The sequence below is a fragment of the Chiloscyllium punctatum genome, chromosome 20, assembly GCF_047496795.1.
Source record: "Chiloscyllium punctatum isolate Juve2018m chromosome 20, sChiPun1.3, whole genome shotgun sequence".
Lineage (NCBI taxonomy): Eukaryota > Metazoa > Chordata > Chondrichthyes > Orectolobiformes > Hemiscylliidae > Chiloscyllium > Chiloscyllium punctatum.
In genome coordinates, this window is record NC_092758.1 from 26498419 (window position 1) to 26639749 (window position 141331).

At 39.9% G+C, this 141331-nt stretch overlaps 3 protein-coding genes across 8 annotated transcripts; 1 reads left to right on the forward strand and 2 right to left on the reverse strand.

The window, feature by feature from the left end:
* The first annotated feature begins 5105 nt into the window (after positions 1-5105).
* Positions 5106-106924, forward strand: aff4 (AF4/FMR2 family, member 4). Of its 6 annotated transcripts, XM_072590529.1 has the most exons (24): positions 5106-5516; positions 24595-24699; positions 27355-27469; positions 55113-55242; positions 56353-57177; positions 60821-60865; positions 62553-62639; positions 63691-63727; positions 66841-66892; positions 69125-69151; positions 72765-72819; positions 73715-73752; positions 74455-74614; positions 79018-79944; positions 82087-82175; positions 83522-83777; positions 86386-86489; positions 89872-89935; positions 97192-97328; positions 97445-97516; positions 98699-98792; positions 98895-98938; positions 101314-101537; positions 102704-106924. In XM_072590529.1, the coding sequence occupies exons 3-24, from the start codon at positions 27453-27455 to the stop codon at positions 102829-102831; spliced, it is 3612 nt and encodes a 1203-aa protein (XP_072446630.1). In that variant the 5' UTR covers positions 5106-5516; positions 24595-24699; positions 27355-27452; the 3' UTR covers positions 102832-106924. The 6 variants fall into 6 exon arrangements, with proteins under 6 accessions (XP_072446630.1, XP_072446629.1, XP_072446633.1 ...); XM_072590528.1 differs by lacking the exon at positions 24595-24699; XM_072590530.1 differs by lacking the exon at positions 24595-24699 and having other exon boundaries at positions 5107-5516; positions 74458-74614.
* A 16263-nt stretch (positions 106925-123187) lies between these two features.
* On the reverse strand, positions 123188-124892 carry LOC140491785 (liver-expressed antimicrobial peptide 2-like). The gene is made up of 3 exons (XM_072590187.1): positions 124809-124892; positions 123992-124131; positions 123188-123476 (listed from the first exon to the last, which is right to left on the reverse strand). Exons 1-3 carry the CDS (start codon positions 124872-124874, stop codon positions 123440-123442), a joined length of 243 nt encoding a protein of 80 aa, XP_072446288.1. The 5' UTR covers positions 124875-124892; the 3' UTR covers positions 123188-123439.
* Positions 124893-133712: 8820 nt separating this feature from the next.
* Positions 133713-135629, reverse strand: LOC140491786 (liver-expressed antimicrobial peptide 2-like). The gene is made up of 3 exons (XM_072590189.1): positions 135550-135629; positions 134477-134616; positions 133713-133927 (listed from the first exon to the last, which is right to left on the reverse strand). Exons 1-3 carry the CDS (start codon positions 135613-135615, stop codon positions 133891-133893), a joined length of 243 nt encoding a protein of 80 aa, XP_072446290.1. The 5' UTR covers positions 135616-135629; the 3' UTR covers positions 133713-133890.
* Positions 135630-141331: the final 5702 nt, after the last annotated feature.

Consider the following 141331-nt stretch of genomic DNA (forward strand, 5'->3'; position numbering starts at 1 on the left):
TCCCCAATATAGAGGAGACCACATCGAGAGCAATGGACACAGTAGATGAAGTGTTCGGATGTGCAGGAAATTTTCAGCTGGATGTGGAAGGATCCTTTGGGGCCTTGGATGGAGGTTGGGAGGACGTGAGGGAGGTGTGGCACAGGTTTTACACCTCTTATGGTGGCAAGGGAAGGTGCTGGAAGTGGAGGTTGAGTTGGTGGAAAGCCTGGGCCTAACAGGGAATGGTCTCTGCAGAACGCAGATAGGGGTGGGGAGTCTAATATATGTCTGGTGGTGGGGTCAGGTTGTAGGTGGCGGAAATTGAAAAGGATACTGTGCTGTATCCGGACATTAATGGGGTGGAAGGTGAGGACCAGAGGGGTTTTATCCTTGTTGCCATTGGAGGGGTGGGGTTCAAGGGCAGAGGTGTGGGAAGTGGAGGAGATGTGCTGGAGGGTTTTGTTGATCACATGGGAGGGGAAATTGTGGTCCTTGAAGTAGGAGGCCATCTGGAATGTCCTGGAGTGGAATTGCTCCCCCTGGGAGCAGATACAGCAGAAGCGGAGGAGTTGGGTGTGACGGATAGCGTTTTATGGGGGTTGGGGGTGGGTGGGTGGAAGGAGGTGTAGTCCAGTGAATGGACTGCAATGAAACTATACTAGACAATTCACTCTGCTGGACAAAAGAAGAAACATTGGAGAAGGGTTGTTTAGTCTTATAATAAGTGTTGCTGATGGCAAGATGAGATTGAATAAAATGTAATAATCAGTCACGCAGCATATCATTCAAAGCTCTGGATTGGCTGTTCTGGTGTTTTGTAAAGAATCTGAGACTGGAGATATTTACAGTGAATTTTGGTAAATATCAGAACAGACTTGGTAACTAATGTGTTTGATAGTTAACTGATTTTATCCTTTGAAAACATTCAACTCGATATTACATACAGAAAACTACACACAGTTCTGTATCTAGAAACTTGCATGCAAGTGTGTCAGAGATCATAAGCAATGCACATATATTAAACCAATTCTGTCTTTTTCTGTTTTTCTTCTTCATTAACATTAAAAACTTAGCCATATTTTTAACATGGATGAAGCAGTGGTGAATCCAGGAGGGAAGGAATGTTCTTCAGCATGAAGAAGAGAACATTTCTAAAGAATTTTGAGTTATACGCAATGGCTGAATCGACTGGGGCCATTTTCCCTGGAGCATCAGAAGCTGAGGGGGGACCATTATAGAAGTTTATAAAATCATGAGGGGCATGGAAAGAGTGAATAGCCAAGGTCTTTTCCTCAGGATAGGGGAGTCCAAAACTAGACGGCATTCATTTATGGTGAGAGGGGCAAGGTTTAAAAGGGACCTAAGGAGCAACTTTTTCATGCAGAGGCTGGTGCATGGAATGAGCTGCCAGAGGAAGTAATAAAGACTGTACAATAACAATATTTAAAAGGCATCTGGATGGGTATATGAATAGGAAGGGTTTAGAGGGATATAGGCCAAATGCTACCAAATGAGACTTAATCAGTTTAGGATATCTGGTCAACATGGATGAGTTGGACCGAAGGGTCTGTTTCTGTGCTGTACACCTCCATGACTCAAGCCTTCCAGGCTCAAAACATTAACTCCGTTTCTCTCTCCACAGGCCTATTGGATTTCTCCACTGCTGTCCTTGTGTAATTGATGGATTGACAAAGAATGTTGCAGTAATGTGTGACATGATCAATCCAAATCTGGCAATGAATGGCAGAGTGGAGAACTTAACATGCAATTAAGTTCATACCTCATGATCTAAAGAACCAGTGTCTAATGAATATAGGATATGAAATGCAAAAACATTCGACAATTTGTTTTATGAGAAGTGTGAAGCATGACTTGAAGTCAGGAATGATGTTATATAAAATAATGGTTTTGCAGGAGTTAATGGTCTTGTTAGATTGAACTCCACTCATTCTGGTTATGTCATACAGAATTGTTGGTGGAAACAATAAGTTGTACTCTAGATTTCAGAGGGAGCAAATGGATCTGTACCAGCTCTCTAATACTCTAGTAATTATGTCTGACCAAATATAGTACTATCATGCAATAAATCCTTTAGGCATCCAAGAACAGTGCCAATTCTATACTCTACTCTACTGTGCTGTACCCTGTACCACTAAATAGGTTCAAGACAAAGTAAAGTCAAAGGAGGATTGGCAACAGCAAGCTACTTCAAATAATCCTTACCCAGTATCAGGTATAGGCAGAATTAGCAACTAGCTCAAAGTGCCAACAATGAAAAATATCACAGGTGAAATTCAATGATTATGGAACAACCAATGATGATGAAGGAAATGGAGCTTTAAACAGAAAAAAAAATCAAAAACAACTTACAATAATATTAGATTTAACTTCAGATCATCCAAGGTTTGGCTGTCTGCATTCTGCCTCATAAGTACTTACTTATCCGTGACCTTCATTGACTCCCATTTTGGCAATTTCTCCATTTCAAAGTTCTCACCTTTGTTTTCAAATCCCATTTTGATCACATTTTTCACTATTTCTGTGAGCTCCATTTCCACACCCCTCCAAAAGTATCAACACTCCTCTAATTCCATCTTTGGGCATCCCTCATTCTGATCATTCCACATTGTTGGTCATGCATTCAGCTGCATTATTCCAGTTAACTCTTGTATTCTTTCCCAAATCTCTCTCACCTTGACTTTCCTTGCCTCCTTTTGAAATGCTCCTTAAAACCTACACATTACATCAAGCTTTTGCTCACTTGTTCTGATATCTCGTTATTGGCTCAATATTAAATTTGTGTTGTATCTTGGAACATTTTTGTACATTGAAGGTGCTATATAAATACGTGTGGGTGTCATCTACAGATATGTTTTTGTGAAAGTTAATGTGTTAATCTCTCAAATGCTTCAGTTTACCATTGATATTTTCCCTTAACAAAGGATGCCATTCTTTGAATGCAGCATTTGGAGTATATAGTAACTTTTGCAGAATGCACGTCCTTCTCACGCATTCTTCCTTTATGGTTCATTTTTTCCCAAAATTGTTTGGAAAGCAACTGAATGATGAATATATGCAACTAAGTTCTGATTATGTTTCATAATTTAACTATTATGAAGTCCTTAATTTTATACTTCATGGACAACTGCAGTGGAAAAGTGTAGAGTTCATGTATTGTTTGCTACAAAAACTCTGGTAGTGTAAACCACAAAGTTTAAAGTTTTTACTGGAGATAAGTCTAGAAATATTTAATATTAACACCAAGTCTGGCACAGTCAGAATGTGTCAGAAGGTGCAAAAAGTGAATGTGCCAACTCAATTTGTATTACAGTTCACAGAAAGTATGTTTTTAGCTATTAGTGCTGAAGGGCTCATGCCCGAAACATCGATTCTCCTGCTCCTTGGATGCTGCCTGATCTGCTGCGCTTTTCCAGCAACACATTTTCAGCTCTGATCTCCAGCATCTGCAGTCCTCACTTTCTCCGTTTAGCTATTAGTGCAAACCTATCTTTTAGCATTGTAATTGATTTATTTTTCCAAAACAGAAAGAACACAAGTTGCATGTGAAAGTGATTAATTATGCTTCAGAAAGAAAATCTAAAAAGAAAAAAAATCTGATTAAAGAACTGACTTCTCACATATATGCACAGTTACTGTTTATTGGATGATTGTTGGTACAGCTACAGTTACTATGGAATTATTAATTTTCCAAATGTCACTGTCTAGCTCTTCCCACACACGTAACATTCAAAGGCAAGAATACTAAAGCATGCATATGAATTTTCCATGTAACATTTTAACATGACATATGCAACGTGCATTTATTTTAATGTGAATTTAAAATTGGTATTTTCAAGGATCAGTCAAAAGCCATTATTCATTAAAAAATCTCCAAACATTTTCAGAAATTCCTCCTATCCATTGTTGTCAACACTCACATTCCAGTCTTGTGTGATTACAAACCATAATATCATTGTTCTGATAAAGGAAGGACCAACAACTTTGGTTGAATGAGACAATGATCCCTCAATAATACCGATTCTGCGGACTCTTTCTCTCCCTGAATCTGGTGCAAATCCCTACTTGACTAACTTTTCTTTCTTTGGAACACAGGAGGCCAAGGGGAGATCTGTTTAGGGTGTATGAAGTTGAAAGGAGCTTGGACAAAATACATGGAAAGGAGATTGGAAGGGATTGATAGAAGAATTAGAGGGGAGATGAGTGTTTTTTAGGGTAGTAGGAGTCTGGAAATCACTGTCTAAAAGTATAGTAAATGCAGAAATTCTTAACTGATTTAATAGCGTCTACGAATACACTTGAAGTTCCATAACCACCAAGGAAACAACACCTGGTGGAAAACGTGATCAATGGCATGGTTTTTTTGGCCAGCATAGACAGGATGGGCAGAGTGGGATCCTGTTCTCATCCTTTTTCTACATTTTCCAGATTTTTTAAATATCTGAAGAAATCGAACTACAGTTTCTAAAGCTGCGAACTTTTAAAACGTGCGTTGGCTGTAACGCGATGATAGGGCAAACACTCCAAGCGCTGTTTTTAAAAGGGCGATTTTTCTATAACGCGGGGTTCAGCAAGAAGCAACTGTCGCGTTACAAAAGAAACAAATGTATGCGTCTGTAGGGAAAGAAGCAGAACCAAATCATATAAAATCTTTCAAGAATCAGGAACATTGGTAAAAAGAAGTCTGCACAATTGACAAATAAGATATACCGAGCCGACTCATCTTGCATAGTGCAAACTTGTAGCAGCAACGCGTTCATTTCCGAGGGTGACTGGCTTTGCACTGCCATCATCTCCCTCTTAAGTTTTATCCCTTGAATATTCAAGTGCAATTTAGGTTTGCACTTTAAAATAAAACAGATCAATAAGTGAGGCGCTAAAATGTATCCAGGACGTGAACACATGATTGTAGGCGGACACAGGGCTGGTTACTCCATACTGTACCTGAAGTCTTCTTTGGAAGCAGCTGCTGACGTTCCAGAGCAACTTTTACACCTGGAGACAAGTGGGCGGGGCCAGGTTGCCTTTGGTCACGTGTTCTTAGTATCCCGCGATGCTCTGGGGCAGCAGGTAAGCCCCGCCCCGGGCGCCGTGAGGTCACGTGACGCTCTCTCCCCTGGTTACCAGCTGTTCTTGCTCGGGGCCGGCACCTAAAATGGCGGATGCGTGATTCCATTTGTTATTTTTTTTAAAAAAGAGAAAAAAAACTTATTTATTTAATATGTACATAAGTCTATTTCTTGGAGCAGCAGCAGTGACGACAACGTTGCGATGAGCGCGAAGGGACTGTACAGGCGGCTGTCGATCTGGAAGGAAGGTGTTGTCTTCTTTCCGAGAGCGGTCGGCAGGCAGTAGGAGCGGCCCGGCCGGTTCCGTTGGTGCTTCTCTTACTCCTTCCCTAACACCACCCCCCTCCCCCCACCCCCCGGCGGGGTTCATCCTGATTTTTCTCTCGTTTATTTTTCCTGAGTGCATCGCTGTGCGAGAATGGCTCAGGACCTCGGACAGGACTGAAGGTAACAAAGCCGCCGCGGTGTTTTCAGTGGGGCCCCGAGGAGTCTGTGAAACTCCCGAATTCCCTCCTCCCGCTGCTGGTGAAGGAGCTGGTCATCCAAACTGATTATTATCCGTTTAACGAACATCCTTTCCTCTGTCACCCGCCCCACCCCGCCTCGCTTCAAAAATGTAGAACTATATCAGAGGTGTTCAGTTTTTCAGATTTGTAATTTTTTTATAAACCTGTTTTCATTAATTTGCTCCATTATCGTCCCCTTCTCCTCACTCTCCACCCCTCCCCCCCCCTCAAAAAAAACAGCCGTCCTTTGGGATGTCGGGAATTGAGGTGTGTAAGGTTGAATTTTATCCCCTCCTTCTCCGAAAACAGTTTTAGTCGATGCGACGTCACTACGGCCGAACCCTTTTGTTCAAACGGGGTCTACAGGAGGTGAGGTTGCGTAGTGGCAACACTGCATCCCGGGAGTAGTTGTCCTTCCCGGCCAATAAACTCCTCCTCATGGTATTTAATGCACTCAGTAAGAACTACAAACCCCAGGATTGTTGGCAGCAATACGATTAGACACGCAGTTTCTTGGAAAAGAAGCGGAAGAACTTCGGTAAAGGACTCCCACTTTCTCTCCCCCGCCCCAACTCCCATGGTACTATTAATATGATACATGTAACTGCGATTATAATTTTAAAAAAAAATACTTGACCGCATTTACATTCTGCTGAGGGAGTGCAAATTTATGAATGTTTTGTCTAGACAAGCTATTGGGGGCTATTTGCCTGAGTTGCGTCAAGTGTTGGCTAACGCCATATCTCGTCAGTTGCCTTAGACCAGCAAGTTTGTGTAATCTGGCCTATGTACAAAATTTTAATTATGCCTGATTTTATCTTAGATTTGTAATGTGTATTTTGAATTTATCATTTAAAAATAATTTCTTGTATTTGCCAAAGGAATATTATATTGATGGTTTGACTGTTTTTGCCCATCTTCAAATTGATTGCACCAAACTTAATGGACGGTTTGATTTCTGAATAAATTTGTCACTGATATGCAGTTTTGAATGCAATGTGGTAGTGAAGCTGTTTTTGTGATATCACAATGGTAGTGAGCTAGTCTGTAGTGATGCACACAAAATTGGAAAGCAGAATAAGGGACACAGGAGCAAAAAAACCCTTGAGGGCAGGATTAACAAACTATGGAATTGTTCCAAATAACTTCTTTTTTTTTAGGATTAGCTCATTTCCTTGCATTTGACTGTTGAATTTGTTCTTAAGCTAAACTGTCTTAACATGTTGAATATGAACTGGTTTAAAATGGTCTGTTCCATGTATGGATCAGATTTGCTTCATGTGCTGCTTTCTCTTGTTTGACTTGGGAAGCGTAGCTGTTTGTGCAATTAATAGAATCACAGCATTATAACATTATTTGGCAACTTTGACTTTGGATTCATTACTTGTCGATTTATTTCAAGTTATTCTGTTCACTGAAAGTCACTGAATAGTAAAACAAAAAAATTCCTGCTCTGGTTTGGTAATGAAAGTCTGGGATGAATTCTGAGAACCAATGCACAAGTTACACTTTTAGAACATAGAACATTACAGTGCAGAATAGGCCCTTCGGCCCTTGATGTTGTGCCGCCCTGTCATACTAATCTGAAGCCCATCCCACCTACACTATTCCATGTACGTCCATTTGCCTGTCCAATAACGACTTAAATGCACTTAAACTTGGCGAATCTACTACCGATGCAGGCAAAGCATTCCATACCCTTACTACTCTGAGTAAAGAAACTACCTCTACATCTGTCTTATACCTATCTCCCCTCACTTTACAATTGTGTCCCCTCGTGTTTGTCGTCCCCATACTTGGAAAAAGGCTCTCCCTGTCCACCCTATCTAACCCTCTGATTATCTTGTATGTCTCTTAAGTCACCTCTCAACCACCTTCTCTCTAACGAGAACAGCCTCAAGGCCCTCAGCCTTTCCTCATAAGACATTCCTTCCATACCAGGCAACATCCCAGTAAATCTCCTCTGCACCCTTTCCAAAGCTTCCACATCCTTCTTATAATGCGGTGACCAGAACTGTACACAATACTCCAAGTGTGGCTGAACCAGAGCTTTGTACAGCTGCAGCATAACCTCTTGGTTCCGGAACTCAATCCCTCGATAAATAAAGGCCAAACACTGTTTGCCTTCTTAACAACCCTGTCAACCTGGGTGGCAACTTTGAGGGATCTGTGTACATGGACACCAAGATCGCTCTGCTCATCTGCACTCCCAAGAATCCTGCCATTAGCCCAGTACCTTGCATTCCAAGTGTATCACCTCACACTTGTCCACATTAAACTCCATTTGCCACCCCTCAGCCCAGCCTTGCATCCTATCTATGTCTCTCTGCAACCTACTGCATCCTTTGTCACTATCCACAACTCCAACGACCTTGGTGTCATCTGCAAATTTACTAACCCACCTTTCTAAGCCCTCATCCAGGTCAGTTATAAAAATGACGAACAGCATTGAACCCAACACCGACCCTTGTGGTACGCCGCTAGTAAATGGACACCAAGATGAACATGTTCCATCAACTACAACCCTCTGTTTTCTTTCAGCAAGCCAATTATTGATCCAAACTGCTATGTCTCCCACAATCCCATTCCTCCGCATTTTGTATAATAGCCAACTGTGGGATACCTTATCGAACGCCTTGCTGAAATCCATATACACCACATCAATCGGTTTACTCTCATCTACCTGTTTGGTCACTTTGTCAAAAAACTCAATAAGATTCGTTAGGCACGACCTACCCTTCACAAAACCGTGCTGACTGTCCCTGATCAGATTATTCTTTTCTAGATGGTTATAAATCCTATCTCTCATAACCTTTTCCAACACTTTACCAACAACTGAAGTGAGACTCACTGGTCTGTAATTACCAGGGTTGTCTCTACTACCCTTTTTGAACAAGGGAACCACATTTGCTATCCTCCAGTCCTCGGGCACGATTTCTGTAGACGATGATTTGAAGATCAATGCCAAAGGCTCGGCAATCTCTTCCCTTGTTTCCCAGAGGATCCTAGGATAGATCCCATCCAGCCCAGGGGAATGGTCTATTTTCACACTCTGCAGTATTTCTAATACCTCTTCCTTGTGAACCTCAATCTCTCTAGTCTAGATGCATGTATCTCTATATCTTCCTCGCCAACATTTTCATTTTCTATAGTGAACACGGTCGAAAAATATTTATTTAGTGCTTCCCCTACCACCTCTGACTCTACACACAACTTCCCACTATTATCCATGATTGACCCTAATTTAACTCTCGTCATTCTTTTATTCCTGACATACCTATGGACAGCCTTAGGGTTAACCCTGATCCTGTCCGCCAACAGCTTCTCCTGGCTCTTCTGAGGTCTCTTTTTAGGTCTTTCCTGACTTGGTTGTAACCCTCAAGCGCCCTGAGTTTTCACATTTTGTCCTAACATAAGCCGCCGCTGCCGTCTTGACCAGGGATTCCACTTCCTTAGTAAACCATTGCTCACGCATTCTGTATCTTCCTCCCTGCCTGACAGGTACATACTTATCTAGGACACACAGGAGCTTTTCCTTGAATAAGCTCCACATTTTTAATGTGCTCATCGCCTGCAGTTTCCTTCCCCATTCTACGCTTCTTAAATCTTTCCTAATTGCATTGTAATTTCCCTTCCCCCAGGTGTTACTCTTGCTCGGTGGAGTACACCTATCCCTTTCCATCACTAAAGTGAACCTGACAGAATTGTGATCGCTGTCTCCAAAGTGCTCACCTACTTCCAACTCTAACACCTGGTCAGGCTCGTTACCCAGTACTAAATCTAAAGTGGCTTTGCCCCTTGTAGGCCTGTCTACATACTGTCAGGAAGCCCTTCTGCACGCACTGGACAAAAACTGACCCATCTATAGTACTCGTACTGTCGTGATCCCAGTCAATATTTGAATAGTTGAAGTCCCCCATGACAACTACCCTGCGCCCCTCACTCCTATCAAGAATCATCTTTGCTATCCTTTCCTCTACATCTCTGGGACTATTTGGAGGCCTATAGAAAACTCCCAGCATGGTGACTTCTCCTTTCATGTTTCTAACCTCAGCCCATACCACCTCAGTTAATGAGTTCCCAAACACCCTTTCTACAACTGTACTATTGTCCCTGATCAACAATGCCACACCTCCCCCTCTTTTACCATCTTCTCTGTTCTTACTGAAACATCTGAATCCCGGAACCTGCAACAGCTATTCCTGTCCCTGCTCTATCCATGTCTCTGTAGTGGCCACAACATCGAAGTCCCAGGTACTGACCCACGCTGCCAGTTCACCCACTTTATTTCTGATGCTCCTTGCGTTGAAGTACACAACTTCAAACCAGGTTCTCGCTTGCCAATGTCAGATACTTGATTTGGGAACTCCCTACTCTCATCCTCTTCTGTACCTGTTCCCATCCCCCTGCTGTATTAGTTTAAATCCACCTTAATAGCTTTAGTGAATTTTCCCACCCAGGATATTGGTACCCCTCTGATTTAGATGAAGATTATCCTGCTTGTAGAGGTCCCACCTTCCCCAGAAAGAGCTCCAATTATCCAAAACCCTCCCTCCCTGCACTATCCCTGTAGCCACATGTTCAACTCCTTTCTCTCCCTATTCCTCACCTCACTAGCACGTTTGTCCTCGTTCTAAGCTTCCATCCACACAACCCATTACATCTTCACCTAAAACAAGTCTATTCTTCTCGGTTTTATAGGTAAAAACAATGACTGCAGATGCTGGAACCCAGAGTCTAGATTAGAGTATGCTGGAAAAGCACAGCAGTTCAGGCAGCATTCCAGAAGCAGTAAAATCGACGTTTCGGGCAAAAGCCCTTCATCCTGATGAAGGGCTTTTGCCTGAAACGTTGGTTTTATTGCTACTCAGATGCTGCCTGAACTGCCCTTCTCAGTTTTATGTTAGCTCCAGATTCTTTTTCTTCTCACAGAAAATGAGAACGTCATTGGATGGGTTGACAGTCATTGCCCATCTCTGATTGTCCTCTAAGGTAGTATTGAGCTACCTACTTGAACTGTTGAAGTAAATTTGGTATTGGTTGCACCCACAGTGGTGTGGGGAGGAGGTTCCAGGATTTTAACCTAACAATAGTGAATAAATGGCAACTATATTTTCAAATGAAGATTGTGAATGGACTGGAAGTGAACCTCGAGATGGTGGTATTACCATGTATTTGCTGCCCTTGTCCATCTAGATGATAGTGGTTGTAGGTTTAGAAGTTCTAAGGTGCCTTGGTGAATTTCTGCATTGATGTTACACACTGCTCCTACTGTGCTCTAATGTTGGAGGGAGTAAATATTTGTGGCTGAGGTTATTGCCAATCAAGTGAGCTGCTTTGACCTAGATTGTGTCAAGCATCTTGCATTTTGTTGGAGCTGTACTCCTTCAGACAGTATTCGGTCACATTCCCGACTTCCACCTTGTAGATGGTGGATAGGTTTTGGGCAGTGAGGTGAAATTCTTGCTGAAGGGCTTGGCCTGTGACTAGCCTGTATTTACATGGCTAGTCCAGTTCAATTTTGGCTAATGGTAACCCTCGGGATGTGACTCCTAATGGTAATATCATTGGGCAGTGGTTATAGAGTCATAGAGATGTACAGCATGGAAGCAGACCCGTCAGTCCAACTCATCCGTGCTAACCAGATCTCCTAACCTAATTTAGTCCCATTTGCTAGCATGTGGCCCATATCCCTCTAAATCCTTCCTATTCATATACCATCCAGATGTCTTTTAAATGCTGTAATTGTGCCAACCTCCTCCTCCTCTCCTCTGGCAGCTCATTCCATACACGCACTACCCTCTCTGTGAAAAATTTGTCCCTTTTATATCTTTCCCCTCTCACCCAAACCTATGCCCTCTAGTTCTGCCCCCCCCCCCCCCCCAAGGAAAAAATGCCTTATCCATTTATTCTATCCATGCCCCTCATGATTTTATGAACCTCTCTAAGGTCACCCCTCAACCTCCAACACTCCAGGGAAAACAGCCCCAGCCTTTGCAGCCTCTCCCTATAGCTCAAATCCTGATGAATAACTTTTGCCCGAAACGTCGGTTTTCCTGCTCCTCGGATGCTGCCTGAACTGCTGTGCTTTTCCACCACCACGCTAATCGAGAATCTATAGCTCAAATCCTCCAACATCCTTGTAAATCTTTTCTGAGCCCTTTCAAGTTTCACAACATCCTTCCGATAGGAAGGAGAGCAGAATTGCACGCAATATTCCAAAAATGGTCTAACCAATGTCCTTTATAGCTCAACTCCTATACTCCATGCTCTGACCAATAAAGGAAAGCATATCAAATGCCATCTGCACTATATCCTATCTACCTGTGACTCTACGTTAAGGGAACGAACAACCTGCACTCCAAGATCCCTCTTGTTCAGCAACACTCCTCAGGATATTAGCATTAAGCGTATAGGTCCTTTTCTGATTTGCTTTTTCAAAATGTAGCACCTCACATTTATCTAAATTAAACTCCAACTGCCACTCCTCAGCCCATTAACCCATCTGATCAAGATCCTGTTGTACTCGGAGGTAACCTTTGCTGTCCACTGCATCTCCAATTTTGGTGTCATCTGCAAACTTACTAATTATACCTCCTGTGTTCACATCCAATAAGTGATGGTAGTCATTGCCTGTCACTTGTATGGCATGACCTTTACTTGTTATCTTGAGCTGGACATCATCTAGGTGTTAGTACATTTAGATATGGACTGCTTCTCAGTTTGAAGCATTGTGCATACGACTGAACTGCTGTATGACATTAGTGAATACCTTCACTTCTCACTTTGTGAAGTGGGGAACGGGTCATTAATAAATCAGGCATAGACACTACCCTGAGGAGGTCCTGCACAGAGGTCTCGGAGCTCACTTCTGATAACCGCAGCTATCTTCCTTTGCTCTGTATGACTCAAACCAATAGATTTTTCCTCCTGATTTCCATCAACTCTAGTTTTGCAAAAGCTCCTCAATGCCGTTCTCAGTCAAATGCATCCTTGAGGTCAAGAGTGGTCACTCTTGCCTCGTGTCTCAGTTTGGCTCTTCTTGTCCATGTTTGAGCAAAGGTTGTAATGACGTCAGGAAGTGAGTGGCTTCAATATAGGGGTAGGTATTTTCTAACCAACCTTTTCAGGGACATCAGTGAATATATTGGTCATCTTTCAAGATTCTTTAGACTCTTGGACCAGTTACTACTAAGTGGAGGGCAACTGATATTATCCCACTATTTAAAAGGGGAGGTAGGGAGAAAACAAATGTAGACCAGTGAATATGATGTTGGTAGTAGTAAAGATGTTAGTCAATTATCAAGGCTTTTTACACTTAGCAAACAGAATCCGGCACAGTCAGCATGGATTTGCAGAGGGCAATAGTGTTTGACAAATCGTGACTTTCAGAAGGCTATTGACAAAGTCCCACATAGGGAATGTAGTGTACAGACTTCATCTTCTTATCTGAGGAAGGATGTTATAAAGAGTGCAGCAAAAATTTACCAAACTGATTCTATTCTGATGAGGAATCACTGGTCTCAACTTTAACTCTCAAAAGCAGATGCTGCCAGACTGCTCAGCTTCATTAGTAATTTCTGCTGTTATTTTACCAGATTGATTCCTGGAATGACTGATATGAGGAGCGATTGAATTGGTTAGGATTATAGTCCCTTGAGTTTAGAAACAGGAGGGATATCTCACAGAAAGCTATAAATTTTGATCAGGACTAGACAGGTTAGCTATATGATATTTCCAATGGTGGGGGAGTTCAGAACCAGGGGTCATAGTTTAAGGGGTAAACCTTTTAGGACTGAAATGAGAATAAATTTCTTCGAGAGTTGTGAGCCTGTGGAATTCACTACAGAAAGTAGTTGAGTCTGAAACATTAATTACTTTCTAGAAGGATGTAGATATAGCTTTTCCGCCTAAAGGGATCAAGGGAAGAGGGGAAAAATGGGATTAGGGTATGAATGGCAAAACAGACTTGAGATTGAATAGTGTACTCCTGTTCCTATCTTGTATATTTCTCTAATGAGCAGGTATCCCTTATAAGTTTTGCATTAATTTAATGATTGAGAGTAGGCACATTGGACTTTAATTGACCAGGTTGAATGTATCCTGCTTTTCATGTACAGAATGCAACTAAGCAATTTTCTACATGTCTGGTAAATATCAATATTTTAGCTGTATGCAGCTCGTTCTGGAGCATATGGCCTTTTGCAGTTTCCAGACCCTCCTTGTTTCTGGTATGGCATGAATTGAGTTGTCTGAACACTGGTGTCTATAATACAGGGGACCTCTTGAGAAGACTGAGGTGGATCATCCACTTGGCGCTATTGGCTGCGGATTGTTGCACAGGTTATCTTTCTACATTAATATACTGGGCTCACTTGTATTGAAGTTGTGGATATTTGTTGAGATGGCTCCTTCAAAGAGTTGTTTCATTGTCCACCACCTTTCATGACTGGATGTGGCAGGACTGCAAATCTAAGGATATGATCTCTTTGATGTAGAATTGCTTAGCTTTGTCTATAGGTTGCTGCTTGTACTATTGGCATGTGTTATTGCTTCGTAGCATTGACAAATAATTTTCAGTTCCATCTAGTGCCGTTCCTGGCATGCCTCTGCATTTCATTAGCTTGATTGAAATGGTAGGGAGGTGGATATAGCAGGCCCATGATATTTTGGTAAAGTAATATTGCCATAGTCCTATTGAGCTAAAGGCTGCACACTCATTAGACAACTGATGGTTTTAATCTGATGCACACCCATGCCTTGGATGAGGGGAAGGGTTGAAAAGGAGGGTCCTTCATAGTAACTCAACTGATGAGTGTAAAAGTGCATTTCTGCTGATGATGGCTCACTGTTTAATGGATGCAGTTAGATCCACTTGCAGCCTGTCACACTTGGCATGGTTGCAGTGCTTTTGCAATATTTTTGAGGTTCCCCTATTGAGGGCACAGTGGAGGATTGCTTTTCAGAGTGGAGGCCTGTGACCTCAAGGATCAGTACTGGGTCCACTATGTTTCGTCATTTGGATGTGAACATAGGTATAGTTAGTAAGTTTGCAGATGATACCAAAATTGGAGATGTAGTGGACAGTGAAGAAGGTTACCTTGGAGTAAGTGCGATTTTGATAAGATGGACCAGTGGGCACAGGAGTGGCAGATGGAGCTCAATTTACATAACTGAGGTGCTATATTTTCGAAGGCAAATCAGGGCAGGACCTATAAATTGAATGGTAAGGTCCTGGGAATGTTGCTGAAGAAAGGGACCTTGCAGTGCAGGTTGAGTTTTTTAAAATAGAGGCGAAGATAGGATAGTGAAGAAGGTGTTTGGTATGCTTTGTTTTATTGGTCAGAGTATAGGAATTGGGAGGTCATGTTGCACCAGTACAGGACATTGATTAGGCCACTTTTGGAACATTGTGTGCAATTCTTGTCTCCCTTCTATAGAAAGGATGTTGTGAAACTTAAAGGTTCAGAAAATATTTACAAGAAAGTTTTCAGTGTTAGAGTTTCAGCTATAGGGAGAGGCTGAATAGGCTGAGGCTGTTTTCCCTGGAGCGTCGGAGGCTGAGGGGGTGACCTTATACAAGTTTATAAAATCACAAGGAGCATGGATAGGGTGAATAGACAAAGCCTTTCCTGGGGTGGAGTCCAGAACTATAGGGCATAGGTTTATGGTGAGGGGGAAAGATTTGAGTCCTAATGGGCAACATTTTCAGGCCAAAGGTACTGATGGATGCTGATACGATTACAACATTTTAAAAAGCATCTGGATAGGTATAAGAATAGGAAGGGTTTAGAGGGATAGGAACGAAATGCTGGCAAGTGGGACTAGATAAATTTTGGATATCTGGTCGGCATGGAAGAGTTGGAATACCTCTGAGCTTTTTTCACATGGGCTGTACAGTGGTTCTCTTACCAATACTGTCATGGACAGAGGGTGATGGCAAGTATGTTTTTTTTCCTCATTAATTCTTTCACCACTGTTACAGACTCAGGTTTTTGTAGTTATGGTCTTGAGGGCATCATCAGTTCTGTTAGTACTGTGCTGCTGAAGCATTCGCACTACTGAACGATGAAGTTCCCCACCGGGGTGCACTTTGTGCCTTGACACCCATGGTGCTTCCTCCAGCTTGAAGTTTATTTCTGGGGGTAGGAGGTTTACTCATGGTACCAAGTAATAAGGAAGTTTCGTGGTTCATGTTTAACCTGAACGTACTTTGATATAATACAAATGTGTTGATCTCATAAGACAACAGGAGAAGTAGGCCATTCAGCCCATCAAGTCAGTGAGATCATGAAAAAGTGTCAGATTGGAATTGTGAAATGTTAAGTCAGTTTCTCTCTCTCTACAGATGGTGCTAGACCTACTGAGTTTCTGCAGCCCTTACTATTTTTGTTTGATTTCCACCATCTGTGTTGTTTTAATTTTAAAACTGAAGGTCAATAGGTTTGTTTAAAAACAAGTCTTCTCATGGGGTAGACCTCCCTGTTTCTACTTGCAGTCAATTATTCTATAACGCGATGGTTGCATTCTTGTGAACCCCGTGCTTTACAAACAGCACTTAAACTGTTGTTGGCTGTAATATGATTACAGCACCATGTTTTAAAAGTTTGCACTTTAGAAACAGCCAATCAATGAATTGTGAGTTATAACAGAATGACCTGTACTTGCTTTTCACCCACCCTCTTTCTCTTCCTCGTAAGGATGACTCAGCACAAGAAATCAGACAGAAGTCGAGAAGAACCATCAACTTGCTTTTAATTTTAAAACACCTTATTGTAAATGACTCCTTAATCTTTACTCCATTGAAAGTAAACTTAATATACGCAAACTGTCCTGGAGTAAAGATGAAAAATAAAAAAGGTAAAATGAACTTGGAGATTAGATTCCGGCATCAATAAAGATGCAGAGGAAGACACTTAAGAATATATTTTGCAATAATCAGGAAAGATAGGTTGCAATCTGAAAGAAAACTTGAAGGAAAGGCCATCTGTGACTGGCAAAGGAAGTTAAAATTTAATCAAACTGAGGGAGAAAAATAGAAAGCCAGTTAGAAATATAAAAATGAAGAGTTTCTACAGGTATTTGAAAAATACAAACTGCTGGTTGGCCCTTGTTCATGTGATCAGTGTGGTACTGGCTTGGCCAGCATTTATTGCCCATTTACAAATTGCCATAGAATCATAGAGTCTGCAGTGTGAAAAGAAACCATTCAGCACATTGAGTCTGCACTAACTCTCCAAAGAGCATCCCACTCAGAACCAAAAACCCCAGTCCCATCCCCATCACCCTGCATTTATCACAACTGATCCCAGCAGATACACCCCTGAACACTGGAGCAATTTAGCATGGCCAATCCACCTAATTTGCATGTTTTGGACTTTGAGAAGGAACGCCACTTAGACAGTTTCCCGGAACTGGAATCAAACCAGGTCCCTGGTGCTTAGAGGCAGCAATGCTAGCCGCTGAATTGCCACTGAGCTGAAGTCTTGACTTGTTGAAGTCCTGGAGTTTAGTGACATAGAGTCATGGAGATGTACAGCATGGAAACAGATCCTTTGGTCCAACCCATCCACGCTGACCAGATATCCCAACTCCAATCTAGTCCCACCGGCCAGCACCCACCCCATACCCCTCCAAACCCTTCCTATTCATATACCCATCCAAATGCCTTTTAAATGTTGCAATTGTACCAGTCTCCACCACTTCCTCTGGCAGCTCATTCCATACACATATCACCTTTTGCGTGAAATAATTGTCCCTTAGGTCTCTTTTAACTCTTTCCCTTCTCACCACAAACCTGTGCCCTCTAGTTCTGGAATCCCCCATTCCAGAGAAAAGACTTTGTCTATTTATCCTATCCATGCCCCTCAGAATTTTGTAAACCTCTTATGAGGTCACCCCTCAGCCTCTGACGCTCCAGGGAAAACAGCCCCAGCCTGTTCAGCCTCTCCCTTTAGCTCAAATCCTCCAGATTTGCTTTCCCAAAATGCAGCACCTCACATTTATCTGAATTAAACATTAGTAATGTTATTACAGAGCTAGTTCAAATTGACCCAGTGACATTAGAGAAATGGTGATATAGTTCCATCAGGGTGGTGTGTGACTTGAAGGGTAAGTTGCAGACAGTAGTTTTCCCAAGATTCTACCCTCTTTGTACTAGATGTTGGAGATCACTGGTTTGAAAGGTGCTCTCAAAAGAGCCCTGCTGAGTTTCTGTATTTTGTAGATGGTACACAATGCTGTCACAGCGCATTGATGAAGAAAATGAAAGTTAAAGGTTGCTGGCATTTCAGTCAAGTGAGCTATTTTGTCATGAATGCTATCAAGCTGCTTCGTGCAGTTGGAGCAGTATTCATTGTATGCTGTGAAAAATAATTTGCTGTTCATGAACATGTAGTGAAAATTTAGAAGAGCTTGGAGTACTGAGGTCAGAATTTGAGGGTAGTGAAAGTGGTGAGCAACTGAGACTTGGAGTAAGACTTAAGAGGTCTTCAGCATATAGACAGTACCACCATTTCATACCTTTAGTGCAGAGGGGAGCATACATGAATAGCTGGTTCAAATAATTCTATCACATCAATGTAAAATTGATTTAATAGGGATTTCCATTCTTAATACAGTTAATTTTATGATTAGTGCAAAGAGAAATACCAGAATGGTGAGTGGTATATACTACCTCTGGTGTTCTGGTAGTGGTAAACTCAAAAACAGATATTTGTAGAAACTTTCTCAGGATATGGAAGCCTGCTGTAATATGAGAATGAATAACACTTTTTTAAAAAATCTACTATTCATAATGACGTCGTCCTGAACAAAACTTCATGATGTGTCATGCTTGAAGCTCTACACAAAATGTCGCTCTGAGATTGGCTCAAATCAGTTCTCATTTAGTTGGGTTAAGAGAAACGCCAACAAGAGAACAAACCTATTTTGGAGTGGGGTTTTGTGGCACAATAGTAGTGTCCATACTTCAGGATTAGGAGGTGTGGGCTCTCATCCCTACTGTCCTGTCGGTGCCTTTATAATAGATATGAACAAGTTAATTAAGAAACTTATTTTTAAAAGCTTATGGAATGCTTTAGAAAAGTCATTACTTCAGGAATAATAGATCATCCTGGAATTTGATCTTGTGGTGTTAAATTGAAAGTTTACTTAACTAGTACTACATGCGTATTCTTTGGACTGTCGCAATTGTTGCACACTAAAATACACAAAAAGTCAGTCTTGCTTGATCAACCTTAGAGTTTGATTCATTTCTTTCAGTTCTGTAGTCTGTTTTCCTCAGAAGAAAAAGCAACAGGTGAAACAAGAACAGTAACAATATCTTCCATAATATCTTGAAACATTATGAATGCTTTTTGAGGAAAAAAGTTGGTGGTTTACAACATTCTTTCTAATCTGGTTTAAATGTTAAATGCAGTACATTAATGACAAGACTAAAACTTTATTGATTAGCTGTTTAACCATTAACTATTTTAATCCCTAATTGACACAGCATATTTTGAGTATACTGATGTTGCTTTGAGGTTTGTTGTGGATGAGGTAGTTGGTTTGTTCGCCAAGTTGCTGGGTTATTGTGTAGCAAGAGCCTCTCTGGGCACGTCTCACCGGGTAAGTGAAAAAAACTTTTCACTTGCTGTATAATAACCCAGCAGCTTGGTAAGCTAACCAACTAACTCGCCTGGTGTTGCACCTGGCATGCCCTGCTGTACTTTTCATTGTATAGTGTGGCATATTTTCTGTTTCTGGGTGTATCCATCTGGTTTTATTCTAGACTTCTCCCTTTCTATAAGTCTTAATTTCTCAATGTCCATTTTGTATTGTTTTATGGTTGTTGGGAAGGGAGTTTACAAGGTGATATACATATTTGAAGTTTTGACAACATATTGAAGTAATTCTTAACACTTGCAGTGGCAACAATTGTAGTAATAATGAGCTGCTGTGATTGCATTTGTAACAAAGGGTGGTGATATTCATAAAACCAATACAGTTCACTGTGCATAGGTATAATTTCAACAGAAGATCTACATGTCTATATTGACTGTACCTGATGTGTATTTGCATGAACCTTTATCAAATTTTGATTTCATTTATTATACCAATTTCAGTCATGTAATTGAGCTTAATCATCTTTGATTTGGTATCTTATAGTTCCTCTGGGAATATTTTGATGAAGAATAGATAAGTACAGTGTGTCATGAGTTCTGAATATTGAGAGGTTGTCTCTTTTGTTTTCTTGACTTGGGATTTTGTGTGGGAGAAAGCAAAGATGGGCTCAAGTTTGGGCAAAAGTATCCTAAAAGTCACGTCAGTATCTTTTTTGCTAACTACTTAAATGTGTTAGATTGTGCCTAGTAGAAATAGCTCAGGCTTTATAACTGACTTATGTGAAACAATCTCAGTGGAGACTTGAGAACTTTAATATCTATTTCATTATTGGATGCAAATGTTTGGGCAATACAGCCCCAATACAGCCTCAGTGAATGTCTGCAGGGCAGTTTGTAGATGGTATACACGGCTGCAGTAGTGCGCAGGTGGTGGCGAGTAGATGTTTATGGTGCAAATCAGGTGGGCTGCTTTGTCCTAGATGGTGTCAAGCTTCGTGGGTGTTGGAGTTTCACTCGTCAGGGCAAATGGGGAGTATTCCATCAGACTCTTGATTGAAAATATGATCTGTAAAAATGGGACTTTAGGAGATGCAGATTCATTAAAATATGGCAGGATGTTGCCACAGTGGACAAGGAACAACTAATCGAGTAACTATATAGCAGACTAGTAGGAGGCATTCAAAAGAATATTGGGGAGATTACAGGCCCAACATTTTCCATTTAGGCTCTGGTTATTGCACTATCAGAAAGATGTGATTGCACTGTAGGGGGTGCAGATGAGATTCACCAGGATGTTGCTTGGACTGGAGCGTCATAGCTACAAAGAGCCTGAATAAGCTCAGGTTATTTTCTTTGTAGCAGAAAGGTTTGCAGAGGGTTTGTGGTACATAAGGTTGAGGGGCCTGGATATTGTGAATAGAAAGCAGCTGTCTCCCTTAGTTGAAGGATTACTACAACGGGGCATAATTTTAAGGTGAAAGTAAAAGGTTTAGAGGGGACCTGAAGAAAATAATTTCCACTGTGAAGGTGGTAGTGGTCTGGAATTCACTGCTGAGGTAGGAAGTTGACATGGATAACCTCACTACCTTTCAAAAAAAAGTACTTTGATGCGCAGTTAAAGTATCATAACTTTCAAGGTGATGGGCCTAATGTTGGGAAGTGAGACTAAAATAGATTTTGTGGGTTTCTCTTTTGTGTTTTTAAATTTAATGGGTTGAAAGGCCTCCTCTATGATTTGTGATTTGTGCCTTTTGTAGATTTTAAATTGGCTTTGGAGAGGTGGGGGAGGTGTTTTTCATTGCATGGTTCCAAACCTCCAATCTGTTCTTTATTTATCTAGAAACATAGGTAATAGGGGCAGGGGTAGGTCATTCAGCCCCTCAAGTCTGCACCACCATTCAGTGTGATCATGACTGATCATGCCATATCTGTATCCCACTCCCACTTTCTCTCCATACTCCTTGATTCTTTCAGCTGCAATGGCCCCGTCCAGCTCCCTCTTGAATATATCTAAAGAATTGGCCCTAACAGTTTTCTGTGGTAGAGAATTCCACAGGTTCACAACTGAGTGAAGAAATTCTTCGTCATCTCAGGCCCTATATTCTTCAATTCTAGTTCTGGACTTGGCCAAAATCAAGGCCATCCTTCCTGCATCTAGACTGTCCAGTCCCAAGAATCTGTCCAGTGAACCTTCACTGGGCTCCCTCACTAGCAGAAATGTCCTTCCACAGACTAGGAGACCAAAATTGCCGATAATACTCTAGGTATGGCCTCACCAAGGCCCTGTATAACTGCAGCAAGCTGTCCCTTCTCCTATATTCCAATCTTCTCGCTATGAAGGCCAGCATGCCATTAGCTGCCCTCACTGCCTACTGCATCTGCATGCCGACCTTCAGCAACTGTTACATCTCACTTTTTTTTTTGAACTACCATTATTCAGATAATAATCTGCCTTTTTGTTTTTGTATCAACTGAATTGAATTGGCTGATGAATTACATTGTGATGCTGAGGGCCTCTGTATTCTCCAGAGATGAATCCTTCATCTGACACAACTTGCTGAAGATTGTTGCAAATGCTTCAGCCTTATGTTTCACAGTGATGTACTGCGCTCCTCCATTGAGGATAAGGATGTCTGTGGAGCTACCGCCTCCTCCACTGAGTTATTTAGTTGTCTTCCACTATTCATAACTTGCTATGGCAGGATTGCAATGTCTAGATCTGATCAATTGTTTCTTCATAATTTAAGCTTTTCATTCCTGGGATCATTCTGGTGAACCACCTCTGCACATACTCCAGGGCCAGTACATCCTTCCTGAGGTATGGGACCCAAAATTGCTCTCCATACTCTAAATGTAGTCTTACCAGAGCCTTAAAAAGCTCCAGAAGTACATTCCTGCTTTTGTATTCAAGACCTCTCGAAATGAATGACAACATTGTATTTGCCTTTCTAACTGTCAACTCAACCTGCAAGTTTATTTCAAGAAAAACCTGGACTAGGACTCCCAAGTCCCTTTGCACTTCAGATTTCTGAATCGTCTCCCCGTTTATTATCAAAGTGCATGACCTCGCACTTTCCCACTTTGTATTTCATTTGCCACTGCTTTTTACACTCCACACTCCTAATCTGTCTAAATCTTTCTGCAGCCTCCCTGCCGCCTCAAAACTATCTAACCCTCGGCACCTATCTTTGTGTCATCTACAGACTTAGAATGCCATCAGTCTTTCATCTAGATCATTAATGTTAAAAAAAAGGTTGTGGTCCAAACACTGACCCTTGTGGAACACCACTAGTCACCAGCTTTCATCCTGAGAAGGACCCTTTTATCTCCACTCCCTGCCTTCTGCCAGACAGCTAATCTTCTTTCCGTGCCTCTAACACCATGGGCCCTTCTCTTACTCGGCACACATCCTTAATGTGATGACAAGACTTCATCTCCACAAGAATGTGCAATAGCAACGGTGGCACAGTGGTTAGCATTGCTGCCTCACAGCGCCAGAGACCTGGGTTCAGTTCCCACCTCAGGTGATTGTGTGGAGTTTGCATATTTTCCCTGTCTGCGTGGGTTTCCTCCCACAATCCGCAGATTTGCAAGTTAGGTGAATTGGCCATGCTGAATTGCCTGTAGTGTTAGGTGAAGGGGTAAATGTAAGGGAATGGGTCTGGGTGGATTGCAGTTCAGCAGGTCGGTGTGGACTTGGTGGGCCGAAGGGCCTGTTTGTATTACTGTAAGTAATCTAATCTAAAAAAAAATCATGGATAGATGCACTTGAGGTCAGATTGGTGAGAATGAGATCAAGTATGTTTTTCTCTCTTGTTAATTCTGTTACTGCCTGCCACAGACCTCATCTGCCAATCCAGATTTGGTGATGGACATTGTGGTCCACCATCCAGTGTACATTGTGTCCCTGCCATCCTCTGTGCTTCTGTCAGGTGGTGCTCAGCATAGAGGAGTACTGATTTATCAATCAAGGAAGGCAACTCCTGGTACTCAGCAAGAGCTTTGTGTTTGATCTAATGCGTTGAGACTTCATGCATTCGGGAGTCACTGTTGAGGTCACCTACCTTTTGGTATGTCACTGTGCTACCACCTGTTGGGATGTTGACAGTGATGTGATTTCTGACATTGTTTGTAAAGGTTGTTCCATGAGTATGGTCCACATAAGGCTGTGACTTGACTAGTCTGAGACATTTTTCCAAATCTACTTCTGTTAGTGAAAACAATTGCTGGGTCAACATGGCTAAATTTGCCATTCAGTTGATGTCAAATGGTGGTCATCCAGTTTAATTTTTGTGCTTTTCAGCAACAGACACAACTCTACCATTTCAGAGGACAGTTAAGAGCCAATAACATAGCTGTGGATCTAGAGTAAAATCTAAGGTAAAGACTGGGTAAAGGTAGAAAATTTTCCATCCCCAAAGGATATTAGTGAATAAGATGGATTTTACAATGATCAGCAAGGTTTCACTGCCATCATTTAGACTTCTGATTCTAGATGTTAACAAATTCTGTTTGCTATGGTGTGATTTAAAGCTACACTCCCAGAACATTGCCTAGATCTCTAGATCATTCGTCCAGTGACAATACGACTACATCATCACTTTCCCTGAACTTAAAAGTTATGACTGATCATAAGTTGTCTCTGGCGCAGACACCTTTTTGCTTTTAGACTTCCTTTTGTCAAATGGGGTGGGTTAGCAACCTTGTCTACATTATCTAATGACCTTTTTTGCTGTCTTGGTTCAGCTGTGGAGCTGCAAATAGTTTGAAATAATGCCTTTTGAATGTTTCTTCCCAATCATTACTGTCAAATGTATTAACTAAAATGAAGATGAGGTGGACCTCGTTCAGAATGCTGTTTTGTTGGAATCAATCCAAATGAGAAGATTACTGCAACAAATTAACTTTAAATGAAATAAAGCTGTTTAAAGCAGAGTTATAGTCATACAGCATGGAAACAGACCTTTCAGTCCAACTAATCCATGCCAACCATGTTCCCAAACTAATCTCCCGCCTGCCTACATTTGGCCCATATCTTTCCAAACATTTCCTATACATTAACTTATCCAAATATCTTTTAAATGTTGTAACTGTACCCACATCTATCATTTCCTCTGAAAGTTCATTCCACATGTGACCCACTATATTAAAAAAATTGTATCTCAGTCCTTTTTAAAACTTTCACCTCACTGTAATAATGTGCTCCCTAGTTTTGATATCCCTCACCCTACAGAAAAGAGCTTGCTATTTATGCCCCGCCTGATTTTATTAACTTCTATAAGACCACTCCTCAACCTCCTACACTTAAAGTCTTGACCTCTCCAGTCTAAAACTCAAATGTTTCATTATCACAAAATCCTAATAAATATTTTCTGAACCCTCTCACATTTAATAATATCACTCCTATAACAGGGCGACTAGAACCGTGCACAGTATTCCACAAGAGACCTCACCAGCATCCATTACAACCTCCGCGTGACCTCTCAAAACCGATACTCAAAGATCTGAGCAATGAAGGCAAGTGTTCTAAGTGTCGTCTTAACTCCCCTGTCTACCCATGACACACATTTCAAAGAATTCTGTACCTGAATCCCTAGGTCTCTGTTCTAACACACTATCCAGACCCCTACTATTAACTGTATAAGTCCTGCCCTTGTTTGTTTTACCAAAATGTGATACCTCTCATCTATTCAAATTAAACTCCATCTGCTATTCCTCAATCCATTGACTCAATTGATCAAGATCTCTTTGTAATCTTAGATAACATTCTTCACAGTCCACGATATCATCAATTTCAGTGTTCTGTGTAAACTTACTAATCAAGCCTTCCATATTTTAATCCAAATCATTTATCTAAATGACAAAACAAACGTGGACCCAGCACCGATCCCTGTGGAGCAGCACTGGTCACAGGCCTCCAGTCTGAAAAATAGTCCTCCACCATCACCCTTTGTATGCTCCCGTAAAACCAATTTTGTATCCCATTGGCAAATTTACCCTGAATCCCTGTGATCGAACTTTACTAATTAATGTACCATGCAGAACCTCAAAGGCTTTATTGAAGTCCAAGCAAACAACATGTACCGCTTTGCCCTAATCAATCTTTTTAGATACCTCCTGAAAAGAAAGCTCAATCAAGTTTGAGAGACCCAATTTCTCGTGCACAAAGCCATGCTGACTATTCCTCATCAGTCCTTGCCTCTCTAAATGCATATAAATCCTATTTTTCAGAATCACCTCCAACAACTTACCCATCAAATTTGTCACACTTGCAGTCTATAGTTCCCAGGTTTCTCCTTAAAGCATTTCCTGCATATTGGCACAACAATGGCCACTCTCCAGTCCTCCAACACCTCACCTATGGTTACAGATGATTAAGATTTCTCCTTGGGGCCCCACAATTTCCTCCCTAACTTCCCACAACATCCAGGAATACACTTGATCAGGTCCCTCAGATTTATCCACCTCTCTTTTCTAAGACCTCCAGCACTTCCTCTTGTTATGCGAACTGTTTTCAAAACATCAATATTTATTTCCGAGTTCTGTAGCCTTAATTTCTTAGTCCACAGTAAAAACTGATGCAAAATATTCATTTGATATCTCCTATTTTTATACAACATAAACATAGTATAAAGTATGGAAGGCCTCACCAGCATCAGTGGACATCAGATACCACTCCAGAGGCAAGGTTAATCACTTAAGTAATTATTGTAGTCCAAATTAATTTATAGTAATTTGTAAATGCGTTTGACTTTCTGGCTTTGCATATTATTTGTGGATGAGATTGTACTAGGCATGCAGTTTAAAAATGTTATCGTTTTAAGTGAGATGAGAGGAATTTTATTTGCTACGTATATAGTTAGCACTGTATATGGCATTCTCTTGACCCTGGCAGCAGGAAGCAACTTACTTTCCTGATGTCTCCAGGAATATCTATCTGTTCCCCTTGTGATAGCATATCCTATAACTGTTGCTTTCCCATTGGGGATTGGCTGAAATACATATAGAATTAACTCCAGCAAGAAGCAACAAACAGCAGAGACAGGATTGATGAACATGTAAAGGAGGCTGCTTTCAACCAAGGCAACTGAAATGAAATATTGTAGTTTTAAAACCAGTAAGTGCAATTAGTTGTCGTTGCACTGTTTTCTTGGTCAAGCAGTGATAGATTTGCTCATCGGCACCATGGGTGTGTATTTAACGGTGAATTGGAAGGTAGCTGGTTATTCTCACTCATCAATTGCCTATAAGCTACTGCTTCTAACCAGTGACTGAGATACCAAGCAATTAGTGCACTGACCACCCTATTTCCTGAGTGAACAACTGAGGGAACTTGGGTCAAAGATCTGAGATAAGAAGGACAGCTCATTGAATCCTGTGGTCTGGTTCTATTAAACTGTCTTCCCCTAATATTTTTCTCCATCCATGACATTTTTTTCCTGGTATTCTTTAAATGCATCCATGTGTGTTTAGAGGTTTAAGAAGGTGTAGAATCTAAGTGAGTTATAAGTTGATCTGTTTGCCTGTAGTTACAATTGTATCATTTGTATTTTTATTTTGAGATTTGATTAAACCTTTAACTTTAGTGACAATCCAAGGAGTAGTGAGGCTTGAATATAGCCCATTCTAAAAGTGGATCATCACATGCCCCCGAAGGGCTGAAGAGAGGAGATTCAAAGTTTGACAGACAAGAGGAGTGTACTAAAGGAGAATTCTGTTAATTTAGGCAGAAAAGTGAGAAATTAAATTAGAAAATTGAAGAGGCAATAACACATATTTGCATTTAGAAAAAGTTTTTAAAATATTATTAAAGGTACATCTGAGGAGAGAGTTTGTCTTGTGGGGGGGGGGGGGGGGGGGGAGGTGTTTCAGCTCTGCAGATTTTCCTGCAGTTGAGTTACTTGAGAGGAAGTTATGACAAACAATCAGCATGTACAATCTTATGGGCCTATATGTGGCTGCTGTAATAGTGAGATTTGGTTGACGTGAGATGGTCCTGAATTTGAGAGAGGCATAAATAGCACAACAGACAAAGAGGAGTGGGGTGAATACTTATGTGGAACCTTGCCTCCTTTAAAATTGTTCTACTTCCAGTTATACAAAGCATAACTAACTCGGGTATAACCCTTTTTGCATGTAACAGGGTTTCTTTTATTTCTTTCAAAACTACAGAAATGTTTATTTCCTAATTGGTGAAAAGAGATTTAAGAAGAAATGTGACCTGAGCGTGTTTCAGATTAGTGAAGCTTTTTACCTTCACACACTTCTCCATGGCCTCTCAGACTGGGTAAGTAACATAAGCTTTGGTAATTGTATATACAAATATGTACACATCTTATTGACTTTAATATTACGTGTTTGAATGTGAATGATATAGGCATTAAACGACTTTGAATTTTGATACTTGGAGATGTTGAATGACTTTTGTAGTTTTTCATTCATGTCAATACAATTTTAGATTAGTAGAATGTATTTGAGGGTGTGTTTACAGTGCAGCTACTTTTCTGATTGTTTGATAATTGCCAATTCTACCATGCCAAAGAATCCTATGTACGTTTCTTGACCTCTTTCTGGTTAGAATTTGTACTTCCTTGTATACCTGAATATGTACCTGGTCAGAGTTGTCACACCGGTTTCCAACGTTGATGAGAGAAGGTTTTCTGCTCTTCCCGATTTGGTTTACCAGGTTTCTTTGGGTCAAATTTTACAAGCCAGATTTTATACCATAAAAGATGTTAAATTAACATGGTTTTATAGCAAAGCATTATAAAACCCATCTCTCCAGTATGTTTTAATTTTGAATAAACTCAGAATAACACAAGTTTGAGGAAATAAAGTCATCTTCCAACCAATACTAAATTTGGTGGTGGGGGGAGGCGGGGGGGGAGTTGTAAGCACACCAATGGAAATAAAAAAGTTGTACTGTTTGTTTGGTTTTTAAACACTATTTTTAAAAAAATTGTCACGCCGCTCACTATGGGGAGAAAGTGAGGACCGCAGATGCTGGAGATCAGAGCTGAAAATGTGTTGCTGGAAAAGCGCAGCAGGTCAGGCAGCATCCAAGGAACAGGAGAATTGATGTTTCGGGCATAAGTCCTTCCTGAAGAAGGGCTTATGCCCGAAACGTCGATTCTCCTGTTCCTTGGATGCTGCCTGACCTGTTGCGCTTTTCCAGCAACACATTTTCAGGCCGCTCACTATGGTTAGGATAAAGTCGATCATAGTATCGAAGGCAATGGAGAGTCCAGAGAAAGTCAGAAGCAAGGTTTCCAAACTTTGAGTGCTGCTAGAAACACGTGACCTTTTGAGCCACTATATAATGATGGCAATGATGCTTTCAAGCTTTTTAATGAACCCCATGAAGGTTTCAGTCTCCACGCGTAATGGTTATAAACCTTGTCAACTGGAGAGCAAATCTTCTGTCCTTGTCTTAATGTCTCCAAGATGCCTCTGCTCAGCAATAACCTCAATGCTGTCCAATTTGGGTTCTGTCAAGGTCAATCATCTTCTGACCTCATTACAGCCTTAGTTCAAAAATGAACAAAAGAACTGAATTCCAAAGGGAAGTGTAACAGCCCTTGACATCAAGGCCTCATTCGACTGAGCGTGGCATCAAGGAGTCTGAGCATCAGGGACAAACTCTGCTAATTGGAGTCATACCTGGCATATAGGGGACAGTTGAGATTGTTGGAGGTCAGTCATCTCTGCTGCAGGCTATCTCACCAGAGTTCTTTCAAGTAGTGTCCTGGCACAATCATCATCAGCTACTTCAACAATGACCTTCCCTTCTTTAAGATCAGAAGTAGAGATGTTTGCTGATTGTGCGATGTTCAGCACCATTTGCAACTCCTCAGATACTAAAGCAGTCCATGTTCAAATGCAACAAGATCTGGAGAATATACAAGCTTGTACTGATAAGTCTGAGACTAAAAAAACCTGCAGGTGCTGGAATCCAAGGTAGACAAGCAAGAGGGTTGGGAGAACACAGCAAGCCAGAGGCAAGTAAAGTTTGCACCACACAGATGCCAGGAAATGACCATTTCCCAAAACAGGCAATCTAACCATCACTCAGTTCCCCACTAGCAACACCCTTGGGGTTATCAGTGACCAGAAACTCAACTGGACTCGCCACATAAATATAGTGGCTACAAGAGCAGGTCAGAGGTGAGGAATACTATGGTGAGTAACTTTCCTCCTGGCTCTCCAAAGGCTGTCCGCTATCTACAAGGCACAAGTCTGGATTGGTACAGGTTCAACAACAAACATGGATCTTGAGTCCATCCAGGGCACAGCAAGCACAAACATCCATTCCCTCCATCACTGATGCTCTGTGCACACTGCTGCTACTATTCTCAAAGATGCACTGTAGAAGTTCACTGAAGTCCACTTCAATCTAGAAGTACAAAGGCAGCAGTTACATGGAAAGACCACCACCTGCAAGATCCTCTCCAAGCTACTCACGATCCTAACTTGGAATATCCTGCCATTCCTTCACTGTCACTGAGTCAAAATCCTGAAATCTCTCCTAAGGGCATCTTGGGTCATACTATAGATTGTGGGCAGCAGTGGTTCAAGTAGGCAGCTCACCACTGCCAAGATAGATAGGCCTGAAAGTACTACAGTTCCATGTGCTATAACATTGGTCTTATCAGCTTGGAGTGGGCAGCAAATATTCTCCATTCAGCAACTCCTGTGAGTGAATATAAAAAAAAACCTCACCCTCAACTTTGATACAGGGCAGTCAAGTGTGGTCCTTTTCTTTCCCTTGTTGAGAAATTTGCTCAGGGTTGTCGACTTCTGTCAAGTGAATTCTTGCATTCATTGGTCAATATATGCCCTGAAATTCCTGCAGTTCCATGTGCTATAATATTGGCCTTATCAGTAATTTTGTACGTAAGGTTGAGTCATTTTGTCCAGTGTGTAAGCTGTATCTTGAGACAGTACATCAGTAATATACTGAGATAATGACTACCCTGATCAGATTTTTCACTGCATATTGCTCAAGCTCATGGAGAGTTCCAAGGTTGTCATTCTTGGTTCTGAAAAGTGCAAAGTCTCCCTCAGAGTATCCTGGAAGGGTAAGCTACTTCAGGAGTTTGAGCAATAGATGAAGCTCGCTGTTTCATCTTGCTACAGTGCATTGGTAACAAGTGTTGCAACATTAGCCACTAACAGGATGCTGCCTTTGAGTCAAAAATGCATTTTGTCTATCTCCCAATCAGGTAATGTGGTAAATAAGTTTCTGTGCCAGTGTGATGCTAGGTATATAGGCTGTTTGCCAAAAGACTAACAGATTATATCAAACTTTATATATCCGAGCAGTTTAGCAGCAAACCATGTTCTGACTGTACTGCACCAACTTGGAAAACACACAACACTGTCTCCAGCATTTGATATGATTCTGTAGTTAGTCAGTATTTGCTAAAGAATCCTGATTGTCAAAGAAGAAAGCTGAAATCCAATTTGGTTTTGAATGTCAGGCTGGCAGAGTGACACAGCTACAGGTACTGGGAACTACATTTGTTATACACACCAAAACATCATCCTTGCAGACAGGGAAGATTGGATATGCATACTATGCCTGTTTCAACTCAACAAAATATTCAACAAATATTCGCTAGTTCACTTCAAAAGGCACTGCAGTGACCAATAGAGATGATCTGCCTGATTTCAAATTTTGAAAAGTTTGGGAATTAACTAACAATTATCAGTAACTTGTGCATTTTCCATGGCAATGCCTCCACCAATCAAAGTCCACTTGCCCACATCTGCACTGTTCTCCCATACAGTATGAAAGTTGTTTTCCCTATAACTTGGTGTTACTTGCAAATTGTCCGGATGAGTGTAACATGAAATGCTTCATCAGTTTCTTTCCTGGCAGTTTTCCAGTTCTGTACAAGCAAGCAACAAACAAGTTATTTGTTTATCTGTAAACCATCTTGTAATACTTAATGCTGGATCTGCTTCATAAGTGCAAGCTATTGCAATACTTGAAAATAGATTTTCAATGCAACTCCAGATAATCTGAGACCTAAAAATTTAAACATTGATCAGAATGGCATAGAAATTCAATGTTTCATGGTTGAATCCAATTGTCATTGGAGGAGTTCCTCAAAGTTTTTGGCTTTGGCTTAGTCATTTTTAAATTGCTTCATCAGTGACATTCCTTAGATCATAAGGTCAGAAATGGAGATGTTTGATCTTGCAAATGGTACTGAACATCATCTGCTGAAGCAGTAAGTATCAATGTAAAGCATTACCTGGACAGCATTCTGGCTTGGGCTGATAAGTGGCACGTATCATTCTTGCCACAACAACTGTCAGTCAATTAGCATCTGCTACAAAGAATTTAAACATCTCCCCATGAAATTCAGTGGCATTACGATGTTTGAATCCCAGCCGTCAACATCTTGGGGTTACCATAGAAACTGAACTGGATAAGTCATAGTACTGTGGCCATAAGAGCAGATCATAGGCCGGGAATTCTGTGGTGAATAAATTGCCTTTTCGATTTTATAAAACCTGTCTATGATCTTGAAGTCAGAGGTCAGTAATGCTGTCCTCTAGTTTCGAGTTCATCTACCACAATACTAAAGAAACTTGAAGTATCCAGGACAATGCAGCCTGCCCATTAACTACCTTCAACATTCATCTCCAACCACCCCCCACACCTGTGTTTGAGCAGAATGTCCTGCAGTTAGCATTGCAATAAAACATCTGTGAGCTGTTTTACAATTGGCATCGCAGTGAAGCAGTTGGGAAGCGTGGCCTGCAGGTGGTTCTTGTTGAGGAAAAAAAACTAGTAATATCACAAAGTCAATAAATTTATCCGTAGCAAAATGCTGTTAAGGAAATATTAACCTGTAAATTACTAAATTAGAAAAGTATATAATTAATCATTAGAAATGTGAAAGTCAGGAGTAGTATAATTAAAGTAATATGAAAAAGGCAAAATAAAAACTAAGAACAGTGAATGCTGGAGATCTGGGGCAAAAACAAAGTGCTGGAGAAACTGAGCAGGTATAGCAGCATCTGTAGAGAGAAAAGCAGAGTTTAGAGTCCCATGACCCTTGATCAGAACTGTAGAATACTAGGAAAGGGTTATCTTTATACCAAGGATGGTGTTTGGAGGAAGTGAGGGGAAAGAAAATAAAGTACTTGGTGATGGTGCTGATAGAGAGAAGCTATAGTCAATTGCTGACAAGCAGGGAGAGATAATTGCTAGGCGAGATGCTAACAAGAAATGGAAATATTTGTAAATGGGTTGGCTATGCTGGCACGAGGCTATAAACGATGACACCTCGGAATGTGGGTGATGGAATGAATGAAGGAAAGGGTGTTTAATCCAAAATTGTTAACTCCGTTTTGAGTCCTGATGGTTGAAAGAACTTCTCTTTCCTCCTCTCGTACTCTGTCTCCTTACTGAACGCACTTTATTTTCTCTATTCACCACTACCACCACCATACCCTCCTACTCCAAACAACCCAAACATCATCATAAATATCACCCCTCCCCAGCTGTCTTCATAAATAAGCCAAACTAGGTAACAAAGAGAGTAAAGTTAATGCAAGGGTGTACCTTTAGATTAAAACAAGGAATGACAATGGAGCTTAATCCCATGTGTTGCATGACCTGCAATATGTGGAAAATCATTGCTTCTGGTAACCGGATGACCAAATCTGTAGGAAGTGCCACTGACTCAATCAACTTGAGCTAAGATTTTAGGCTTGAGCTTCATTTGGAAGTACAGTAATGCATTCGTGAGGCTGCGAGCTATGCAAATAGCTCATTTTTGATGTAGCCATCCTTCAGCTTAAGGAAGTGCAGTCAGCAGGAATGAGTCTCCATCAATCAGAAGTGGCAGGCACGTACTTTACATCTTTATCCACAAGGATAGTGGAGTAAAAATCAGCTAAAGAAACTGTGATATATTTGATCATGTTAGACTGGGAGGAGATGCTAGTGGTTTTGGCATACTTAAAATTGGAAAGACCCAGCTGAGATGTAACCAAGGCTATTTTAAGAGGCAAGGGAGGAGATTGCAGGGACTCTGACATTGTGGCCAGAAAGGATTTGACAATCTGAGATGCCAGCTAGCTAGAGGGGAGTTAATGTTGGTCCAGAAGTGTGGTAGGGATAACCCTGAGAGGTTCAGACCAGTGAGTGTAACATTTTGGAAAACATTGAGGGGCAGACTTGATCTCCACCTGGACAGACCAGAATTAATCAAGAATAGTCAGGGATAGGCTTTATAAGGGGGAGGAATTCTCATAAATAGTTTGAATTTTGAATGACTAGGTAGGTAGAGGAGAATAGTGTGGTTGCTGTAATCTACTTAGGCTTCACTAAGGCTTATGGCAAGATCGTTCCTGGCAGACTATCAGCCCATTGGATCCAGGGCATTTTGGGTCCAATATTGGCTTGAGGGTAGGATGCAGAGGGTGATAATTGAAAGGTGTTTGTGTGATTTGAAATCCTGTGTCCAGTGGCATATCGCAGCATCCTCTGAGTTTCTTGCTGTGTACTTTGTTTATCTAGACATAATGTAGAGGTATAACCAATAAGTTTGCATTTGACATCAAAAAAAGGGCTGTGTGGTAAATAGTGACGAGGCAAGTTTTAAACTACAACCCTATACAGATGCTTTGGTCAGGTGGCCTGAACGGTAGCTGTTGGAATTTCAATCATGAAATGTGGGTTGATGCATTTTGAGAGGATCGCCAAACCAAGGTAGTATATTGTGGTTCTCTTTGCCGAGCTGGGCATTTGTCTTGCAAACGTTTCGTTCCCTGTCTAGGTGACATCCTTAGTGCTTGGGAGCCTCCTGTGAAGGCTTCACAGGAGGCTCCCAAGCACTGAGGATGTCACCTAGACAGGGAACGAAACGTTTGCAAGACAAATGCCCAGCTCAGCAAACAGAACCACAACAACGAGCACCCGAGCTACAAATCTTCTCCCAAACTTTGAACAAGGTAGTATATTTTGTTTGGTAAAATCCTAGGAAATATATAGGATTAGAGGATCTTGGTTTGCATGTTCATATATCTTTGGTGTAGATAGACAAGGTGAAGACACATGGGATCCTTATTGGTCAAGGCATTGACAACAGGAACAAGGAGGTTTTCATGAAGCTGTATATAATGTTATTTAGACCATAGTGAGACTACTGTATGCAGTTCTGGTTGCCACATTATAGGAAGAATGTGATTGCAGCTGACGGAGTGTAGAACAGATTCTTAGGGATAGGTAGGAAGAAATATTTCCCCTTCAGAGGGATCACTAGCAGGGTGGCACAATTTTAAGGTAAGGAGCAGGTGAGTTAGAGGGAGTTTGAGAACTCCCTCCATTACTGTCCCCACACAACGTGTGAAGTATTGGTTGAAGACAGCTCTTCTCTGCCTTCTCTCATCCGTTTGTGGATGGATGACTAGTATTATCCTGGCCAGCAATGCTCACGTCCTATGAAAGAATTTTTAAAAGTGATTTTTAAGTTTAAAGTTTTAAGGAAGAGGTTGTTAATTTTAAGAAAATTAAGACTGAAGTTTGCAAGTCTGTGTAATGTGAAAGGACTTTCTAAAAGTATGATTGGTCTTCAATTGAAATTAGTTGAAGAACTTTGAGAAGAGGTGAAGTGTCTAGTAACTTCTCATGCAGGGAAGTGAAAGGTGTTTTGATTGAATTAACAGAAGGCAGATTTAGAGGTGGTTTTGACATCCGGTGCAAGAAATTTCACATCAAAAGGGGTTAAAAATGGGCCACCACCGAACTCATCTCTGCATACCGCGACACTGTCCTGTCCCCCTTAATCCAAGAACTCCCCACCTACGTTCAGGGCACCACCCATGTCCTCCACCACCACCTCCATAATTTTCGCTTCCCCGGTCCCCAACGCCTTATCTTCACTATGGACATCCAGCCCCTGTACGTCTCCATCCCCTATCACGAAGGACTTAAAGCCCTTCTTCCTTTCCCGCCGTACCAACTAGTGCCCTTCCACCGACACCCTCCTTCGACTGACTGAACTGGTCCTCACCCTGAACAACTTCTCTTTCCAATCCTCCCACTTCCAAAGGAGTAGCCATGGGCACCCGCATGAGCCCCAGCTATTGCCTGCCTCTTCGTAGGATATGTGGGACAGTCCATCTTTCACAGCTACACTGGCCCCACCCCCACCTTTTCCTCCGCTACATCGATGACTGTATCGGTGCTGCCTCGTGCTCCTATGAGGAGGTTGAACAGTTCATCCACTTTACCAACACTTTCCACCCTGACCTCAAATTCATCTGGACCGTCTCATACTCCTCCCTCCCCTTCCTAGACCTTTCCATTTCCATCTCGGGTGACCAAATCGACATGGACATTTATTATAAACCGACCGACTCCCACAGCTACCTAGACTACACCTCCTCCCACCCTGCCCCCTGTCAAAACACTATCCCATATTCCCAATTCCTTCGTCTCCGCTGCATCTGCTCCCAGGAGGACCAGTTCCAAAACCGTACCACCCAGATGGCCTCCTCCTTCAAGGACCGCAATTTCCCTCCAGACATAATCAACGATGCCCTCCACCACATCTCTTCCACTTCCCGCTCCTCTGCCCTTGAGCCCTGCCGCTCCAACCGTCACCAGGACAGAATCCCACTGGTCCTCACCTACCACCCCACCAACCTCCATGTCCAACGTATCATCCGCCGTCATTTCTGCCACCTCCAAATGGACCCCACCCCAGGGACATATTTCCCTCCCCTCCCTTATCAGCGTTCCAAAAAGACCACTCCCTCCGTGACTCCCTCGTCAGGTCCACACCCCCCACCAACCCAACCTCCCCTCCCGGCACCTTCCCCTGCAACCGCAAGAAATGCAAAACTTGCGCCCACACCTTTCCTCCCCCCCAACCTCCCTCCAAGGCCCCAAGGGACACTTCCATATCCACCACAAATTCACCTGCACCTCCACACACATCATCTATTGCATCCGCTGCACCCGATGTGGCCTCTTCTATATTGGGGAGACAGGCGGAACGTTTCAGAGAACACCTCTGGGACACCCGGACCAACCAACCCAACCACCCCCGTAGCCCAACACTTCAACTCCCCCTCCCACTCCACCAAGGACATGCAGGTCCTTGGATGACTCCATCGCCAGACCATGGCAGCACGACGGTTGGAGGAAGAGCGCCTCATCTTCCGCCTGGGAATCCTCCAACCACAAGGGATGAACTCCGATTTCTCCAGTTTCCTCATTCTCCACCCCCCCCCCCCCCCCCCCCCCCCCCACCTTGTCTCCGTCAAATCCCTCGAACTCAGCACCGCCTTCCTAACCTGTGATCATCTTCCTGACCTCTCCGCCCCCACCCCACTCCAGCCTATCACCCTCACCTTGACCACCTTCCACCTATCTCATTCCCAACGCCCCTCCCCCAAATCCCTCCTCCCTACCTTTTATCTTAGCCTGCTGGACACATGTTCCTCATTCCTGAAGAAGGGCTGATGCCCGAAACGTCGATTCTCCTGTTCCTTGGATGCTGCCTGACCTGCGCTTTTCCAGCAACACATTTTCAGCTCTGATCTCCAGCATCTGCAGTCCTCACTTTCTCAAAAATGGGCAACCTCGAAAAAGTGTTAAAAGCAGTAAATATTCAGGTGGGTTTCCAAGAAGTGTCTAAAATGGGAAGCTTTGCAAATTCAAGACAATTTTGAAGACTTTCAAATCAACAAATGGAATTCTGGGCTGTTGTGTATCAAAATGCTCTGGTGGGCACTCTAATAATTAGGCCAGAAGAAACGGTGTTCTGCCTGAAAGTTGTATTCAGAAGAGAGATTGTTATTATTCATCAGAATTTGCCATGCAGGGATTCATTACTGTGTTTTTCACTCTGTTATATGATGTGAACACTAGCAGCATTTTATTGTCTATCCTGAATTGCCCCCTAAGATAGTGGTGAGCTGTCTTGAAGTCTGAGTCCTGCTGATGCATGTATATCTATGGTGCAGTTAGGAAGCGAATTTTGTAATGTCAACCCGACCACGAAGTGGTGGAAAGTTGCAAGTCAGGATGATGTTGGGGGCGGGTGTGTGTGTGCGCACGCAAGTGGTGGTGATCTTGTGCATTGACCTACATAAGAGAGTACCTACATTTCAAAATAGTGGCTACAGGGTGTTTTGAGATGTTCTGAGTATATGAAAAGCAGTGCATAAATACAGATTTGTTCTTCATTTTAGATTCAATTCTGCATTTAACTAAAATTTTCCTTTTACTTCCCCATCTTTGTTTAGTCAAAGGAATGAATTTATTGCAGCCTGTTTTTTGCTGTTCATTGTTTATGTCCATACAGTTTCATCAGATAGGAGGATAAAGTTGCACATAATTTGGTATCAAAATTGCTGCAAGTTATATGGGTATTATTCAAATTTGTCGTTAAAAAAATTCATTTTATCTTGTTTGTATTTTGCCGTGCACCATAGATTGAGATATGTTTTGAGATGTCGATGTCATCTTCCTTCATGCATCCCTGATGTAGGACAAGTAAAAAAAAATACTTTTGCCAACTTAATCCTAACTTTCTTCTCCACTCCAAACAATCTGACCATAAACCTAGATTAGTACTATTTGCAAAACATGGCTTATCTTCCATCCAACTTTCATCCATCACTGGAAGAGAGAAACCAATCTACAATTTACTTTTCAATGATAGCGCTTGCTGACAGGATAATTGCTTTATCTAAAATAGTTTTTTCACAACTATTTTAAAATGAGAGCCATTCATGATATGCCGGTTTCTGAATGAAGAGGCTCACTTAAAAATGAAATCTGAGAGCATCCTTTTTAAAGGATTTAAGTATTTTTGTTTAGTCCTTCATTTCCAATCCCATAATTAGGAGAGAGTGGCATTATACCAAGGTTATGATTAATCCAGTGCCTAAATTAATGCAAATAGGGTAATTGTTAATCCTATAGGGTGTGTACATTAATTACAACAGGAATCTGGATCCTCTTTGGTGATCCTCTTTTGAAAGAAAAACCTTTGTAATCCAAAAATGTCATAAGTCAACATATGTAATCAATCTTTCTTGATGTGGTGAAAACATTCTTGGCATAATTTGAGACTAGTTTTGTTTTAAATTAAGCCTTTTTGGTCATATTCCAGTTACAAAATCTAAATTACTAAACTTGTCAATATAACCTCTCCAGTTATACAAGTATTTTGGGGACAAAAGTTCAGCAAAGTTGCTTGAAAATGTGCAACTCTCATTGGTTGTATGTCTTTGTGTTCTTTATGGTATTTGGTGAGTTGTGCAGTGAGAAATTGTTGGGTATCTTTCAAAATTGCACTGATTTACAAAGTATAATGAACTAACACAATATACCAGGATAAAGGGTCAACTGTTGGATTTCCATCAAAATGCAGCCTTTTTTATTTCTGACGTATTTGCATGCCTTTTGTTTTACCTTTGTCTTGCGTTGAAATCTTCAAACGAGAGCGAAGCCATGGATGGGTTAAATTACCTGAAGATCTCCACAAGAATTTATCAAAAATAACCTTGAAGTTTTGATTCGTATTGTAAAAGACACAAGGATTTTCATCTTATGGTCTCAATGTTGCTCCTTTTTGAACATGATCTAAATTTCTGATTGCTCTTTGTTCCTGTGAAAAACAGGATCACAATGCATTTCTGCTGCCTACATGTTTTTTTTCCCTCCATTCCTATCACCACCTGCAGCTTAAATTGTCAGCCCCTAATCCTTTGGAGTTGCTCGATTTTCTGCTTAAAACCAACCCTGTGCTTTTCTTTCCAATTTTGTCTCTCAGTATGGCAACTGATGGTTAATTATTTTAATTTAGATTCATGGCCCTTTTTAACCTCAAAGTCCTTGTGGATCCTTGTCAACTAGGAAGGAGTATGGAACATCATCCGCAACATTGAGGCATTTGGATGGGTGTATGAATAGGGAGGGTTTGGAGGAAAATGGGCCAGGTGGTGGCAGGTGGGACTAGATTGGGTTGCCTGCATAAATTCATCACCATCTTCTGTCTGTTGCATGCAGGCTGCAATCCTCAGCAACAGATCCTACACAGTCCTAATACATATGCAGACTGGATTGAAGCAAGGCTGAGTTATTGTCCCAATGCTCTTTTTTCCATTTTCCTTATTGCAACATTCCATCCCATATAAATGAAGCTGGTATGGAGCTAATCCACAGGACCTATGTTGTTCCCAGTCCAGAACCATGACCACCCCAACTTCTGTCATTGATGTTGTTGTATGCTGTTGTCACTGGCATGGGAAAGCACTCAGGTTGAGCTCCAACCTTTCGCTGATGCACGCACTGAGGTATATGGAAGTATGACTTTAGGCTAAACATCCAAAAAGCAAAGATCCTCTGCCAGCCTGTATCTGCTACATAACCCTCCCCCTGGCTATCAAGATTTATGGCAGGTCACTGAACAATGCAGCTCAATTCCAGTGTCTTGGGAGTCTTCTCTCAAAAAGGGCATGCATCCATGAGGAAGCCTAGTTCCCAAGGTGGGGAAGTAGTATGTGCACAGGTGCCCATCATTTTCAGTATCTCCATCAGGCCCAGGTGAGTTCGGGTACAAACAGAAGTTGTGTAACATTCCAAGCATCCTACCCACCTGCCTCTTTGAACAAACACCACTTGTCCACATGCAGCTGGATTTGTGGATCCAATATTAGGAAACTATAGGAGTTGGAATGTCATTGTTGCGGCTGTAAGGAACATTGTTGCAGCTACTTTTAGAACACTGTTCAGTTTAGTCTCCCTTCTATGAGAAAGATGTTAAACTTGAAAGGGTGCAGAAAGGATGCATGCTAAACTACAAACAAACGCAAACTGTGTCTCAAACATGATGGAGATTTTTGAGCATATTATCAAGAATATAGGCGAGGACAGTCCATACATGGACTTTAGTAAGGCTTTCAACAAACTTGCATATAGTAAAGTTAGATCACATGGGATTCAGATGGAGCTTGCTGTTTGGATTCAAAATTAGCTTGATGGTGGAGGATTGTTTTTTTTTGAACTGGGGGCCTGTGACCAGTTTTCTGCAGGGATTCCTGCTGGGTTCACTCTTCTGTGCCACTTATAAATTATTTGGATGAGAATATAGGAAGTGTGGTTAGTAAATTGTGTGGATGACACCAAAATTGTGGCATAGTAGCCAGTAAGGAAGTTTATCTAAGATTGCAAAGGGACCTTGATCAGTTGGGCAGAGATATGGCAGATGGAGTTTAGATGCGATGTATTGCATTTTTCGTAGTCTGAACAAGAGCAGGACTTAGTATCAATACAGCTCTGGGGAATTGGACAACAGAGACTTCTAGTATTCAGGTGCATAATTCATTGAAAATTGAATCACAAGTCAACTGACGTGATGGGCAGCATGGTGGCTCTGTGGTTAGCACTGCAGCCTCTCAGCGCCAAGGACTTGGGTTCAATTCCAGCCTTGGGCGATTGTCTGTGGAGTTCGTACATTCTTCCCATGTCTCCGTGAGTTTTCCTCTGGGTGCTCTGGTTTTCTCCCACAGCCCAAAGTTGTGCAGATTAAGTGGATTGGCAGAACTAAATTGCCCATAGTGTTCAGGGATGTGTAGGTTAGGTGCATTAGTCAGGGGAAATAGAGAGTAATAGGGTAGGAAAATGGGTTCAATTGGGATACTCTTTGGAGAGTTGGTGTGGACCTGTTGGGTCAAATGGCTTGTTTCCACAGTCTAGGAATTCTAGAAAGTGTTTGGCATGCTTATCTGCATTGCTCAGACCATTGAGTACAGGACTTGGGATGTCACATTGCAGTTGTACGTGATGTTTGCGAGGTCTCTTCTGGAGTACTCTGTGCAGTTCTGATCACCCCTCTATAGGAAAAATATTATTAAATTGGAGAGGGTGCAGAAAAGATGTTCGTGGAACTGGACGTTTTGACCCATAAGAGGCTGGATAAGATGGATCGCTTTTCACTGGGGTTTAGGCAGTTGAGGGGTGACCTTGATTATAAAATCATGAAGGGACATTGATAAGGTGAATAGCAAGGGTCTTTTCCGTGGGGTTGGGGAGTTCAAAATTAAGGGGCCAAACACACCAAATGGAGCTAGTTTAGTTTGGAGATACTTGGTTGGCATGGATGACTTGGACTGAAGAATCTGTTTCAATGATGTGTAACTCTGGCAATCAGGTCAAAGTTTGCACTTTGGCCATATACATTTGTTACATGGTTATAGGCTAACTGCAGGAGAAGACTCGATGTCTCCAGCTTTATTTCAGGCACTCATGTGGGCTTCCCTTACACTGAAGGTGAAGTGTTTACAACCATCTTCAGCCAAAGATATCTAGTGTGTAATCCATCCATTAGATCCCCAAAATCTGATGCCAGACATCAGTCAATTGATCCACTCCATGTGATGACAAGATGTTTCTACCGGTTGATGTCGACAAAATCTTAACTGTTGTACTGAAAATCTGTGCTGTAGAACAAAAGCCCCAAGGCAATGTCTTCCAGGACAACATCTACCTGGTGATGTGTAAAATTGCTCAGGTATAACGTGCTAGAAATACAGGATTAAATAAATCTGGCTAATTACTGTCCCAATCGTCTCTTTCAATCGTCAGAATGATGACATTCAACCTGCAATGACCTGCTTGCCAGTGGTTTTTGGCAGAGCAACTCTGATCCTGACCTTGGCACAGTGTTAGTCCAAACTTTGTAAAGAATTTAAAGAGATGAGAGAGTAGTGACTGCTTTTGATATCATGGCAACATGTGTTTGTCATCAGGGAACCTAGCGAAAATGAAGGTAGTGGCCATTGGTGAAAACTGCTGTTTGGAGTCATGCCTAGTATCAAAAGAAACTTATGGACCTCTTCCAGGTTGATTCCCTACACCTTGCTGCAGCTGTTTTATCAATAACCTTCTTTCTATCAAATGGGTGTGTTCATTGTTGTTTGCCTTGTGTTCTGTGCCACTTGCATCTCCATTGATACTGAAGTAACCCAGAGGTTGGATAGGCTAGGGCTGTTTTCCCTGGAGTGTCAGAGGCTGAGGGGTGACCTTATAGAGGTTTATAAAATCATGGACAGGATAATTTTTTTTCATTGGGGTGAGGAAGTCTAAGACTAGAGGGCATAGGTTTAGAGTAAGAGGGGAAAGATATAAAAGAGCCTAAGGGGCAACTTTTTCATGCAGAGGGTGGTAAGTGCCTGGAATGAGCTACCAGAGGAAGTGGTGGAGGCTAGTACAATTGCAACATTTCAGAGGCCTCTGGATGGGTATATGAATAGGAAAGGTTTGGAGGAATATGGACCCGTGCTGGCAGGTGGGACTAGATTGGGTTAAAATATCTGGTTGGCATGGACTGGTTGGACTGAAGGGTCTGTTTCCATGCTGTACAGCTCTGTCTACATGCAGCAAGATATGGATGCACTTGAGATGATTGAGTGGTAAGTAGTATTCACAACATAAATACCAAGCAGTGAATATCTCCAACAAGAGAGAATCTAACCATTGCCTTTTTGACATTCAACAGATTTGCTATCATGGAGTGCCATACAATCAAAATCCTGAGTTTTACCATTGACTAGAATCTTTACCAAACTAACCATTTGGCTACATGACCAGGTCATAAGTCAGGAGTTCTGCTGTGAGTAACTCTCCTCACTCCTTAGAACCTGCCCAAAATCTGTAAGGCACAAGAGAGGAGTGTGATAGAGTACCCCCTTCTTGCCCAGAGAAATGCTACTCTTAACATCATTGAAAACTTGCCTGCTGTCCAGCTTGCATGTAATGCCATGAAGTTTGCTGATACCATGAAGTAATGGTCCTACACTACGACTGTAATTGTGCAGATTTTTGCTGTGTGAAAACAGAGTGTGTCAAGTCCTCTAGATGTGACACAAACCGCTATGGCTTTTAACAAAACTAGTGTTTCAAAAATTTCAAGAACGTTTGGTGGTTTGGCACTATAAGGGGAATTTTTCTGTATTCTCTGGTATGCAGAGAATGGGGCAATCCTGAGGTTTATTGAACATTGTGTTTCCCATGATACTGGCAGTCGTTCCAGTATTAATGAAAGCTTCTGCATTCAAGCAGACAGTGGCCGCTGACAAGCAGTTGATTGTTTTCTGAACGAGAGCATGAAAGTATATTCAAGGTCATCCACCTCTACATTTTGGTCGCGTTCTCTTATAGTTTAGTTTGTGGTACATGTACATGGCACCCTTCAGAAGTATTGACCTAAATAACTAATTTGATAAATACAAGCTGAATGGTTGCTTTCTGCAAGTTTATACTGTTTCCCAGAACCAGCACTGCCACACAGCGAAGACATTTTTTTTGGACACATGTGAGCACTGTTTGTGAGACTGCTGAAGCTGCTGTGCCAGCAATTTGTTGGCATATGAACAATGAACAGAGTTCATAGGAGTTGAACTTGGAAGTGTAGCAGTTACAGTTGGCAATCTCAACCTCAGTAACATTAGACTCAAAAATCCTAGTAGTGTTCAGTATCACAGTCATACATGTTTAGTTGTCTTAATCAAATCTAATTGGATGTTTTGTTTCTTAAGGTCCCCTGTGGACAATTGTTTCACTTTTTTGGTCATTGGATTCATTGAAGTATTTTGTTGAGCCTGCAGTAGATGGAAATAATTTTCTATTCCTCACTTCTGAAGGAGTTTTTTTTCCCTTTTGTCGTGTGACTGTGGAGTTTGCCATCTATTATCATATCTTTTGAAATATCACAACCTTTTTTAACCAATACAAGAATGCAGATTATTTGGTCAATGTCCTGTCTGTGATGTGATGGTGTTAATTTGAAGCGATCTGCATTCTTGTATTGGTTTAAAAAAAAGTGACCAAATAATTTTGGCCAGTGAGCACTGATCATGTGTGGTCAAGGATCACTATTTGTATAACCTTTGTAATTATTCCAGATTTTGTTTTGATTGTGGTTATTTTTGTGAGGTCAATGCCTGTGATTGTCCTCCTATTGAACTCAAGCTGAAGGACCTTTTGTGTTAACCACAAGCTAAACCCTCTGTTTTCTAAATCTTCAGCTTAAAATGGTGCATAAGTTAGGCTAAGACTTTCCCGAAATTTCATATCTCAAAGCAATGTTTCCTATTTCCCTGACTCTCTTTTTCACTGTTGTGAAGTTCTTGGGGGAGAAAGAACACTAAGTTTCAGTAAGAAGCATTCAGAATCCAATCTGCAGCTGCTGTTAAAACATGAATTCATTTACTCTCCTTTCAGATTGCCTCTGCTGATATCCGGTGTATGGTAACCTTGAGCAGACAAATGCAGGGTGCATTTTCAAGGAGGCGATGGTGTTATTGCTAGACTGTTACTCCAGAGACTTAGCTAATGTTCCAGGGATCAGAGTTCAAATCCTACCATGGCAAATGATGGAATTTGAATTCAGTTTAAAAAAATCTGGAATTAAGAATCTACTGGTGACCGTGAAACCATTGCCAATTTTGGAAAAACTTATCTAGCTCATTAATGTCCTTACCTAGTCTGGCTGACATGATTCCAGACCCACGCCAATGTGGTTGATGCTCAACTGTCCTCTGAAATTGCCTAAGTTGTTCGGCTCAAGGACAACTAGGGATGGGTGATAAATGCTGGCCACAACGATACCTATATCCTACAAGCGAATAAAAATAATTACATCCACTGCCTGAAATCAGTCCTATCTCAATGTTAATCTTGTTCCTTCAGTGTCGCCCGAGTCAGAAATCCTGGCTTCTCTTCCGTAACAGTGCTGTATATGTACTTAAACAAGATGGACTGAAGCAATTCAAGAAATAGTTTACTGTTGGCTCTTAAGGGCAATAAGGGATATACAGCAAATGCTGACCTTTCCCCAGGCACTTGCATTGCACAAAAGAAAAAGACAGTAGTATTCCACAGCATCCATATTCCAGAGACGCCACTGCTTCACTTTTGCCAAGTTCCCCAGTAGTCTTGTGAAATCTGTTCTGGGTTTGTAACTCAGTTCCTTGCTTCCCTGTATCCAGCACAAAAAAAGTTCACCACTTTCACCACCAGTGCTGTCTCAGTGCCAGGGACCCAGGCTAGATTCCTGCCTCGGGCGACTGTCTGTGTGGGGTTTGCACATTCTCCCCGTGTCTGTGTGGGTTTCCTCCGGGTGCTCAGGTTTCCTCCCACAATCCAACGATATGCAGGTCAGATGAATTGGCCATGCTAAATTGCCCATAGTGTTAGGTGCGTTAGTCTGGGGTAAATTACAGGGTAGGGGAATGGGTCTGGGTGGGTTACTCTTTGGAGGGTCATTGTGGACTTGTTGGGCCAAATGGCCTGTTTCCATACTGTAGGAAATCTAATCTCTCATCTCAACAGGAACACTGAGTAATTCTGAGAAGGTTTAATATCAAGAACATAATTTATTTTTCTTTCTTTTGCTGCCTTTCCATTTCTTGAGACATTATCATGTTACAATTGATTCTTTTATATCTTTGTAAATTTGTTGACTAAATAAAACCATTATTAATTTGCACAGCAATCTTTTGACCAACACATCTGAATATGTCTGCAAGGTTGTACAATTACAAAAGTGATTTTTTTTTTTCTTATCTCCTTAGTGGATTTTCTTTCTGAAATTACAGTGAAGACCCCATCATTGATCAAGTGAAAATATTAGCAGGAACTGTAGGCAGTAATCAAAAATTAATAAAGCTGTGTTGTACATAATCTTGAAGATTGCTTTCATTTAAGCTGCTTCCTATAACCTCTAAGCTGCATCAGGCGTTGTCAGTGACATTGCTGAATGCCTTGATGACAAATTAGATATACTCGTATGCTTATGCTATGTATTTCTAAAACTTTGATCAAATCTGTCTAAACAAGAATTTACTATGTTAGAGTATTGTCTAATTTTAATGAAAGCCCTCTTGACTATTTTATACTTGACTCTTGATGTAATTAATTTCATCATGCTTGCTTTCACAAATCAAACTATCTGTCTGGATTTGACTTTTATAATGGGTCAAACTGCATTACTTGCAATCCTGGCAACAATGCTGCTGCTTCAAACTCAGCCCAGTAGGTAAATTTCTCTAGGTTAGGACTTCCCATTCTGAGGCACACGATGTTGGGCTTGCAACTTTCTCCAATTGGTCACCCCCATGATTGAATTTTACTAGTTGTTTTAGGAATTTCAAAGATTAATTAGTCCCTGTATATTTTGAGTACTGATTTAATAGATCTGACAGTGAATGACTAAATTTTCTCTGCTATATTTGTTCAATCCAGCATTTGAAGAACTTGAAGGAAAGGAGATGAGGGCAGTAGTGGGAGAAATTGCCAAAGTGAGCAACAAAGATAGAGGATCTCAGATGCAGAGAAGAGTCATATTAGACTTGAAGCATTGCTTCTCTCGATTAAATGCTGCCAGACCTGCTTCCTTTCTCCAACAAGGATATTACTGTTGACTTAGTTTTCAACATAAAATTCTTCCTTAAAAAGATTGATCAAAATTTTGTGGTGAAAAGTCACTGTTGAGCCTTTCTTAAAGTAAAGCGATGTACTTGAGATGGATATGGCATAGTGGTAAAATCACTGGACTAATAATCCATAACTCGAGACTTTGGGATCATGTGGTCGAATCACATGGTAGATGATTCCATGATGAAATTTGAGCTGGATAAAAATTTGAAATTGAACTAGCGAAATTGTTGCGTTGTCAATTTTTTTGAAAAACAATATCTGGTCCACTGATATCCTTTAGGGAAGCAACTGTTCTCCTTACCTGGTCTAGTCTACACATGACTCCAGCCACAGCGATGTGGTTGACAGTTAACTTCCTTCTAAAGTGGCCCTACCAAGCCATGTAATAAATGCTGGTCCAACTGGTGATGTCCACATCTCAATTGAATAATTATTTTAAAAATCCTCCACGCCTAATGTAGTGAAGGCTTGCATGCCAAAATGTGTCATGCTAATTGACATTTAACGCAGATGTTCAAGCCATCATCTTCCAAGGCACAACTACCAATTCATCATAAGTGTATCAGAGTATGCAGATGATGCCATTTACATCATCTGTCATTGCAGTGTCGTATGCATAAGGCAAGTGGTACTGATAATCAACATTGAGGGCAATAGGAAAGATGTCATTTAAATGACATTGAAGTGGGAGATGGCACAGGGCAGGCTTACACAGACACAAAATGGCCACTGAGCCATCAGTTGGCCACTTGACACAAGATGGCCGCTGAACCACGATATGGAGAGAGAGAGCAGAGCAAATACAGACATTCTCTGGGGCCACCAGAATGCCAGCACAATGCACTCGCAACCTAATTGATTAGTTTAAGGCAGGTGGGGGAGAGGATACACATGAGTAACATACGCTGCCTGCCAAAGTCCAGCCAACACCTTTGATAGAAATGCTAACCGCTTGATACGGAGTCAATACCAAGTGCTAATAGCCAGGGCTGCAGTAATCATCCTTCTCAGGAAGAGCAATTAGCGCCCATTACTAGAGCTGTGGACTTCTGTGCAGGCACTGAAACTGGTAATGTCGTTGCTGAAACTAACAACAACCATATTGAAATTAACAAAGGCTGCGCTGGAACTGACAATGATTATCGAAACTATCAATGATTCTGCAATTATTGCTATAAACAAACCATGTTACAAAGGCAATGATCTCATCACTAAGCTATTGTATCACAAGATGTATGAAAGTCTCTTGACATGTGCCCTGGGTCGAGAGAAGAATCTCAGCTGTTGGTGTTTTTCTGTCCCCGGAGCTCCGGTATTTCCTTGTGCCATAACCTCTGTCATTGAACCCCGAATCTGACTCTGAGACTGATTTTCCTTATAACAATTGGCGTTGCGAGCAGGTTTCTTATTATTGGTGCCCTGGTCAAGGGCCACGATCAGGCGGCCGGGGTGAAAACCAGTTTGCACCTGCAAACGGGAAGAGTCAGACCGGGCTAAGGACACAGTTTAAAAGGTGTACTAATTGTAATGTCTGTTACAGTACTGAGTCAAAAATTCTTTTTAGTGCATGTCTGTGGAGAATAAGTATTTAACCATATTAAGTGCTGCAAGAACCTGCCACTTGTGCTGATACAGCTAGAGGACAAGGTAATGCCTGTCTCAAAAGCCTCGCTCTAAACTAGTTGTTAGGGGGGACTACCCCGCTTATGTGAAGTGGATTTGAAGTGGGAATTGAGGTGTTGAGGGCACTGGGAGTTGTGAAGCACCAGTGGCAAAGTCAGGTAACACTGGACTCTGTAGGGGCAAAAGAAGACAGACAGATAGATAAGGGTTGAAAAATGTGGTGCTGGAAAAACACAGGCCAGGCTGCATCCGAGGAGCAGGAGAATCGACGTTTCGGGCATAAGCCCTTCTTCAGGAGGGCTCTCCTGCTCCTCGGATGCTGCCTGGCCTGCTGTGTTTTTCCAGCACCACATTTTTCAACTCTGGTCTCCAGCATCTGCAGTCCTCACTTTCTCCTTTATAGCTAAGGGTTGACAGAGCAAATGAAGAAAAGGGGTTGGGACCCATCCCAGACTGTAGGTAGCTGAGCATAAACTGACTTAAACAAAAAAGGGGTAATGTTAGTATACCAATTTAGCAAGCCTAATTGAATGAGCAAATGCCTCCACGTGTAGCTGGAGAAAGGGCCAGGAACAAGTCAGAGCTGGAGAGTTGGATAAAAGATCTAGAATTCATCTTAGAAAAAATAGAGGAGAGAGAAATTGACTCTCTTCCCCTCCTACAAAACTCTCCAGCTGTGAGCAACTGCTCCCTCTGTTGGACGAACTGTGCAAGAATATAACTTAGCATGCGTTACCAGAGAAGGAACAGAATCACCACCCAAAGCAAATTATAAACCGTTCACTCCAGGGCAGAGGCAGCAGAATATGGCCTCCTTGGACAAATTACAGCCCCAGACCACAAACACCAAGTTCTGGGAAGAACTGGATAGTGTACCGTTAGGGCACCAACTACCCCTGAGGGACATACACCAGCTGGTCCAGGCAGCTTGCCTAGTGGGTGAGTGGAGGCAAGTGGCTGGTGGACCCGACGCCACAGCAGCCAGAGACTTCAGCGGATGATAGTAGACAAATGTCATCGCCCTCACAGCTGAGATAAATGCGCAGCAGACCCCCTTCACCAACTTTAAAGAAGAAATCCAGAGGGTGCTAGGAAATGCTTCCACGAACTGGAGCAAAATCACGGTCGCTTAGCAACGTACAGGGGAAGGAGCCTCTGAATAAGAGGAATTAATTAGGGTTGATAAGGATTATGATGACCTAGTCGAGTGGGCTAGCAGGGTGCAAGATGCAGAAGCTCGTAAATAAAGGTGAGACCTGCCAAAGCAGCCTACCAGGCTGGAGGCAAGAATAGAATAAAATGATTTTGCCACAACTGTGGCCGGCAGAGACACTTTGCTAGAGGGGGTAGGGTCTCACGACCAGGGGACAGACCAGGGAACAATATAAAGTACTGCAGCCACTGCAAAAGAACTGGAAACGTATAAAGTTTGCTGAGAAAAGTGTGGCGCACCACCGCAGAACCACGTGAGTCATAAGGTCAGTAGAGCTGACAACCAGCTGCCCCATTCATGAGGGCAAGGGAGAGGGGAGAATTTGTGACTGCAGTAATAGCAGGGAGGAAATTTGAAATACTAGTAGCCACCGGAGTGGCTGTATCTATCACAAACTTACCCTTACTCCACACAACTAAAATGGTTCACTTAACTGGGTAGAAGGGGATAAAACACCAGCTTACCTAAGTGAAACTACCCTCGTAGAAATAAATAACATATCCCCATGAGATTCTATATATGCTAAAATAATGAGGGTGCCATAATGGGCAACGATCTCGTGAAAGAGTATGTTCCAATTGTGCAAAAGGGAAATTGATTTGGCCCAGACAGGATAGTTGGAAGACTGAGATTGGGAAACTTACAAGTCACCTCACAACTATTTCAAAGTGGCTACAGTCACCAGTAGGCCCTGGAACCTCAAAGTGGGGATTTGGAGCCATCTGCGCCTCTGTCCCTGGAGTATAGGGAGAAACAAAGTTAGATACAGGTAGTGTTAAAATAGACCTGATCTGTGTACCTGGACCAGAGCATAAGCCCCACCGGCAATACCCAATAAAACCTGAAGCAGAAAAAGCACTTGTGGAGATATTCCAAGGACTAGTGAAACAAGGAATTCTGAAAGGAACCGCAAGTGCGACTAATTCCTCAACGTAACCCGTACTAAAGTCTGATGGGAGCTACAGGCTCACTGTTGATAATACAGGACTAAATAAGGTCACCCCCAAAATGCACCCCATTGGAGCAGACCCCTCCACCATTTTAAATGGTTTGGCCCCCGAGTACAAGATTTTTACTGTTAACCAACCATTTCTGGTCTATCCCATTACACCCTGAGTCCCAGAACAAATTCACTTTTACAGCAAGCAACAGGCAGTATAAACGTGGACTCACCTGCCACAAGGTTCCACAGCAGCCCCACTATTCTTCCACAGGGTGATGACCAACATTTTGAAGAGAGTAGATTTACCAGAGGGCAGCGCTGCCCTCCAGAATGTAGATGATATCCTAATTGCCTTAGAGTCCGGGTCAGGGCACCAGGAAGCTTGATATCTAGTATTGCAGGAAATGGCAACCACAGGGTTAAAAGTCCACCCCACAAAGGCACAGATTGCCAAAACACAAGTTTTATAGCTGGGACACCTTATAGTGCAGGGACTCAAAGAAATGCCCAACAACTGCAAGAAGGCAATCCAACAGATGCCACGATCTGCACCGGTTAGGGGAGTCAGAAAGGTCTTGGGGCTATTCAACTACAGTCGGAGCTTTATACCAGAGTTTGCAAAATTGGCTGAACCAATCCAGCGATTAATTAAAGGAGGCAAGCCCCCCTTGGAACCTGTAACCTGGGGACCAGAACAGGAGTAGATGTACAGTAAGCTTAAAACTTGACCCATATCAGCCCCCAGGCTAGGGCTGCCAGATCCCAGCAAGGGTTTTACTCTGCAGTGGACACAAAAGAGCATGCTAGCAGAAGGCCCCACTTAACTACAGAAGGGCCGCTAGTCACAGGGTTGCTCTAGTGCATAGCAGTCTTAGACTGTGCTGCTTGGGCTGTTAAGGGTCAGCGAGCCCCTAGTAATGGCATAGAATGTCATTCTCCAGTGAACAGCTAAAAGAGACTGCAGTAATAAAAGTAAAAGCCCACTAAAAGGAGCCAGCAAAAGAGAGCCCAAATTGGCTAAAATTCAAAGGAAACCAGGCACCAGACCGAGCAGCTCAAAAAGCCCTAGAGCAATAAGCCATTAACGAGGCTGAAATAGCCACTATTAAGTTCGCGAAAGATGCTATCCAAATTCAGCAGGTATAGAAAGGAAGCAATGGAAACTGCACAGGGCATTCAAAGGGGAGGATGGTGTCTGGAAGCAAACAGACAAGGTGGTAGCACTAGCGTGTGTACAGAACATATTGCTTGAACTGCTCCACTGACTCTCCCATACAGCTAGAGAGGCCATGATAGCAAGTCTGGGGAGAGTCCGTGGCGGCGGAAGGGAATGGGAAGAGACGTAGCCAAGTATTGCTGCACGATATAATCCAGGGAGACCCATAAAAATTAAGATGGAACACTACCTCAGACCTAGACGCCCCTGGGAACACCTTCAGGTGGGTTCTACAGGGTGACTGCCACCCTCCCGTGGGAAAACGTACCGTCTGGTCATCACCGACCAATTCAGCCGGTGGGTAGAAGCATTCCTGCCCAAAAGCTGCACTGTGACCACTGTAGCCAAAATATTAGCAGAGGAGGTGATCCCTAGATGGGGGGGGGGTATCATTCTCGATCAACTCTGACCAAGGAGCATATTTTACAGGTAAAGTCATGAAAACTGTCTACCAATTACTTGGCATTAGACAAAACTTTCACATTCCCTATCATCCCCAGAGCTCAGGGATGGTAGAGAGAATGAATAGAATACTCAAGAATACTTTAGCTAAGGCTATGCAAACTTCAGACAGAACATGGGCTGAAATGCTGCTAACCATACTAATGAGATTAAGAGCCACCATGAATCAGGCAATGGGGCTAGCCCCATATGAATTAATGACCAAGCGAGCAATGCAATTGCAAGAGACAATAATCACAGGTGGCACAGATGTGGGACCATTAACAGACAAAATTTGGCGATATGTCGTAGATTAAAATGCCCAATTGAAAGGGAGGTGGAAATCTGTAAATAATAAACAGGACAAAGGCATTACTCTTTGATGGGGAGGGCACTGCTTGTGACTGGCCACTTGGGTGTTTCTTCCTGGTGGTGGAAATTGAATAAAGATTTGTGCACCTTGTGTCTTTCACTCTGTCTCGCACCTACATACATAACATGGGTGCTGGGGAAAAATAAGCACTACCGCAGTTAGGTGGTAGTGTTGAGGTAAGCAAAGATAAAAAAAAACAGGCCAAGGCAGGGGAACTCAAAGTCTTCCCTAAGGTCCCAGCTTCAGGAAGCTGTATCCTAGTGACAAACCAGGCTTTGCCCCAAAATGGAATGGGCCATATGCCATGGTATTAAGTGGGGACACCTGTGCCTGCATAGTTATTAAAGAAGCACTGGACCCAACTAAAACTGTTTAAAGACACCTGTGACCAAACTAATGTCATGGACCATTCCCCAGGTACAAACAGGAACGTCAGACAAGACGGTCATCCGGGGAGGGGGGGTTTCGAAAACACAACAGAACAAACCACACAGAAGCACAACTGCATCTCCTGACGAACGCAAAGACTTTAACTGCTAACTTTATTCTAACTGCAAAATGTATGTACCTGTATGTATTTCACTGTGTTAAAGTGTCACAACTGTCGGGAGCATGTCAGGATTTGAGGATAACCACTTCTATAAAACCCACCTAAGCTTGCATGGGAACTGAACTGTCTGCTACCCACTGGCATGATCTGTGGAATCCCTGTTTGTGGCTACCCCAGTGTGGACCCCTTGCAACCTTTATACAATGGGCACCTCGGGAGCACCGTGTAAAGGGCAGATAGGGAAATACAAGCAGGGACTCCAGAGTAGATGTGTGCAGCTGGGCAGGACCACTGGCCCATGGAAAGGAAGATCCATTTAAAACCTGGTAATTGCCCACTCAAAGTACAGAGATGGGGATGAGTTTATGCCTGGTTCCCAAAATTGACTCCTATCCAGACTCAGCACACTTATCAGCATTGTACGGTCACCAGAGGACAGTTTATCTGCACCTGCAGCGAGCAGACAATTCGTTTATGGTCATTGCAATGGCACCCATGTCAGTTCTGCCATATAGACGTACCCATTCGGTGCTTACCAGCAAGGGGGATCGGAGGCGACATGGGTGGACAGACAAACACAGACGCTGCCTGGGACCACCAGAGTGCCAGCACAATGCAATCACAACCTAGTTGATTAATTTAAGGCGGGTGGGGGAGAGAATACACGTGAGTAACATACACTGCCCACCGAAGTGTCTGGGTCCAGCCAACACCTTTGATAGAAATGCTAACAGCTTGATATGGAATCAATACAAAGTGCTAATAGCTAGGGCTGCAGTCATCGTCCTTCTCAGGAAAAGCGATTAACGCCCATTACTAGAGCAATGGACTTCTGAGCAGACGTTGAAACTGGCGACGTCGGTGCTGAAACTGACAACAGCCATGTTGAAAATAACAAAAGCTATGCTGGAACTGACAATGACTGTATTAAAACTATCAACAATTTTGCAATTATAACGAACCATGTTGCAAAGACAATAATCTCATCACTGACCTATTATATCGCAAGATGTATGAAAGTATCTTGACATGTGCCTTCTGTCGAGAGAAGAATCACAGCTGACCACTGTTGGTGTCTTTCTGTCCCCGGAGCTCCGGTATTTCCTTGTGCCATTAACTCTGTCATTGAACCCCGACTTTGACTTCGAGACTGGCGATTTTCCCCATAAGCAGTATGAAGGTGGAAGCTTAATTCCTTTTAAGTGATTAGAGTTTTAACAAAAACATATTATTAATCTGAATATGTCTGTATCTGAAAAAAATCTGAACAAACCAAAGGTGGTACTGTCGGGAATATCACTATTTGTTTCACACAGATGTTTGTGCCTGGTCCCATTAATGACAATATAGCCTTTTAACTTGTGGAGACAGTACAATAAAATCAGTATCTGAATAGCAAGACCAAATGTTTGCTTCGTAAAGTTTATTGTTGATGCCTCCATCCCTTTGTCATGATTTCCATCAGCTATCACTTTATTGCAAGTTTAATTTTCTGTTGCTTCTGCTCAAATGGGAGTGCTGATTACCTTATTGTAGTACATCCCAAACGTTTTCCTCACTGTATGCCAGTTTGAAGTGAGTCTTAAGTGAGAGGGGTGGTGTACAAGACTTATGAAAGCAAGGTGGAGGGGAAGGGGGTCCTGTGAAAGTGAACCAGTCTGTGAGGTCAGGAATTCCGTTATTATAATACTTAAGCCATTTGCAAGCTTGAGGATCACAGCCTAAAATATCACCTCATTTTTGCCTTTATTGGTAAAAGTTTACTTTAGAGAAAATTGAAAATGTTAATGATATCAGTGGTGAAAAAGCAATATTGAAAATGGCTAACTCATGAATTGTTAGTATTCTTATTTGCACATGTAAGTAACTTCCAAACAGTAACTGTTTTGCTGGCTATATGTAGTACACCTTTGTGTATTCAAAAAGAAAGTTGGATTTAATAGCATTTGTTGCCAAATCTGGGTTGATGGTGCAACTTCCTTATTTTAACATACTTCCTGATGTAACACTTGAAATGTGCGCAGACCTTGTCAAAAATTGCAGGTGGCTTAAAGTTATATATACATTTGATAACTGGATACTTCTTTTTCCAGAAACATGAACCGTGAAGATAGAAATGTACTACGAATGAAAGAACGTGAACGAAGGAATCAAGGAATTCAACAAAATGAAGAGACATTCACTGGAAATTCCCCTCTATTTGCTGAGCCGTATAAAGTACAGGTACAGTAAATATGGGTGAGCAAAGTTAATAATTATCCTTGAACACGTAACATACTTAGGGCAGAGAGTTATCTGTCCTGCTCATTTTCCTTGTGATCCTAAAATGGGACTACTATGATGATGTCATAAGCAGAGTTGAAACCGCATTAAATCCTTCTTTGGTCAGAAATTCCCAAATATTAATGGGGCCCTGGCATTTGAGGGGTTCTCCTTAGCTTGACTGAAAAATAAGTTTTGAATATATAAATTGCTTCCACCTCTCAGGGTAATTTGTATTTGGTGATTTACTTAGAAATGTGTGTAACATTGTCAAATATGACAAATTTTATAGATTTCACAAGCAGCAAAGAGAGAACCTTGGCTTCAAGCTTGTTCTGTGAAATTAATTTGGGTTTATGAAATACTTGTCTTTGCATAAATGTGTTTCAGAATAATAAGTTAGATTTCTTTTAAATTGGGTAATTTATGCATACAATACACCCAACATATCACCAAAAGACAAAACTGACCTTTCACCACATGTGTGTCACATACTTAGTGTTTATCTGTGTTACACCTCTAGAATGCCCTGCATACTGCTATTGTTTCGTCTCAATTTCCTGATTAATAAATAATTTTAAGGGTTGCAGACCTGAGTTTTTGAATGACTTCTTTACTATCGCAAATTATCGTAGCCCAACATCATAGAGAAAAAAATATACAATTGGCATAAAAATGCCATCCTTTAAGGTAATAGAGATGTCAGACCAGATTGATGCCTTGAGTATTTTGTGTAGACCAATGCCCAACACCAAAGTTTTGGGCTGTTGTGGTTGTGTCTATGCTTGGTTCTGCAGTTTTGTTAGAGCTGCACTTGAATACACAATTCTGCATTGTTGTACAGTTAGGGACCATGTCCAACTTTTGGTGTATGATGGAACAAGTATAGTTTCTATTGGCCAAAAATATGACTGCATTATTTGAAACTGGTGTGCCTCCTGTTAGGGTTGCCATTTTGGGTTGCCACTTTGTGCGTTGTAGTTGTCAATCGGTATATTATTAACTGAACAATTTGATTTCAAAATGAAGAATTTTCTACTTCTGACATGTGTTTCTTTTCTTAAAACAAAGGGACGAACGGAAGATAAACTTTCTAGCAGAATCAAGAGCATGTTGGGAAATTATGATGAAATGAAAGACTTGATAGGAGATAAATCTCTTGAAAGGCTCATAAGCACACCCAAAGGGACAGTTCCATCAACTACAGATGAGAAACCTGATCAAGCTTTCTTTGGTGACCAGCGACACAGCACATCTCACCAAAATAGTAAGTGGACTCCAGTGGGTCCTGCAACTTCTGCTCCTAGTACTTCTTCACAGTCACAAAAGCGGTCAAGTTCAGGGTTGCAAAGCAGCCATGGCAGTAGCCAAAGACTTAGTGGTGGCAGCAGCAATACTAGCAGTAGCAGTAGCCAGAGACATGATCGTGATTCATACAGCAGCCGTAAGAGGAGTGGCCAGCATGGATCTGAACATTCAAAATCCCATTCAGTCAGTCCAGCTAAGCCACCTGCAGTTTCTTCTTCTTTAAGTTCTGGACATTCTAGATCTCAAGGAAGTGACCACCATAGTAAGGAGCGGCATCGGTCAAAGTCTCCTCGAGACCTAGATGCTACCTGGGATTCTCCATCTCGTGTTCATACATTTCCTGCCAGTGGACAGCATTCTTCACAATCATTCACTCCTGCCTTGATGTCCAAACCCAATTCGATGTTACAGAAACCTACTGCATATGTAAGGCCTATGGACGGACAGGACCAAGCCCCTAATGAATCATTAGAACCGAAAATTCCTCCTGAGCCCTATGGGAACCAGTCTCATAGCAGTCTGGCAGAGATGAAGTCTGGCAACAAAGTACATCTCTCAAAACTAAAAATTCCATCTCAGCAAGTGGAGGTAAGCAAATCTCTGTGTTTTCCCCTACTAATTTTAAAAACTGAATTTTAAAGCACTTGAGTGACGTACCAACAAGTTGCATAATCATGTCTGAAATAAAATTTATATTTTATTGACACTACAAGTTCCATGATAGAGTTTTAAAAAGCTTAAACCCAGGCTTCACAGTCAGTACAGAACTGTGGGTGGTTCAAAACACATCTCAGGAAGAAAGTTCATTACTGAGCTGTAACGAACATGCGGACTTACAAATTAGGAGCAAGTACCTCTAACTTGCTCCACCATTTAATACAATTATAACTGATCTGATTGTGACATCATTCACATTTCTGCCAACCTTGAGAATCTTTAACACCCATGTTGGTCAAAAATCTAAGACTTATGCCTGAAAGTATTCACTAATCCTGCTTCCATTGCTCTCCGGGGAAGAGTTACAATGACTCATGATCCTTTTGAGAGAAAAGAAACTTGCTCATCTTGATCTTAAAGAGAAGACCCCTTTTTACAGTGTATCTCCTGCTTCTAGTTTCTTCCACAAGGGGAATTATTCTTGCACTATCTACTCTGTCAAGTCCTCTCAGGATCTTAGACATTTTCAAGATTACCTCTCATCCATTCAAACTCCAACTAGCCCAACCTGTCCAACCTTTTCTTGTAATATAACCTGCCCATCCCAGGTATCAGTTGACTGAACATTCTCTGAACAGCTTCTAATGCATTTGCATTCTTTTTACAAATAAGGCAACCAAAACTCTGCACACTACTGCAGATGTGATCCACAATATTTCATGCAATTGTTGTCGTACTTTTATATTCAGTTTCCCTTGCAGTAAATTACAACATTCTGTTTACCTTCATAATTGCGTGGTGTACCTTTGTACTAACATTGTGATCTCTCTACTCTCTACCTTGTGTTTTGCAATTTTTCAGCATTTAAATGTTATTTATTCTTTGTGCCAAAGTGAGCAAGTTCACACTTTTGTATATGATTCTCTCTGCAAAATAATTGTGAATTCAACCTGTCTCTCACGCTTTGCAAATTCCTTTTCCCCTTCTCAACATGACTTCCTACCTATCCTTGCAACAACAGCAAATTTAGCAATCAATCATTAATCCTTCATTCAAGTTTTTTTTTATATAGGTTGTAACATTATCCTAACTCTGATCCTTGCATCATGTCCTGCCAGCCTGATAACTATCCTTTTATGTCCATCATTCCCATCTTCCTATTAGTCAACCAATCCTCTAATCATGCTAATGTATTATACCCTACATCATCAGCTCTTATTTTGCAAATTAACTTTGGTGTGGCACCTTGTCAGGTCTGTTTTAAAAGTCTAAATATAGTACACTCACTGGTTCCCCTCATCTAAATTGTTTATTTGTTACTCAGTCATACAGCACAAATCATGTCACCCAGCCATCCCAATCTAACCTAGTTCCATTTGCTAACAATTGGCCCTTCATGTACTCATCTGGATGGAATTGTACTCACCTCCTCCACTTCCTCTGGCAGCTCGTTCCATTCATGCATCACTCTCTGATCTTGTCTAATTGTTTCCCCTCTCATCTTAAACCTATACCCTCTAGATTTGGACTCCCCCACCCTTGGAAAAAGAACTTGGCTATTTACCCTCTCCATGCCCCTCATGATTTTATAAACCTCTATAACATCACCCCTCAGTCTTCAGTCCAGGAAAAAGCCCCAACCCTATTCAACCTCTCCCCATAACTCAAACCCTCCAGTCCCAGCAATACCCTTGTAAATCTTTTCTGAACCCTCAACTTTAACAATATGTTTCTGTATAGAAGGGCAACCAGATTTGTATGCAATATCCCGAAAGTGGCCTTGTTGATATCCTGTACAGCCGCCATATGACATTCCAACTCCTATACTCGATGTTCTGATGAATGAATGCAAGTGTGCCAAACACCACCTTCACTATCCTGTCTATTTGCAATTCCATATTCAAGGAACTATGGACCTGCATCCCTAGATCTCTTTGTTTGGCTTCACTCCCTAGGGCCCGATCATTAATTGTATAAGTCCTTCCCTCATTTGCCTTGCCAAAATGTAACACACTCACTTACTGGATTAAACTCCATCTGCCACTCCTCAGCCTATTGACCCATCTGATCAAGATCCCTATGTAAGAACAAGGGCTGCAGATGCTGGAAACCAGAGTCTAGATTACGTCGATTTTCCTGCACCTCGGATGCTGCCTGACCTGCAGTGCTTTTCCAGCACCACTATAATCTAGACTCTGATCAAGATCCCATTGTATTCTGAGATAATCTTGTTCATTGTCCACTACACCACCAATTTTGGTGTCATCTGCAGACTTACTAACCATACCTCCTACATTCCCATCCATATCACTTATATAAATGACAAAAAGCAGGGAATCCAGCACTGATCTCTCGTCAATAGCTCTTAATAAATTGGTCAAGCATGATTTTCCTTAAACAAAACCATATAGACTTTGATTGCATTTAAGATTTCCTAAGCACCCTCAATATTAAATAGCAGCATTTTTCCTGTGACAGATGCTTGACTCACAGGCCCATACCTACCTGTCTTCCGTCCCTTTTGAGTCACAGAGTCATAAAGTTTCTTGAAAATATTTGGAAAAGGAAGGACTTATTAGAGATATTCTGTATTGCTTTATACCAAAATGGAAATGTCAAATTCTAAGTAGGTTTAAGGTGAGAGGGGGAATGCTTAAATGAGATGTGCGAGGCAAATTTTGTTCAGAGAGGATGGTAGCTGCCCGGAATGTGCTGAAGCACATGTAAAGCAACGTTTAAGAGGCATTTAGACATACATGGGAACAGGTAGGGAATAGAGGGATACGGATCATGTGCAGTCAGATTAGTTTAGAATGGCATCATGGTTGGTGTAGACATGTCAGGTACATCCTTAGATTTATATTCCTGTCATGTTTCTGATCATCGTTTTCCATACTCCTATCTTGCTATCTTGCATTACCATCTCTATTTAATTTACAGAATCTTCCTAAACTTGATCCCTTTCCTCCGCACCCCCCAATGCCAATTAGTTTAAGGCCCTCTCTACTGCCCTAGTTTTGCAGCTCCCCAGTGTTATGATTCCAGCACTGCTCAGGGGAAGTCTGTCCTAACAGCACAGTTCCCAGTTTCCACAATAGTGATGCCAGCGCTCCAATCTTGCACCAATCTTTGAGCCTTCCATTTCATCTCATTAATTTTAGTTATACTGTGCTGATTTGCTTGTGAACATAGGGTATTGGATCAGTAAGCTCAGTTGACTCAACAGCTTGTTTGCATTACAAAGTAACCCCAATAGTGTATTTTTCAGTTCCTGCACTAGCTGAAGTTATGGTAAAATACTGTCCTTGACCTCTCCCCTAGCCTGAGAGGTGATGACCGTCATTAAACCGCCACTGTCTCTCTGTACGTGACTCTCTCTCTGCTGAGGAAATTGTGCAAGCTTCGGTGATCGTTCATGAATCAGTGGAGTCAGAGAGGGTTCCAAGGGACTGGAAAATGGCTTATGTAACATGTAATATATAAAATCTATAGTATAGAATGGACTTGAAACCAACAAATAGCATATTCTGTTGGTCAGGGGAAACTTATATTTATTTCATTTTGAACTTTACAGTCTTCTGTGTCTGGTGATGCCAGTTGCGTGGATGAAATTCTGAAGGTACGTCTATTATATTCATACGTATTAGTACTTCTTCTATCCTTATTCCAGCATTTTTGTTTTTCTTCTCATTTTCCCTCATTTTTCAAAAGATGCTGATATACAGAGGAACCTCAATTATCCGAATGGCACAGGCAGGGAGTATTTTATCAGATAATCAAATGCCAGATAACACAGTTTAGCCTTACATCAGCATCTTGTAATCTTGCCAAATAATCTGAAATTCAGATAGTCAAATGCTGGTTAATAAAAGTTTCTCTGTACTCTAGACATTCTGCTGCCAGGATATAATATAGCTGCCAGGAACCATGTGGCGTTATGGTCATTCTGTTTATTTGAGTTTATTGAGTCAGTGATGCCTGACAAATTCTGATTATTATAGTGATGTTAATGGTAACCAAGATTAATCCTATGTTTACACAGTTACTTCAGTGCATGTGCATTGGGTAGTGATATGGAGCATTAATCCTAGCTGATATTTTTCCTGTCCTCAGCACTAAGCAATTACAGTTTTCCCCTGTGACTAATTTAGAATATGGCAGGGTTCAAACATTTTGCAATGGCTTAAAATGCAGACAGTGCATTTACCCACCTTAATTGAATTTGTGGGTGACCACATGACTGACTTACAAAATGATGGTAAAATTATCCCCAATGGCATAGTTGTTAATTTCAGCTGCATATCCTTTGTAAACAGTTTGCACATGTTTCAGTGGCAATAAGGAATTGTAAGGATTTCTTTCCCAAGTTGCACAGCTGAATTTTATGAATTAATTGAGGAATATCAATGGTCCAGTAGCATAGCAATGCAAAAAGCTAAATCAGGGAAGCCTTGAAAGTAAGATTTTATTATCTCTAGTATTAACATTATGCTTCTGTTATAAATGTAAGTTACCACAAAATTCATTATATATAAAGTGCGCTTTATTGTTACTGAAATGTGGATCTAAATATGTTTGAAAGCCTATTTGCCCATCCCCTGTGGGATATAGAAGTTAAAGACCAAGTGTTTCAGTCTCCAGCTAAAAGATTTTTTTGAAAAAGTAGTTTTGCTTATTAATTAAGTACTGCCCATATTGTAAGGCAAGTTAATAATGTAACTTATAAAACTACAATTAGAACATGACATCAGATAGTGAAAGATGGTGTCATTGTGATAATGCCAATGGTTTAGTTAGTTAGACTGCCAGTCAAATGTTCTGTTAACCAGAGCAGATAGTGAAATTTGAATGTAATAAAAAGTCTGGAAGAAAAAACAGGCCTCATAGTGATTATGTAACCACTTTGCCATAAAATCTATCTGATTCATTAATATCTGAACTAAGGAAATCATGTCAATCTGCCATCCTTACTGGTCTAGCCAACATGTAACTCCAGACTCTCAGCAATGTGGTTGACTTTTAATAAGTTTCTGGGTAATAAACGCTGATAATATAATGATTCCTGTACCCCACGAAGCAAATGACAAACTAGTCTCCATTAAAGTATCAATGTAGACATTTGTGAAAAATACTATCAAAATATCTGTGTAAATTATGTGTCGTTTTTAAACATATTAGATTAGGTTTGTATTGAGAAGTTTGAGTTGTTTAGGTTCTGTTTGGGTAAACGTGCATAAACCACCAGTTGTTTAGGATTGAGCCATCTGTCACAAGATTGTTCTGATCCATTATACTCTATGCTTTAGGAAATGACTCACTCCTGGCCACCACCTCTGACAGCAATTCATACACCATGCAAGGCTGAGCCATCAAAATTTCCATTTCCAACAAAGGTGGGTATCTTTATTTAGAACATAGGATTTTTAAAACTGGGATCAAGAGAAGAGTAAATGGACAATGGAATTGGTGTGTTGCAGTAATTTAAATGATTTTAGCTGTGAAGCAATTTGGAGAAGAAATAAGAGCTGCTTAGTATCAGAGAAAAGAAGTAGTGTCAAAGGACAAGCAACCTGCAAGAATGTGAAGAGAGCAATGCAAAAACATTTAAGGAAGAGATCTTGAGTATCTTTATATCCTTTTGGTAGAAACATTGTACCACTTTAAAACTTAACTAGAAAGTGACACATTACAAGTTGATGCATTTTAATGCTGATAATATTGACTATTTCTGCGAACAAATGTAGATCCATAACCGAAATGAGAGGTTCAAATGCATCAGAAAATTTAATATTCTATTAACAAACAGCTACGGTGAACTTGTGATAATGTACAGATATTAGTTTATATTTTAAAATTATATTCATTTTACAGAAAATTTAAAGTACTCTTTTACTACTGGTTAACTTGAGGAAGATCTACTTTGCGTCTTTTAAAAATCAAAATTTACTGAAGCTTGTGATTAATCTTGGTGTGTTTCTTTCTCTCTTTTTCCTCTTCCTTTTGCCTTCATGCTGCATCTGATCCTCTCGTTCTGTAGCTGCTCTTCTCTACCCCACTGATTAGGTTCTTGTCCATATCGAAGGTGTATTTTAATTCTTTTTAGAATTTTTTATTTCTTCTGGTCAAATTATAAAGTTGCATTATTCAGTTTTGGTGAGTGGAAAGTTCATTACAATGAGATCAAAAGTGATCCTGATTGTGAATAAATTGAAGCTGCTTCCAGCACACACTTACAGCATATATTGTGACTAAATTTCTACAGAATATGTATATGATCTTGCAGGTAAAGAGCTCAAAGTTCCTGAATGCGAGTGGATTTTAAGAGGCCTATATTAAAATTTGGATAGTGAGCAGATCATCTTTGCATAAAGGAGCGTTTCCAATCCTAAAGTGACCTTTTCAGCTGCAGGACATTTCACATCTTTGTTATCTTTTATTTTTTAGGAATCTCAGCATGTTAACTACAGTATACCAGGGCAGAGTAAGTATTTAAAGCTATTTAAAATAGGATGTTCTAAATGTGTCAATATTATATTAGTCAGACTCTCTAACTCTATCTTTCCAGTGTCATGCTTCTTTTGGTAGGAAATTACATTGTCCACCTTTCTGAGCAATACATGAAAGATCCTCTTTTTATCACAATCCAGACAATATTGCATACTTCACAGGCACAGCAATCTCATGCACATTTCTGCCTTGTCTTTGAGAAAAGGAATGAGGAGCAAAGACTGTCACTTGAAATGTACAAACAAGCTACAGTAACAGAAAAACCAGTAAAATACAATCATAACAGACCTCTGTATTAGCATAACCAGTATTTACTTATTAACTTGATATTTTTAGTCTTTGAAATGACTGTGTATACAAAATACATTTGTTCATCGTTTATGATAGTTTTATAAAATGGCATCATGTTGGGCTTTGTAAAACTAAAATGTTAACACTGGTTTCTGATTATTTTTGGGGGCAACGTCATTCAGAAAATGCCACCATTGAATAATTCATGCACTATAGCCCAGCAGATACAAAATTTCTACCCATATCCTCCAGGCTTTGCAATGCGTGCGTCTGTGGAGATCCACAAGTATTTAGAATATTTATTTCTACCTATTGAGAGGAGAAATTAGCATAATGGTTCACAGTTACCCAAATTAATTTGCAACTTTCAGGCAACTCTTAAATTTGTAAGAACATGTTTTCAAAATCTGATGAACATTTTATTCCATGTTGAGTTGGCAGTTTTAATTAGTCAAGTACAAATTTGGTTCTGCAATGCCAACTACCTGGCACAGTTGGCTGGTGAGAGTCAAGGGAAGCTTAGCATTTCTTCGCAGTTTGTAGGAAAAATTTACAGGGTATATAATTAAGACATTGTCCTTAACATGCTAACTAACTGATTAAACAATATCACTTAGCAGAAAACTGGGCCCTGATTGTATCCAAGGTAATCCAAAGTGATTTAAGCAAACAAAGATGGATGCAAAACAATGAAGTTCCTTGGTAATATGTTTTGGTCACTAGTTAACATCTTATTGATTTTTAGAAAAATCCGTGGTCACAAATTGTCTGCCCAATAATGTTTCCATTGACTATAAAGAATGGTGACATTGAAACACCCAGTAATGACAACAAAATTAGGTCAAAATACGAAGCACTTCATAATTTAATGCTTTAGTTGTCTGAAAATCAATTGCTTAATTTCGCTGACTTGCCGTGTAGACCAAAGATTACTGTCATTATTTTAATCAACCTGTTAGGATATATTACAACACACATCCAGGGCAATTGGGACTTGAACCTAGGCCTCTGAGCCCGAGAGCACAAGCCCTGTAAATTTGTATAGTGCCTTCAATTTCCTCAATGTAATGAATACACAACCAATTAAATACATTTGCTAGTCATAGTCATAATGTAAATAAACATAGGCAACTTCCATGCATAATATTATGAACAGCAAAGATAAATAACAAGATAATCTAATTTAGCTGGTGTTGATTTAAGGGACAAACTTAGTTAGTGACACTTAGAACTACTCCAACTCTCTAACGCGGATATTTTTCAATTGGACTGTTCAGAAATGCTGTACATGCTTCTAGACCAGGTAGGATTTGAGTCCGAGCTTCCTGATTCAGTGAGGGTCACTACCACTGCGCTGCAAGGGGCCCTCAACTATCCTTTGCAAATATTTTCTAATTAATTTGTTTATCTTTTCAACCATTCAGAGGTATTACACATCTCTGAGCAGGTGGGATTTGATCCTGAGTCTCCTTGCTCAGAGGCAGGAATGCAACTGCTGCAGCACAAGAGCCCTTAAATATATTTTTTAAGCAACCTGCTCAGAAATGTTATTGCACACTTCTGGAGCAGATACGATTTGGACCCAGGCCCATCTAGCTAGCATAACAGCTGAATGACTTAGTCCAATTTTACAATGGTACCAACCTAACTTGCATGCTAAAGTCTCTGAAATTGGGGGTGAAATCCTTAACCTAATTCAGAAAAGATGGTACCAATGATCTAGGGTCGACAAACTACTTCCTTTTTCCTGAAGCTATTTTCTCTAATATCCAGCTATTAGATATCCTGTGCTTGGTTCTGCTGTTTACAGTATATTAGACCAATTCCTCCCAAAATAAAAATCTTTGGGAATACAAAGCTGTCTTCATTTTGCATCCCTGTTCCACATACTTCATTTCTAGCTACTGGTCCCAGAGGAGGGTGGAGTCGATGCCTCAGGCTAAATCAAACTACACAACTCTGATGTTGTCTTTCATCTTAAACTGAGCACCAAAATGTATATCCACTGCCACGTATGTACTGTCTAGTTCCACCTCCAGCTCTGTAACATCTCTACCTCCACCTCCTTGCCTCAATCTTCATGCAGAATTCTCACCACCTGATCTGGCTATTCCAACATCCATCTGCCCAGTCTCCTAGCTTTTTCCCATTAATAAACCTAAGCTTGTGCAAAAGAGAAGTGTTCATATATGGTCTCTCCTCATTACCCTCCATTGTTTTCATTTTCTTGTCTTTCATCAAACTCCTTTTTGGTTTTAGATTACCTGCACCCCTCATCTTTGCAGATTTTTCCAGTCTATATTTCTCAGAACATTGCAATCCAAATCTAGCTTCCTACAAATCTTCCACTTCTGTCCATCCCATTTTCCTCTAAATTTACACCAAACCACATGGATCTGCCTTTCTCATCCCTCCTTTCTCTTGAATAAATGACAGCTCTCTGAGTGGTGAGCATAGCAGACTGTTCACCGTGAGCACTATAGCAAATCTAATTCCATTCTCATCTAGTGGTTATGTCACAAGTGGTAGTTATAAGCATTGAGAATACCTAATGATTTTCATCCACAGCCTAGGGTGTAATTGTAAAGTCTCCAGCATTACTTCAGTTGAGATCAGGTAATTGAACACAGATCACGCATTGAACCCAAGATCTGATCGACTCGCTAAATATGCTTGTTTAAGGGATACTTTTATCCAGTATCTCTCAAGTTTGGTGCAATTCTATTGCACATAATAGAACACCTTAAAATATTTTTGCTTAGAGCTTTTTTTTTAATAATGAGATTTTAATTGCAGAGAGATACAATGCAGCATCAAAATCGACCTCCAACCATCACCAAGCAAAATGGTAAGTCATTTTCGTTCTGCTTCATTTTGGAGCAAGGTTTTCTGAACACATTCTCTGCAGCAGTCATAAAATCCTTTGTATTAAAATTGGGTACATAATTCAGTACATCTAGAGCATAGAGAAATTCTTCTGTTTGCTTTTGGCAAATATGTGAATAGGGAAGGTTGGAGTATAATGAAATATGCAAACTGCAAATTTCATTTTTTTGGTTATGTGGTCACCTTAATTCCAGACCAGTTGATTTTTCTTTGACACTGCTGAAACGATGAATAAACAATTTGTAACAGTGGTGGAGTATAGTTGTCCTAGAGAGTTGCACGTATAATAATGATTCCACAGTCTTTCATATTTGAATGGTCTCTTCCAGATAGTTTTGTTGATATATTTGTCTGTTCCTAAAATGGGAAAGGTGCAAGTTTTGAAACAATGAATGCCTATTTTAAATGTATGAAGTAAGATAATATGAAAGATAATTTTTTAAAATGTTAAATTATGTAGTTTTACAATTTTTTAATGAAAATTACTGTTACATCCAATGTATTTACTTTGCATGCTTTTCAGTTGTCCATTAGGCAACACTTGTCAAGTTTCAAATCACTTGTTGTCAAATTCGATCAACGCTTCTATCTTTATTGGGCACTCTTGGATAATCAGGCTTATTGCAAAACAGAACCGTTTGCAATGGAATAAACAAACCAATTAAAAAGTACTCCACTTAAAGAAATCCTGCTCATTTACTTTTGTTTTAAACTGTGAATAACAACCCTTCTGCAATCATCACTAAAATGCAAGTTCCAAACAGATAAGTCATCAGTCATTTTAAATATTGGTTTCAACTTCTCTTGTTTTTCCCACACCTCTGTCTATATTAATCAGGGGCTTTGGATCATTGAAAATTGAAGTTGTTCTTATTGAATGTATATATCAAAGAAGAAATGGTATTTAAGACTGAACACCTATTAACAGTTGGGGAAATAGGAACAGGCATAATTTGCCTATCAGTGATTATTCTGCAAATAACTGAAGGCAAAACAACTGATTTCCAATGTATCAATATTAGATCAGGAGAAACATTCCACTGGCCGTTAAGTGTGCACTATGATATTGGACTGTACAAAGGTGACCTTCAGTCTGAAGATTATACTGACAATGGTTGTGGAGGTTTACATTATTTCAGATTATGTCGAGTACAAGCCATGGAGGTCATGATGCACTTCCTGACATTCAGAGCCAAATCAGTGCTGCATTTATTATTATCTATTGTAGAATAAATCTGCTAAGATTGCTGTACAGAGAGGCAGCATGGACTTGACAAGCCAAGTAACATCAAGAATCTGGTACTGGAAAAATACAGCAGATGAAGCAGCATCTGAGGAGCAGGAAAATCAATGTTTCGATCAAAAGCCAAACATCGATTTTCCTGCTCCTCAGATGCTGCCTGACCTGCTGTGCTTTTCCAGCACCACACTCTTGACTCTAATCTCCAGCATCTGCAGTATTCACTTTCGCCTAGGCCAATTAATGTCCTTTGCCAAAATGACTCTGACTCTATTGAGTTACAGCAGTGAGGACATTACGAAGTATCTTTAAATTAAGATGTCACTGTGGTTGAATAGATTTACAAAAGAACACCAAAATTGCTGGAGAGCTGCATGTTGAAATTATCTATGCTCAAAACTACTGGTTTACATTAAATTCAATCATCATTTAAGTGCCATTCTCCTCTTGAAACAGTTGATCTCTCGAACATCAATTCCAAATATTTCATCTGTGCAGCCTGGTGATACACTCATTGGATTAGGAAGATGTTGCTCTTGCCCATAACTCACTAGTAGAAGCCTCAATCATTTTATTTGCCTTACGTTTATCAGTTTTTATTAAGTATTGATTACATTAGTAACATCAATGCTAAAGGCATTACCAGTATAGCACCGAAAACCAAAGACTTTCAACATCATAATTGACACATTGTTGATTTGATTTTCTTGTTTTAAGTATTGTAGCTCAACAAGGTTAGCAGTGTTTGTAGGTAAAATATGTTCTTGGCTGAGTAGAGCTTTCCCTTTACAACTGAAGGGAACATAAATAGAGAGGTGTTGTGTCATGTTTTACTTTTTAAAAAAATTAATCTGCATTCCAAGACATTAAACAAAATCATGAAATGGTGCTTAGAAGGCAGTCGTAATAGTTTACAAGCAGTGTGATTTAACACCTTCTTTCTTTCTTAAATAGCTCTGAAACTGACCAAATTGCTTCAAGGTAAGTCTACCTGCATTGGCTTTTAACTCTAACATAGAAGATAGAGTGGTGAGTTAAGCAATGTGTGTGTTGCAAAGTTTAATTTCAGTGCTAGCACTTGAGCTGCAAATCATGATGCTGTATAGCAGGTTCCATACTACTTGCTATTCACTCCATTGCGGAAAATCTGTGGTTACTTGCCCAACTTCTGGAGTGGATTATCTAGTACCTCATGCACTGAGGATGTCACCTAGACAGGGGACGAAATGTTTGCAAGACAAATTCCCAGTTCGGCGAACAGAACCACAACAACGAGCACCCGAGCTACAAATCTTCTCCCAAACTTTGAACCTCATGCAATAACTGCCTGCAGTAGCATTGACTGGTTCAGATCATGTGACAATGGCAGCAATTTATAGCTAATTGTTACAACTGTTTAGTCCATGTCCTTTTGAGAAGAAGGCTTATTTTAGTTCAGTTCTGAGAAAGGGACACCGGACCCAAAACATTAACTCTGATTTTTCTTCACAGATGATGCCAGACCTGCTAAGCTTTTCCAGCAACTTTAGTTTTTGTTCTGATTATCAGCATTCTCAATTCTTTTGGTTTTTATTTGCTTATTCAAATTGTTATATTTGCCAGATAAATGTACCTGCAATGGTATTGCATTGGGCATTGGGCTGAGGGAATCATACTGCGTTCTTCAACTGATGCAATGTGACAGTGCAGAGCAGCCAAAATGTTTCTTTCTTTCCCTCTCCCTTGTTCTCTCCCCCTCCCCTGCTTGGCATCTCTTTCACTTTCCTCCTTGCTCTTGCTGCTGTGTGACATGCAGTGTCATTGAAAAGTGCATATTTGTATGGCTTGTTCAATGGAAGCATTATTTGTACAAGTGTACAAGGAATTGAAAGTTTTTTTTTCAAAAACATACATAAGGCTGACATTTTTTAAGCAATACTATTTAAATAAATAAATATTATGTTTACTGTTTGTGACACTTGTATTGCATACACATTTTATTTGTCACAGAACAACAGTGCATTGCTCAAAAGTAATTTTGGCTTTTAATGCTTTGAGACTTTCTGAGAATATGATGGATGTGATATAGGTTTTTTCCACTTCTGGCCAGGGTGAAATGTAGTTTTTGAAATGAAGATTTTTTTAAAATCTGTTGCATCACTAAAGTTATTGCTTAGTTTCCCCTTAAGTTATTAGTGAGTTGTCCATTTGAACAATTGCAATTTATGTGGTTATCAGTGCATTCAGAGTGTTATTTCGGAGGGAGTTCTAAGTTTTGATCCAGTATCTCTTGAAAGTTTTCCCAATGAACTTGAGGAAACCTCTTAGTTGTAGCTGACAGAGCTTTACACTACAGTGTTCTTTTTCTCAAAATTGTTCACAAGCTTCTCTTTAACATTTGGAGAAGGAAGGAGTTGAAGATGCAGAACGTTCTGACCTTTGGACTTCACCTTTCAGTTTTTTACAGTGATATTTTGCTGTGCCTGCTCCTTTACTATTCTCTCCTACCATGTCTTTTTCCCCATTTTTTCCCTCCTGTCCTCCTACCTGAATATCTTTGCCTTTCATTTAGTTCCCATCTAGCAAACATAGAAAACATAATTCTCAGAATTCCACTCAAGCTGAGCTTGAATGAATAGTAAGAGAGGATATACACAGATTATTTGGCAATGCACATCTCTAAGTCATCTACAATCACTAAACAACTTAATGTTATATGACAAGCAGTCAGAAGTATGATGGTTGCCATGGAATCTGAAAAGTAGAAACGAATGCTTTCAGCATATGAAAAGTGACCTCACACCTATCGCTGAAATAAGAGGTGAAGCCTATGGCACTTTTCAAATATACTGTGGCAGATTGTACTTGAACAGCAGTAGAGTATGTCAGAATAGCAGTTATATTACTAGATTAGTAATCCGGATGTCTGGATTGTAAATCCAGAAAATGTGTGTTCATGTGCAATCTTAATGGTTGATAATTTGAACATAAATAGCAATCTGGAAATAAGATGGGGTATATTTATTGTTTTTAAAAAACAAAAATGAGCACATGACTATCAAGACTTTTGTACACTTTTTAAAATCACCCCGGACCTCAATCAGGGAAGAAAGCTAGCTTTCGTTATCTGGTCTGACTGATAGAATTCCAGCCCATACCAATATGGTTAACTCTTTCTTGAACTTTGAATTGGTCAAGCAATTCGCATTTGTCTCAGACCACTACGAAAAGAACAGGATGCAGCACTTCAAGGAGTTGGCTCATCACAATCTTCTCGGGATACATAAAACAAATGATAAGTACGGCCCATGCCCAGATTCCAAAATGTTTATTTTAAATGGGACCAAGTGTATGGTGAGATGCCTTGATGTAAGCTGTATCATGTTTGTACTAAATGCTTGAGAGATTGGGGCGATTAAGACAAAACGGAGGATGTTGTAGACTTTACCAGACTGCTGCTGATACTGTAAGAAAAGTAAAAATTAGACTGAAAGGCTCAACAAAGAACAATGGGAAAGGCGAATGCAAACCTTGATATGTTCAGTGATCTTCAAAGAAGCAGAAGTCTCAAATAATTCATCCAAACGATAGAATTGACCCCATCAAGACAGTCTAAACCCACTGAAGCTGACTGTTTCTTTTTTTCAAAATTGCAATGATCCGAATTTTACTTTAGGAGAAGTTTGAAATGTTGTACAGTGAGTCAAGATGTCACGAGAATATGACTTTGTTTGCAAAATCGATGCATGTCATGGGGAGGGGTTAGGGGCACAAAGTTTAAATACTCTTCCCTTTGATTTTTTTGTGTTTCACAAGTTATTAACAAGCTCAAAACCAAAAGCAGCCTTTCCAACAACTTTCCACAAAATCCTTGTAATTTGCCAACTCAAGAATTCAGCTTGAATTTTTGTAAGGGTTGAATTTCAGTACTTGAGTTTGTGTGTACTTGGACTTGCAGATTGAGCACCCTTGCAGTAGATAATCGTATGTGACTGTTTCTGCAGTGATGCATTTACTTCCGTCAATGTTAAATACTAATACTAGTCCCATTAAACTGAAATGTCTTAAAACAGTACCACTTGAGAGCAAGAGCTTACTGTATAAGCAGCGTATTAATCACCTACTGGTCATCTGATAATTTTTAAAACTTCAAGGTTCAGATGGCTTAAAATCGCAAGAGACTAATTGATTCAATTGCCTAGATTTTGTCAGATTTCCACTTATCAACAATCACTTATTTGGAGCATAGCAAATGTTTAATGATCTGATACTTAGGCCACAACTTTATCTTCATACTTAATTGAGATGGATTTTTAAATACAATATTTTGCCCACTTGTATTGTCAATGAAATGCAGCCATAAGCATGGCTTTATTTAGTAATTTTGTATGCTTGACTTAAAAATTTTACCCCATTTTTAAAATGTTGCCATTACATCAATTTTGACTTCTCTTGCACTTTACTCCATTAGATGTTTGGAAAGGGTTCCAGTGCAAATGGAACTTCTTGACTCATTACAGCTGGAGATTTCATTATCTGTTGAAGCAGATCTCTTTCTAAAAATAAGACTGACTTCTCTCCATGGTGATGGTGGTTTTTTTCTCATTTTGTGTAGAATGTTGGAAGATGACCTCAAACTTAGCAGCAGTGAAGACAGCGATGCTGACCAGGTTTGCCTTCACTCCAGCATTTGTTCTGTGTGTATGAAAAATGAATATATTTCATTCATGAAATTAACTTGCAGTTTGCATTAGCGCATGAATGTGCTGGAGGAAAATGCATAAGTTGCTCAATTCTTGAAGAATAGACCAAGTGTTTTTGTGTTAAGCTTCCCTGGATGATCTTTTCACTCACCAAAACTTGAGATATTTGATTGGCAACAAAAGTTTACATTTATCAATGGTGAATCAAGTTAATGGAATTAAGAACAAAACCATTTATAATGGATCACATGCAGCAGACAGCAAAAATGAAACAAAGGAATGGAAATGGAAGGAGAAATGCTTCACTAGTATGAGATCCATAGGTTCACAGGTTGACTTTGCAGCTTGCTAAAGCAAGAAAGAAACTGTTGTGTATATATAAATGGAATATTTCATTCATCTCCCTCCTGTAATGTCAAATCAGATGCCTGGGGGCAATAATGGAGGAAAGAAGTCCAAAGCTGCACTAATCCTGAGATTTTGCATTTAGATCTAAGCCTACAGAACTAGAAATGGATTTTTCCTGCTATCAAACAAAATACTGCTTTCTCATTCAGGTTTTGCAATTTTGTCTATTTCAATACATCAGCCGCAATCAGTGTGCTCATGGTTTGTTACATGTTTACTGGTTCTATCATTTGTACTAAAGTTGCATGTTGTTTAGATGGAAAACTTTAGCTTTTATTGGATTTACATTTTAAAAATGCAAATTTTCTGATTATATGTAAAACACACTTTTGTGAAGAGTTGGCATATCACATCTTCCAAATTAATGTTTTGGAATATTTTGGGAAGAAATGGTATATCCTAAATTTAATTATTAACATACCTTAATTTTATGAGTATCTTTTTTTTTCCCTAGGATTTGGGGAAAGCAACATCAAGGGCTAATCTTGATGGGTAGGTAGCACTTGTCTCTAATGCGGAAAGATCATCATAATTGTGTCCATTTTGTATCTTCTTTATGCCCTCTATTGTCTTTTTGATTGGTAAATTTGCAAGTCATGTACTCACTGACTTAACACTGAGTATATCAGGACCTTGAGAACATTGGTCTGCACCTAGCAAATTGTAATCCTTGAAGTGTTTGCCATAATCTGATTTATCCTGCAATTAAGTTCAACAACATATTCATATGTTACGTGACTGGCAGTTGTATGGAATTTCCCATTGGAAAGTTTTATTTAATATATGGTTCCAGAATATTATAAATAATTATAATGAAATGCATGAATTTCATGAATAACTTGTTTAAAAAGTGCATAATTCACTTGCTAGGACTTCATCTCAAAATATTAATAATAACTTGAAAAATAACTTGTTCCTTTGAAAGTTATAGGTTTCTTGAAGCTCTTTTCCTTATGGTTTAGATTATGAAACTAAATAATTTACTTGTGACTATAACTAGAGACCTGGTGATATGTTTAATGGGCTGATATTGCATATTTGGTTAAGACGAGATGGTATTTAGTGAAGTGAGAAAATTGCTGACTTATTAACTATATAATGCCTATAGATAAGTGACTACTTACACTTGACATTTTTAAATTAAAAACTTACTTTTCTCATTGACTTAACAAATAATCTTCTCTCTTTCTCAAGCAGTTCTGAACTTTCCCAGCAAAACAGTGAGGGTGTGGAACCTCCAAGGGCTGATTCCAGTAGCCACAGTGGGTCTGAAAGTAGTTCTGGGTCAGACTCTGAAAGTGAGAGTAGCTCTAGTGACAGTGAGGCGAATGAACCATCGTGTATATCTCCTGAGGTATGTTAGGGGTTTGATCTTCATGAACCTCTCTATGTAATGCATTGGCATACTAGTGACTGATACTATTTATTTTGCAACATTTTTAAAGTAATGCATATCATGAACACTTATACAATTGAATGAAGTTCCACCACAATACCGTAAACTCTAGCTTTCCCATCGGTACAGTCATGTTTTTTGCCTTTTTTTTACTGTTACCAATTCTTCATGTTCCAAAGTCCAACAACCCCATTATTGTTACCCGCCATTTTCCTGCAAATGCAAATGTCTCATTCAACTGGGGAGAAGATTATTTTGTTTTACTGTCACCACTTGTCATTTTGAAAGGTTTTCATTTGTTTAACAGAAAATGCCATGAGTCTTTGTGTATACCTGTCAGATATGGATTAATTTCTACATGTTATCTAGAACTACCTGAAACCATCTTCTATTGTTTCAAGGCTGTTGCACACTCAAATCATGTTGTCTACCAATGTGGGCACTATTCCCCCAATAAAACAAAAACTTGCATTCCTATAGTACCTATTGTGACTTTGAAATGTACCAAAACAGAAAATGTAGACATCAAGCTCCGAAAAATAACTGTTGTAAAGACCAACTTATTTGTTTTTGTGAGAGAATTTTGTTTGTGTTTTTCTTAACTACCGTAATCTCAAAGCACTTTACAGCTAATAAGGAATTTTGAAGTGTAGTCATTGTTATGTAAAAGATGTAGCATCAGACTGTCCAGAGCAAGATTCCACAAACAGTACTTTGATACTGCTAGAAAACCTGCTTTCAGGATCTTGATTAAGGAATGAACATTTGTTAGTTTTTTTGTAACTTGATGTGCAGAAATCCAGAAGTTGCTGTAATTTTATTAATTATTTAGGGCCTTGGCATTGCTTTCAGTTAATGCCAGAATCAATATGTGTTAATTTGTCAAACAGTCAAACCTCTTCTCCTATCGTATGAATTGTTATAGTTGTTTGAAATTTGGCATTCTTGCATTTGTCCTAATGAGTGCAAGACAAAAATCTTTACAAAAACGTCTCTTCCTTCAGCATTGTTCAAGTCTTGTCAGTGATTCTGGGCTTTCCCAGAACAGATGAGGTTTTTTCAGAACATCCGTACGTCCAGACTGGTTGGAAAAATCCTTTTTTAAACCAGTTCCATTTCTGAACTATATGTCATGAGGTTTATAATCATTAAATTTGGTTTTATATTGAAACATCAAATTTCTTCTTTGGGATAAATTCCATTTTTAAAAATTTTCTGCTTTAACCTTATGTCTATCCCAGTGATCAGTTCACAATTAAAAACTAAATTCAAAAAGGTTCACTAGTTTTTACTTCCTAATTTATTTCCTGAGAAAATATTTGTTGCAATAGGTTGCTTTACTGTGATGGTATAGCTATTCTAGGTGCCTGCAAATTTACTTTACTTGACACCAAAAACAAATCCATGTCGAGAAAGGGAAAATCTACAGTACAGTTATCATTATATCTCTGGGCAGTTTACTTCAAGGTCAACAGAAAAATTGCTGATTTACTACCTACTGCAAAATATAGCACCACTACCAGTTTATTAATCAAGTATAGCATCTTTCCTAGGTTCTGTCTCTTTTTTTAACTTCGATCTTGGGAATTGGGTGCTCCGGACTGACCGACATTTAATGTCTGTCCCTAGTTGCCCTTGAAGGTGGTATTGAGCTGCCTCCTTGAATTGCATCAGTCCATTTACTGTAGGTGGACCCACAATGCCGTGAGAGAGGAATTCCAGAATTTTGAGCCAGTGAAGGAGCTGTGATATGTTTCTAAGTCAAGATGTTGAGAGGCTTAAAGGGGAATTTATAGTTGATGGTGTTCCCATGTATTTGTTGCCCTTGGCCTTCTACTTGGAAGTGGTCATGTGTTTGGAAGATACCTTGAAGCCTTGGTGAATTTCTACAGTGCATCTTCTAGGTGCTGCACACTGCTGCTACAGAATGTCAGTAGTGGTGGGAGTGGATGTTGTGGATATCACACCATTCAAGCAGGCTGCTTTGTCCTGCATAGTGTAAAGCTTCTTGTGTTGTTGGAGCTACATTTATCCAGGCAAGTAGAGTATTCCATCACCGTCCTGACTCAAGCCTGATAGCTAAGGATGCAGAATAGTTACTTAATATCTTGAATTTGAGAAATTGCCCTCAGTCTGCCATGTCTAATCCTTCATTGACCAAAGACAATTGGTAGTGATACTCTGATATTTAACATGGTGGAAAGAAGCAGGCCATTCAACTAGCTGAAATGTTTTGTCCTTCAGTGAGATCATGGCTGGTCTAATGATCCTCAACTCCACTTTGCTGACTTTATTCCACATAATGGTTGATTCTCTTAATGATTAAAAATCTATCCATCTCAGCTTGAATGACCCAACCAAACAGCCCCTCTGTCATTAAAAAATTCCAAAGATTCAGTACCTCAGAAGAAATTCCTCCTCGTCTCTTACTAAGTGTACAACCATGTATTCTGATATTATGCCTGCTGGTCCTAGACTCTCCCACAAGAGGAGACACCCTTTCCACATTTACCCTGTCCAGTCCCCTAAGAATCTTGTATGTTGCAATAAGTTTGTCTGTCATTTTTCTATATTCCGGTGTGTACTGTCACGACCTACTCAACCTCCCCTCACGAGACAGTTCCAACACCTGGGGTCAGCCTTGTGAACCTTCTCTGTACTACCTTTCAATATATCTTACAATAGATAAAGGGCCCAAAACCATTCACAGTTTTTGTTCTGATTATGCCTTATATAGTTTTAGCAAGCCTTCCTTATTTTTATGCTCCATTCCCTTTAACGTAAAGGCCAGCATTCCACTTGCCTTCCATATTCTGCTGTACTCATATGCTAGTTTTTTGGAATTTATGCAGAAGGGCTTCCAAATCCATCTGTAGCTTTCTGCAGTCTTTCTCCAATTAAATAATATTTAGCTCCTCCTCCTGCCAACATTTTCAACATTTTAACCGCAAAATTTCGCACATTATATTCTATATGTGAAGTTTTTGTCCATTTGCTTAACCCTGTCTATACCCCTGAATCAACTGATTTTGTCACCATGTGTCTTCCCATCTATTTTTATCATCTGCAACATTGGGTATAGTGCAATAACTTTCCTCATTCAAATCATTATTATAGGTACTGTAAGTAACTGTGGTCCCAATACTGATCCCTCTGCTTTTTCACTAACTGAGTTGCCATTCTGAAAAGGCCTCTCTCATTGCAACCTACTGCCTTCTATTCGTTAGCCAATCCCCTATCCATGCTAATGTACTACCTCTAAAACAATGGGCTTTTATGTATGTAAGTTAGCTCGCTGAGCTGGAAGGTTTGTTTTCAGATGTTTCGTCACCATGACTAGGTAACATCAGTGAGAGTCTCTGGTGAAGCGCTGGTGGTATGTTCCGCCTCTCTATTTATAGGCCTTGGTTTCTTAAGGTGGATGATGTTATTTCCAGTTCTTTCAAGGGACGGTAGATGGGATGTAAGGTTGTTGAGATTTAAGTCAAAATGTTTATTGATGGAGTTCTGGTTAGAATGCCATGCCTGTAAGAATTCTTGTGTGTCTTTATTTTGTCTGTCCTAGAATGTGTGTGTTGTCCCAGTCAAAGTGAGGTCCTTCTTTGTCTGTACGTATAGAAACTAGTGATAGTGGGTCATGTCTTCTCATGGCTAGTTGGTGTTCATATATCCTGGTGGCAAGTTTCCTGCTTGTTTGTCCGGTGTAGTGTTTTTTATCACAGTTCTTGCATGGTGGTTTGTAAATCACATTAGATTTGCTGGTAGTATCTAATGGATCTTTTACGTTCATTAGTTACTGTTTAAGTGTGTTGGTAGGTTTGTCGGCTACTATGATGCCAAGGGGTCTGAGTAGTCGAGAAGTCATTTCTCATATGTCTTTGATGTAAGGTAATGTGGCTGTAGTTTTTGGTTGAATTGTGTCTGCTTCTTTGGGTTTGTTTCTGAGGAATTGGCGGATTGTGTTTATTGGGTACTCATTTTTCTTGAAAACATTATATCGATATTTTACTTCTGCTGTTTGTAGTTCTTGGGTGCTGCAGTGTGATGTTGCTCATTGAAATAATGTCTTGATGCAGCTCCATTTATGGCTTTTATCTTAAATGGCATAATATGTTGTGCCTTATCAAATGCCTTCTGAAAATCCAAATATGTTGCATACACCTGGTTGAAAAAGAATAAAAGGTGATTTATTTCCCTTTGGATGCAAAAAATGTTTAGGAAATAACTAGCAAAGTGATATTAGTCAACCAAGTTGATGTATTGTTTGGGTTCAGAAGAATTCTTTTTGAGTCTGCTTTTCTGCTTGAATATGTTTTTAATCAATGATTATCAGTTCAACTTTTTTTCTCTCTATCTTTTAGCCGGAGCCACCACCTTCAAGTAAGTGGCAATTAGACAACTGGCTGAACAAGGTGAATTCTCATAAAGTTTCACCAGCTTCATCTGTGGACAGTCACATTCAGTCATCACAGAGTCACAGTTATAAGAAGGAGAACAGAGACCAGAGTACGTATGAGGATCCAGGTGGATCCAAGGATGGAAACACAGCCACTCCTGGAAGAGATTCAAGGAATGCACAGAAAGGGTCCGAAACTAGAAGTCGTCAAAAGTCACCAGCGCAAAGTGATGGTAGTGCACAGAGGAAGACAGTTGGTAAAAAACAGCCCAAGAAAGCAGAGCGGCCAACCGTAACTGAGGAACAAAGAGGAGGACTAAAAGTTGAAAGTGAGCCTACTTCAGACAGAGCAACTCCTATTCCTGCAAATCGCCATAAAGCTGCTACAAAGGGTTATAGAAAACCCAGCACAAAGAGAGAATCCAAGTCTTCAACTCGGGTAACTGTTGAAAAAAGAAAACACAAGAGTGCCAATAAAACACCTCAGAAATCAAGGGAGTATGTTGAAACAGACTCGTCTTCCTCAGATTCTGAACAAAGCGAAACTCTCGCTCCTGCTTCTCAGACTCCAAAGTACTCTGAGAATAATAGGACTCCTGTCCATAAATCCTCTGTTGATGGGGAAGACAACTTTTTTCGGCAAAGGCTTTTCTCTCCTATGGAAGAGAAGGAACTCCTTTCGCCGCTGAGTGATGTTGATGACAAATACCGTAATATTACTTCACTCATTGTTAGAATTGACTTAAGTCTATTATCTAGGAAACCTGAATCACCTCGTAAAGAAATGGAGCAAACTAAGGTGGATAAGGAGATCTCTTTGGATAGGCACATGCGAGACACTCCAAAGCAGTCTACTGAAAAAAAATCAAATAAAGGCAAGCGAAAACACAAGGTGAGAGGCAAAACAGCTTTACTGATTTCTTGTATGTTCTGTTCCTTCACAATAATGGAAGCAATTTAGAAATGTAACAAATGACCAGTTTAGGAGTATAAGTAGTTGCTTTTCTTCATCAAGACTCTTTTTCAGCTGTAATATTAACTCCCACAATTTGTGAAAAGTATGTGTTTAGCACATCTTTTATCTGGCACCTGATGCTCAGTTGATAACACTCGGCTGAAAATCAGAATGTTGAATCCCAGTCCAAGAATTGAACCGCAAAGTTCAAGACAAACTCCGGTGGTGTGCTGAACTGTCAAAGGTACAAATGAGATGTTAAACTGCGATCATATCTGCCTGCTCAACAGGACAACACAGATTCCCAGCACTGTATTGAAGAACAGGGAAATCGTTCCCAGTATTCTATTCCAATCCCTCAATCAACATCACTTTAAAAAACAAAACAGTTATTTGCTATTGTGCTGTTTCTGGAAGTTTGCTGTTTTACAGATTAATTCCTATACACAGTCTTATGCATACAATTGTCTTTTTAAGAAATGAAAATACTGTTAACCTTGCACTTTCTGAGCACTGCAAGGAAACAAAATCTAGACTTCTCACCAGCAGAAAAACAAGGTTATATATGGCAGATTCGAAGCAGCAATTAGTATAAACTTGGAGTAAATTTAATGGTGCAGTCAAACGCTGTTCAAAGAGAAGATATGTTTGGGTTGGAGTCTTGTTATTTAATAAATAGCATGTTAGCCTGTTTAACATTGCTTCCATGGTCATATTTGAAACTCCTTTCTTGTCTCTGCTTCATTCAGCTGATTGCAGTTATTAAAAGTTTTGTAATAATTTGCAGAGATGGGTTTAGTTTTGGATTATAAATTAAAATGCTGAAAGAAATACAACAAAATCTTACCTTCCCATATTGTCACATCCTGTGATGTAGTAGAATCAAGTTTTGAAGTGTGAAAAGAAGCTGAGACCCATTTTGCCTATGCCAGCTGGCAAATAGCCATCAGCTCTTAGCTCATGACCTTACCCCTTAACAGTACTTCAAGTATATATCCAATAACTTAGAAATGTCACAAGGACTTCTGCCATTATTTGATCGTTTCAGCTTCTTTCCACTTTGTGTTGGCATTGTCCCTTACTATTCTTTCCTTTTTTTTATCTCTCCCTCCCCAACTACCAACACATTCACACGTCCCCCATCTCTTCTTCCCCCCCCACCCCCCCCCCCCCTCACCTTGCTCCTTCCTACACTCACTCACACTCATTGAATTATTACACCCCTCAGTTACAAAGAAACAACCCCAGCTCCTAGCTTTTTTTCGGTTCAGCATAAATCCTTGTAAATCTTCTCTGTACCCTCTGTCTTGCAAACCCAGCTTCCTTGGAGAATGTTGACTTTTGGCAGTGGCCTAACCAGCATTTATTGAGTTCCAACATGGCCTACCAGTTCTTTTTATTCTGTGATTCAGCTAATACAGGCACATATCCTATTTACCTAATTGGCCACCTTTTCTGCCTGTCCATCCATACAGCTTATCTAATTTGTGAATGTAGACTGCAAAGTTGCTCTGTTCTCCTGCATTTCTGTGTCCTACCGTTTATATTCTATATCCTTAAATTCTTCACCTTCCCCAAATGCTTTATCCCTCATTTCTCTGCCTTGAAGGCCATTTACCACAGTTCCACACATTTGACTAGTCCATTAATATCTGCCCATATGTATGTAACTTACAGCTTTCTTGTTTGTCAACCTCATAGCCGGTGTTTGTATAATCTAGAAACTACGTACTCATACCCATTTTATTCAAGTTCAAATTGTTGATATTTCTCTCAAAGGTCAAAGCACCTTGTACTGAGTCCCATTGAAAAAGTGGGACTCAGTAATGAAATGGACTAGTCCGTTTCAAAAAGTACCCATTAACCATGACGCCCTGCTTTCTACTTTTATAAGAATTTAGATCCAATATAATGCTTTACCTTGGATCTTATGAACGTGAGTACATGTTTGATATGTTCAATTACTCCACGATTGGAAAGTGTTATTGGTGGAGTTACTTGTGGCTATAATCAGAGAAGAGATGCAATCTTTGGAAATTTTGGAGATGTTGATAGCAATTATTTTGCATGTTTGTTCAGAACGATGGGGAAAATGAGAGTTGTGAAAACAAAAGGCCGAAAGCTGAAGAAAGGAGTAGTTCTAATCACAAGCCTTCCAGCAGTAAAGAGTGAGTATGTTTGAATAGATTAATTGGGTTTATTAATTAGTCATAAATTAATCCTTTCTACAGTTGCAATTTGTGAAGCTCTTTTCCAATTTTCACTAATTTGTCCTCAATTGAACAGAGCAGCTAATGATGTGACATAGCTCCATGGCCATAGTTCTTTACTACCTCATTCAACAGACTACTCTTTGGCAAAAGTTAGATGTCAACTTGATTATAGAGACTATTGTAACAGACCATGATTCTGTTTTTGTTCCACCATTTTACGGCGCACAATGAAGTTTAGAGATGTCATTCAACAGCCGGAACCTTTCTATCTTTCTCCTTTTTCTTTTCCCCAATCATTCCATTTGCATGTTTGGATGTTGAGGTGCTTTATATGGGTCCCTCACCAGTCTTGAATGGGATTGATAAACTCAGTGAGTTCCAAAGTCAAATGTGTATCACTGGAATTGTTAATATTGTACTTTCTATTGAAACAGTCTGTCAGATTTTATGTCCAGGTATTCTGAATTTTTTGAACTATGTGTAATTGATATTTCCATAGATTGACCAGTATCTACAGTATATTACAGGTTTTCTGTATTGACCTGTTCAGAGAATGTTATGACACACCTCTAGAGCAAATGGTACTTCAACCCGGGCTTCCTGGCTCAGATGTAAGGGTGGTGCCATTGCACCACCCGAGTCCCAATCCTGTATTACACTATTGATGGGGAAAATCCAATCACCTGCACCAGTATTCCATCCCATGAAAATCATTGGGACTGAAATCTAAAGTTACCTAATCAGTGCCCATCTATCTTAAATTCTGATCTACCTGAAAGTTTGCCAGTGTTTCAATTCACTTTTCATTTCAGTTAATCCTAAATTTTAAGCATCTGATGCTGTCTTTCAATACTGACTTGATCATGAAGAAAATGATCAATTTGTACAATTTTTCAGTCCACTTACTATCTGTTTATTATTGAATTAAATTAAACTATGGTAAGCATAAGTGTTTACTGTAAGATTAGATATTAACTGTGCCAATACTGACTTCAGTTAAGCAGGTAAATAGAGACATTGTATAACCCAACTTTCAGATGTGGAAAGTATTAAATGTAGGCTCTGACGAGGCAAGCTGATAGAAACTGAGTCAGGCAGATAGATAGTTGACCATAGAGGAGATAGGAATTTCCAGAATTTTCATACTCCAAGGTTGGTAGGGGTTTTAATACTGCAATTTAAGATATATCCTGAAGGAATAAAACTGGTTCTGTATAATTTTATGAACTGGAAGGTTAGGAACATGCTGGCAGTTCTTTTTGTAGGTGGGAGAAACTGACATTTCGTTCCTCATTCCATAGTTCTTTAAAACCAACTGCTGAAAGAGAAAAGGTGCCACTGCCTTCTCCATCTGCGAGTGCTGCACAGAAGACACCCAAGACCGAGCATAAGCATCAGAGTCGCAGGAGAGCTGCCAATCAAAACTCCACCTCAAAGAGCAACACTGGTAACACAAAGCAGAACAGTAGCAGCAATAATAGCAGCAAAAGCAATTCTTCTTCTTCGAAACATAAAAAAGCAGATGAGAAAACATCAATACGCCCTAAGGAGAATAAAGTAAGTTATTGTCTTTTGAGTGTTCAATCACATTGTAGTCACTGCTCCCAGGTGCCGTGTGACTATGGTGCAATTCACAGTATCAGATATTTTTCTCATGTTTTTTTATTTCAAGGGAGATGAAATGCTCCTCTTACAGTAAATGAGAAGTATTGGCAATCACGTGGTACACACTCATACCTGCCTTGAGCTAATGTTATTTGGAAAAATTAGCACCAAAATGTGCATATTGTGATGTAAGGATTGTTGATTCTTAATTTTTATTTAACTACTCACTTCCTTATAACAACAGAGCTTGATTTCTTATGCATTGGATTATCATGAACATGAGCCCATATCTTAAGATTCCATGACAAGAAATATATAAAATTAAACCTTCTGAAAGCTTTAAGATCAAAAATCTACTTTTTACCCTCATTATTGAACACATTATTGAAATTTCATTAGTAGGCGTACTCGTTTTCTAAAACTGGCCATTTTCCTATTAAGTCTTTTGTGTGGGGAATGGCAGATATTCAACTGAATATTGTACATATATACATTGAAATATCCCAGCAAAGAATCACAGGATCCTATTCAGGCAGAGAAGTATGACAGACTTAAACTTCTGGTGTACCACTTAATTGCCAGATGAAGACCATCCATTAGATGCCCAGCCATTTCTTCCTGGCTTTAAACTGTAGCCAATTCTGAATCCGCAATTATGAATACCCTGAGGATCACCAAAGATCATAGATAAAACACTCCAGCCAAGGTGACATCCCAGTGAATCTCCTCTGCACCCTTTCTAGTGAAAGTCCATCCTTCGTACAGTGTGGCAACCAGAACTGTACACACTACTCTGACTGTGGCCTAACTCTTATTTAGCTTCATCACATATGCAGTACCTCAACTAATAAAGGCATGTATCTGTATGCCACCTTAACCAGTTTATGCACCTGTCGTATTGCCTTCAAGGATCTATGAATATGCACACCAACATCTCTTCCTCTGTATGATGTTACTGTTCATCTTACCTTGTTAATTCTCCGACAGTGCATTGCCCCTCATTGAAAGTAAAACCAAAATCATCAATACTTTCTCTAATATTTGGTGGAACAAAACTTCCTGCTTCCTATCTCTCTCTCTCTCTCTCTGCTGTAAGAAAGCACCTTCAGAATTTGGAAATGTGCAAGCTGAAATTCCAGACAGTGAATTGATTTACACTGTTAGTATATCTAATACATTTGTGGCATTACCTTCTGCTCGCAGTTTGAGTTTAGGCTCAGACAGTAGGTCCAGGAAGTCTGGAGTCTCAGCAGATAGATGTTTACCTCCATACCCAGTTTAGAGCTAAATATTAGGCTGCATAATGTTGTGGAAATTTGTTACTGCTCGCAGCCTCCTGTTGATTCACTTTTTGTGTGAGAGATTGCTGCCTTGAGAATCCATGCCCAGCTGTGAAGTTTATTTGTTTAACCGATTTTGTTCCTGTTTCAAAGGCTCATTTAAAGAAGAATGCATGTAAAGGTAAATTTTTAATCATGCCCACGTTCCTTACTAACAAACAATGTGACCATAAAAATGTCCCAGAGTTTTAGTTTAAATATGATGCAGCATATCAATTTGCTAACTAATTTACAGGCAAATATAAATCCCACGCATCGCAAACTTTGAGGTGAGAACTTTCGATTAAAGTGAGTGGCACATTCCAGATGTCAGTGGGAACCTAAACTGGGACAGGACATGGCCATTCAATCTTTAAACAAGACCATTCCCCATTCAACAAGATCGTGGCTGATCCACTTTAGTGGCATTTTCCTGCACTATCTCCATATCTTTCTGTTTTTAATACATTGAAATCTATTGGTCACAGTCTTGAACGTGTTGAACAACTGAGCCTGCATAACCCTCTGGAAAGAGCAATCCAAAGATAAATCTAACTTTGAATAAATTCCTCCTCCTGCTTGGTTCTAAGCAGCCTGCCCTTTATTCTGAAAGTGTTTCCTGTTCCCTGATTCTAAACCCCCAGCCATTCTCTTCCTAGTGTCCTTCCTGTATCCATCCTGTTGATTCCTGTAAGAATTGTGTATGCTTGAATCAATTTTTTTTCATTCTTCTGAACTCTTTATGCATACCCCATGTTCTGCATTCCTTTAGTCCAAAAATGGAAGGTTAAGAGTGTGTAATGCTGGGGCTACTCAGGGTCTATGCAACTTTCCCAAGGCTTTGGTCTTAAAGTGGGCCCTTCAGTTTTGCTGCAGAACATTAGTGCAGTAGAGATTGCCATGTCAAAAGGAGCTTCTTAATGCAACTGTTAATGCTTAAAATGAAGTTGAATGCCAAGGTATAAAGCCATCCTTTCAGGAAACTGAAGGCTTCAAGAGAAACTTGGTCATAGTTCAGGTGACATCACATAAAAGGTGTCTGAATGAGTACAAAAGTAAGGTCTAGTGCCTACCTCAATCATGCTGTCAGAAGATCAGTAGGGCTGAAATTCTGTATGTCCAACTGGTTGACAGAATTACTGTTAGGTAAGGTTTGATGTGTCCATGCTGTGGTCAGAGTGCCTGATTCTTGATATGATGTTCATTGAAGTATCTACAGTTCATTTTTTTTCCCTTTATAGTTACAAGAGAAAACCCCAGTTAGCTCCTTGAACCCATTACAATCGTCAACACCATCAGGAGATGGATTAAAGTCAAGAAGGCCCAAACTCAGCTTTGATGACCGGTAAGTATAATAGCAATCTTCCTTGATAATCTCATGATCTTTAATTGCTTAAATAAAAGTGCAATACTGTAGGAAAGGGCTGACATTATAAATATAGAATTTTAATTTGATTTGAAGATACTTGTCAGTAATAATTTAGCTTTGGATCTGCAATTAAGTTACATTTAGTGCATGACGTTAGCTGTAATTGTTTATATTTCTATTTAACCAAATATCTCCACATCAACCCATTTAAATTCTTCACACTATCTCAACCTTTCTTTATTCTTACCCAGGGTCCTAACCTGTGAAAGATATTATCATCGTCAATTCTTGTTACCTTCTCTTTCAACATTTAAAATCCAAGCTTGTATCACCTGACTTATTAATTCCTGATTTCGACTTCACCTTTCAATATTTGGTGTAACTCTATTACATGGGCTTTTCATCTTGGTCTCCTATTTCAAACAAATCCCAGATGAAGGAAAGAGAGGAAACTGAAGGAACATGTCTTCAAATAAAGCAACTAGGTTTTATTGAGTCTTTATTCTGCAATTAACGGGATTTGTGCTCATTGCATTTAATTAAAAGGTAGTTGTTCAGTTGAGCAATGACAGATCATTTGACCAACTTTTGTTTTTGACTTGCAACAGCGACAAGCAGAGTAATTATTGTGAAATTTCCATTTCACTAAAATTTATAGAAAGTGGAATAGCATTAAATGCTCAGGCTGCTACGATCTTTTGTTCTTGTCAACATGATTCCCAAGGTCTTCACACCTTAGAGTCCCTTTAGCATGATCTGTCATTCAGTATGATCATCGCTGGTCTTGGGATTCAAATCTACTTTCCTGCTTACTTGCCATACTGTTGCTTCCCTGAGACAATAAAAATATGTCCATCTCAACTTTAAATATATTCAGTGATGGTGCATCTATAACCCCTTAAGTCTACAGATTCACAATCCTTTCAAGTGAAGGAATTTCTCCTCATCTCAACTCTAAATGATTGCCTTTTTAATCTGAAACTGTGTTCTTGTTCCCCAGTCAGACAGAATGGCATCTTCTCTATCCTCTAAAATCCTGCCATGATCTTGAATGTTTCAAGGAAACTGTTTCTCTCCAGAGAAGACAGTCAATTTACTCAAATTCTTAGCATAGAAAAATCGAAGGACCAACTTTGTGAACCTTTTTCTATACGGCCTCCAGTGTAAACAGATCCTTTTTTTAAATCTGCACTCTAAGTTGGACACAGTATTCCATGTGCGGTATCACTAAAGCTCTGTATGGTTACAACAAAATTTTTTTACTCTTGCAATGCAGCGAACTTGCAATAAAATCCAACATGCCATTTTCTTTTCCAATCGTGATGGACTGGAATATTAACTTGTTGTGTTCTTTGTACAAGTCTGAGTGTAAACATAGAGTTTTCATTTTATCTTGCAGGAAAATAAAGTGACTCTTCTATTTTTATGAGCAAAATAAATAACATCCCATTTCCCAACATTGTACTCCATCTACCCCATTTACCCACTTATTCAACCTTTGCGAGCCCTCTTTGACTCCACCCCCCCTCACATCTCGCATTCCCACCCTATAAACAGAAGTAGATGTTTTACTCGTCTTGTCTAAGCTATGAATATGGATTAAGTTGCTGATGCTCTGGCGCTGATCCTTGTGGCAGTCCATGAGTCATTCAAAACTGCCCCATTTATTCCCTATCTCTTTCCAGTCTGTTAAATCAATCTTCTATCCTTTGTACCATAATCATCCCAACTCAGTAAACCCTTTTATTAATTATAGAGTCATAGTCATAAGGTAAGGAAACTGATCCAAGCTTCCAAAATGAAAGTAGTTCCTTTTGCCTGTGTTTGGCCCATTACCCTCTAAACCTTACCTCCTTCATTGGTCACAGCGTCAAGTATAGGAGTTGGAACTTCATGTAGCGACTGTGCAGGACATTTGAGGCCACTATTGGAATACTGCGTACAGTTCTGTTTGTCCTATAGAAAGGATGTTGTTGAGCTTAAGGTGCAGAAAAGGTTTACAAGGATGTTGCTGTGGCTGGCATGTTTGAGCTATAGGGAGAGGCTGAATAGGCTGGGGCTTTCTCCCTGAAGAATCAGAGGCTGAGGGGTGACCTTCGAGAGGCTTATAAAATCATGAGCATGGATAGCGTGATAGCCAGAAATTTTTAATAGGGTGGGGTCTTCCAAAACTAGAGAGCATAGGTTTAAGGTGAGAAGGGAAAGATTTAGAAAGGGCCTGAGGGCTAACTTCATGCAGAGGATGGTGTGAGTGGAACAAAATGCCAGAGGAACTCGTGAATGTGGGTACAATAACATTTAAAAGACATCTGGATGCTTATATGAATAGGAAGGGTTTAAAGGGATATGGACCAAATACTGACAAATGGGACTAAGTCAGATTAGGATGTCTGGTCAGTATGGACAGGTTGAACCAAAGGGTCTGTTTCCTTGCTGTATAACTGAATGACTGTCTTCATGTATCTGTCCAAATGTCTTTTAAATGTTGTAATAGTTGTTGGGTCTTTGTTCCTAGTCTTCATTTTTAAATCTTTCTCTCTAACTGTACTTGGGAACTTTTTTTGATTCTTGAATTTCTATTCTTGATCTAAACTAGTCATTAATCATATTAACTTTTAATGCCATACTATCCTGAGCCATCTCAGTAAGCTACAGATGGGAATTATTCACTCAAACTTGTAGTTTTTGAATATTTTTAATTGTTTTTTTAAATAGCCCCCAATGTTTATTTGCTGCCATACCTTTTGTCTATTCACTGGTTTTTTAAACAGTATCTGAACAATGTAATCACTGCAAAACAGCTCATTGGGCTTGAAAAAATACATTTTACATTTTAAAAAACTGACAACTTATAAATGTTATAATTTTTTTCAATTTTTTTAAACATTTTGTCATTTTTGTACCTTCATCCCATGTGTGGTACAAATTTTATTTTTGCTTTCAAAATTTTTAATGCAAGAAAATTCAGCATATTCAATACAATTGATTGCTTAGCCCTGCTTGATAACATCTATTATTGGACAAATGGAAATCTTCCTGACAGTGCCAGATTCAATCTGACTTCAGGAAATGGGCAGCCCATGCCACAGAGATCACAATCATTACAGACATCAGTCTTCGAGGTCAGGATTAAGTGCTGTTATTTTACAGTTGATCATAAAATCTAGGTCTATTTCAAAATTTGAATTTTAAACAAAGTTTATTAATGCTAAGGAACAGCAAAAAAAATGATAAAACTTGCAAGGTTCGGTCTTAGGGTGGCTGTGAAGTTTGGTTAATGAAGCAAAGCAGCTCTTGCAATTTTGAACTGTGGAGAACACTAAATCTCAAAAGTTTGTTTTACATTTTTCAATCTTAGGTTGCATTCAGCAGATCATTATCTACAGGAAGCAAAAAAGCTTAAGCACAATGCAGATGCTCTGGTAAGTACTTAGCTACGATGTTTGTTCTTTTCAGTTTGGTGGCAAGGCAATGTGTGAAGAGTATATGCAAGTTATTTGTGACCTTAATCTAATGATGAAACAGCTGTTGTGTTACTTGTTACAAGTGCACAATTTATGCAAGACAAGAGTGATTACATTACTAGACTTTTAAAACCGATGTCTAAGGGTCCAAAGATGAGCTACAGCAGGAGTGTTTACATTCTGTTAAATAACTAAGTCTGGAATGAAGAGCTAATGTCAGTAAGATTTAGGGATGTGAACTTACAAGACAATTAGAACTGCACAATAGACTTATTGTAATGGAGAACTTGATAGTATACAAGCTAATTTAGACCAATGTAAACTGATGCAATTTGAGGATAAAGTAATGTGAGAAAATTTTCAAATATGTTAAGGAGAGTTTTAGTCATATTCTATCCCAGTGAGAAATAAGGTATACCAAGTTCCGTTTCTAGGTAATGAAGTAGTGAAATGGATCTTTGTGTTAGTCTGGGGAGCAGTGATCATAAAGTTTAGGTTAGTATAGAAAAGAAACAACCCCTGAGTGAAACTTGGAGGAAGACCAGTTTCAGTGGGTTCCTATCAGATCTGCTGACATAAGTTGGAAGCAGAATTATCAGACAAAACTAAATAAACAATAGGTTTTCTCTGAAGAGAAGTTTTGCTTCTTTAAACGTGAGGGGAACAGCTAGGATAATCAAAACCAGAGCTCCCTGGATGCCAAATGATAAATGTAAAGCAGAAAGAATTTTAAAAATACAACTTGGTTCTGAAAAGGCTGCAAAGATAAATTCAGCAGTGACAGTTAATGTAACCTTTTGGGGATGGGAATAAGAGGCAGAATTTGCAGTTTCTTTGATTAGTGTGGATCAATCAAGGAAAGCCAGTATGAATTTGACACAAATCATCTTTAATAACTTAACTAAGGTTTTCTTTTTTGAGGTAATGCAGCAATTGATGAGGATAATGCAGTTGATGGGGTATGTAGAAACATTTAAAAGATGTTTGTCAAAGTGTCACAAAACAAGATTGACCACAAAGTTGGATAAAAGCATAAGTGCAACATGGATATGAAAATGGTCAAGTGAAAGAAAGCAGCATTTTTGTTTTCACCCATGGAAGGTTGGTGTCATCACTGGCTGTGCTAAGGCATCGGCTATCCTAGTTGCCCTTGAGAAAGTGGTGATGAGTTGCCTTCTTGAATTGCGGATGGCCGTTTATTGTAGGTAGACCCACAGAGCCATTACAGAGAGAGTTCCATGATTTGACCCAACACTATTGAAGGAACAGTGTTATGTTTCTGTGTCAGGATGGTGAGTGGCTTGGAGGGGAGCTGCCAGTGGTAATAATTGTCTCATGTATCGACTGCCCCTTTTGTTGGAGCTGCACTCATCCAGGCAAGTGTTGTGTACTCCTTCAAATTCCTGACTTGTGCCTTATAGGTGATGGACCAGCTTTGAGGAGTCAGGAAGTGAATTCCTGCTCTTGCAGGCACTGTCTTTATATGGCTAGTCCAGTTCAGTTTCTGGTCAATGGTAATAGATTAATTGATGGCAATACCTTTGAATGTCATGGGACAATGATTAAATTCTGTCTTGCCTGACATTTACGTGGTCTGAATTTTACTTGAGGGTGGAAGATGCACAGTGGTGTTCCATAGATTAGGACTTGAAGTCCTGTTTTTCTTGATCTATATTAATGAGTTAAATTGGGTGAACAAGATAATTTTAAAACTTCCTGATGATGCAGCTTATAAGTATAATGAATGTGTTCAAGACAAATGAATTTTTTTAGATATTAAGGACACTGAGGAATGTGGGAATAGTGTGGGAAAGTAACAATAAGGTAGAAAAACATCCGTATTCTAATTGAATTGCAGAGTAAGCTTGAGTTGAATTGCCTGTTGTTCCTCTTATGTTTCTATGTGATGAGAGTATAGTGATGGACTTCAGGAAAACACAGACTGGTGGAATTGTTGAAGATTGCAAATAAGATTTTATGCAGAAAAGTGGGATTTTAGACAGAAGGCAGGGAGAGACGATATAAAGTGAATTGGTGGAGTAGCAGAAAGCATAAGGGACTGTCAGAGAATACAGGAGGATGTAGATAGACTGGAGGGTTGGGTGGAAAGGTGGCAGATGGTTTTCAATCCAGACAAATGTGAGGTGATGCGAATAATTACAGTCATAGAGTTGTACAGCATGGAAACAGACCCTTCGGTCCAACCCGTTCATGCCAATCAGATATCCCAACCCAATCTACTCCCACCTGCCAGCACCTGGCCCATATCCCTCCAAACCCTTCGTATTCATATACCCATCCAAATGCCTCTTAAATGTTGCAATTGTACCAGCCTCCACCACATCCTCTGGCAGCTCATTCCATACACGTACAACCCTCTGCGTGAAAAAGTTGCCCCTTAGGTCTCTTTTATATCTTCCCCTCTCACCCTAAACCTATGCCCTCTAGTTCTGGACTCCCCAACCCCAGGGCAAAGACTTTGCCTATTTATCCTGTCCATGCCCCTCATAATTTTGTAAACCTCTATAAGGTCACCCCTCAGCCTCTGACACTCCAGGGAAAACAGCCCCAGCCTGTTCAGCCTCTCCCTGTAGCTCAGATCCTCCAACCCCGGCAACATCCTTGTAAATCTTTTCTGAACCCTTTCAAATTTCACAACATCTTTCCGATAGGAAGGAGACCAGAATTGCGCTCGATATTCCAACAGTGGCCTAACCAATGTCCAGTACAACCACAACATGACCTCCCAACTCCTGTACTCAATACTCTGACCAGTAAAGGAAAGCATACCAAACGCCTTCTTCACTATCTTATCTACCTGCAACTCCACTTTCAAGGAGCTATGAATCTGCACTCCAGGTCTCTTTGTTCAGCAACACTCCCTAGGACCTTACCATTAAGTGTATAAGTCCTGCTAAGATTTGCTTTCCCAAAATGCAGCACCTCACATTTATCTGAATTAAACTCCATCTGCCACTTCTCAGCCCATTGCCCCATGTGGTCCAGATCCTGTTGTAATCTGAGGTAACCCTCTTCGCTGTCCACTACACCTCCAATTTTGGTGTCATCTGCAAACTTACTAACTGTACCTCTTATGCTCGCATCCAAATCATTTATGTAGAGGGCCCAGCACCGATCCTTGTGGCACTCCACTGGTCACAGGCCTCCAGTCTGAAAAACAACCCTCCACCACCACCCTCTGTCTTCTACCTTTGAGCCAGTTCTGTATCCAAATGGCTAGTTCTCCCTGTATTCCATGAGATCTAACCTTGCTAATCAGTCTCCCATAGGGAACCTTGTCGAACGCCTTACTGAAGTCCGTATAGATCACATCTACTGCTCTGCCCTCATCAATCTTCTTTGTTACTTCTTCAAAAAACTCAATCAAGTTTGTAAGTCATGATTTCCCACGCACAAAGCCATGTTGACTCTACCTAATCAGTCCTTGTCTTTCTAAATACATTTACATCCTGTCCCTCAGGATTCCCTCCAACAATTTGCCCACCACTGAGTTCAGGCTCACCGGTCTATAGTTCCCTGGCTTGTCTTTACCGCCCTTCTTAAACAATGGCACCACGTTTGCCAACCTCCAGTCTTCCGGCACCTCACCTGTGACTATCGATGATACAAATATCCCAGCAATCACTTCTCTAGCTTCCCACAGAGTTCTCGAGTATATCTGGGGATTTATCCAGGTCCTGGGGATTTTTCCACTTTTAACCATTTCAAGACATCCAGCACTTCCTCCTCTGTAATCTGGACATTTTGAAAGATGCCACCATCTATTTCCCTACAGTCTATATCTTCCATATCCTTTTCCACAGTAAATACGGATGCAAAATATTCATTTAGTATTTCCCCCATTTTCTGTGGCTCCACACAAAGGCCGCCTTGCTGATCTTTGAGGGGCCCTATTCTCTTCCTAGTTACCCTTTTGCCCTTAATATATTTGTAAAAACTCTTTGGATTCTCCTTAATTCTATTTGCCAAAGCTATCTCATGTCCCCATTTTGCCCTTCTGATTTCCCTCTTAAGTATACTCCTACTTTCTTTATACCCTTCAAGGATTCACGCGATCTATCCTGTGTATACCTGACGTATGCTTCCTTCATTTTCTTAACCGAACCCTCAATTTCTTTCGTCATCCAGCATTCCCTATACCTACCAGCCTTCTCTTTCACCCTGACAGGAATATACTTTCTCTGGATTCTTGTTATCTCATGACTGAAGGCTTCCCATTTTCCAGCCGCCCCTTTACCTGCAAAATGGGAAGCCTTCAGAAATGACATGACAAGAATCCAGAGAAAGTATATTCCTGTCAGGGTGAAAGGGAAGGCAAGTAGGTATAGGGAATGCTGGATGACTAAAGAAATTGAGGGTTTGGTTAAGAAAATGAAGGAATCATATGTCAGGTATAGACAGGACAGGTCAAGTGAATCCTTAGAAGAGTATATTCTAGAGCATATTAATACAATGAACGAAAGGGCCTTGGGAAAACTTGATGAGCAGAGAGATCTGGGAGTGCAGGTCCATTGTACCCTGAAGGTTGCTGCACAGGTGGATAGAGTCGTCAAGAAGGCATATAGAATGCTTGCTTTCATTGGACGGGGTATTGAGTATAAGAGCTGGCAAGTCATGTTAAAATTGTACAAGACATTGGTTCGGACACATTTAGAACACTGTGTAGAGTTCTGATCGCCACATTACCAAAAGGATGTGGACGCTTTGGAGAGGGTGCAGAGAAGGTTTACGAGGATGTTGCCTGGTATGGAAGGTGCTAGCTATGAAGAAAGGTTGAGTAGGTTAGGTTTATTTTCATTAGAAAAAAGGAGATTGAGGGGGACCTGATTGATGTTTACAAAATCATGAAGGGTATAGACAGGGTGGATAGAGAAAAACTTTTTCCCAGGGCAAAGGATTCAATAACGCAAGGTCACGCTTTCAAGGTGAGAGGTGGAAAGTTTCAGGGGGGTACACGCGGCAAATACTTCACACAGAAGGTGGTGGGCGTTTGGAACGCGTTGCCAACAGAGGTGTAGAGGGAGGCACGGTAGATTCATTTAAGATGCGTCCTGGATAAATGCATGAGTAGGTCGGGAATAGAGGGATACAGATGCTTAGGAATTGACCGACAGGTTTAGACATTACATTTTGATTGGCTTAGGCTTGAAGGGCCAAAGGGCCTGTTCCTGGGCTGTAAATTTTCTTTGTTCTTTTCTTCTTTGCTCCAGTTTAATAGCAAGCAAGAGCAAACTGCTAGAGCTATATGTGTACTCCATCTTGGAGGTGACAGGGCAAGTTTAAAAGTGGCTAAAAATACAAAAGATATCTTGGACTTTAAAATGAGAATCCAGGTTTGCCTTACCTGGAGTATTATGTCCAGTCCTGGGCAGTATGCATCAAGAGTGCTTTGAGATGATGTGGAAATGATTTACAAGATTGTTTCCTGGGATAAGGAGTTTCATTTGGGTGAGTAGCTTGAAAAAGCTGGGATTACTTTCCTTAGTGAAGAGAGATTGAGAGGAGATTTGATAGAAGTATTCCAAATTGTGAAGGGTCTTTAGAGAGGGTAGAGGAAAAGTGTTTTCAATGGTTAAGTACCAGTGCTAATCGATTTAAATTGAAACAAAGATGACATGAGGAAAAACTTGTTTATGCAGGCATTGGTTCCAACTTCCTGAGTGTGGTGGTGGAGACAGATTCTGTTGTAGTTTTCAAAAGAGAATGAAAGGCAAAAGAAAAATGCAGGGCTGCACAAAAGGCTGGGGTGTAGAATGGGCTAAATTACTCTTGCAGTTCACTAACTTAAGCTCAATAGACTTGACTGTCTCCTTTTTATGCTGCAACCATTCTAGGGTTCATTCTACTTGAATGCTCAGTTTGTTGATCTTATCAATTCATCGCGTCCAAATGAATGACTTGTGTCGCATACCCTTATAGATGTAAAAACTATTTCAGATGTAATTGATAGACTTGTTCTTCCATTTTCAGCATTTTCCTTCAACATTCAAAAGCATCTTTTGGTTAGTATTTGCTTATAAAGTTGAGATTCTGATAACAGGTTTAGTGAACTAGCTACTATTGAACAATGACACATAACTTGCTTGGCTGGAGTATTGAGTTTGAAATTAAATTTGTAAATTTCACCAAATGTGGCCATTTAATCACAAGATACTTGAATTGTGTAAAATCTGTTGTAAGGAAGCATTTTTACAAGACAGCGTATTCTGAAATATTCAGTGGTAGATATTTTTAATTGAGCTTTTCAGATGTTATCACACCTCTGGGACAGGTGGGGCTTGAACCCTGACTCAGGTAGGATCGTTACCACTATATCAGAAGAGCCCCTTTTGTATGGTGATTTTTAGTAGACCTAAATTATTTATCATGTTCCCTGTTAAAATTAAGTTATTTGAGAAAATAGTGTACAGTCTCCAATGCTAAAATGACCTCATGGCAGTCACCTTAATATTAACCAATAACAAATGAACGTTACCCAATTGTTTACCATCAGTTTCAAAGTTGCCAGTTACAGCACCTCAAGTGCTCTACTTATTTGGGGCAGAAACATCTATGTTTTACTCTTTCTTTCCCTTCTTAAGTGCTAGTTAGAAATGTCTAACTTGTTTCCTTTCAATGTGTATTAATTTCTGTGATCTTACAGAAGTGTAGAAACTTGCTTGATAGACTTCTGAGATATCTGTATAATCCCACTTCTCTAACTTTTCTTTCCTGTGCTTTCTTAATTTTTATTTCTTATTTTGTTTTGCTGCCCTTTTCGAATCTTTTGTAGATTTGATTCCATCGCTATTTCTCTTGAGTAGTACATGTTAAATTTATGCTCTTTCATTGTCTCTCAATTTATCAAAAATCCTTTATAATTTAGAAGATTTCTCTAAAAAGCACAAATGACTTTCAAGGTTCTAAGGAAAAGAGTCTGGGTTTTCTAGTTTCTCATAACTAAAGCAGCTCTTCCCTGATGCGTCTTGGTGAAGCTGTCCAATATCTCGATGGTTTTGTCTTCCTTCCCAACATTGAGCTTTGAAATTAGGTGAATTTTTCTGATCTAACCAATATTTTAAATAAGGTTTTGCATTATCTCTTTGTTTTGTGTTATGTGCTACGTTTTATGAAATCTTGAATTTTTAAAAAAATATGGTTATTTTTACTTAATGGATCTCTGCACTGACTCCTTCCTGTTTTGCCACATGTAGTCAGACAGGTTTGAAAAGGCAGTATATTACCTTGATGCAGTTGTGTCTTTCATCGAGTGTGGTAATGCATTGGAACGAAGTTCTCAAGAAGCTAAATCACCTTTCCCCATGTATGCAGAAACTGTAGAACTGATCAAGTAAGTATAACCTCGAGATATCAGAATGCCATTTTGTTTTGCTTCATAATGTAAATGACTAACTTCTTTAATAAAATGTTTGCTTGCTGTTTCAAGTTTTGTCTTTTTCTTTCTAGATACACTATGAAGCTAAAGAATCATATGGCACCTGATGCTACTGCAGCCGATAAAAAACTGGCTGTCTTGTGGTATGTTTAGTCTTGTATAATCTGAGCCTTACCACAAACATTTTTGTCAATGTTGTAATCGTAATGAATCTCGTAAGCATTAACTAACCTGATGCTGAAACCAGCAATAAAGGTGTTGTCTGTGTAGGTGGTTTGTATTAACTAAATGTGTTTTAAAAATAAAACAAAACATGCTGGAAAAAACCAGCAGGTCCAGAGACATCTATGGAGAGAGAAGCAGGGTGGTTGATGTTTCAAGTCCAACGCGACTCTTCTTCAAAGTGCTAAAGAGTTCTTTATTCTTTCTCTCTCCACAGATGCTGCCGGACTTGCTGGATTACTCCAGAATTTTCTGTTTATCTTTCATATTTCCACCATTGTTGGAGTTTTGCTTTTTTGTTTAAGGACATCTGTCTAACCATTTTGGTTTTATAGTTATTTTCAACTGTGAAGTTAATTTTGTTTGGTTTTATGCCTTGAAATATTACCTCTGGTTTGCACTGAAGATTAACAGCATCAAAATATTATCAATAACAAGGTTTGTGAGACCATATTGTACTTCCAACCTGATGCACAGTGGCAGGGTACAGGTTGTGTCTGAAATTTCTTAGAGGATTCCTCCAGCTGTAACTGGTAAAAGATGCAATCTGTTTTGACCAAAAATGAGAACGTTTATTGAAATTAGCTTTATTGTCACACATACTCAATGAGTACAGTGAAAAGTTTGTACATCCCCACTTACAGCGCATCACTGGCTGGGTGACATGAGACTCTCTCTTCTAGAAGAAAGAAGACAAAGGGGAGCCTTGATAGAGGCTGTTCTGATTGTGAAACAGTTCAGTCGGGTAGACGTAGAGAAGTTGTTTTCAGAATGAACAAATCCAAAGGGAGAGGCTGGAACATAGGATTGTCAGCATTGGGGTTAGAAAATTGAAGAGAAATGTCCTTGCTCAAGAAACTAACACAGGAGTAATTGAGACAAACAGATTATGTAAATGTAAGAGGGAATGGATGAGCACATGAATACTTAATTCTAAGATATTAAATAATATCTCAGCATAATTTTTTTAAAAATATTTAAACTTGGTTGAGTTGATACTTATATATTCAGTTTTCAGCCTTGACTAATCAGAGAGGGAGCAAATGCTATTAGAGGGAGTAATTTTCTCTGTTCCAAAAATTAAAATTGTCTTTTTTTCCCAGTCTCCGATGTCAGTCACTTTTGTACATGAGATTGTTTAAACTGAAGAAAGACAGTGCATTAAAATACTCCAAAACACTGACTGAGCATCTCAAGGTAAATTATTACGGTACTTTAAAAATATGTTTAATCTACTTGGCTGCTAACCACTAAACACTTCATTGCTTTGTATTAATGTTAAACAATTTTATTTTCTAGAATTCATATAATAGTGCTCAAGCTCAATCACCTGGCGTAGGAAGGTAATTTATTTTTTCTGTATGTAAAACAAGCAAAATTTGGATTGATTTGTAAGAGCCAGCAGAGATTTAAGGGAGAATTGTCTAACTTTCTAGAGTTTTTTTTAAGTGACAGAAGTAATGTTCGAGGGGGAAAGCCCTTAATATGTGCACATGAACTTACAAAAGGTATTTGATACCGCACACAGTTGTCTTGCACAAAATTAAAAGTTATGGAATAAATATGTGGAGGACAGTATAGAACATCAAAACGATTTGACACCGTGGAGTGTGCAGGTAGCTGACAGATGAAGTTCAATATGGGAAAAATGTGAAGTGACACGCTTTGGTACAAAACAGCAGAAAATAAAGGACACTATTCTAAATAATGTGCAGGAGCAGAGAGATCAACATAAATCATTACAAGCGACAGAGGAGGCAATTTGATAATAGAGTGCTCTATGGTTCATAAATAGGAGCATTGAGTACAAGAGCAGGAGGTTATGATGAACTTGTATAAGACACTGGTTAGATCTCAGCTGGAGTGTTGTGTACAGGTCTGGTTGTCGGACTATGGGACAGAAGAGAATATATTGGAGAGAGTATAGAAGAGGTTTTATCTAGGGATACGCACTTCAATTAAGAAGACAAATTGGAGACGTTGAGACTGTTTTCCTTGGAGAAGAACAGGCGAAGAGGAGATTTGGTTGAAGTTTTCAAATACGTGAGTGGATAGGGAGAAACTGTTCCTGCAAATGAATTAAACCAGAGGGCATAATTTTGAAGTGTTTTGCCAAAGGAGCAAATAAGTGGTGAGACAAGCTTATTCACACACTGAGTAATTAGAGTATGCACTGCCTGAAAGTATCGATGGAGCAGGTTCAATTATGGTAATCACTTAAGTAAACTTTTTCAGTTCAAACAAAATCTTTGAGACTTTTAAACCATACATAGAGGTGAATTGACTTGCAATCTCCCTGGCAAGAGATTCTCCCAGCAGGACTCTGGGAATAGGTCAGAATCTGGCTCTTGAATAATACTGCCACTTTTTCATTTTTGAATAATAAACTGCTGAAGCACAAAGCCAATGGATGTATAGATCCTTAAATGACAATTTTAATCTTCCTATGCATCACTGTCTTCTGTGTGCATCGGTTGAAATTATTTTTATACTTGTCAAATACATTGCTTGCACTTAAAGGACTGATTTAGGGATTGTCAGCATTGTTTTGTGTGTGGGAAATCATGTCTTGAACTTGATTGATTTTTTGAAGAAGTAACAAAGAGGATTGATGAGGGCAGAGCGGTGGAAGTGATCTAAGTGGACTTCAGTATGGCATATGCTAAGATTCCCCACGGGATTCTGGTTAGCAAGATTAGATCTCATGGAATACAGGGAGAGCTAGCCATTTGGATACAGAACTGGCTCCAAGGTAGAAGACAGAGGGTGGTGGTGGAGACTTGCTTTTCAGACTGGAGGCCTGTGACCAGTGGAGTGCCACAAGGATTGGTGCTGGGTTCACTACCTTTTGTTATTTATATAAATGCTTTGGATGTGAACATAAGAGATATAGTTAGTACGTTAGCCGATGACATCAAAATTGGGGATGTAGTGGACAGTGAAGAATGTTACCTCCGAGTAAAACAGGATCTTGATCAGATGAAATCTGGTCTCCTTCCTACCGGAAGGATGATGTGAAACCTGAAATGGTTCAGAAAAGATTTATATGGATGTTGCCAAGCATGGAGGATTTGAGCTACAGGGAGAGGCTGAATCAGCTAGGGCTGTTTCCCTGGAGTGTTAGAAGCTGACCTTTATGGAGGTTTATAAAGTCATGAAGGGCATGGACAGGATAAATGGAGAAGGTCTTTTCCCTGGGGTGGGGGAATCCAGAACTAGAGGGCATAGGTTTAGAGTGAGGGAAAAGATATAAAAGAGACCTAACAGGCAACCTTTTTCACACAGAGGGTGGTGCAAGCATGGAATGAGCTGCCAGAGGAAGTGGTGGAGGCTGGCACAATTGCACCATTTAAAAGGCATCTGGATGGGTATATGAATAGGAAGGGTTTAGAGGAATATGTGCCAAACTGCTGGCAACTGGGACAAGGATATCTGGTCGGCATGGACAAGTTGGACCGAAGGGTCTGTTTCCGTGCTGTACTTCTCTATGATTCTAATTTCTGAATATTTCATGCCACGTGGATGAGGAGTAAGCAACTGATATCTATAGAGCCATTCCTCAAAATGAACATCCGTGCTCAAGAGAATGAGAAAGGAGAAAATTAGAAATTAAACTTGTGCATGCAAAATGCTTTAAGGCAGGTGAATCTGAAAATTTGTTGTATTTTACCATTCTGGAAACTGAATTTTTTAAAGTCCTTTTTCCCTCTTCACTTAGCAAAGCTGCTGGTACACCATCTCCAGTTTCTCCAAAGCTCTCTCCAGGTAATACTGGGAGCTATTCCTCTGGAAGTAGTACTTCCTCCAGTAGTTCTTCAGCTTCAGTCACAATACCACAGAGAATCCACCAGATGGCAGCTAGTTATGTTCAAGTTACATCTAATTTCCTGTTTGCCACAGAAGTGTGGGACCAAGCTGACCAGCTGGGTAAAGAAAACAAAGGTAGGTTATAAAAAGGAACTTTCTTTTAATGACATAATTAGTATGCTAATTTGCTTGATCCTCAAGACTTTCCTAGATTCTAGAATTGTTTCCTATGTATTAGAAGTTAACAGCTTTAATCCCACCATTCAAGGAAGGTTTGGGAGAGAAGCTGGGGAAATATAAACCAGTTTATCTGGGAGATGCTGGGACCCATTATTAAGGCAATAAGGAAATGGAGATGTTTAGGCAGAGTTACTAAAGGTTAGGGAAAATGGCAGTTGTAATGTATTGAATTTTCAAAAGATATTATATTCCATGTTCTTGCCCAAACAATAAGAGCCTAAATAGTTTTTAAGTTTGGCATTTGTTAAGTTGCTGCAAAAGGACTATTGCACTAAATGATGGTTTATTTGGAGTGATATATCAGCAAGGATTGAAGATTAATCAGTCAGCAGAAAACTATAAGTTTTAGATTGGTGGATTATTACGAATTGAGTATCACAAGAATCTTTGCTTTGCCTCCACAATTTACATTTTATGTCATTGAGTTAGTGAGGGAACCAAGTGTAATACATCCAAGTTTGTCGCTGTTGCAAAATTTTGTAAATAAATGGAATTTTGGAAGATCCAAACCAAATTAAAAAGGATTTAGATTGCTATTGAATGGGCCAAGATGTGGTGAAATGAATTCATTTACTTTGCTAACAATAGGGAAAAGCAGAATGTGTTTAAATAATGAAAGCCTAAGAAATGTTGGTATTCGGAGGTGTCTGGGTATGTTTGTGCATCATGGCACTTTGAAATTCCAGAAAGTTGTCATTGAGTATATTGAAGTCTGAGAGTAATCAAACCTCTGCACACTTCAGGGATCTGGAGATGATGGGGGAAGGTGTAGCTGAGTTGGGGAATCAGTCATTATGTTATTGAATGGCAGAGCAAGCTCAAAGGTCTGAATGATCTCCTTCTCCACTTATTTATTTCTTTTGTTACCTTGTGATCATTAATACCACATGGATGAATTGGAAAACAAGTTAGAATGATGCATTTGAACAGATGAGCAATTAAATATACTTGGATTTGTTTTACTAACTTGCCTTGATATTTTTCAGACAGATATATCAGTCTCAATGGTGCTGGTGAAGTAATGTTAATGAGCTCACTAAAAATTGCTTTCTTGCTTATAGATTTTTTTGCGGAGCTGGATAAGGTGATGCATCCTTTGGTGTTCAGCAGCAGCAGTATGACTGATCTTGTGCGCTACACTCGTCAGGGTTTACATTGGCTCCGACTGGATGCTAATCTTTTACCATGAGCTTGGAGAAGTTGGACAGAAGACCTGAAAATCAATCGTTTACTTACTTTCTCAACTCTTTCACGTCACTGTTTCGACTTTTCTAATTGTAAATAGGCTCCTGACCTTTTACAGAACAAAAAATTATGACGGGTTACATGCTGATTAAACTATTTTTAAACCCAGTACACAGAACTATTTTTAAGTCAAATGTTACATTTTTTCACAGATACCTTTAGAAAGAGCTTCAGAAGCTTTTCCCAATTATGAAGGATTCTTTTTTCTTTGCATCAGTCTCCTAATCATGTAAACACTGTGACTAGCATCTTTTACATTACACTAATCAAGCAATCAGAGCTAAGATATAAAAACCAGTCACCTTGCATGAATCTCTAATGTGTGCTTTTATGTTTTACTTTATGTTCTATTTAATAGTTCCATAGAAGTTCATAAATATTCTAAGAATAGCTAAATTTTGTCTACCTTTTGAAAACTGTTCAATTTCTAGACTGAATCAGGAACTATCACAGGGTATATTAAAATAAAAAGGTCTTACTAATTGTGAGAGACAATAGCATGTTCAGGCCAGGTTTTGTTTCCAGGTTGAATGCTGTGACCTACTTGGGAAATTTATTTAATCCTTGAAAGTAGAAAACTGTGCTGTAACTTTGGTAAACAGTTCTTTCTGAACAGCATTGACTTCCTAGCCTAGTTGATTTAATTGTGAACAGATTTATTATCAGTTGACCATTTTGAGACATTGCTTATGTGGTACTTTATATTCATTTTTGAATGTTATGTACTAAATAACTGAATTGTCTGAAATGGTTTAGTGTAACATTTGTACAGAATGCATGTACCCTTGTACAGAAGATATATAACATTCATATGGTTGTAGAAACCTATCTGTGCTGCTGGAAAATGAATAGCAGCTTCTTGCATCCCTACTCACTCTGATGTGCTTCCAACAATCTGCTGGTCTGCTTCACTGGGTAAGGGTCATGTACAATCTACAGTGTACATAGACAGGAGTTAGCCTTGAGAGGTGCACGGCTAGACACATGAACTGGTAACTTTTACATTAAAGGCTGTATTCATCTGAAATGTTTTTAATTTAACTTTTTTTTAAGTGAGAATGAGATGTGCCACAGCTTAGAAAGTACTTTTAAATAATTGAGTTTCTATGTAGTCTGTCCAAGATCTGGAAACTAAGATCACCAATGCAATGATAATTATGCATCACTGTTACACTGCTGCTTGAAATGTCATTGGTTAACATAAATGCATTTCTTTAATACAAGCAGTATAACAAAGTTATTGGTTTTCATTTTACATATGTTTTTGTTCCATACTCTTTGAGAATTTGAATCTGCCACGTCAAACATTCTTGGATGTGCCTTATGCATCTCTTGTATTTCTCTCCTGGTTTGTTTTATATTTACAGTAGCTTACAAGGTGCTAGATCAAACAGGCTGTAATGATGTAATTTTGCAGAAAGCTAATTAGAGTTGTGTTCTCCATCTTGAGTTATGTCATTTTGTTGAATGTTGGTATAGTTTGTAACTACATCTGCCAGATATTTATGCCACTCTGACATTTTGTAAATGATTACACTACTGTTGGAAATGGATTTTAAGAATAAGCAACTAAATGTTGGGGTGGGGGAGGTGTGGGTGCAAATTTTTTGGTAATCTGCAGTCAGATGAACTGAAGAAATATGGCAGCCTAAAGTAGAGTCTATTTTACTGTAACTTTGTTTAAAGTCTAACTAACCTCAGTCTAGAAATATTTACCATGTTGAAAGTTGTTATTTTAAAAAGTTATTTTCCTGCCAACTAAAAAGGAAATCGTATACTTGACATATTCTAGATGATTAGACTGCAGTCAGCAAATATATAAGTAGTTTAAAAGAAAAAATGCAATTTATTTGGAGGGGTTATTAATCTAAATCAGGCCAATTTATTTATGTATTTATTTTTTTATTTTTGGGGCACATTCTAAAGATGTTTCTTTTTGCTGCTGTAAAATATTGTGAAACAGATTTCCTGCTGAAAATCCACCAATGTGCTTTGAAGTGAGAAGTGGCATCAGTATTGAGAGTAAGTACATGGATGTGAAAGAAAGTGAATGAATTGCGTAAGTGGGAGAGTTCAACCTTTTCAGAAAAAGATTTAAATTATTGAACATTTCCAATATGCATGATGTGGAAAGACCAGCCTGAGAGTTAAGAACAGGGATTTTATAACCCAGGGGGTAGACAGGAATATGTTTTTTAAAAAACAATAAAATGGCAACAGTTCATGTTCTTAAGAATTCTACAATGGAGCTGCATGGAACAGCTCGACAACTATGCTTTTTCTTGCATCTGTTACTGCCGAAATGCCTTTCTGTTGGTGGCAAACTTTGAAGAAGTCAAACTTATAAATTTAATCATTAAAATGAGGGCACCACTTGTTATAGCCTAACACTTGCAAATTAGTCTACAATGTATTATCCAGTGTCCGTTCTGTAGAAACTGCTAATGTTTTGAAACACAAGGAATGTCCATTGAACCACTAGCTAGCAGTCTTCCTGTACAGTGGTATCTGGAAAAATCCTCAAATGTTGTCAGACAGCCGAATTCCAAAATAGTTTCAATCTTTACTGTTGTCGTCTTGCTCTGTGTATGTGGTGTTAATTCTGAAGGTGTGTAATAGGTTTGTGTTTGATACGATGTCTGCCCATAAAGTATCAAAAGTTTTTAAATGTAATGTGCATTTCTAATTATAAATGTTTATTTGATAGAAATAACTGACCTTATAATATTTTATAGTATTTATTGCTGTAGGTGTCTAGGTCATCTAGACCTTTTAACATGCTGTTTGCATTTAATGCCTCCCTTTGGTTTATACTTTCATTTTAAGAATCCAAAGATGAACAAAATTTACTGGAAACTATCTCGTTTAGTTCCTACAGAGTATTTTTGTTTAATTCCAGTCTAGCGCTGCAGATGAACTTTAAAAACATATTGAGCATTCAAATGTAATAAAATATGACAGAAACCATTTACAGTAAATGGAAAGGGAAGTGATAACTATGAACATTTGAGTATACAGCTGACTTTTGTATGTTCCTGTAATTACGTTATTAAAGCATGTTGTAATCAGTGTTTATACCTCACCAAATCATTGGTCTCAACTTACCTGTGGCTTTTGAATTTTAATTTGGGGAATATCCTGAAATCAAATGTTTTGTTTATTTACATTTGCGCAAAGTTCAATTGGTTGTTAGATTGGTTCTTAATATTCATTCTGTTCTCCAGCCCCAACCCATCAATAAACAGATTTTGTTTGTTTGTACCAATAATGGAAGAGAAATAAAGTAACTTAAATACAAGTATTTTACATAGTTTTGGAGGTCCTCAAAATAACTGCCTGTACTTTATTTCTGCTACGAGTTTATGCAGTGTTATCCCCATCTAATAAATGTGTTGCTGAATGCAATTAGTTAATATAATTTAGTATATGTAACTGGCAAAATGTAACTCTTTAGAACTTATGGGAAATTGACTACATTTGATTCTAATTTTCTTTTAATTTTGTTTCAAATAACTCTTTGCTTATGATTTATAACACATATGACATTGACTTGGAGGTGAATAGTGAACTCAGTGAGCAAAAGCTTTATAGCTATGGGTGAGGTTTCTCTAACATAGTGCCAACTCTTGCAGTATATACAGTACTTGGCTCTACAAAGTACTGCAGAATGAAGATTGTCTCAGATATGATACATTTGCATTGGGAAGTATTTGTAAAATAATTTGTTTATGGCAATTAAAGCACTGTGTAACCTAAACTTTTGGCTTCTGTAAAGAATATTATATATTTCCATCATAATGGAAAAGGGTTTTTAGCAAATCTAGATTGTTGCAGCCCCACTCTGTATTTTTCAATTTCAGCCACAAGTTGCATATTTTTAACAAAAATGAGATTCACGTATTTACTGTGTATAAAAAAAATCCTCGGACTCTTGTTAATTATTCTGTCAGAAAAGTAGGTCTGCTTTGTATAATGCAAAATTGTTAAATTTAGTGAACTTCCAGTGAGCTTTTTCTTTAATAAACTTTTCAAATGCTGATGAGTCCTTGCTGTTATTGCATTAGACCATGAACGTGGATGTCAAGTCTTTCCATCAAGTTAAACATCTTATTTTTTTTCTTCTACAGTCCTCAAAGGGAAATGATTGAAAACAATTATCTTCACTGTTCTCTTCAGACATTTTAAATCTTATTTTCATCTCAGTTTGCTTCAGGATCACTCCAAGGTAGATCTTAAGAGGGCGACTCTTGATTTTATATTTCAAGAATGTAGATTCTATCGTTTTACTTTTACTAAATCTGACTATATGTGAATCTTGTATCATGCCTTATTTGTCCTAAATTTAGCTTTCTCAACCTTGTTTTGTTCTGCATTATTAATGTTTTTGAAAATGTTGTGTTTCCAAGTTAGTTATAATGCATTTCTAAATATTGTGTCCTCTGAGACAGCTCTCCAAAAGAGGTCTAACTCACTGCTAATACGTATTAAGAATTCCTCCACTGAAGAAGACCACCCACTATAATCCATTCTGTGTGTACACTTGGTTTCTGTAACATGGGGGCAGGGTCAGGATTCATTTAACACCGTCTCCCTTTTGTGTTTTGTTAAAACTAAATCTTAAAAACTGCTTGAATATTGAGTTTTCTTTTTACTTTGTTCTCTATTATATGCCAGTAGTCATATTTTTCCAAGCGTTCAGTCATAGTCTCTAAAGATAGACTTGGCATTGCCACAGCTGAAAAATCTCTAACCATTTATCTAACCATTTAAATGGTGCAATTATCCAATCCAAAGGCGCTGTTTCAAAGTTCAGATTGCTGTGAAAATTGACACAAATCCACTAGTAATCTTATCATTTATCTTTTACTCTAGGATGGAGATAATCTGGTCCTGAAGATTTTCTATCTTTAGCCCCATAGCTGCATATTTTTAACTTCTGGCTGCTAATAAATGTTGCGTCTAACTGTAATGATGAAATTTCCAGAATGAGGCATCAATCCATAAACTTCCCACTCAGGCATGAATACTCCCCAGTGAGTCACAACTAACACAGCAGGAGAATTAAACATCAAACATTCATGATGTGTAGTGTAAAGATACTGTAGCTTTTGCTATATCTACCTATAATAGGCATATATGTAGCTCAATCAGTACAGAGAATAATTTTCAATCATTACAGTTACTTGAGATTTCCAGAGGAATTCTTGAACAGTGCACAGAAGACCTGATTGTTAAAGACTTTCATTTCATAGCACTTTTCAGAGCAACGGATTGTCCCAAAGCTCTCTTTATAACTAATTGTGGCAGCCAATTTGCAGACAGCAAACTGTCACTAGCAGCCATATGATGAAGTCTCGAAAGTCCTATTTTTGTGATGTTGATTGAGTGATAATTATTGTCCACAGACCTACTGATAACACCCCTCATCTTTGAAGTGAAGCCATGGGATGTTTTACATTCGCGATAGAAAGGAAAATGGGGATTTGAGTTAATGTCTCATCTGAAAGATGGCACCTCCAACTGTGCAGCACTCCTCAGCAGTGGCATGGGGTGTCTGTAGATTTGGTGTCAAATCCTGGAGTGGAACTTGAACTCAAACTCATGAGTGGTGTACTGTGCCAAGGCTAACACTTGCAATTCTGTATTCCAAGGAAAAAACGTTAAATAAATGAATGGAACACTGTTGTAAATGAGTGCAAAACAGCACCTGTAATTTTGAATCCTCCATTTAAAGCAACATGTTTAACAACTGTCAATCATGTCATCAACAACCCTCAAGCTTTCCCCAGAATATTAGAAAATTAGAAACCAAGCCAAGTTTGGTGGAAGGGAAGGATTTAAGGAGGGAATTCCTGGCTTAAACCTAGGTAGTTGAAAGCATGGCTATAAATAAAGGAGACGGTCAAAACACTCGACTTAGATGAGTACCTAGATCGTGGAATCATATTGTTATGGTACAGAATGAGATAATTTGGCCTATCATCTCCACACCAGTTCACTGCAAGAATAATTCAATTACTTTAACATCTGTCCTTTTTCTGCAACTGTTTTTGCTGTTCAGTGTTTAACCAGTTCCCATTTGAAAGCCCTGATTAAATCTGCTTACACCATAGACTGACGTAGCACATGCCAGAACTAAGTTTACTGCATTAAAGGTTTTTGTTGTGTCTTTATTTATTCTTTTGCAAATTACCTTAACTCTTGCAATATCTGAAAATTGTACAGCTCGGGGAGATAGATTGTTTTAAGCCAGGGAGGAATTCATAAATTAAAGGTGTTAGCTTTAAGGCATTGCTTGATCAGGAGTCAACTAAAGTTCACAAGTGCAGGTTTTTAGTGAATTATATTCAAGACTAGGAATACAGGCAGTGGAATTTTAGATGACTTCAAGTTTTCAGAGGGAAGAGTGATGCAAGCTAGCCAAGCATCCCTTAATAGTCAAGTCTAGAGGTAACATAGACGTGCAGATGAGCTTGAAACAGGACATGGATTGAGTGATATATGGGTGGAAATGGATCTTGATAATGAAGTGTGTGTATGGTTCTGAGTTCGACCTGTGGATGTGATAAAGGAGTGAATGCTCTCTGGTGTTTGAGTAATGTAAAGTAGTGGTGTTGGGATAGATGAGATTGCATTTTTACTGTTTCAAAATATTTCAAATTGATATATGCAACTAGTCTGTTATATTCTTTATCTCTGTCTATTTTGTGTAGTAAACTTCCGTTTTATTGTTAAAATCAAATGTGCAGCATTGTTCACTTGTATTAAATAAAAATATTTAAATGGTCTCCCAAGCCAGATTCTAGCCTGGGATATGACTTGTCCAATAATCACATCAGCTAAGACAATATGAAAACTGACGCTGATTTCAGATGATGTGGCCAATGGGGCAACATGTTCATGAGAAATAGATTGGGTCCAAGGATAGATCTTTGGACACCAGAGGTTGCAATATGATAGGAGGCAAAGAGGCCAGTGTAAGTGATGCTGTGGCAACAACTAAAGGTAAAAATTAATCCAGGCAAGTCTAGTGTGATCCATTTGGATTACCTTAGAAACATCGGAAGAGGATAGTGTGGGTAAACTTGTTACACTAAGTTAGATGTGATGTATAATCTTCACACAATGTAATTTGAGACTTTGGTTGCCATTTTCCAACATTGACTGTTGCAAAAATCTGATTCAAGGGAATCATGTGGTGATCCCATGATAGATGAGCATAAATTTGGGAGACAAAGCACAACTTTCTGCTAATGGTCACTGGATTCAAAATGTTAACTCCACAGGTGGTGTCAGATTTGCTACATTTGCCCCAGCACTTTATTTTTGTTCCACAATATTCGGGGGTTTCGGAGAAGCAAGAGTGGTCAATGAAACATTAATCTTGCACTGACAGTGGTGTCATTTTTTTGTTGTGTAGGATAATGACAGATTTTAAAAGAGGGAGAACTGGAGAAAGCTGCTACCCCACCCACTTCCAGTTTTATTCTGCTCTGCTGTATATTGTGGTAGAATTGTCATGTCAGCCATGGCTCGATTAGTAGTGATCTCACCTCTGAATCAGATGCTCATTTACTGAAAAAACTCTGAGGGACCTATTAAATTGTACTGACCTTCAAAAGATGCATTACATAGAGACCATGTGTGGTCTAAACTGGATACCGAGGATCCCGTGGTACTATTTCAAAGAAGGTTGAGGGTATTCTGCCCAGTGTCCTAGCCAATATTTATCATTGACCAATGTAATTTAGCACTGAATATTTGATCTTGGCCACGTTGCTGTTTGTAAAACCTGGCCACTCTGACAATAGTGACTGGACTTTACAGCAGTGATGTACCTTTTTATGATCAAGTGCTTTGGGATACAGTTGTGAAAAGTGTTCTAAATGCCAATATTTTCTCCGTGCAGTTGCAAATGCTTAGACAAAATAAACCTGACCAGTATTGTGGAGTTTTGAGCAAATTCTTAAGTCAACTTGAGGTATTGTTCCGATTTAATCATGTTACTGAGTCACCAAGCAAAACAATATCTTGCTAGGCTTTGGAGTAGGAGCTGACTAATTGTGTAAAAGAATGTATTGCAACTGAATTTTAGACAAGTGTGCTCAAGTGGTTGCAATGATAATAGAATTTCAATACCTTAGTGGGTAAAATTCTCTTTTGTGCAAGTTTCTTCGTGTATGGACTGATGACAATGGGCTCTTGTGGCATGGTGGCAGTGTCCCTATCTCTGAGCCAGGAGGCCTGGGGACAAGTCATACCTTCATCAGATGTGTGTCATAATATCCTTGAACAGGTTAAATAAATTCACGGATCACAACATGCAGTTTCATTTTTCACCAGAGTTTAACGTATCTGGAAACGTTTTCGCTTTCTTCCTGCTTCAGAAAACTAATGACTCTAAATCAAAAATATTTCCGTTGTAAGTTTTTATTTAAAAAAACCCAAAGCATAAGGAGAAAAGGAAATTACAAAAGGCTGTGTAGGACATTGGGGCCACTTCTAGAATGCTGTGTACAATCTGGTTGCCCTTCTATAGGAAGGGTGTTATTAAACTTGAGAGGTTGCAGAAAAGATTTACAAGGATGTTGCCAGGATTGGATGGTTTGAACTATAGGGAGAGGTTGAGTAGGCTGGGGCTTCTTTCTCTGGAGTGTCAGAGGCTGAGGGATAACTTTATAAATGTTTATAAAATGAGGGGCATAGTTAGAGTAAGTAGCCAAAGTTTTCCGAGGTGTGGAGTTGAAAGTGAGAGGGCATAGGTTTAAGGTGAGCAAACAAATATTTTTTTGACGACCTCAATTCTCGGGGTCGTCAATGTGATTCTCTAAGGTCTGGACTCACTGTTCGAGAGTCTGGACCCGATCCACGGCCGATTGTGCTGTAGTTTCGGAGGTCGCGGCCTTTTGCCCCGCCTCTCCGACTCGGCGCTCGATTTCTTTGATGTCTCAGTCGTGCTTTTGCAGCGTGGCCGAGAGTGAGTCTCATCGGCTTTGGGATTCTTCAATAAAAGCGTAGATCTTTGCATCGAGTTTGGAGATTATTTCCACGAGGCTCGCCACCATAGGTAAGTTCCCTGAGGCGGCTGCAGGCACCTCTGCTGCAGCTGGAGAAGGTGGGGGAGGGGTTCCTGCTTGCTGAGAGCTGTGGGCTCCCTTCCCTTTAGTCATTTTTACTGGAGATTAAATTGTTTAAATTCAATACTAAACAACATTAAGTAAAAACTATTTTAAATGATTTGGTGAGTGTGGTGGGGGTGGGTGACCCACTTTGCCCAAGTCTTGGGAGAAGCACTGTAGACTCAGACTTGCTGGGTCGCTGCCATCTTGGATCCCCAATACCCTTTTTAAACAGTTGCACTACGTTAGCCAACCTCCAGTCTTCCTGCACCTCACCTGTGACTATCAATGATACAAATATCTCAGCAAGAGGCCCAACAATCACTTCTCTAGCTTCCCACAGAGTTCTCGGGTATACCTGGGTCCTGGGGTTTTATCCATCTTTATGCATTTCAAGACATCCAGCACCTTCTCCTCTAATATGGACATTTTGTAAGATGTCACCATCTATTTCCCTACAGTCTAAATCTTCCATATCCTTCTCCACAGTAAATACTGATGCAAAATATTCATTTAGTATCTCGCCCATTTTCTGTGGCTCCACACAAAGGCCGCCTTGCTGATCTTTGAGGGGCCCTATTCTCTCCCTAGTTACCCTTTTGTCCTTAAAGTATTTGTAAAAACCCTTTGGATTCTCCTTAATTCCATTTGCCAAAGCTATCTCATGTCCTCTTTTTGCCCTCCTGATTTCCCTCTTAAGTAAACTCCTACTGCCTTTATACTCTTCTAAGGATTCACTCGATCTATCCTGTCTAGATCTTACATATGCTTCCTTCTTTTGCTTAACCAAACCCTCAATTCCTTTAGTCATCCAGCATTGCCTGTACCTACCAGCCTTTCCTTTCATCCTGACAGAAATTTACTCTCTCTAGATTCTCGTTATCTCATTTCTGAAGGCTTCCCATTTTCCAGCCGTCCCTTTACCTACGATCGTCTGCCCCCAATCAGCTTTCGAATGTTCTTGCCTAATACCGTCAAAATTGGCCTTTCTCCAATTTAGAACTTCAACTTTTAGATCTGGTCTATCCAGTTCCATCAGTATTTTAAATCTAATGGAATTATGGTCGCTGGCCCCAAAGGGCTCCCCCACTGACACCTCAGTCACCTGCCCTGCCTTATTTCCCAAGAGTAGGTCAAGTTTTGCACCTTCTCTAGTAGGTACATCCATATACTGAATCAGAAAATTGTCTCGTACACACTTAACAAATTCCTCTCCATCTAAACCCTTAATACAATGGCAGTCCCAGTCTATGTTTGGAAAGTTAAAATCCCCTACCATAACCACCCTATTATTCTTACAGATAGCTGAGATCTCCTTACAAGTTTGTTTCTCAATTGCCCTCTGACTATTGGGGGCGTCTATAATACAATCCCAACAAGGTGATCATCCCTTTCGTATTTCTCAGTTCCACCCAAATAACTTCCCTGGATGTATTTCCGTGAATGTCCTCCCTCAGTACAGCTGTAATGTTATCCCTTATCAAAAACGTCACTCCCCCTCCTCTCTTGCTTCCCTTTCTATCCTTTCTGTAGCATTTGTATCCTGGAACATTAAGCTGCCAGTCCTGCCCATCCCTGAGCCATGTTTCTGTAATTGCTATGATATCCCAGTCCCATGTTCGTAACCATGCCCTGAGTTCATCTGCCTTCCCGTTTAGGCCCCTTGCATTGAAATAAATGCAGTTTAATTTGTTAGTCCTACCTTGTCCCTGACTGACTGTTCTCAACTGTACCAGTCTCAGATTGACCTCTTTCCTCACTATCTCCCTGGGTCCCATCCCCCACCGTACTAGTTTAAATCCTCCTGAGCAGCCCTAGCAAATTTCCCTGCCAGTATATTAGTCCCCTTCCACTTTAAGTGCAATCCCTCCTTCTTGTACAGGTCACTTCTACCCCAAAAGAGATTCCAAAGATCCAAAAATGTTAATCTTCCCATACACCAGCTCCTCAGCCATGCATTCATCTGTTCTATCCTCCAATTGCTGCCCTCACTAGCCCGTAGCACTGAGAGTAATCAGATATTACTACTCTTGAGGACCTTCTTTTTACATTCCTGCCTAACTCTGTAATCTCCTTTCAGAATCTCAACCTTTTCCCTTCCTACGAGGTACATAGCTAAAGTGAATAACCATGGTTTCTACAGGGTAAGAGAGTCCAGAATTCAAGGACATAGGTTTAAAGTGAGAGGGGAAAGATTTGAAGAAGGACCTGAGGGGCAATTTTAACACAGATGGTGATGCATATATGGAACAAGCTGCCAGAGGAAGTGGTAGAGGTAGCGGCAACTACAACATTTACAAGCATTTAGCCAGGCATATGAATAGGAAAGAATTAGAGGAATATGGGTCAAATGCAGGCCAATGGCACGAGTTCAGTTTAGAGAACTTAGTTGGCATGGATGAATTGGGCCTGTTTCTGTGCTGTATACCTCTGTAATTCTGATTTACCTTTTGAGTATATTGGTGCATTTTCTTTCCATGGGATGTCCAGAATGCACTGCAAAATGTAAGTTGTTGAGCTTCCATTCTTGATAGCTGCAAGTCATCTAAGTCCACAGCCTAAGGTGCGAAATAAACAGGCTTATTATTTAGCTTGACATTATTCCTGATATTATTGCATGCGCATTTCAATAAATCAGTCCAAAATAATAGTTTGTTTTCTCATGTGTGCATTGAGCTCTGCATCAAGGGAAACTTCGTCTTTTGCCATGAAAAGGTAGTCGCACCTGGTAACCACTTGCACTGGGTAGTTTTAGTGTGTCAAGGGCCGAGATGTTGACATACTATCCTATAATCGCAGTTTCCTTTTCACTTATCGGAAAGGTAAACATGTTATAGGTTGGGGAATGCTTCACATCTTTGAGTTTCCAGATGAACAACCAGCAAGTTATCAGGGCTGAGTTCTCTGATTAAAAATGGGCTTTATTTTGTCTTTCCTTTTCCATTTGGAAAGGTTATAGATGTTGCTGTCCATCCTATTTGGCAGGTTAGCTCCTTCCATTTATGGAGCAAAGGCAAATGTTTGGTCAGTTCAGGTTGAGAGCAGAGTTAATGTAGGTAATAAAACTTTGAGAAATATGGATACAGCAGATAAACATTGAAAGGGTTCAGACTGAGGACTGAGTTTTAAAGTAACCGGCAAAAAAAACAATAGAAACCTGAGAAACATTTCCATGCAGTAAATTGGTTTGAAGGCAGGTTCAGTCAAAATAGTCTTTAAAAAAAATTTGAAAAGCAAGAATGTTTGCAGGGTATTCAGGAGAAGGCAGGGAGTAACACTAGATGAATTTCTCTTTCTAGAATGCCAACACAGACATACAGAACAGCTGACTACTGTGCTGTAATAATTCTGTGATTCAGATTGGCCACATCCAAAATTTAGCAGCCTGGATTAACTGGTCAAAACCATTTAAAACAAAGAATAATCTTTTAAATTATTTAAAAAATTAAGAAACCTGTTTAGGATGACAGGACTAAAGATAAACTTGAGAAAGTAAACATTTCATGATTTCTGATTTAAATTTGAAGACTTAATAATCCACATCTTTCAACACTGATAAACTTGGATTTCACCTTGAAATAACTCCACAGAGGTTGGTATCCTGTCACCAAGTCACTCTCTCTTTACGCAGGGTAAGTTCTTGACACTGATCCAATTCCCTCAGAGCCAGCTCGGAGTGTCAGAACGTCTGACACTTTTTTCTAATCTATCAGCCAGGGCTCCCCAATTGAACCAGATTAACATCCCCAGTCAGGGACTCCCATTCTGACCTCATTACAATCACTAAATCCATCTCCCTCAGAGTCCAAGGACATAGGCCGGTCCTTTTTTTCTATAGTGCCTTCTGGGCATTTTAGCACTGGGTCAGGTTTGTCTGCCTCTATGTCAGATACAGGTAGCATGCAACCGACAGGAGCTCGCCTCTTGCACAGGCAGATGATATCCCAAATGGCAGATTCTTAGATTGGTACAAGTCCTTATGGATATTAATTGTAGTGTACTTCTGGGAATCCTTGTCTAACCGCCAACGCAAGCATTCATGCGCAGATTCATGAAGGACATCTCCCTTCCCCTTGGCGTGCTTTGCATATAAGTTCTCTGTGCAAGGGGTTGAGTATTTATCCAACTGTGAAAAGCAGTTTACTGTTTGTTTAAAATCCCCATAAAGGCAAATCCACTGATCGGGTTTTAAAATCATTTTGACTGGTGCTGCCCATTCCATAAATTGGATAGATGGATGATTCCTTCATTTTCTAGGCTTCTGATTTCAGTCTCTACTTTTGCCCGTAAAGCAAATGGCACTGGGTGGGTCTTGCAGAATCTTGGACTTGCTTCCTGGCCAACTTCCTGAAAATTTCCAGATATTTAAATAGAACCTCATTCTAATCAAAAACTGGTGAGCTAATCTGGGTGAACCTCTCTCAACCAATTTTGCCCCATCAAGTTTGCTCCTGACCCTTTTACTACAATCAAAAGTAACTGAACCAGCTGCTTCTCGTAAGAGACCAGAACCAAAGTTGTACCCTTAATCTGTAAAGGTTCCCCAGTATAGGTTTTCAGTCTAGCCAAGGTCTTGCATAAACTTAAGGGTTGATGTCCAGAGTGAATGTTGTTAAAGACTGGTTTTGCAATCACCAAATTGGCTGTCCTGGTGTTGACCACCATTAGAACCAAGTGACTATTTCACCAGATCTTTATTTTGATTGGCTCTGATTTGAATGTTGCTAACCAGTTTGATTGTTCCAAACTGGGTGTAGGTGAACTTCCCAGTCTGAGTATTCTCCTGAATACTGTCCCATGAGTTCTCTTACTCAATTTAGGTCCGTTAGCACCACTATGCTGTCCAGAGTCCATATACCAGTAGCAACTGCAATGGCTTACCGGTCCAGATCCTGAAGATAATTATAACTGTTTGGCCGAGGCTTGGCTTAATTTTGGGGTTTTGCCAAGAGTCCCTCTTCAGGATATATTCTGAGTATAGCTGTGCAATTGCCTTCGTTCAAGTGCTGTTCCCCAAGCTCAGTCAGACTGGCAAGGGTCACCATTTCCATTAGAATACCCTGCAACACATCCTCCACTTGCCACATTTTTCAATAATAAAGCCGGTTGTTGTCACTCTTTGAGGTTCAGTTAGGCTTCGTCTAGTTGGTGGTTTTACATGGTGACATTATTAATTCCAAATGTCATTTAGTCACTCAGCAACTCATTAAGAGTTCAACTAAAGTAACATGCTTCTACCAGTCATCTTAACCTAGTCAACAATCCCAGTATGAATTCTCCTGGTTCTCAAATTGCCAAGTAAAAATGATAGTGTCTCAGAATTACAGAAACCTTAGGGTCATAATATTCCGAACTAAATCCATCAAATCTCTAAAGATTTAGTATTCAGTGCCTTGGCAAAGTTAGGCTCCTAATAACTGAAAAAGCTACAGGTTCCACAAGCTGACAGGAGAATCACTCATTGCTTTTCATCTCCCAATTTCATATGCACGGAAAAAATAACACATTCTTTCCACATACTGGGCCCATTCTTTGGCGGCAAGGTCAAACAAGTCAAGCTTCCATAATGCTTACCCCAACTCAAAGAAGGCTGTTGTGAGTGAGTTTCTTCACGGACATTACTCTTGTTGCCATTGAAATAACTCCACCAAGGTTGATATCCCATTACCAAGTCACCCTTTATTTACACATGGAAAGTCCTTGATGCTGGTCCAGCTCTGAGTATCCCCCCTCCCTTATCACAAAATGCAGAGTCCTTCACACACTGATCCAGGTCCTTCAGAGCCAGATCTCAGGGTCAACCGAACCTCTGACACTCCTGTCTATTTTTTTGTTTTTCCTCACACTGTAGTAATGCTTATTTTTCCCCAGCACCCATGTAGTGTGTGTGTGCAGGTATAGGACACAGTGAAGAACAACAAGTGTGTAAATCCTTATTGATATTCCACCACCAGGAAGAAAGGAGACACCCAAGTGGCCAGTGACAAGCTGTGCCCTTCACATCAAAGAGCAATGCTGCGTGATCAAACAGTGAAAGGGGATACTTTTTAAATTCTTTTTGAAATATCTCCACCGAGGCTGGTATTCCCATCACCAAGTCACCCTTTATTTACACTTGTATAGTACTTGACAGTGGTCCAGCTCTCAGAGTGAGCAGAACCTCTGACACTCCTGGATTTTTTTGTTTTTTTTATTTTTTTTCTGCGTGCAGTGTGAGACACGGTGAATGACATAAGGTGTATGAATCTTTATTCAATTTCCACCACCAGGAAGAAAAAGAAACGCCCAAGTGGCCAGTGACAAGCAGTGCCCTTCACATCAAAGGGCAATGCTGTGTTATCAAACAGTGAAAGAGGGCACTTTTTTAAAATCTTTTTTTCTCTGGGTTGGCCAAACATTGGCACCACTCCCCACCTCTTCCTCTGCTACATTGATGACTGCATTGACACCACCTCGTGCTCCCGCGAGGAGGTTGAGCAATTGATCAACTTCACCAACACATTCCACCCTGACCTTAAATTTACCTGGACCATCTCTAACACCTCCCTCCCCTTCCTGGAGCTCTCCATCTCCATTAATGACGACTGACTTGACACTGACATTTTTTACAAACCCACCGACTCCCACAGCTATCTGGATTACACCTCTTCCCAACCACCTCTTGCAAAAATGCCATCCCATATTCCCAATTCCTCCACTTCCACCGTATCTGCTCCCAGGAGGACCAGTTCCATCACAGAACACACCAGATGGCCTCCTTCTTTAGAGAACGCAATTTCCCTTCCAACGTGGTTAAAAATGGCCTCCAACGCATCTCATCCACATCCCACACCTCTGCCCTCAGACCCCACCCCTCCAACTGTAACAAGGACAGAACACCCCTGGTACTCACCTTCCACCCTACCAACCTTCGCATAAACCAAATCATCCGCCGACATTTCTACCACCTCCAAAAAGACCCCACCACTAGGGATATATTTCCCTCCCCACCCCTTTCCGCCTTCCACAAAGACCGTTCCCTCCGTGACTACCTGGTCAGTTCCACGCCCCCTACAACCCACCCTCCCATCCTGCCACCTTTCCCTGTCACCACAGGAATTGCAAAACCTGCGCCCACACCTCTTCCCTCACCTCCATCCAAGGCCCTAAAGGAGCCTTCCATATCCATCAAAGTTTTACCTGCACATCCACCAATATCATTTATTGTATCCATTGCTCCTGATGCGGTCTCCTCTACATTGGGGAGACTGGATGCCTCATGGCAGAGCACTTTAGGGAACATCTCCGTGACACCCGCACCAATCAACCACACGACCCTGTGGCCCAACATTTCAACTCCCCCTCCCACTCTGCCGAGGACATGGAGGTCCTGGGCCTCCTTCACCGCCGCTCCCTCACCACCAGACGCCTGGAGGAAGAACGCCTCATCTTCCGCCTCGGAACACTTCAACCGCAGGGCATCAATGTGGACTTCACCAGTTTCCTCATTTCCCCTTCCCCCACCTCACCCTAGTTCCAAACTTCCAGCTCAGCACTGTCCCCATGACTTGTCCTACCTGCCTATCTTTTTTTCCACCCGTCCACTCCACCCTCCTCCCTGACCTATCACCTTCATCCCCTCCCCTACTCACCTATTGTACTCTATGCTACTTTCTCCCCACCCCCACCCTCCTCTAGCTTATCTCTCCATCCTTCAGGCTCTCTGCCTTTATTCCTGATGAAAGGCTTTTGCCCGAAATGTCAATTTTACTGCTCCTCGGATGCTGCCTGAACTGCTGTGCTCTTCTAGCACCACTAATCCAGAATCTGGTTTCCAGCATCTGCAGTCATTGTTTTTATCAGGTTTTGTTTGCAACCAACAAGCAAAATAACGTGAATTCCTTCATAAAAGGGAGATTTCTGTGGCTCAAGCAAGTCTGCTTCTTCTGCCAAGAGTCATGTACTCACTCTGACCAAAGAGAATGAAACATGCTCACATTTCAGTGACTCTCTGGAATGGAACGGTTTTTTTTCTGTGGGAACATTGGACCAACTGGGCTTGGATCCCCTGGAGTCCAGAACTGTAAGAGGCAACTTGATTGAAATGTATAAGATCCTGGGGTCTTGATGGGGTGTGAAATAATTCCCTAAAGACTGGTATCCTGTTACCAAGTCTCCATTTATTTACATATGGAGTGCACTTGAGACTGATCCAGTCCCTCAGAGCCAGCTCCCAGAGTGAGCAGAACCTCTGACGTTCCTGTTTTTTTTCTTTCATTACCCCCACACTCCCGCCTAACTGCGGCTGTGCTTGTTTTTCCCCCCACACCCATATTGTGTGTGTGCAGGTGTGAGACACAGTGAAAGACACAAGGTGAATGAATCTTTATTCAATTTCCACCATCAGGAAGAAAAAGAAACATCCAAGTGGCCAGTGACAAGCAGTGCCCTTCACATCAAAGGGCAATGCCGTGTGTGATCAAACAGTGAAAGGGGACACTGTTTCAAAAATCTGTCAATCAGGGCTCCTTGATTGGACCAGATTAACCACCCCAATTAGCGAACCCATTGTATGAGGTCAGCAGGCTGACCTCGCTAAAATCACTATGCACACTGCCTTGGTTTTTTACAGTCTGCCCAATATGCTTTATACTTGAGTACACTTCTGTCAAAAAAGGTCTTTGATTCAATACCTGCTCAGTGCAGTTTCTTCGAGTATGCTATTGTCTAAACTGATAAGATTAATGTGCACGATCGAGTCATGCAGATTTCATGACACAGGCGCAGTAAATGATCATGCAGTTTCTTTACTGTGTAATTAAGCTGCCCTTTGTTGAGTATATAGGTTATTTTCGCAAAACAAAAACTTCAATAAAGTAAAGTTAGTGTTAAAACAAGTTATCCTGGCCCAAGCATGAGCTTAGCCCAAGTCTCAATCCATCATTAAACGTGAAACCAACTGTCAAGTGATTTCAACATGAACTTTGTTTCATCAGTTTAGCTGGAGGTGACCAGATGACTGACTTGCCAAGCGGAGTTTTAATGCTGTCTAGCCATTAGTTGGCTTCAACCTGCTTTTTGTCAGCCACTAGGGAGGGACCCCATTTTGGAAAAATCAATTGGGTGAACAATACTTTATCTTTCCAGCAGTCTCACGGTGGGTGGCACTGGTCAGCAACAGAGCCCCATCTGTGAGGTGATTGCAGGCGCTTGCGTGGATCAGATTGACACATCTGGACGCAGACTGTGAGGGTAGTGGTAGCTGCAGGTGTCAAGTATAGGGGGCAGTGGGAACGCAAAGAAGAGGGAGGAGATAAAACCTCAAGATGGGTAACTCTGATAAGAAAACAGGACTGCAAATGCCTGCTAGTTTTCATATAGTCAACGGAATGCTTCCTACCTCCCATGTGGAAAGTTCCAGCACCAGCATGGAAGGGCCTGTCTGATCAGGAATTAACCAATGCTCCTCATTTGTCCAATGGGTGAGTACACTATGTAACACTGCCCCCTGCTGCTAGTAACATTACTGCAGCTGTAGGGGGCAATGTAAGGCGTTGGTGCCACTTTACTGCACCCACCTGCCATCGCTCCCTCTCCCACTGCCCCCTTCAATATCTGTCCCTTCCTCGGGAAACAGCAAACTTCTAGCCCTTGATAGCGGTAACAGATGATGGAACAGCTAGAAAAGAAACTTCTGAAAAAGGGTTACTGAACCCAAAACAATAACTCTAATTTCACTACACAGATGCTGCCAGGCCTAATGAGTATTTTTACAGCAGTTTCTGCTTTTGTTTCTGATTTCCAGCATCCACAGTTCTTTCGGTGTTTTGTTTAGTAAAAAAGAAAGATTGTGTTTGATAGAGAAATGACAAAAGATTCCTTCAAATGTCAGGCATATACCCTTCAGGCATGCAACACTTTATGGAGAAATTGCCTGCATCCATTGTGGGCCTCTCCGTTCAGAGACAATCTCTTTTCTACATTTTCTGAGGTTTCATTATCCTCCAATATCCAGTTCACGGGGGCACGCTATGCTCACCAGTTCCTCCTCCCAAACTCAAATTCTGCCTTTTCCATCTGCCCGTTCACTAACTCCTACTTCAAGCACGCTCGGTTTTATATAGGTTCCAGTTTCAGCCACTGCACTATATCCAAGAATGTCTTTCTGAGGTTTCTCAATTGCATCACTGAACTTAACTCTCATTTTAACAACAAGCCTGAAACAGTGTAAATAAGATTGGTGCATGTTGCTGCACTCACGCCACCAGAAACAAGCCACAATGGTCATTGTGCCAACAGCCTTGCTCCTGACCAAATGACCTATGGCCCCCATTCATGTAAAGCAAAGAGTGAAATTGATGAAAGCCTCATTGACTTGGAAGAACTCATTATTTGACAGACACTTTGAAAATACAGTAATGATTCTTTTTAAGTCTAAACAGTATCATACAACCAGTTATGTTACATATTCTGATCTAGAACAAATTCTTATAACTTAACGGATATAGTACTGTGCACTTTGAGGATTAGCATAATGACTTGCCTTGTCCGACTGAAGTTTCCCTGAGCAGTTCAAGATTGATACCCTTTAATTTTCAGACCATGTTATCTACTCACATGGTTTCACTACAGAATCAGAACTCAATTGCATGTTTCTGCTCAAAATAGATTGAAGCTTCTAACAGGTGGTGTATGGGAGGCAATCCAAAGAACTGGCGTGGGTGAGTACATAACCCACTGAAGTAAGTTAAAATAGACTGTGTTTATTTAAGTTTGCTCTGTGCAAAACATAATTGAATTTAAGCAATGTTGGTTGAATAAGCATTACCCCATTACACTTCAGAGGGCTCCATTCTGGTTTTCTCTCATAATTTCTATTCTGGGAAATCCACATCTTAACTGAACCATTCATGTTCAACCAGACACTGTACAGGTGAGAAGTAATATTCATTGACTAATCTCACATTTATTTCACTACGAGGATGCAATGCCAGGAGAATGTACGTGTATGTTTGACTAATCTTACTCTTGGTTTTTGAAATAAAGTATCTGGTTCTAACTGTTTGTTCCAGCTGAGTCAGAAAGGTATAAATGTAACTCTGGAACAAGTCAAAGTGAGAGTATTGCACAACAGTTACGGTGGATAAATGCATGATGGTGTTGCCAATACTAGATTTTAAAGTGATAAAAATTGAAGTACTTTATTTTACTGCTTTTCTTATATTCATATGTTTTAGTCAAATTTAATTGGTCATAAATACATATAAATATATTAATATGTGCTCGCAAATCAGCACTGTACACAATTCATTTAGTAGAGTACTTTGGTTAGAAAGTCGTTTACACAAACATTGGGCATAAACTATTTACATAAGTGCATTGGTCAAAGTTCATTTACATGGCTATCTCTGACAACTTGTGACTGTTATCCTGTACAAAAGCTTTGTTTGAATGTCAGTCTTCATGGGCTGCCAAGGCACAGCGCTTCTTTCTGTAAAAACAAGATAATACTTGGATTAGCATAATAATAAAGCAATGTGACATTTTCTTAATTATGTAAAGGACTTTAAGGGAACATGTGGTTGTTAAAATATCTATCATAATTATAAATGGAAAGACATCCCAATTAATTGTTTTTGCATTTACTTTTTTATGATTTATTCACATTTACATTGTATCAACTTTGATGGTGATGTAAACCATACTTGTTCTGCATTTGGTGTCTATAAACAGTAAAATTCATAATTTTGGAGAAGGCTTTAATTTCCTGTTTGAATAGATTACAATGTTTGCAATATGCTGACCCCAAAGATGGGTTTTCTTCGGAAAGAAAACAAAAGCACACACAAGTTTAAAAAGTTTAAATAATGTTGTGGAGCATATTGTGCAGGATGTTAATTAGTAATTTTTTTTTGGTTAACTTCATGAGCCCTTTCTAGTTAGGCCACAACTGAAAAACTGGCCATGGTAATCTTACATTATTTTGTCAAGGTTTTTCTTATTTACCTGCAGTATTTTGAGCTGCATTCCTCATTGCTCCTGCAAGAGGATCCAAGGGGCCTGTAAGTGATCCATCTCCAGAGAGGAGTCATTCTCCTGGCTCTCTGAAGCACAGTTTCTACTGGCCCAATAGCAGCACAGTCAGCCTGTGAGAAGAGGCACAATCACATTATTCATAATATCACTGCAATCATCCACTAAGTAGTTTAATAGATCTTAATAATGAGTTAATAAATATATTTTTACTCTGAAGCTGGATATAGGGCTAATGATAGCCTTTATGCATGAAACCTCATAATCAGATCTGTGTGGCCCAGACAAGAAAGGTATAAAGTGTCATTAACTCAAGTGCTTTGAATACAGAATGAGATTTGTGGTCTACTATCTCCATAGTAGCAATTTGAACCTACGGTATTTTATAAAATAAAACCTACATCTGATGGCACTTAAAACTGGTATTAGATTGCTTAAATATGCTGTGTATTGCTGTCCAGAAGAAACAGGAAGAGAAGTTTTACTCAGACTTCAACTGTTAGTCCCTTCACCAGCTGCCACAAGTTACAAGAAGAGGCAGCTCCAGAATGAGCCACCCTCCACTTGTTCCATCCTTCCTATCTGAAGGACTGGCATTAGGTTTGGTGCCTTTCCCAATGTTAGTGGCAAAAGGGGTCTTACCATAATAAAGCTCAGATATAACCACGTGTTTTGCCACTGTTGCACAGCTTTGTAGCCAACTAATAAAGCATTATAATGGAAAATAATGTATTACATTTCATAAATTCATTACATTATGGCATGCAAGAAAAGATTTGAGTGTAAGTACCTGATTGACGAAAAGAGTTGAAGCCATGCAAATAATAAGAACGATGTTCAAAATCTGAGCATTCATTTCTGCAGAGGATTCTGTAATAGCTGTGCACTTAGAAATATTGCATAGCTAAAACGTGTGATGCCTTGCATTTTATAGAGCAGCCACTTGGCATTGGCCCAAATGTTTGACGTTATTACAGGTGATTTTGCTGGCTCATGAAGCAAAGATCAACTCCTTCAGATTCATAATCTACCAGAGGCAGAACCAGCAAAAAAGATAACAAGGACTAAAGTATGGTTGGGGGAAGGGAAAGAAATACTCAGGTTCCTTGTGGATTTACAACTGTTTAATAAAATATAAAGGTTAAATGTTGTTAGACTGCACTACAGGTATGCTCTGAAAATGTGCAATCTCACATTGCCATCAATGCATATGCAAACCTTCCCGATCACCAGTCCATATTTTGAAAATATGGGCTAATGTACTAAATTTTAAAAAACGATTAAACTTCTTCTTTCAAACAGACTATGTACTGTTGGACTCTTACCAATTTTAATTCGCCAATAATGTGGCAGCAGATCTAATGAGTTTTGTGCCAATAGCTTTTAAAGATTTAGCTCAAGGGTGATGTTAGAGAAAAAAAAAGTTTCTCACAGTGAGTAGTTAGGCTTTGGAAGGCATGGCCTTGAAATGTGGTGAAAGCAGGTTCAATCGAGTTGTTTGAGAGGGCTTGAGATGAATAATTGGATAGAAATGATGTGCAGGAATATGAGGAAATTGAAGGAGATTAGCACTTGCTCATAGAACTGATACAGGCATATTGAGCCAAATATGTCTCTTCTGTGCCATAACAATTCTATGATCCATATTGTTAACATTAAGTTTTCTTCATATTCGTATGACAATGGTATGAGTTATACTAAAAGATTTATCAGTATAATATTAGTATAAAATCGGCAAAATAATAATTCTGACCAACCTTAAATAGAAGTTGAGCTGAATTTAAATCTTTGACTTCTCCATTACTCCATTCTCACTTTTTGCTTTTTTACATTATGACAATTTTCATTAAGTTCAAACCGTCAAAGAGAGAAGAGGTATGCACATGACTACTTTCTTGACGTCAAGTCATCCCAACTCACATTTGGGAGAAGTCATTTTGGAGCGTTAGTTATTGTGGAAATATACAAAAAGAATGCTAGCATTTCTGTGGCTCACTGACCTAATATTGATGTTAAATCCTCATTCCGAAAAGTATGTTCATTTGTCGGATGAAATTCAATGGACAGAAGTGTGAAGTGCTTCATTTTGTAGGTAGAACATGGAGAGACAATGTAAAATAAAGGGTTTAACTCTTAAATAGGATGCAGGAGCTAAGAGACCTTGGTGTAACCATGCAAAGATCTTTGATGGTGGCAGAGCAGCTTGAGAGAGTAGTTTATAAAGCATATTCCTAAGCTTTATTAACAGGAATTAACAGTATTATTATAGTATTAACAGTAGAAGCAGTTCCAGGAATGAACAACTTCAATTATGTGTGTACATTGGAGAAGTTGGAAATGTGGTAGTGAAGAAGAAAAGATTGAGAGCAAACTTGGTAGGGGTAAAACAAATAGAGATGGATAGCACTGAAACAGATCCTTCGGTCCAACTCATCCATGCAGATATCTTAAATCGTCCCATCTGCCAGCATTTGGCCCATATCCTTCTAAACCTTTCCTATTCCTCTACCAATCCAGATACTTTTTAAATGTTATTATTGTACCAGCCTCCACCAGCCTCCTGTGCTCATTCCATACATGCATCACCCCCTGCATGAAAACATTGCCCCTCCAGTCCTTTTAAATCTTTCCAATCTGAGCTTAAACCTATGCCCTCTAGTTTTGGACTTTCCGATCATAGAGAATAGACCTTAATTGTTCACCCTATCCATGACCCTCCTGACTGTATAAACTTCCATCAGGTCACCCTTCAGCCTCCAATGCTCCAGGGAAAATAGCCCCAGGTTACTCAACCTCTGCCTAAAGCTCAAACCCACCAACACTGGCAACATCCTTGTAAATCTTTTCTACACCCTTTCAAATTTCACAACATCCTTCCTAGAGCAGGAAGATCAAAATTGAATGCTGTATTCCAAAAGTGGCCTCACCTGTCCTGTACAGTTTAATATGACCTCCCAACTCTGATACTGAATGCACTGAACAATAAAGGCAAGTATACCATACGCCTTCTTCACCACACTGTCCACCTGCAACTCCACTTTCAAGGAACAATGAACCTGCACATTCAAGGTCTCTTTGTTTAGCCACACTTCCCAGAACCTTACTGTTAAGTATATGTCCTTCCCTGATTTGCATGACCAAAAAATGGCACCTCACATTTATCTAGATTAAACTCCATCAGCCACTCCTTAGCCCATTGGCCCATCTGATCAAGGTCCCATTGTACTCTGAGGGTACCTCCTTTGCTGTCCACTACACCTCCAGTTTTGGTGTCATTTTCAAACTTACTAACCATACCTCCTATGTTCACATCCATATCATTTACATAAATGACAATAAGCAGTGGACCCAGCACTGATCCTTGTGGCACATTGCTGGTCACAGGCTTCCAGTCCAAAAAACAACCCCCCACCGCCACCATCTGTCTCCTATGTGCAAACCAATTTTGTATCCAAATGAGTAGTTCTCTCTGTATTCCATGTGATCTAACCTTGTTTACCAGACTACCATGCAGAACTTTGTTGAATGTCTTCTGAATTCCATAGAGAGAACGTTCACTGCTCTGCCTTCATCAATCCTCTTCATCACTTCTTCAGAAAACTCAATCAAGTTAGTGGGACATAATTTCCCACACACAAAGCTATGTTGACTATCCCTAATCAGTCCTTGCCTTTCAAAATACATATGAATCCTATCCCTCAGAATCCTCTCCAACAACTTGACCCAACTGACATCAGGCTCACCAGTCTATATTTCCCTGGCTTTTCCTGACCACCTTTCTTAAATCAAGGCACCACATTAGCCAACCTCCAGTCTTCTGGCATCTTACCATGGCTATTGATGATATGGTTCCAAATGGATGGGGAGATACTGTTCCTAATAGAATGTTAAGAACGAAGACATTGATTTCATGTAACTGACCAAAGAAGTAATGGAGACATAGAGAAAAGGTTTCGCACACAATTCTGGAATATGCTGTCAATCAAGGTATTCCAGGTAGGTTGGATTATTATCTAATCAGAAGACTGCAAGGTGATGGGGAGAAGCTGGAGCAAGGGCCATTAAGTATGCCTTCCTTTTATTTGTCAGAACATTGAGTACAGGAGTTGGGAGGTCATGTTGCAGCTGTATAGGACATTGGTTAGGCCACATTTGGAATATTGTGTGCAGTTCTGGTCTCCCTCCTATTGGAAGGATGTTATGAAATTTGAAAGGGTTCAGAAAAGATTTACAAGGATGTTGCCATGGTTGGAGGGTTTGAGCTACAGGGAGAGGCTGAATAGGCTGGGGCTGTTTTCCCTGCAGAATTGGAGGCTGAGGGCTGGCCTTATAGAGGTATATAAAATCATGAGGGGCATGGATAGAGTAAATAGACAAGGTGTTTTCCCTAGGGTGGGGGAGTCCAGAACTAGAGGGCATAGGTTTAGGGTGAGAGGGTAAAGATTTAAAAGGGACTGAAGGGGCAACTTTTTCATGCAGATGGTGGCACGTGTATGGAATGAGCTGCTAGAGGAAGCTGTGGAGATTGGTACAATGACAACATTTAAAAGACATCTGGTTGGTTATATGAATAGAAAAGGTTTAGAGGGATATGGACCAAATGTTGGCAAGTGGGTCTAGATTAATTTAGGATATCTGGTTGCCATGGATAAGTTGGACCAAAAGGTCTATTTGAGTGCTGTACATCTCTATGACTCAATGACTCTAAGTGAATTACTCACTTCGGAGATCCAGCACAGACAATCAGAATGGTCATCTCTGCTCATGTACCAACTCTCTGATTCAGATTTTCTGTATACAGCACTTAGCAGCTTCAAATGACCAAAGTACATGATAGGTTAACTGATAGAAACCCCAGGTTGTTTGATAACATTGACATATTTTAAAAGATTGACAAGCCCCCTCCAACTCCCCCCCCCCACCACTTAGGATTATGTAGGGCTAAAAATAAAACTGACAAAATTAAAATGTGAGGATTTGATCAAAACATGTAAAATCTCTGAATCTATTTTAAAAACAGATATATTTCTAGACGCTAAATACCTCAGGAGGCTGGTGCCAGAGTGAATGTCTGGTGTTGAAATAAGCAATCAGCCATGATCGTATTAAGTGGTAGAGCAGACTTGATGGACAGAATGGCCTACTATTTTCTATGTTTCTTTATAACTCCTGACTGTTTTAATTGACTGAAACATTTATAATTTTCATTCTTCAACCCTGATAAAGTTGTAAATCACGTTTCCTACATTATGTACACAGCTCAGTTTATAGTTGCACAAGTTCTTTCTAAATGCAATTTCTCGTTCAGTTCCTGCTCTGTGAAAATAACCTTACAATGCAGTTTTCTTCACATGCGATAGTGCCGAAAATGATAAGGTCTATAATCGTAACTTGATCAGGCCAGCTCCTTGAGTTAATGACAATGGGCATGCAGTGAGATCACGTAGTCAACATACTGTCTTTCAATTTTACTTTAATACATAAGTTCTATCCATAAAATGTTGCAGTTAGGTTTCTGCTGCGAACTAAACCAAGTAGAGACAAAGCCTAAGATTAACCTTGAATCTAAGCCCAAATCTACCCATGAACTTGAATGCTACCAATAAGTAAATTCCAGTTTCAAATTATCCTCCTAGGCTGAATCTTCTGCTGAGCATGGAATAAATGTTCTTCCAGTATAAATGTCAGGGGCTGATTGTGCCTCCATTTGGCTGGTTCACCCCACAGCTTTCTATCAGCTCTGGGGCATTGGTAGGCTGCCAATGAGCATCCTCTGTCTCTGAGAGAATCTGAGTAATCAAGTGGCGCAACACAATGGCTCAGTGGTTAACACTGATGCCTCAGAGCACCAGGAACATGGGTTCAGTTCCAGCCTCTGGTGACTATGTGGGTTTCTGCCCGGTGAGATGGTTTCCTCCCACAGTCTGAAGATGTGCAGATTAAGTGGATTGACTACTGTAGTGATTACCCTGTAGTGTTTAGGCTAGGTGTGTTAGGCATGTGGGGTTACAGGGAGAGGGTGGGAGAGCTGGGTATGGATGGGATGTTCTTCAGAGGGTTGGCACAGACTCAATGGGCCAAATGGCCTCTTCCCATACTGTAGAGATTCTATGATTCTACTTGACAGCAGGTGTCTTGTGCAGGCAGCCCAGTGGGGAGTGGACTGTGCAGCAGTGGAATTCAGACTGTGAGATGAAAATAGGTGTTGGATAAGGCTGACGATAACAAGAACTGATAAGAGACTTTACAATGGGCTGTGGAGCTAGCACTGAATCATTCACGTCTGCTAAGAGCTCATCGTAACTGCTGTAACTCTCCCAAATAAGGACGGAACATTCGGGATTGGTCACGTGCACAGATAATTTCAAATAAGATATACATTTGGCATAGAGGCCTGTGTATAAAGCGTCCCAGGAAAATCCTTGATTTTTGGCAGGACTTCGAAGAATAACTCTGTAGGAGGTCCCCTATGTCAGGAGGCATGGTGAAGATATCAAGAGGGGTTCCAGCCTGCTTGCTGCCAACTCTCCTGGGTATTAATGTCTGGTGTTATTTACAGAACTCAGGGTAGTCAAAGACAATGAATGAAATTTAAAGCAAGTGTTATTCATCTAAGTACTTAATAAATTAATTGAGTTTTATAGAGTTCTAAGTATCTTTGTCTATGTATATATTGTTATCTCTCAGAGAAGTGCAACATGGGTCTTGCCTGTGGGCCAAGCTGGAATATATGGGCATGGAGTCTAAAGGGATGAGGCAGAGATTGACAAGATCTTTGGGATGCAGAGTCAAAGAGGAAGGGTTCACACCCTGAGACAGAGTGGGAGAATGTCTCTGTTAGACACAAATGGTTGCAATTAAGGCAGACACCTCCCAAGCCAAAACTTCACCACATTTAACGTGGCAGACTGAATACCTGCTCCAACCCTGGTAAAATACCACTGCCAGCATAGAAGGCCCTTTGTTGGTCATTAGTTTGAGTATTAGGTGGCACAGTGGCTCAGTGGTTAGCACTGCTGCCTCATAGTACCAGGGTCCCAGATTCAATTCCAGCCTTGGGCGACTGTCTGTGTGGAGTTTGCACATTCTCCCCGTGTCTCTGTGGGTTTTCTCTGGGTGCTCTGGTTTCCTCCCACATTCCAAAGATGTATAGGGCAGGTGAATTGGCCAAGCTAAATCACCCATGGTGTTAGGTGCATTAGTCAGAGAGAAATGGATCTGGGTGGATTACTCTTCTGTGGGTTGGTGTGGACTTGTTGGGCTGAAGGGCCTCTTTCTACATTGTAGGTAATCACTAGTTGGCCTGTAGGTTGAATGGTATACCCAGTGACTCCACTGGCACTGGTAAAGTTGCAGCTGTATGGAAGCGAAGGATGATTGGCCACAGAAGGGTATTGCTTTTATGGCACCTAGCTGCTATCCTGCTCTTGAAGGCTGTACATTTGCATGCTCACAGCTGGGTGGAAGAATGTGTTGCGTAGAGATGTGGCAGTGTTGTTTGGACTGAGTGAGTGGATGAATGCATGCCAGATGCAATATAATGTGGATAAATGTGAGATTATCCAGTTTGATAGCAAAAATAGGAAGGCAGATTATTATTGCTTCTGTTTCTTTTGAGTGATGTCCTCCACAATATTTATATTGTGTTCTTTGTTATATAGAGCAATTAGCCTGAAAGGGTCAACCTTGAAACTTTTTATGGCCCATAGATACAAGTGACTCTTTCTGGGAGAAAGCTAGTCACTTCTAAAGTTTATTGCTGTCTGTTAGTCTTACCTCTGCTGTTAACAACCATGTATCTTAGTTTAGCCTGGTAACACTTAGTGTCTTATCAATTGTATCATGATTAACCAGATAATATAAGCTGTCATCTTCCTATTATTTAATAAATTACTCCTTGTTACTCAAGTGTATGCCACTTCTGCTGACAACTTTGTAGTTAATCCTTCACAATTTAATATCAGTAAGTCCATTGATTAGAATGACAAGAAGGATTGGGGTTGGATCATCATCCCTACATGAGAGCTTAGTGGAGCCAGGTGCTAGCTGCAGACATCTCTTCCCACAAGGTGCCATGGGTGGCTCAGTGACTCAGTGGTTAGCACTGCTGCCTCACAGCACCAGGGAGCCAGGTTCAATTCCAGCCTCAGTTTGCACATTCTCCCAGTATCTGTATGAGTTTCCTCTGGGTGCTCTGGTTTCCTCCCACAATCCAAAGACGTGCAGGTTGGGTGAATTGGCCATGCTAAAATGCCCATGGTGTTTTAGAATGTGTGGGTTAGGTGCATTGGTCAGGGTAAATATAGGATAATAAGGTAGGGGAATGGGTCTGAGTGGGTTACTCTTCAGTGGGTCAGTGTGGACTTGTTGGGCTGAAGGGCCTGTTTCCATACTGTAGGGATTCTATGATGCTATATCCTCTGTCATTGAGCTTACTGCTGGCTCTGCTGCAAATATCTCTGTTTCTTTTGCAGTCCATTCTTCTCATTTGGCCTAGAATGTGTCTCAGCATGATGCAAAGCTGTAACTGCTCTCTCAATTAATGTGCTGTAGCTGAAGATTGACAACCTCAGAACTTCTACACATGTTATTAGCTTTCTTGATGCTAAATTTCACTTTTCTCAGCGGGTGTAATCTCCCATCAGGAGCTCTAATGCTTAAGATAATCCAAGCTCAGATGATATCATCTTCAATTGTTCAACCTCTCAGAATATAGCTAAAACATTTCAGTACAATCATATACTAATCCCTTGAGCTTCACTGTTGAACAGATGTCATTTATGTCATGTGAACCAATCTAGGGTCTTCAAAGCTTTCAAAATTTCTGAAGTCTCACTGTTCTTCCCTTTAGTGAGAATCAGGACGCAATTCAGGGCAGCACGGTGGCACAATGGTTAGCACTGCTGCCTCACAGTGCCAGAGACCTGGGTTCAATTCCTGCCTCAGGCAACTGACTGTGTGGAGTTTGCACATTCTCCCTGTGTCTGCGTGGATTTCCTCCGGGTGGTCTGGTTTCCAAAAATGTGCAGGTTAGGTGAATTGGCCATGCTAAATTGCCCCTAGTGTTAGGAGTAGGGGAATGGGTCTGGGTGAGTGGCGGGTCGGTGTGGACTTGTTGGGCCGAAGGGCCAGGTTTCCACACTGTAAGTGATCTAATCAAACTAGCAATAATCTTACCCGAGCACTCAGAACAGGGGGTTCGTAATTCTTATATGCTCCGGTTTTCTAATTCTGTACGTATTTTATACTTTTTTTCACTGAATGTGGAAGAAATTTCAATTAGGTCTCTCATACCTCCTTTCATTTTCACCGCAACAAGGAATGGAAAATGCCCATCAATTTTGACACACCCAGTAATTCAAAGTTACAGACTTCTTTTTAACTTCTTTCTTTCAGTAGTTGAATCTTAGAGCAATGAAATTCTACACATTTCTAGCTGCTCCAAACTGATGCCGTGCTCCATGTTGTGTGAGGATTAGCTACCACAGATTACACACAAAGGCAGCAGAGGTTGAGGTCCCATACAATAGGAAAAAATGCCAATAGATTAAAGATACAATTGTATTGCACGAATCATAACCCACTGGCATAAGGAAACAGAAGACATATCTATTTCAGTTTTCATACTCCAAAATATCATGGAATTTGAATAACTTTCAGACAATACATTTTTCCATTTTATTCAAGCTTAATTTGTTGTTTGTACAAAAAATACATTAAAATTCACTTACAATCAATTGTATACAATATATTTACAGGAATACATTGGTTGGCAAATAATTTACACAGCGAGATTGGGCATAAATAATTTACATAAATACAAAATAGTTTATACTATATTTGTGATTCTTTACAAAAATCTTGTTTGAATTTTAGACTTCATAGACAGCCAAGCTGCAGCGCTTCTTTCTGTAAGATCAAGATAATATTTGGATTAGCATAAAGGATAGAATATAACATGTTTACATGATAATCCAATGTGGTGTTTTCTTATTTATTTAAAGCACTAAGATTCATTTAATTATCATAATCCCCATCACCATTAATTATAAACAGGAAGTGCTTATACAATTATTGGGTATCTGAACTTTCATTTCTCTCTTTTGTTTTTGGTTTATTACACAGATACAATTTATCTGAATTTTGACTGCAGTAAAAACTGCTGTTTCTTGCATGTGGTGCCTATAAAGGGAATGATTCATGATTTTGGAGTTGACTCTAATTTCAATTCCTCTTATTTAAACAGATTCTTTGCAATATGTTGATTCCAGAAATGGATTTTCTTTGATAAATAAATAGCACACACAAGTTTAAAAATGTTAGGAATGTTCAGAAACACAATTAAGATTAATGATGATTTATATTTGATTAACTTCATTAGCCCTTTCTAGTTAGACCACAAGTGAAAAACTGGCCATGGTAATCTTACATTATTTTGTCAAGGTTTTTCTTATTTACCTGCAGTATTTTGAGCTGCATTCCTCATTGCTCCTGCAAGAGGATCCAAGGGGCCGGTAAGTGATCCATCTCCAGAGAGGAGTCATTCTCCTGGCTCTCTGAAGCACAGTTTCTGCTGACCCAATAGCAGCACAGCCAGCCTGTGAGAAGAGGCACAATCATATTATTCACAATGTCACTGCAACCAAGCACTAGCTTAGACAGCGCAACATTACATCCAGTGTGCCTCGTAGCAGTCGTAAATCAGTTGCTGTTAAGTGTTTCCAATATCTTTTTCTCTTCTGTCTTTTTAAGCACCAGCTTACACATCTTCCCGCATGCTAGTTCAAACTTCAATATTGGTAACAGCCCAGCAATACATAAGCATGTTTTGGATTGTTCGAACAATAGCTGCCACAAACACAATCTGCTGAGTAGTCATTTCATACTCAGTAGCTCAGTAGGTATTAATAATATTTTAGTAGATATTTTTCCCATAAAGTAGCTGTAAAATATTACTTGTTATCAGTCAAAAGCTACTGTATCTCTTATCTTCTCATGTATGAGTATAGACAATCAGATGTATGTGCTACAGATAAGAAAAGAATAAGTTAGGATTACTATAAATATTATAGATTTCAGAGTGGGCTTCGTTGGTCCATTATCTCCATAATAATGCAAAACAAAGCTACTGACACTCTAATTTACAAATTAAAACCTACTTCTGATTGCACTAAAATTTTGCATTGCTAAAATGCACCATGTATTGCTTTCCAGAGAAAACATAAGAACACAACATGCAGCCAGGCTTCAGCTGTTAATAATTCCTTTACTAGCTGTGACAAGTTGCAAGGCGAGACATTCCCAGAATAACAAATCCTCTGACATTTCTGTCAGAAGGGCCTGCATCAGGTTTAGTAGCTTCCCCATTGGGTACTTGTCATGTAAAATCTCCGGAAACAGAAGATATTTTGCCACTGTTGCACAGATTCTTAACTTTCTTTCAATATAATGCTGCAATAGAAAGTGTCTGTAAATATTTCACTACATAAATTCATGATCTCCTCCAATATTGTAATTTCATACTTACATACCTGAGTGTTCAAAAGAGTTGAAGCTATGCAAATAATTGCAAAGTATTTCATAAATTGAGCATTCATTTCCAGAGTACTCTGTAATAGCTATGCACTTGGAAAAATACAACGGGGAAAACCTATCCTGCAATGCTTTGCACCCTATTTTATAGGCAGCTGCTTGGCATAGACACATTTGCAATTTAGATACAGGTGATTTTACTGGCTCATGAAGCAAAGATCAAATCCATAATGCTTGTAATCTATCAGAGACAGAAGAGCAAAAAAATAAAAAGGACTCAAGTCTGGTCAGGGCAAGAGAAAACAATATTCATGCATTTCTTGATTCTACATTGCTTAAATAACATAAAAAGGTTTAATGTTGTTAGATGGCTCTACAAATATGTCAGCAAAATGAACAACCTTAATCTACCATTACTGATTATATGCATGATTTGGAGATGCCGGTGTTGGACTGGGGTGTACAAAGTTAAAAATCACACAACACCAGGTTATAGTCCAACAGGTTTAATTGGAAGCACACTAGCTTTTGGAGTATCGCTCCTTCATCAGGTGATTGTGGAGTATATGCAAAACAAATTGATCTTTCCATGTCCTGAAAATGTGGACTAAAGTACTGAGCACTTTAGAATTTCTTCATTATCCCTGATAATGACTGTTCTAATTGTTTTAAAACTCTGAAATCTATAATATTCAATCCTGATAAGTTTGCATTTTTCACTGGAGTCATTTCATAGTCCTTCAAAGCATACCCACACCATATGTACATTTGTTAATTTCTAGTTTCTACACAGCCGGAACCCTTGCACTTCAAGATAAATTGCAGAACTTCATAGGCAATAAATCTTTAACATTGGGGAGAATATTTCAACACATATTTGGTTGATCACTACAGAACCATAGATGAAAAGTTATTTTATCCTTATATGTTGTTTTTCTTACTCATGAGACTTCAATGCTTTTGAACACAATTAATGTTATACAATAATTTCTGGTAAGCATTCGATCAATACCTTCAAATGAAACCTCTATATTACTGTCAAAATAATCAAGTACAAAAATGACTAGTTTCAGCCCCTTTGCACATGATCCATATATTTTGAAGCGTCAAGTTAATAAATTATGCTGCACCAGCCTGATAATCTCACAGCAAACATCTACCCTTCATCAAATTTATTCCACTAAGGAATCTATTCCAACTAAATAAAAACTTCAATAAAACAAAGCTTTCTTACCAAATAAAATTTCCCTAACCCAAAGTATAATTTAAAACCTTGAGCTACCATGTCATGAATACTGAACATGAGAAGATGGTTATGCTTTGAATTATACCACTAACTCCAAATAAAGCAGGAAATTACAGTAAAAATCTCAGTTTAAAGACATGCCAGTGTGCCACGGGGGAGTACATCAAACAGAAACCTAATAACGTGGAATGGCGTTTTCACATAAAAATGGGTGGCTGCAGTTTGAGTTGTAGTGAAACCGAGGAGCTACTACTGTGTTAACATGTAAGTCTTTATTCTAATGACTAATGTTCTTTAGTCATTTGTCAAAAATGATCAAACCCTATTAGGATTGTAACAAGTGTTGAATTTAATTCTAATACACGATTCTAATCATAATGGTGAATGTTACCTAAATTTCAAATTTGATCCAACCCCAAACCTAAATATTGCATTAAATTAATTTTATCCAAAAATAATCACAAACTCAAAACCTTAATTGTGTTTCCATTAATACAATAGACGGATGAATGAAGAAAACTACTTGTTTACATACTCATGCAATTGCTAGCTGTGTGATTTACAGACTTCTTTGAGTTGATTCATCTCACCAACCACACTTTGGCTTCAGCTCTATGAGCCTGTTTAGGAATTGATAATTGAATAAATATATCTAATTGCATGTGTTATGCAAACCATGATCATTAAAAAAAAGTGATATTCTCAACCCTGGTGAGTTAAATAATTTTTAAAATATGCTCAGATTTTCAGAATTGGCACAATTTTTAACGAAATGCATTGAATTTCAAAACAAGTTAATGCTATCATCTAATGCGAGCATCACTGGCAAGGCCATTTGTTGTTTATCCTTAGTTGCCCTGCAGACTTGCTGATGATGGTGATCCAATACTGTTGCAGTCCATGTGTGTTGGAATGGTGGTTTCATGATTTTGACCCTGTGACAGTGAAGGAATGGGGATATCATTCCACATCAAGATGATGTACAGTTTGTTGGGGGGGGGGGGGGTGTCTCTTGCAGGTGGTGGCATTTCCATGTGTCTGTTCCCTTTGTTCCTCAAGGTGACAGATGTCAAGATTTGGAAGGTGCTGTTAAAGGATGAATTGGTGCAATGCATCTTGCAAATAGTTTACAATATTACTTCTGTGTGTTCATGGGAGAGAGAGTGAAAGTTCAAGTGGTGAATGGGTGCCAACTAAATGCGCAATTTCATTCTGGATGGTGCACAGGAGCATAGGAACAGGAATAAGCCATTTGACCCCTTAAGCCTGTTCTGACATTCTAGATCAGGTTGTTTATCTACCTTAATGCAATTTCCCACATTAACCCATATTCTTTGATGTCATTAGTATCTAGAAATGTATTGATCTCTGTCTTGAGCATATACAATCACTGAACTTAAATATCCAAAGATTCATTATCCTTACCACAGAATTTCCAACCTTAAATCCCTCTTTGTAGCTCCATTATTTTGATGGCTTATCCATTTAAGTTGGCCACAGAACGTTCATTGTGCAAGATTCAGAAACCATAATGCTGTTAAACATCAAGGGGAAATGGTTAGATTCTTTCTTGTTCGAGATGTTCGTGTCAGGAACTTATGAATATGAATGTAATTTGGCACTTATAGTTCAAGTTTCAATTTTGTTTATGGTTTGTTGTATCATACTTGGTCTGAAAGGACCTGGTGAATTGCAAATGGTTCTGAACACGATGCAATCATTGGTGAACGTTCCAATTTCTGACCAAACTGGATGGAAGATCACACATGAAGGAACTGAGGATGATTGGGCATCTGAAATTACCGCAAGAAACGAATGCTGCAATGTCCTGGGTCAGAGATAATTGGTCTCCAAAAGTCATAACTATCTTTCTTTGACCTAAGTCTGAACAAAAATCTGTAAAAATGTGAATTTTCAGAAACTTCAATTTTGCTTGGGGTCTTTTATGCCACATTTGGTCAAGTACTGGGTTAAAATCCTGTGGAACTGATACACAAAATATTAAAAGCACTGCTGCTGACCATTTAGAAAGGCCTTATTAGCCCCAAATCACTGGTGTTAATTTCTAGCAGCATTAAATTGAAAAATTAGGTCATATTAAATCTAAAATTGGTATTAGCAATAACATTAGTAAATTTGCTGATGATACTAAGCTGGGTGGCAGGGTGAAATGTGATGAGGATGTTAGGAGATTACAGGGTGACCTGGACAAGTTAGGTGAGTGGTCAGATTCTTGGCAGATGCAGTTTAATGTGGATAAATGTATGGTTATTCACTTTGGTGGCAAGAACAGGAAGGCAGATTACTACTTAATGGGATCAATTTAGGTAAAGGGGCAGTACAAAGAGATCTGGGTGTTCTTGTACACCAGTCAATGAAGGTAAGCATGCAGGTACAGCAGGTAGTGAAGAAGGCTAATAGCATGCTGGCTTTCATAACAAGAGGGATTGAGTATAGAAGCAAAGACATTCTTCTGCAGCTGTACAGGGCCCTGGTGAGACCACACACCTGGAGTACTGTGTGCAGTTCTGGTCTCCAAATTTGAGGAAAGACATTCTGGCTATTGAGGGAGTGCAGCGTAGGTTCATGAGATCAATTTCTGGAATGGTGGGATTACCTTACACTGAAAGACTGGAGCGACTGGGCTTGTATACCCTTGAGTTTAGAAGGCTGAGAGGGGGTCTGATTGAGACATATAAGATTATTAAAGGTTTGGACGCTCTGGCGGCAGGAAACATGTTTCCGCTGATGGGTGAGTGCCGAACCAAAGAACACAGCTTAAAAATAAGAATGGCCTACTCCTGCACCTATTGTCTATTGTCTAAAAAGACATGGTGAGACCACCCACAGAGTGGTTATTGTTTAGAATGTGTAACTCTCTATCACATGAACTAAGTGAGATAAATAAATGTACTTAAGACAAAGCTATGTGCTAGCAATGGCAGAGGTGAAGTTGAAAATTCTGCAGTGGATAACTCACTTCTTGACTCCACACATTCTGTTCTTCACCTTGTGCTGGAATACCTCCCACTTGTTTCAACAATGAGTGTGACTTAACAATACTTCAGATTCTCAACACCATCAAGGACAAAGCAGCCCAGTTGATTGGCACCCATCCACCATCTTCAATAGTCACTGTGTCCACAATCAGTGCATAGTGACAGCATGTTTATATAAAACAAGATGCACTGAAGCAACTCACTCAATCTCCTTTGGCAATATCCTCCAGCCCCATGACATCTACCACAGAGTCATACAGTATAAAAAAGACCCCTACACCACATCAAGTCTTTACCACCAAATATTTACTACTACTTATGCTACTCCCATTTTCCCACTCTAGCCTATAAGCTTGAATGATATGAATCTTCAGGTGCTTACCCAAATACTTTTTTAAAGGCTATCAGAAAGTCCATCTTTCTGATTTCTGTACGAGTCCTCCTTCTCCAGAATAAAGACAGACGTAAAATATTTATTTAACACTCTACCATGGTCCTCGATCTTCATGTATAGATCAGCCCCATGTCCCTTATAGACCCTATTCTTTCTGGGGTTATTCCCTTCCCCTTGATAGACTTATAGGATATTTTGGGATTCTCCCTAATCTTGCCTACCAGTGTTTTCTCATGCCATTCCTTTACTCTACTAATTGCTTTCTTGAGTCTGCCCTGCACTTTCTGTACTCTTCCAGGGCCTCTATTGTTTTTGCTACCTTTGTACCTGTTATATCCTTCTCTTTTCATTTTTATTCAGTCCTGAATATTCCTAGAGGTCCATGGTTCTCTGGGTTTCTTGCTCCTACATTTCACCCTAAAAGGAACATGTTGGGCCTATGGCTCCCCCCCTCCCCCACCACAGTACTTTTTGAATGCCTCCAACTGTTCTGCTGTAGATTTACCCCCGAGTAGCTATTCTCAGTCTATTTTGGCTAGCCCCTACATTATTTTAATACAATATTCCTTACCCCAATCCAAACCCTTTTTTTTGCAGACCATCTTTCTCCTTTATCATAACAAACGTAAAACGTACAGTGTTGTGGCTGCTGTCAGTAAAATACTCCTCCACTGTCATCTCGGACATTTATCCAGCTTCATTCTTCAAAACTAAGTCCAGCCCTGTGCTGATCTTTGTAAGACTATTTATGCGTTATCATGAAAAGCTCTCCTGAACATATTTCAAGAAATTTGCCCCTCTAAAACCTTCATTCTATGATTATCCCAATTAATATTATGGTGGTTAAAATCCCCTATCATTATTTTCCCTACCTTGCTGTTTGTCATCTAGATCAATGATTTGGATGAGAATGTACAAGGCATGAGGAAGGTTATCAGAAATTGCAGCAGGACCTTGATCAGCTGGGGAAGTGGGCCGAGAAATAGCAAATGGAATTTAGTATAGGTGAGTGTGAGGTCTTGCATTTTAGAAAGTCAAATCAAGGTAGAGGTTTCATGGTGAATGGTAGACCCGTGAGGAATTTAGTGGAACAGAGGGATCTTGGAGTTCAGGAGCATGGTTTTCTGAATGGGGATTCACAG

Coding starts and splice junctions, on each gene's coding strand:
- aff4 (XM_072590529.1), top strand. Junction 83,778..86,385: donor TACGCCCTAAGGAGAATAAA/GTAAGTTATTGT, acceptor TTCCCTTTATAG/TTACAAGAGAAAACCCCAGT. Junction 89,936..97,191: donor AGCACAATGCAGATGCTCTG/GTAAGTACTTAG, acceptor TGCCACATGTAG/TCAGACAGGTTTGAAAAGGC.
- LOC140491785 (XM_072590187.1), bottom strand. CDS start 124,874: ATGAATGCTCAGATTTTGAACATCGTTCTTATTATTTGCATGGCTTCA. Junction 124,132..124,808: donor CAACTCTTTTCGTCAATCAG/GTACTTACACTC, acceptor CTCTTCTCACAG/GCTGACTGTGCTGCTATTGG. Junction 123,477..123,991: donor TGCAGCTCAAAATACTGCAG/GTAAATAAGAAA, acceptor TTGTTTTTACAG/AAAGAAGCGCTGTGCCTTGG.
- LOC140491786 (XM_072590189.1), bottom strand. CDS start 135,615: ATGAATGCTCAATTTATGAAATACTTTGCAATTATTTGCATAGCTTCA. Junction 134,617..135,549: donor CAACTCTTTTGAACACTCAG/GTATGTAAGTAT, acceptor CTCTTCTCACAG/GCTGGCTGTGCTGCTATTGG. Junction 133,928..134,476: donor TGCAGCTCAAAATACTGCAG/GTAAATAAGAAA, acceptor TTGATCTTACAG/AAAGAAGCGCTGCAGCTTGG.